This window comes from Toxorhynchites rutilus, chromosome 2 (genome assembly GCF_029784135.1).
Source record: "Toxorhynchites rutilus septentrionalis strain SRP chromosome 2, ASM2978413v1, whole genome shotgun sequence".
Classification (NCBI taxonomy): Eukaryota; Metazoa; Arthropoda; class Insecta; order Diptera; family Culicidae; genus Toxorhynchites; species Toxorhynchites rutilus.
In genome coordinates, this window is record NC_073745.1 from 241,118,598 (window position 1) to 241,262,776 (window position 144,179).

Consider the following 144,179-nt stretch of genomic DNA (forward strand, 5'->3'; position numbering starts at 1 on the left):
ATTGGTAATGAAAAGGCTTTCGAATAGGCTTCGAAAGACTGAATAAAATCAAGCTCCTCAGCTTTTATGAACAAATAGGGGCAAATCCATATTCATAGATAAGGAAACATTGAGGCAAACCAGCAATTACTGGCGTGTTTCGACATCTGTTGAACACTATATCACCGTTGGCCTAATGCACGGAACAAAAACAACATTTATAACGATAAAAGCTGACTTGGTGCCACTCCTAAGAATTACCTGGAATACTGCAACAGTGTGATGAACTAAATACAGGTCATTCAGTTCTGGTGTGTCATACTGCAGACATTCATTCATATATGATAAATTTCTCAATCAGTAGAACTCAAATGCGGCTCCCGTGAGCGAGTGGTGGACGGCAAACATATTATGCTCCTTCTATCCAGGAATTTTTCGTCAAAGAATTTTTCAATTTACGTTCGATAAGTGTATCAAAATGCATTTTTTGCATCTCGTTAATTGGGATCACATGTTATCTGTTATCTGAAATAATGATGTTTGATGGGTTTGTTTCATCAAATATCGTGTCCAAAATGAAGCTTGTACCATTGCTCCAAAAGACTCAACCTGTTGAAAGCGGCATATGGTGAGTCTGCTCTGAGTGAAAAATGATTAAAGGAGGTGCAAGTGCCTGCAAAATGGCCGTAAACCTGCCAATGACGAACCTCGCTCTGTAAGTCATATATTATATTATTTACAGATATATACAGATATATTTTCGATAGCTGAAAATCGAAGAGCATACCAGAATATGTCTAGCCTTTGTATGTCTAGATCAATCGAACTATTATGTAAAGATTCGGGATAAACCAACACAACAACGAAAAATAATGTCGAACGTTATCTGCAAAGTATAAAATGTCATTCTCATTCTCATTTCCCATAAATAGAACCCTGATCATCCGCGGGATTGAGTGGCAAGAACACTGCGGATAATAAAAATCGCGGGTGACACAATAAACACAAAAAATATATATTAGGCTGTCAAAAAAGTCCTGCGGTATTTCCGCGAGGTGTCGTTGTAAGCGCGTAGTTCTAGTTGTATTCATTGTATCGAGTCATACTATAGCTTGTTGGAAAGGTATTTTTGCGCGCTATAATATATGTCCTTGACAGTGTTTTGTTTGGTTAAGTCGTTCGTGAGTTATAGTGTCGCAAATATGGAGCAAAATAAAGAGAAAATCCGACATATTTTACAGTACTACTATGACAAAGGCAAAAATGCATCTCTAGCTGCCAATAAAATTTGTGCAGTTTATGGACCCGATACAGTTTCCATTTCCACCGCACAACGATGGTTTCAACGTTTTCGTTCTGGTGTAGAGGTCGTCGAAGATGCGCCACGCTCCGGAAGGCCTGTCGTCGAAAATTGCGACAAAAACGCTGAATTAGCCGAGAAAGACCGGCATAGTAGCAGCCGTAGCATCGGCCAAGAGCTGGGGATAAATCATCAAACCGTTATTAACCATTTGAAGAAGCTTGGATTCACAAAGAAGCTCGATGTATGGGTGCCACACACGTTGACGCAAAAAACATCTTTGACCGTATCGACGCATGTGAATCGCTGCTGAATCGCAACAAAATCGACCCGTTTCTGAAGCGGATGGTGACTGGCGATGAAAAGTGGGTCACTTACGACAACGTGAAGCGCAAACGGTCGTGATCGAAGCCCGCTGAAGCGGCTCAGACGGTGGCCAAGCCCTCATTAACGGCCAGGAAGGTTCTGCTGTGTGTTTGGTGGGATTGTCAAGGAATAATCTATTATGAGCTGCTTCCCTATGGCCAAACGCTCAATTCCGACCTGTACTGCCAACAACTGGACCGCTTGAAGGTAGCACTCATGAAAAAGAGGCCATCTTTGATAAACAGAGGCCGCATTGTCTTCAATCAGGACAACGCCAGGCCACACACTTCTTTGGTGACGCGCCAGAAGCTCCGGGAGCTCGGATGGGAAGTTCTTTTGCATCCGCTGTATAGTCCGGACCTTGCAACAAGTGACTTCCACCTGTTTTTGTCCATGGCGAACGAGCTAGGTAGTCAGAAGTTAGCCACAAAAGAGGCCTGTGAAAATTGGCTATCCGAGTTTTTTGCCAATAAGAAAGCGAGCTTCTATAACAGGGGTATTATGAAGTTGGCATCTCGTTGGGATCAAGTCATCGAACAAAACGGCGCATATTTGACTTAAAACAGATGATTGTAACTAATTTTATGAACAAATGAAAATTCAAATAAAAATACCGCAGGACTTTTTTGACAGCCTAATATATTAGGGTGGCAGCGAAAATGGTCATGTCAAGTTTCAAAAACCGACTATGTACATTTTGTTTATTGGCCTAAAAAAAAAGTTTTGTGCAATGTTTCAGGTCAATCGGACATGATTTAGGGGTGCCTCAAAGCGCTTATAGTTTAGATTTTTTGATCCTCGAAAATCTTCCAAGGGGGGAGGAAATATAGAAAATCGATTTTTTTTTTCGATGCCAAATGACTTAAAAAATGCATAAAACGTCGAGATCTGGTGTTATCTCGAAAAAAAATTTTTGGCTGAAAGTCGACTTTTTGGGTTTCATTTGGCTTTGAGGTACCCCTAAATCATATCCGATTGAGCTAAAACTTTGCACAGATCATTTTTTTGGGCCAATAAACAAAATGTACATGGTCGGTTTTTGAAAATCGATTATGAAATTCTTCCCATAAATCCATTGCCAGCCTAATATATATATCAGCATGAGAACTATGTTTTATCAATACAGAAATCATTAATACTAAACCTATCTCGGAGGCCATTACATTCTAAAATTTTACTCAGAAATGCTTGCAAATAACATTAACAAATCGTCATTTACTACTTTTATTATGAAAATACATCGAAAGTATATTATTTAATATTTACTCCTTACCCAATTATGCTAGATAATATATAGTAATGTATGTAACATTTTCAAAACCGGCCACTTGAGCCGCTGTAGTAGGGATTGGTATACATGAAATGCCGGTAGGTTTAGCGTGAAATTATCCATATGTACACCCAAAATTAATTTTCGGCGCATCTTTTGATATCCTAATGTATAACATTAAATGAGCTTCAAAACAATTATGGATAGAATATATATTCCGTAACAATACAAGCAAACCTTTTTTTATTAAACGGTTTTATTTAGCTCCACCCGTTTGCGTTTTCAAATGAAAGGGCTTGATTAGTAGAACACATTTTTTTATGGAAAATGCAATTCCAAAATGACCGTCACCACAAAATGGCGCCATATATATTTTTTTTCAAAATCCCATCAATATGGGTATCAAATGAAAGGGCTTGATTAGTAGAACATATTTATTTATGGAAAATGTAAATCCAAGATGGCGACCGCTTCAAAATGGCGGATCACATATTTTCTCAGAACTCCATTAATATGGGTATCAAATAAAAGAACTTGATTAGTAGAACACATTTATTTATGTAAAATGCAAATCCAAATGGCACCATATATATTTTTTTCAAAATCCCATCAATATGGGTATCAAAAGGGCTTGACTAGTAAAACAAAGTTATTTATAAAAAATTCAAATCCAAAATGACCACCACTACAAAACGGTGAAACGGTGATTTTTTTTCAATACCCCATCAATATGGGTCTCAAATGAAAGTGCTATTAGGACGTAGTAGATCATAAAAAAAATCTAAATCCAAGATGGCCGCAGTCCTCAAATAACCAATTACTTTTTCAACTGGTTTCATTCAGCTTGACCTGTTTGTACGTATATTTGAAGGTCTGTGGGGTAGGTACCATTTATTTCTGTAATCCCCTCAATTAGGTAAGAAATAAATAATTTTTAAAAAAAGTTGAATGGTTTTATTATAGAGAAAATATGCTAGTGATACAAATAATGTACTAAAAACTAGAACATAAAATAAGTAAAAAAAAACTTTTTAAGTTAAACGGTTTCTTTATGATTAAACATAATAATAATACAGATAATGTACTAAAAGCTAGAAAATAATTAGGCAAGTAGCAGTTAGCAGGTATCATACCCTTTCCTTCATTAATCAAGGAGATTGATGAGACTAAAATAAAATCGCGGGGCATATGATGAAACCATTAAATGCGGTCCACGATTTTATTTTGATTTCTTCAATCTCCTTGACTAATGAAGGAAGGGGTATGATACCTGCTAACTGCTACATGCCTAATTATTTTCTAGCTTTTAGTATATTATCTGTATTGTTATTATGTTTAATCACAAAGGAACTGTTTAACTTAAAAGTTTTTTTTACTTATTTTATTTTGTGCGGGGGATAGGGACTACACAAAACAAATCCCATAAAAATCGTACAAAACTTCACCAGTAGCTTAAAAAATCCTATTCGGTACACAATTTGAAAAAAACTTTTTTTGTGCGGTAGATAGGGACCGCATAAAAATAAACTTTCCCCAAGAAAATAACTCAAATCTACGCCGTTCAACCTTCGATTTCCTTTTGTTTCCCTGCTTTGCGATGGGACAGTTCGCCTTTTTGGTTGCGCGTGGCTGTGTTGTGCTTTTAGTTGCATGTCGAGATCATTTTTTTTAGAAATCATGTCATGCGCAACATAGAGCATTTGATGGAAGGATGGTTATCATTTTATATAAATGATGATGGTCCCACCTCATTCCCCTGCAAAGGTTTGAGCGGGACGAGTTATCTTATTGATAATAATTACATTACGGTATTTACATTTTGACGTGGGACTACGTCTAACCGGAGTATATGGGGGGTAAAATGAAAACCTAAACACAGAACATGCAGGAAAAAATGAAAGATTCCGAATGCTTATAACTCGAACATTTCTTACTGGATCGGGAAGATGTTTGCATCAATTGATAGAGAATATTTCTACGCTTCTATTGCAATTAATAAAATGTCGTTTTTCATTAGATAAACAATTGAATAACTGTAAAATGTTAAGCGTTATCTAAACGTCTTAACTGCCTCGTTTTGATTGGCCCGATTTACGGATTCCCCAACACAGCCATCAAAACCAAGCAGCCTTGGAGAAATCTGCATTCCAAATACATGAAAGTAAAAAAAAAGAGCTTCTCCTGTATAAGAGCAATATGATAGAGCGAACAAAAGAGGCACAAGCATGCATTAACCTTTTTCACATACTTTTCCACAAACACGGCCCTCGTGGATACAGGTTCACGTTTATGCTGAGGATCTGCTGAGATTTCTATGGTATGACTTCGAGATTTACGGCGCATGGCGTTCGATTTTTCGGAAAATTTTCCAGCACGAATTCAACAAAGTTGCGAAGCTAGCAGGAGTATATTGGGCTTCTAGCTTCATGAGGAACCACCGCCTGTCTCTTCGAACCCCACAACAGCGCAACGAAGCAACAGCGCTCCAAGGCAAAGCGTCGGAATCCTAAGAACCGAAATCCAAGATGAGGAAGAAAAATAAACAATTGCTTAAGTATAATTCAAAATGAATTTGAAATGAAATTTTTTTTTATTTTCACCATGCATTCAATTGAATAACGGTTATGTTTCGTTTATGTTTATGTTTTCACAATGAACTTCATATCAATATTGTTTTTTTTTTCAACAATGAGTTTCAAATAAATCAAGTGAAGATAACTATGTATTTATAAATTTGATCTATATAATTTTTTTTTTTCTTTATTTTTGAGACTTTCAGCCTCCTGGGCTGGTTCGTCTCAGGATCTATATAAATAAAAATGATTTGGTGTCCGTTCCTCACGATTAAACTCAAGAATGGAGCAACGGATTTAAACAGTCAGTATCAGGATCGATGCGTCTTAGTCTGCATCAGGTTTATATGTCAAAAAAGAAATTATATACCGTGAGTATAGATTACGTACATAAAAATAATTTCTGTGGGAACTTGAGTGTTCGAAATGATTTATATCAATATATCAATTGTGGGTGGGACGAAGTTTGCTGGGTCAGCTAGTTTGTTAATGAAAATGAATTCTGTTTCAAATGTTGGACATTTTCGGATATCTTATATTGTCAGTCGCCTTCCTCCCAAAAATTTCCACGTAGTATATTCGACTATAACACCCACTATTATCCACCCATAAAACCAAAGAACACCCCCCCTCCTGCCTACTGGAGGTGCCTACACTCTCTAGTAATGATGCTTCTCCCGCTTCTGATGATAAAGCATTAATTTTTGGTATAAGTTATTTCAGAGATTCAGTTCAATAAGTGCGCACCTTTGCCCCCACTATGGTGCAAAGGTGCGCATTCGTCTTTTTGTATTAAAATAGGTATTTGTCCAATTACAAACACAACTCAATAAATGCTTGTACTACGTTTCGAAGGAAATATATATAGTTACAATTTGGTAAGCAAACGGAATTTTATTTGCTCTTATTCCAAGAGTTATTGGACGACAACAGTTAGGTGTGCACCTTTGCCCCGCATTACTCTAATTTGTATGGCAGCCCCCCTTAGAGAGGGGGGAGGGGTCTCAAACTATCACGAAAACCTTCCCCGGGTCCAAAAACCCCTACATACCAACTTTCATATTGATCGGTTCAATAGTTTCCGAGTCCATAAGAATCAGACAGAAAGACAGACAGAAATCCATTTTTATATATATAGATTGACGGTGGACCAGATCAGCTAATTGTAATCTATTAGTATAATTAGTAATGATGTATAACTACACCAACATGTAGTTTATACAGGCTCTATTCTATTATTTTCACTCTTATCAAAATATCATCTTCTTGGAGATGCGGGGCATCGATCCCCGTACCTCTCACATGCTAAGCGAGCGCTCTACCATCTGAGCTACATCCCCATGCCTGTTGATTATGGTGTCAAGGCGAAGATGTAAAGCTTAAATGTACAATAATTTGAAATGACTGAAATTCTACGCCCAACGTGGGGCTCGAACCCACGACCCTGAGATTAAGAGTCTCATGCTCTACCGACTGAGCTAGCCGGGCGCTTGTAGAGGAATTTGCGGACGCACTTCGCCATACCAGATTAGGTTTGTTAACACTACCAATAATTTTATATTTTTTCAAATTCATTATGTGACATTGTTTATGGTAAGGAAGCGTTCTTAATCCTCTACAATATACTTTGTTTGGAGTGAGTGCAACACTGGGAAGCATTTAAAATTCGTTTGAATTAACATTCCGTCAAAAACACTTTATGTGATTAGGGATATCCCTTTGTACATTATTCCGGACCATTAAGATCCCGAAACATTCAAAATCAGCATATTCTTTTTTTCCAAAACTCTCGGAATCCACATTGCCCGTTGATGATTGCGGCAGATTTCCACAGATTGTTGATGTCCACGCTTCTCCTTCGGCACCCGGCATGTTACAAGCACAAGCAGCATTAATAAACCCACCCACAAGGCACGCGTACGACATACCAAAGGAAAGATAAATCTTATTAAAGCAAAAGGTATTCCAGGATTGTTGGCACTTTGGTTCCAGTTTCGGCTGTGTCTTTCAGCACGGGACCCGAAAACTAAACAGCCGATGTGGCAAACGGGTATGACACATTGTCCTCTTGATTCTTGCTGGGAAGCGGTTCTGAAACCATCTAGATTTGCACTGTGAATCCTATCCCTGTTTCGTGGTCTTGTACTAGTCACCATCGTATCATGCATCATTTAGCATTATGCTTGGGTTTTCCTCACCTCGCCGAGGCAGAACCTGACGGTCCCACTTCCCACACTTTCGCCAAATGAGCCAAACTACCTATTCTCCCAGTTGAGAAATTCTTCAGCATCCGGAGGAGGTGATAAGAAAAACACCTTTAAGATCCTACTCCATTTTATAATGTAGTATAATATTCTCGCGTATTTACGCAACAGCACCATGTGGATAGCGTTGTCGTGTGAAACAGCTTTACATTTTAACCGGCCTTGGTTCAATTCCTGCATGGTGTCGTTTGCATTTTTTTGGGGTACAATTCCAAGCTGACGTTCATTCTGATAGAAGAAGAGGTCTGCTTCCATACATACAAACATTTTAAAACTCGTAAAAAGGTGCTTTTATTTGTTTATTTCATTTCATTTGATTTGTTTAGTTTTCAGCCGAAGATGATATTTTTTTCCTGTCAACACTAGTTCGGGTGTACGGTCGTGTACACCAGTGGTCAGATAATGTAAAAACCATGACCAAAATAAAAAAGGCAATATCCAACCACCCTCTAACCAAATCCCGGAAATGCCTTTAGGATTACTATGGAACTCCCATTCGCGGTAATCCGATCCGCAGATCATCCGCTCGCGAAAAAAAACGATGTAATAAAATGTGCCTTTGCTACGGAAAACTCAGTCAGTTATCGCTCTGCTACTATGCGGCTTGGTCACGTGATGTTATGTGCTTCTGGAATATGTAAAATGGAATATGTAAGATATGTTCTGTTCAGAACTAGCATTGATCAAAGCAACAGAGAAATTTTGCAAACTTAGTTCCGCCATCACACCGTATGAGGGTATAATATAAATTTCATGGTAGCCTCGCTCCAGTCAACGAATCAAACCGAGCGAGACTGAAAGAGAGAGTAAAATTAAAAATTTTCAAAATGCATTTTTAACAGTCCTATACTCGCGCGAAATAACTCGTATACTAACAAACTGTGCGCTTCTCTGTAATATTGATATTGTGTATTTTTAGGCGTTATTGGTATTTAATCAAAGAAAAAAATATGATTAAATGAAAAAACTCCATAGAATATTTTTTCTTTAACTTCACTCACATCTAATAGTCGTTTAATTCTGCCACCTCATTCATTCTCGGTCTGCAAGACCTATGCGCGAGTATAGGAAGGTTAAAGGCTATGAGAAAGTTGGACGATTTCAGGGTTGGTTTCATCTGCATTGAACTTGCTCTTCATATCCACGAGTAATTAACCGAGCTAATTCTTGAATTTAGTTATATTCTAAGAAATCCAAATAAATAATTGTGTAGTTCCACATCAACAATTCGGTGGTTTCTTGAACCTCCCATACGCCTAAAAAATGTTTTTATAGTTGGATTGTTCCCATATGAGTCAATATATTCTGACTTACATCGCAGGCGTTACAAAAGTTTTGAATATCCAAAAACGGGTTTGTATTTTATTGTCTGATGTTCCTCATTGGGTACGATATCGTCGCTGCGCAGAGCTATCTTTTGTGTGTATGGATTAAATTATTGATTCAACTAGTGAATGAATGAAACTATTTACGAATTCAATTGCAAAAAAATTCCAATCTAAGTCAATTCATGCATTATGGTAGTAGTTGTCGAAGCAAATAGTTATCCAATTTTTGCCTAATCATCAAACGGTCTGCGTAGAAGTTCAGTGAATGCAGTCTTGAATAATCGAGCCACAGCGTTGAATTTGTACCCGCTTCTGTAGACCGTGTTAGCAAACGAATTCCGAAGTGTAAAAACGCATGGTGATATAAAAGTATTGCGACTTTAATGTATCTGCAATGCCGATTTTCCCAACTTCTTGGTTTCGGAATCTGTATTGGGAAAACACACTCCGGTTTGCAAAAATGCAAGCGAGTACAAAATTATCTATTGCATCTATTTTACAATGCCAATTTCCCCAGGCTCCATGTTTTTTAAATCTGTGTTAGGGAAACATTCCAACTTGCAAGAACGCCAACGAGTACAAAAGTTCCCGCAGCTTGCATCTATTTTGCAATGTCGATTTCCCCAGGCTCCATGGTTTTGAAGTCTGTGTTAGGGAAACATTCATCCATTCCAGCGATCGTACCTCAATCGTTGCGCAATCATAATTGAGTGGATTTCCGAGCGGTACTTGTTTTGGGCTTTTTAGGGCTATTGAAACATGTTTTTGGATAAAAAAGACGGGTGGGTAATGTCGGGGACATAACCGGAGTGACGTAGGACTATACAAAGGGGACAGCTTTTGTTAAATATATATTTCAAATATATTGTTTTATTTTCTTCTCCTACGTGAATACCTACCTATCTACCTGAAAAATGGATTAGTTTACTGTTTAATCACTCGATATCCCCATCTTGTTCGGTTAATCCTTCCTGTTTAGCTTTTGCGTTTGCCACTCGCCACAGCTTTCACAGTTGGAAAATTTCTTCCCATCCAGCTTGTGACATGTTGGTCAGTAAATTAAATTTAATGCGACGTGCCGGAGAAACACTCAGTGTCACATTTGAGGCGATTTAAACCTGCAATTGAACATTTCCGATGACAGTGGTACAGTGTCGACTTTCAATGTGGGGTCATAATTTGGACCCCGAACTCTATGTTTACAAAAATGTCGCATTACTGATCCATCCAATTAGCTCAATGTCGAGCTAAATATAAATTACTGTACTTTCAATCTAGAAGCAAATTAAGAATTGGTGAAAATTGGATAATCGGGAAAGTCCCCAACCATCAATAAGCTCAGAACAACTACCAAATTCACATACTCATCATGGCAAACAAATTATAAAAAAATCAATTTGTGTTTTATTATTATTTTGGATATTATTTTAGAATGCATTGAACTGTATTCCGTAAACTCTTTTTTGAAAGGTTTAATGGCCCTGATAAGCGCCGTGTTTTATGGAATGGTTCCAATTTAGAAAACTTAGTACTCGTGGTTTAAAAAAAACCATTTCGAACGCCCTCGATGCCGCCTTGTTCTGAATTTGCCACCAAAGCAGTTTGTATAAAGAACAAACTTTTTTCTTCTGCTACCTGATGCCGTTTTGCGATTGCGTTTGCCACTCGCCACTCGCCACTCGCTGCAACTGCCTGTTGTCTTGATGTCCACCGAACCGAATGTGTTCTGTTCCAAATGCAGGTTTTCTTATCGTCGCGAGCAGCTTTGCCAGCTAACTCGATCACTTCGGCGGCCGAAGCTATATAACGCCGGCTAGGTGGACTGGTGCACTGGGACTAACGCGCTCGGCCTAGCTACCCTTGCGGGGAACTCCAGATCAACACGGTCCCTTCACTTTTCCTCCTTTACCATGTCCAGACATGGCTGCTTGGGTTGGTTTGTTGATGTGTTGTGATGCGAACCGATGTGGTGTACGGTTTGGATGAGAATGATCGTTACAGCAGCGGAGCGGGGATTTTTAAGCTGACTGGCTGGCTCGAGAATTACGCATGTGTGAGACTGCGACCAATGTTTCCCTTTCTTTTTCCTTTCCAATCGTGCTTCATTCTATTTCGCTGCTGCTCTGGTTGCCCGTTTTGGTCGGTACGATTTGAGGAGCACAAAATGGACCAATCAAAAATGGGCACATAGTGTATTTGGACAATGCTTGATATTTCACAATTATTCAATTATTTATCTCAAGAAAAATGAAATGTTATTCGTTATGATAGATGCGTAGATATATTTCCTATCAATTGATGCAAAAACCTTTGCGATCTATTGAGAAATGCTCGAGTTATAAGCGTTCCAAATCTTGCATTTTTTCCTACTTGTTCAGTGCCTAGATTTCCATTTCACCCCCTATATCTTCCGGTTAGACGTAGTCCTACGTCAAAAGTAACAAGCATATAAGGCGTAGACATTTTATCTTTCGAATTAAGTGTTTATCATACCATTTCGTTCCGTTGTTGAAGAGCTATTAACGCTCAAAATCTCGATGTCCGGAGTAACGCTTTCGTTTTCGAAACTTTGAACTTACACCCCAGTATAGAAATGAAAGACGTAGTCCTACGTCAAAAAATCATCGAATAAAATGCTTTTCAAATGAAGCGAATAAAAATCAAACTTCGGACACTAAATCAAATTTCGGACAGATTGAATTCAAATTTCGGGCACTTTATTTTGTAATTTTATGGACGAAAACTACATTACACTTGATTATATTTTATAGTCAACTGCGAAACACTTACCAAGCAATCACAGTAAACTGTTAACGATGATGAGAACTGATGAAACGCGGGAGAAATTTAAATATTAATACACGGGTAAATTCTACGTGCTCACGCAAAACAAACGTCAAACACAAACGATAATGAGTGGTGCTGTTGAATTTGTTCCTACTATGTGATAATTCAAATGTTATTCTCAAATGAAGTGATAGTGAAACCAAGGGATCACTCTAAAGAAGCAATTGTGATATTAAATATATAGTTATATCATCAGTGCATGAAGCATTTCATGATATTAGAACAAAGTGTCCGAAACATGATGTTGTCCGAAATATGATTCAGAACAGTACACCAGCTACTACAATTCAAAACTACAAAACCAAACACTTTTTAACCAGGCACAAATCCCAGGGACTCTTAAATTTGCCTAAAAGTCCTTATTTTCTTAAATAAATAAAAACAACTATTCTATAAGCGTGAGCATAGAAACATTCATCGCTAATGACCTTACCTTATCTAGTTCCAAATTTCAGCTAATCCAAATCAGTTTTAACACATTGTGTCGCGCTCGAGCAGTCACTAAAACAATTCATCGTTTCCGAGTGTACAACTTTCACACTTCAACAGCCAAAAACTTAGCCTGTCTCCTTTTTTTGCCGCCGGCAACAATATTGATTTCATTCCCAAACTTCTTTCCTTCTTTTCACAGAAACAAAAAAAAACATGAATGACGACACTATTGACCCACAAACGACAGCAGCATCCAGTATCTCGATAACTCCACGTACCGAATGTCCGTTCACTTCTTCCGATGAAGCGATCAAATCGATCAAGGAATGCACCTGTTCCTCCAAACACACGATAAACTTTGTTTGTTTTTTTTGTTTGTTTGCTTTCTCGGAAACGCTATCACCAGCACGCGATCACGACTCCCGTGTACGACCACGGCCGTTACACATCTGAACCCGGGCGCACCTATCGGAGCCCTACCAAGCCTCAAAAAGCGCAAATGTGAGCGATGCAGTCAAACCACTTTTCAGTCGCTGAGCGAGGCTTTCAAGCTTTCAAGAGAACCCGACAAAAATGAGACTCATAGAGAGGGATCTCTCTGATATACAGCCTCCGTCAGAAGCTGGTCCACCCACGGAGTTCCCCCCAACGATTAGGCACATATCGAAGCTCTCGGAATTTAGCAATGTGGCGCACGTTGTAACCGCCAATGTGTTCTCGATTCGTATGTTTTTTTTTTCGCGATTTGTTAAGAACACGTGTCGCCGTGTCGTGGAGCAAGCAAGCAAATGAGAAAAAAAAACGTTGGGACACGCTTGGTTCTGCACAAGCTTAAACTGTGGAGGAGGACATTGGCGGTAGGATCGAGCGTAGCACCGCATCGGTTTGTTTGCGAAGTGGAGAATAATTATGAAGAACAGAACGAAAGGAGCACCGGGGCAAATTTAAGCCCAAAAAGGCACACGAGCGCCTTTTTCAAGCAATTGAAACATGGCTACGCGTAATCGAATTAAGCTTTGACGCTTCAACGGAACGTTAAATATAGCGAACATTGGGGTCGGTTGATTAGATTTATCATCCAACTTTTTGTGGACCATTAGTTTTACTGTTCTATCTATAGTCACCCAATATCATTATTGGGTCATTTAAAAAGAACCCGCGGTCTTTATTAAAATTGTAAAGGGTTTTCTTCTTTATTTTATAATCAATTTAACATTTCCAGTACAGGTTGGACTCGATTCTTTGTGATTCGATTATATACAATTTTGGACTCTATTATATACAGTTTGATTTTTTTTTATGTTTCAAATATGATTTATTTCAAGAAAAAATGTTACGCTGTATATACATTATTTATATATATAAAAATGGATTTCCGTCTGTCTGTCTGTCTGATTCATTTGGACTCGGAAACTACTGAACCGATTGACATGAAAATTGGAATGTAGGGGTTTTTGGGGTCGGGGAAAGTTGTTATGATATTTTCAGACCCCTCCACCCTCTCTAAGGGGGGGGGGGGGGTGTCTGTCATACAAATGAAACACAAATTGCTGCATTACTCGAGAGTTAAACAAGCAAACGAAACCAAAATTGGCATGTGGAGGTTTTAGAGTGCAATAAATGTTTTTACGGTGGTTAGACACTCCACCTCCCTCTTTAAGAGGGGGCTGCCATACAAATGAAACACAAATTTCTGCATAATTCGAGAATTAATCCAGCAAACTAAATCAAATTTGGAATGTGGAGGTTTTAGGGTGCAATAAATGTTTTTACGGTGGTTAGACATTCCACCCCCCTCTTTAAGGGGGGGGGGGGGTGGTGTGGTGTTCTGCCATACAAATGAAACACAATTTTTTGCATTACTCAACAATTAATCAATCAAATGGAATAAAATTTGGCATGTGGAAGTTTTAGAATGTAATAAATGTTTCTATGGTGGTTAGACACTCCACCCCCTTCTCTAAGGGGAGGCTGCCATACAAATGAAACACAAATTTCTGCATTACTCGAGAATTATTCAAGCTAATGGAACCAAATTTGGCATAAGAAGGTATTAGGGTGCAACAAGTGTTTTTATAGTGGTTAGGCTCTCCACCCCCTCTTTAAGGGGTGACTGCCATACAAATGAAAAACAAATTTCTGCATTACTCGAGAATTAAACAAGAAACTGAAACCAAATTTAGCATGTGGAGGTTTCAGGGTGCAATAAATATTTTTATGTTGGTTAGACACTCCTCCCATCTTTCTAAGGGGGGGGCCGCCATACAAATGAAACACAAATTTCTGCATTACTCGAGAATTAATCAAGCCAATGAAACCAAATTAGGCATATGGAGGTTTTAGGGTGCAATAAATGTTTCTATGGTGGTTAGACACTCCTCCCCCCTCTGTAAGGGGGGGCTGCCATACAAATGAAACACAAATTTCGGCATAACTCGAGAATTAATCAAGAAAATGAAACCAAATTTGGCATGTGGAGATTTTAGGGTGCAATGAATGTTTTTACGGTGGTCAGACACTCTACCTTCCTCTCTAAGGGGGAACTGCCATACAAATGAAAGACTAATTTCTGTATAACTTGAAAACTGTCCAAGTAAATGGAGCCAAATTTGGCATGTGAAGGTTTTAGGGGGCACGAAACGTTTCTATGATGAATATACTCCTCCCCCTCTCTAAGGGGGGCTGCCATACTAAGGAAATACAAACTTCTGCATAACTCGAGAACTAATCAAGCACAATTCGGGATGTGAGGGTTTTTTGGTATAAGAAATGTTTCTATGATGGTATGACACCCCTTCCTCCTCTGGAATGGAGAGGGGGTCCCATGAAAAAGTTACACATATTTTAACCAAAAATATTCCAATCAAACATGACAATTGAAAATTTACAATTACATAGTGACAAGCGTTGTTAGTCCATTTGATGTTTGTGCTAACGAAATATCTTTATCTTCTTCTGTCTATACCAATAAAAATGGATTGCCGAATATGTTGATAAGTGCAAAACTCGAGGAAGGAAATGTTCAATTTAGGGCTGTCTTTATTCTATCATATTTTCTGTATCAAACATTTATTCCATGTAACGGAGAAACATGTTATTTGCAAGTGGTTGAAAAATCTTGAACGAGAATTGTGTCTGAAAATAATCTGATATTATAATGATGAGTTTTGGTAGAAGTACTACGAATTTTATAGTAAAAAGTAAATTCAACGGGGTGGATTAGAAGATCAATCAATGAACAGTTCTGCGATTTGACCCATGAATTTACGCTTAGTAAAAAATGTGAATGTTTGATGGTATTGATAACAAAAAACAAATTTTGGGCGGGACGAAGTTTGCCGGGTCAGCTAGTATTAAATATATAACGGGAATATTTTTTGTTTTTGAAGAAAATACATTTATACGAATTCGTTTTCGTGTCTTCAATGGAAACATTGCCAATACATTCTGTCAAATATGATAACATATTATATTTGACAGAATATATTTTCGTTCTCGTGATAATTATTCACGAGATTGTTCATAACTAAGCCGATTGCGCAAACGTATGCGAATATTAATTTGTCCGGGCACATTTACCGGCGTAACGCTCTCGTTAAAGACGTAGTCGTACGTCAATATTATTATTTTTCTATACATCCTCCATTCGTATTTGAGTGCCTGTTTCATCAAATTCCTTCTAAAAAATCCCATCCAATTTGAACGAGAAAAGTGTCATCTATATCTTGGTGAATGTGAAAGATATCACACGAAGAAGAATTATAGCAAATATTTTTTAAACATAAACATAAAAACATTGTTTAGTAAATACTTATAAAAAATTTACAAAACAAAAGAAATCTTTCATTATCTCACACAGTTACCACCACTGCTTTTTCAAGTAAAAATAATTGCGACCAGTACGACACATATGACGAATTTCATGCCAACTCGTCTTAGGAGTTGGCAGCACCATCTCAGGTTGTAGTGAAACGTTGTGGGTGTAAAGACATGGGTCATTTAACACTAGAACTACCGACGTTTAATATATACCTAGTTCTACCGCACCCGTCAAATTGACGGTTTTCTGATTAGCGCGTTTGTTGTATTTTTTACTTAGTTTATGTTAATGAATGAATGTGATTTGACAAAAACAACATTGATTATAACACTTCATATGTTTTTAATTTATAAAAATAAACAAAAAGGTTTATATTTATATTTATAGGTCTATGACTATGAGGCACATATCTTACAAAAACATGTTATTCTGGATGAAAACTTGCCACAAACGTATTTGTTGCATGTATTGCAAGTATACATGGCTTTGTTTTTGTTGCATAATTGTATTTGACAAGATTTTTGTTCTTGAGGTCTTTTAGTTAAGTTTTCTGTAGTACAATCCATTGCTTTGTTTGGTTGTTTTTTGGAGGAAGCTTGTTCTCTGTAGCACCTATGTTCATTGGAAAGTTCTTCTGCCAATTGAAACAAGAATTGTTTTCTGGTTATGTTCTCATCACAAGTCTCTTTGTATAAAATCCACGAATTGATTGCTGCCAAGTCCAAAATATAGTAGAACACTTGCAATGGCCATCTACGAGACCCTGCTTTCCCGCTATATTTGCGTGTCATACTTCATATACTTCAAACTTGGTTCCAAACTCTAAACATATCGGACTACTATTGTGCGTAAACTGCACGAAATTGAATGCCTAATTGAATGCAAATAATTATTGATGTCTACCATTCCATAGATGATGCATAGATTGTTATAAACTTTGAAATTGCCAGACCCGTCAACTTGACGGGTCTCGGTAGAAATAGGTATAGATGGTTCTGATAATGGAAGTTAAAGCCGGTAAACAGAAATTGAATATGAATAAGAAACTATCCTTACTATCCTCATGAAAAGTCATCGCAAAAATCTAGAACAATACATAGAAATTATATAAAATTATTGACCATGAAATTTGAAATCCGTCAAATCGACGGTTTCGGTAGTTATAGTGTTAAGCAACTTTGCATAATTGAAATATTCGAAAAACAATTAGACTACGTTTTGGAAAAAGCAAATTTTTTTTTCTTAATTTTTTACAAAAATTTAGAACTTAAAAACTATGATACCTACAAAATTCATGTCAAAGAATGAAATGTAGGAAATTGTTTAAATTTTTTTTTAGGAAACATTTTTTGGAAAAAAATTTGCTGACAAAAAAGTTATTCAAAAAATTAAGATTCATATTTTTTCAAAATTTTTTTTATAATTTTTAATGAAAATCAAAATAATTTCCCACATTCCATTCTTTGACTAAAATTTTGTAGGTTTGACATTTTTTATTTTTCTAGGAAATTCCTTAGGTTTTCATTAAAAATTATCAAAGATTTTTTTGGAAAAAAAAATTATTGAAAATTAAAATTCATTTTTCTCGAAAACATATGCTTTTAAAATTCTGAAAAAAGAATAGATATAAATAGCCCTTATAATTTCCAGCAAGTTTTCCATACATCGGACGATGGGCACATTTACATGGGAAAAATTTTTCGAACAACAACTTTCATTTTTTTCCTTGAAAAAATATTATTAATGTTTAATTTGTTACATTTTTATGCATAAATTATCGCAATTTAAATGCTCTGCTAACTTTTCTCTATTTGGAAAAATGTCAAGAACATGTCAAACATGAGAATTTACACACAAAAATGTTACGAGAAAAACAATTTTTTTTTTCACGAGTCTTCATACAAAAATGACTTTCATTCCAAAAACTACAACAGATAGAAAGCTAACGTCTTCGACAAAAGTTTACATTTTAATAAGATCTAAAACTTTGTCGAATACACTATATCGCTATCTTGACTGTAAACAAAATTAGGATAAGTTGTATTTTTTTCAAGGAAAATATAAAAAAGTTGAAAACTTTTTCCCTGTAAAAGCAAACCAATCTTCCGATGTATGGACGACTTGGTGGAAATTTTAAGGGCTGTTCACATATATATTTTTGGGAATTTTAAAAAAATACGTATTTGAGAAAAATGAATTTTAATATTCAAAATAACTTTTTTTTCAGCGAAATTTTTTTCAAAAAAAATTTGGTATTTTTTCGTAAAAATTTAAACAATTTCCTACATTTCGTTCTTTGACAAGAATTTTGTAGGTATCATAGTTTTTAAGTTATAAGTTTTTGTAAAAATTTAAGAACAAAAAAACGGCTTTTCCAAAAAGTTGTCTAGTTATTTTTCGAATATTTCAATTATGCAAAGTTGCTTAAATGACCCATGTCTTTACACCTACAACGTTTCACTGCTATCTGAGATGATGCTGCCAACGGCCAGTCGAGTTGGCATGAAATTCGTCAAATGTCAAAATTTAATACGACCGCAAAGGGTTAAATTTATTAGTTCGACTTTAAAGCATAATCTCCAGCATAGCTGTTATGAATTTGACGATGTTGATGGTATGCACGTAAAAATTCGCATTCACTGTGCTTTAGTAGGAAAAAGATAAACAGTGTTATTTATTTATTGTGAAGCTAGCCGATGACGCGGGCTTTTGCATCTTTTCTCTCATGACTCTCATTCAGGCTGATTTGTGTGCTATATGAATAAAATTGGTGATATGGTAACCCTGGCCGTCCTCAGTGCACCGAATTCTCATTCACGAAGCAGATATAATTGTTATAACAATTCTGTCTATTGGATGTATGTCAGAGGAACCTCAATAGTGCAGAAATGAATAGGAGTAGGAGCTTTAAATTACTGCGACCATTAGTTTAATCAATCTTTTATATAATGGTATCGGTAGCAGAGCTCGGCAAAACCATATTCAACTGAGAATAGTCAGCTATGAAACCATCGGTCTTCGCATTCAATTGGAAATGAATGTTTGCTTCTTCCAGCCGTTCTCCGTCAACATGAATCAACAGTCATTCGGGTTCTCTCCTCGCTAACTGTTCTAAAGAAGCTTCGTGCTCATTCCATTCTTCACCGTCAAATGGAATGCACTGCGAATTGAAGTGACTCGCCCAGACTGAATTCGTTTCTCTCGCTTGTATCATGTACGTATGTATCAACGTAATTAGAATTTCATTCCCTGTGTGATACACACACACACTCTCCAATACAAAGGAGCTGATTTTAAAAACACTATATAACAGTCATGTTGAAATATTTGTTTTTTTTCTTTGCTTACCACTACATGAAAAAATCGAGGAGTAATATACCCGGTATTCTATCCAAGTTGTTCATGTATTGATGCTTGAGTTCACGATGGGTAAACAATGGAGCCGTCCATTAATGGTGTAACTACTTTTTTGCATCAAAAATCAAGTTCTCATTTCACTTTATATGGAAATTAAAATAAGATTGTGTACGCCAACTGCAGTGAACCTTTTTTTGTAAAACAACACAAAATTAAGCCCCAGACATCAATTTGAAAAAAAATATATGTATAAAGTAGATAAACATCAACAGTGAGATATGAAATAAACAAAGTTAAATATTGAGTAAATAGCTCTCTTAAAATTGGCATTAAAGAAATGTACCCGAAGGGTTCCTTTTCTGTAAATATTAGGCTGTCAAAAAAGTCCTGCGGTATTTCCGCGAGGTGTCGTTGTAAGCGCGTAGTTCTAGTTGTATTCATTGTATCGAGTCATACTATAGCTTGTTGGAAAGGTATTTTTGCGCGCTATAATATAGTCCTTGACTGTGTTTTGTTTGGTTAAGTCGTTCGTGAGTTATAGTGTCGCAAATATGGAGCAAAATAAAGAGAAAATCCGACATTTTTTGCAGTACTACTATGACAAAGGCAAAAATGCATCTCAAGCTGCCAATAAAATTTGTGCAGTTTATGGACCCGATACAGTTTCCATTTCCACCGCACAGCGATTGTTTCAACGTTTTCGTTCTGGTGTAGAGGTCGTCGAAAATGCGCCACGCTCCGGAAGGCCTGTCGTCGAAAATTGCGACAAAATCGCTGAATTAGCCGAGAAAGACCGGCATAGTAGCAGCCGTAGCATCGGCCAAGAGCTGGGGATAAGTCATCAAACCGTTATTAACCATTTGAAGAAGCTTGGATTCACAAAGAAGCTCGATGTATGGGTGCCACACACGTTGACGCAAGAAAACATCTTTGACCGTATCGACGCATGTGAATCGCTGCTGAATCGCAACAAAATCGACCCGTTTCTGAAGCGGATGGTGACTGGCGATGAAAAGTGGGTCACTTACGACAACGTGAAGCGCAAACGGTCGTGGTCGAAGCCCGCTGAAGCGGCTCAGACGGCGGCCAAGTCCTCATTAACGGCCAGGAAGGTTCTGCTGTGTGTTTGGTGGGATTATCAAGGAATAATCTATTATGAGCTGCTTCCCTATGGCCAAAGCTCAATTCGGACCTGTACTGCCAACAACTGGACCGCTTGAAGGTAGCACTCATGAAGAAGAGGCCATCTTTGATAAACAGAGGCCGCATTGTCTTCCATCAGGACAACGCCAGGCCACACACTTCTTTGGTGACGCGCCAGAAGCTCCGGGAGCTCGGATGGGAGGTTCTTTTGCATCCGCCGTATAGTCCGGACCATGCACTAAGTGACTACCACCTGTTTTTGTCCATGGCGAGCTAGGTAGTCAGAAGTTAGCCACAAAAGAGGCCTGTGAAAATTGGCTATCGGAGTTTTTTGCCAATAAGGAAGCGAGCTTCTATAACAGGGGTATTATGAAGTTGGCATCTCGTTGGGAACAAGTCATCGAACAAAACGGCGCATATTTGACTTAAAACAGATGATTGTAACTAATCTTATGAACAAATGAATTGCCTTTCTTATTGCTTGAGTTTACTGTCATCATGTTGATTCATTCATAATTTAGGCTTTCCTCATGATATTGCCTTTTATTGGGAATTTTAAAGGTGGACAGCACTCAACACAGAGAAGCTTTATTTCTGCTTCGCGCGAAGAACAACAAAACAAAACAAACAAATTGCAGCGCGCCAAGCGCCAATAATAATTTTTTTAAGGCAGAAATTTCAACAAAATGAATTATGAATTTTAAAATTCAAGTTGGTGTACTCAATAAGTGGAGGCTTCAAATAGGCCTTATAAATGTTTAAACAAGAAGGCTTGACTGAAATCATCTAGCAAGGCCTTGTAATTTTCCTCATTTTATCAATTCTAGAATAACTTCCGACTTCGAGTATACCAGATTCGGATTACGTTTTAAAAACCGCTAAGCCATCCATCTGAGTTGGTTAATTTCAGCCATCTGAGCCATCTGAGTGAGTTTATAGAACGAATGATTCAATCCGTTTTTTCCGTCAATTCGAATGCCAATTTTCTGACTTCCGTCATGGACTTCTAATAGAATCTAGGTCGAGGAGATGCTCTTGTTCCTGCTGCTGACTGAAAACTGTCCAAGGGAGGCCTAACAATGATGGAAAATTGGAACTTTTAAGTTGCCGTATGAGTGTTATTCTTGGTATGTTGGATTTCAACGCAGCGTGTTCACGGGGAACCCTTCCTTAACAGTTTCTACAGCCTCTTCCATTCAATGGTTCGTCCATAACTTCCGGTTGCTCTTGCAAACGCAGTTTGTGGGCATCTGTTAAGATAACGAAGGAAGATATAATCAATTTGTTTTCAAAACAAAATGTTCGTCTTTCCCTTCGATGGAGTGTCCGTCTTACCCGACTTGAATAGTATTTTTTTCATTAATATTTCTGGAGTCAAAACGAGAAATCTCACCACTGATTCGATATGAAAAATGATGTGATTCGGATGAAAAATGATGGTAAAACCCTCACGTAACGAAAAATAACCAAAAATTTACTCGATAACAATAATTTTCTGCAAACGAAAATATACATCGAGCTGCTCTTCGTAGATTACATTTTAGTTTTTATTTACAATTTTAACAGAAGGCCAGCTAGATCAAGGTTTCTCAAAGTGGTCGATATCGACCCCCTGGGGTCGATTTCGGTTTCTCGGGGGTCGACAGAAACGAAAATTGCTTTTGGGGGTCGACGGGGTCTGAATATCGACCCCTATAAAATAACACAAATTCTTATTTGAAAAATTAAAAATGCTCCATAAGTTGTGTTACGTTAACCACCCTGTTATAAGAATAGTCAGGGTTGCCACATTTGGTCCTGTAAAATTTTCTGAAAATATTAGTATATCTGTATTTTTAGCAAAAAAAAATCTGTATCAAAAAACAAACGGAAAAAATGGAAAGAAAGGTTTATTTTCATTTTGAATTTGTTGCTCATATTTATGGTTTGCTTAAGTCGTATCAATACAACAAAATAAATCACAAAAAAAGTTTTCTCATAATAAATTATATGATGTTTATACATGGTTTTGTTGAACTTTGCTTTTCTTAAATTTTCTGTCAATTTCATCCTTGACGCTCCTTCTTGAGCCAATACATAGTTCTTTGCTTTCAAAATAGAGTCCATCTTTGTGCAAGCAAACCGATTTCAGAACATTGTTTTGTTGGTACTGTGAAGCGAGGATATTTACTCAACACACGCTGATGAATGTGGAATTATCAAAAATTATCCCAAAAACCATCCTTAGCAGGAATGGAGAGGTGAGGTGACATTTCATATGGTTCAACATTTTCATAAATCAAGGTACATATCATCATGACTCAATGACAAAAAAACAAATTTCATCAAATAGTAATAAGGAAGACAGAGAAAATTAACTGTAATTAATTTAACATTTAAATTTGAATTTGAAAAAATATCTTTAAATTCTGTATCTTTACTGAAAATCTGTAATTCTGCATATACAGATTCTGTGTCTAAAACTTGGCGTAAAATCTGTAAAATACAGAATATTCTGTATATGTGGCAACCCTGAGAATGACTAATAGCATTTTTTTTCCCTGTTGGATGTGAACCACTGCGTCCATTATTCTGAACTATTGTGGTATATCCCTTTTTTCTTGGTACTCCGCTTCATGCTTACCTACTGCTTATTGATGAAGAAGTAGACTGAAAGCTATGGCGAGATAGGTGCCAATCAGGAATACTCTGTTTGATAAATTTTATAATCCTGATCGGCGACGCAGACCAAATTTCCTTGGGCTCCAGAATAGCCTTATCAAGGTATTGAAGTCTGCGTCTAGTTAGAGCTCCACAATTACAGAGCAAATGTTCCGAGGTTTCGCTTTCGGTATTACAAAAACGACAAATATCATCTTGCACTAAACCTATGTTTTTGAGATGGTATTTACTCGGACAGTGTCCTGTTATAAGGCCTGTGATTGTGCCCAAGTCTTTCTTATTAAGACTCAGCAATTGTTGAGTAATTTTAATACTCGGCGTGATAAATTTTTTTGACTGGTTAAGTTGTACCGCCAACCAGTTGGCTAACACTTCCCGGTCTTCCCAGTTCTTCAGCTCACCTTTCAACACACAGTCAGATATTCCACAGAATGGTTCTGGACCAGTGAAAGGTGAGCTTGAGCCGTTCCTGGCAAGTTCATCTGCTCGCTCGTTTCCCTCTATTCCACAATGGCCAGGAATCCAGTACAGTTATACCGTACTTATCCGACTTAGTTGCCGTAAGAGGAGAATGCATTCCCAGACAATTTTTGAGGAGCATTTAAATGCATTTAGAGCTTTAAGTGCCGCTTGACTGTCTGAGAATATGCAGATGTTAGCATGTCTATATTTTCTTTTAAGGCAGACATTTGAGCATTCTATTATCGCAGCTATTTCTGCTTGAAAAACTGTTGGCCAGTTTCCCATAGCTACAGAGATTTTTGTTCTGGGACCATACACTCCAGCACCTGTTCTGATTCCCATTTTTGACCCATCAGTGTAGAACATGATTGAACCATTACGAACACTGGGACCGCCTTCATCCCATATTGAACGAGAAGGTTCGATTACACTGTATGGAATGTCGTAGTTAGTCCTAGGTACCATCCAATCACTGTTTATCTCTGAGGATGGTCCTACGGGTAAGAGATTCAGGATGCTCAAGTGACCAATTTTGTCTCCGTCTAGTATTTTTTTCCATTGTTTAAGCTTTAGAGCGCTTTTCTTAGCCTGTAGCTGAACATGTTGGTTCAGAGGTAGCAAGTGAAGGATAGCCTCCAGTGCCTTCGAGGGTGTGCTTCGCATTGCTCCAGTAATTGAAATGCATGCTAGTCGTTGGAGTTTGTTTAGCTTTTTTGTAGCTACAGTCTCCTTGGTCTTTGGCCACCAGACTAATGAGGCATAGGTTATTCTAGACCGCACAATGGCAGTGTAAACCCACATTACCATTTTTGGTTTAAGACCCCATGTTCTTCCTATCATTTTAGAACATGCCCATAGGGCTGTATTGGCATTACTGATTATTGCATCTAAGTGCGCATTCCAGTTGAGTTTAGTATCTAGGATAACACCTAGATATTTCACTGAAGCGCTGCATTTTATTTCCACTCCCCCAAGATATAAAGACTGCAGATGCTGTTTTTTCTTTTTGGTGAATGGAACAATTGTTGTTTTTGAGGGATTTATGCTCAGACCTTCTGTGGTACACCCAATTTGTGTAAGGTTTAAGGCCATCTGCATTCTGCTCGATATCACGTCGTCGAACTTGCCTCGTATCATTATGACTAGATCATCGGCGAAGCCCACAATTTCAAAACCTTTTGCCTCTAAACTTGTCAGAAGGTCGTCAACTACTAGTGACCAAAGGAGAGGTGATAGAACGCCTCCTTGTGGGCAACCCTTTGTTGCAATCACATAATTAGACGACCCGCCCAGCTCCGAGGTGATTTTTCTGTGTGTGAGCATGCCATGGATCGATTAGACTATACAGTTATCGAAGTGTCTTCTTCTCATTACCTGTGCCATTGATAGATAAGAAGCATTATCAAAAGCACCTTCGATGTCAAGAAACGCACATAATGCGGTTTCTTTTGACAAGAGAGATTTTTCAATTTTTGTCACAAGCATGTGTAGTGCTGTTATTGTGGATTTGCCTGATTGGTAGGCAAACTGGTATTTGGATAGTGGGTGTTTGGACATGAATACAGACTTTATGTATTCATATAATACTTTTTCCATAGTTTTCAACAGTATTGATGATAAACTAATTGGTCTGAAAGCCTTTGGAAGTGATTTGTCGCGTTTTCTCGCTTTTGGGATGAAAACTACTTTCACAAGTCTCCATATCGAAGGAATGTGCTCTAGTATCAGACTTGCCTTAAAGACGGAATTAGTTTTGATTCTCCATTTTGAATCAGGGCTGGAAAAATCCCATCTGCACCTGCAGATTTGTAAGGTAGAAAGGCTCTCACCGCGTTTACTACTCTGGCCCTCGTGAAGACTAACCCAGCAACTATGTTAGCATATTGTGTCGCCATTATAGCCAGGATTTGTATCCGAGTGGACAGATGTAGATCCCGGAAAGTGAGTCTTCATCAGTAAGTCTAGTATTTCTGAGGGGGTTTTTGTGAACGAACCGTCATCCTTTTTAAGCGATCCAAGCCCGTTCGAGTGGTCTTTTGCCAAAGTCTTGTTGAGTCTAGCAACGATTGGGGTATTTTCAATGCTTTCGCAGTTATATACCCAGGATTTTCGTTTAGATCGTCTCAGTTCTCTACTGTACTCTGTTAGGGCTTATATTGAGACCAGTCCGAGGTAATTTTTGCTCTGTTGAACAGTTTACGCGCCGTTTTGCGAAGCCGTTCGAGCCTTTTATTCCACCAAGGAACGTTTCTTGTCGAAGAAACTTTTCTCAGTGGGCAATTACTGTTGTAGGCAGAGACTATCTTTTCATTTAAATCTTTTGTAGCTGATTCAAGCTGCTGAATCGACCTTATTTTCGAGTTTAGAGTTTTAGACTCGAGTTCAAGTGCATACCGATCCCAATTGCATAATAGATAATATTATTGCTGTACATTTGAAAAACTCAACAAGACGATGAGTGTGCACAAGATGAAAATAAAAAAGTACAAGATGAAAAATTCGGCTAGTAAAAAAACGTGAACATGTTCATGCAAGATAATGTGTTTGAGCGTATGAGTCCTTCAGGCATGTTTAACATTTCTCTATATTTTAAACATATACGTGGAGGAAGTTATCATCAAATTCATGTCCAAACATGCTCCTAATATTTTACTGTATAACAAGCTTGTCCTTAGGTTGCAAGTTCATATGCGTTTTGCAATACGTTGGAGCTTGAACTTCTAATTTAATTCAAGAGATTACAAGGTATTTACATAGCTAAATGAAGTGAACTAGAATAAAGTCATTGAAAAAGAATTTACAAAATGCTTGATTATCTATGTGCGTGACATAACAATTTTTTTTATCATTTCAGGAAACTTGAAATGGGTAGCGAAGGGGGGGAAATGTTGTTCAATATTATAGACCAACAGCTTCTCTCTCCAGCTTGACGAGTCTATACTACCCAGCAATGAAGCTCTGTCGTTAGGGTACGTTCGATATATTAAAGATGAAAATATGTGCCAAGAAATGATTTTTGATACATATATGAAGACAGACACCAGAGAAGAATCTATCTTTTTTTTTTACCGAAAAAGCTATTCCATGGAAGAACGATGAGACTGATGGTGCACCATCTATGGTTGGTCGTCATCGTGGTTTTACAGTTCACTCAAATTTAAAACTGCGTGAGGTACTGGCCATTCACTGCGTGATTCACAGACAGCATTTAGTAGCAAAAAATCTCTGAGCCCTAGATCGCATCAGTCTTCACTATATGTTATGAGTGCTATCAAAAACCTTCGAAGCAATTCTTTGAAAAGTCGATTATTTGCCCAGCTAAATGAGAAAAACAACGAAAAAAAATTTGAGCAGAAGATTATATTCACAGTTTCCGTATTTGTCAAAATTATTACAAAAGCTTCAAGACCATGTTATATTATCATACGTCACTCACTTGGACGCATTACACAATTTTACTAAAATGTTTTTAGATCTTCAAAATTTTCTTTGGAAATTGGAAATTCCTCAATGGAAAATAAATCAGTACTATATCACATCCATGGAATGAGACAAGATGATAATGCGAGAAAAGTTGATTATCATCAGCACAGATGAAGCTGGAGTAGAACCAAGGTTGTCATATGTTCTAGTTATAACGAAGCATTGAAAAACAGTATCCTGCGATGTGAAACATTGCTGAAAAATATCTTCTCGTTTTTCCATCATCATACTTCGACGAAAAAGGCTTCACTATGGTTACAAGCAACGCGAAACGGAGGGAACCATTTGAAAATCAACGATTTTCAAATGGTTCCCAAAAAAATGGCAATATTTTAATATTTTAGTACCGTTCGAATCATATTTCAGACAACATCATATTTCGGACACTTTGTTCTAATATCTTGAAATGCTTAATGCACTGATGATATAACTATCAAATTCATATCACAATTGCTTCTTTAGAGTAATCCCTTGGTCTCACTATTATTTCGCATGAGAACTACATTTGAATTATAACATAATCGGCAGAAATCATACAACACTACTCATTATCGTTTGTGTTTGACGTTTCCTTAGCGTGAGCACGTAGAATTTACCCGTTCATAAATACCGTTCTGAATCATATTTCAGACACTTTGTTCTAATATCTTGAAATGCTTCATGCACTGATGATATTACTATAAATTTAATATCACAATTGCTTCTTTAGAGTGATCCCTTGGTTCCACTATCACTTCGTTTGTGAATAACATTTGAATTATCACATAGTAGGAAAAAATTCAACAGTCATTATCGTTTGTGTATGACGTTTGTTTTGCGTGAGCACGTAGAATTTACCCGTTCATAAATATTGAAATTTCTCCCGTATTTCATCAGTTCTCATCATCGTTAACAGTTTACTGTGATTGCTTGGTAAGTGTTTCACAGTTGACTATAAAATATAATCAAGTGTAATGTAATTTTCGTCTATAAAATTACAAAATAAAGTGTCCGAAATTTGAATTCAATCTGTCCGAAGTTTGATTCATATTCGCTTCATTTGAAAAACATTTTATTCGATGATTTTTTTATGTTTTCAATCAAATAGGAACCAAAGTAGAAAGCTTAAAATCATATTGAACTAATTTATTAAAAATATCAACCAAATAATACCTGTGCATAAAGTTTAGATCTTCTGGTTCATCTCTACAGTTTAGATGTGTTTTCTGCATCATATGCCTTAAGCGTCCGAAATATGATTCAGAACGGTGGTTGTGGATAGATTGGTTTGCAATTTGAATGTTTTTATAGTTTGTGAGTAATCTGTATTAATAATTATTTATTACACTTGATATTTACTAAATTTTATCTCTATTGATTTTGTTGAATATGATGAAAAAATATTTCTTCTCTGTGTTATAGTGACTATCAACACTTTTGGCTGACACTCGGGGTCTGCCGCCTCTATTGAATAATATAATTTGCTCTGTGAGAAACATTTGAACTTTTCTCACGGAGATTTGGCAGTAAGTCGGGTCTCTTACATGGGCCTCCCTCAGGGCTCCTGTTTAAGCCCCCTTTTGCACAACTTCTATGTAATTTTTCAACCTGGGCCATTGGACTAGGGATCGAATTCTCCACGGAGAAAACAGAGATGGTGGTTTTTTCTAGGAAGCATAGACCAGCAAAACCAAAGCTTCAACTTTTGGGTAAACCGTTCACTCATGCTATGTCATTCAAGTATCTTGGGGTATGGTTCGACTCCAAATGTACTTGGGGGGCCCATATTAGGTATCTGAGTAAAAAATGCCAACAAAGAATAAACTTTCTCCGTACAATTACCGGCACCTGGTGGGGAGCCCATCCCGAAGATCTTATAATGTTGTATCGAACAACTATTCTCTCAGTGATGGAGTATTGCAGTTTCTGTTTTCAATCAGCTGCCAAAACACACCTCATTAAACTCGAGCGAATTCAGTATCTTTGTCTCCGTATTGCGTTGGGATGTATGCCCTCAACGCATACCATGAGTCTCGAGGTTTTGGCAGGCGTACTCCCACTAAAAGATCACTTCAATTTATTATCTCTTCGGTTCCTCATCCGGTGTAAGGTTATGAACCCATTGGTGATCGGAAATTTTGAGCAGCTGATCGGGCTAAATTTTCATTCTGGATTCATGACTTCATATCATGAATTCATCTCCATGCAGGTTGATCCTTCTTCGTATATTCCCAACCGTGTTTGTTTTCCTGACTACATCAATTCCTCTGTACATTTTGATCTGTTCATGAAGGAGAAAATCCATGGAATTCCAGATTATCATCGATCGGGGATCGTTCCTACGATTTTCAATGCAAAGTATGGATGAATCAGTCCACAGGATTTGGAGTGTTCAACGAATTTTTTAGCACCTCCCACAGTCTTCAGAATCCTTGCTCAGTGTATATTGCTGAATTGGCAGCAATACACTGGGCGCTGGACAGCGTCGCCTCACACCTGTTGAACACTATTACATTGTAACGGATAGTCTTAGCTCTGTCGAAGCTATCCGTTCAGTGAGGCCGGAAAAGCACTCGCCGTACTTCCTTGAGAGAATACGAGAAATTTTGAGTGCTTTAACCAGACGCTGTTATGTCATTACCTTTGTCTGGGTCCCTTCACATTGCTCAATTCCGGGTAATGAGAGGGCTGACGCATTGGCAAAGGTAGGTGCAATTGAAGGCGATATTTATCAGCGTCAAATCGCCTTCAATGAATTTTATTCTTTAGTCCGTAAAAATACCATCGCTAACTGGCAACGTAAGTGGAACGAAGATGAATTGGGTCGGTGGCTTCACTCGATTATCCCTAAGGTTAGCCTCAAACCATGGTTCAAAAGTCTGGACTTGAGTCGGGACTTTATTCGCACCTTCTCCCGACTCATGTCCAATCACTGTTCGTTAGATGCGCTACTCTTTCGTATTAATCTTGCCGACAGCAATATCTGTATTTGTGGCCAATGTTACCACGACATCGAACACGTTGTTTGGTCGTGCGAGGGATATGTTGTTGCCAGATCGAATTTAGAAAACTCTCTTCGCTAGAGGAAGGCAGCCCAATGTGCTGGTGAGAGATGTGTTGGCTCAGTTAGACCTTGATTACATGTCCCAAATATATGTCTTCCTAAAAGTTATCGATCTTCATGTGTGATTGTCCTTATATCCTTATATTCTCCTTTTCCTTTTCCTTCGCGAGAAATCAAATCCCTTCTTACTAACAATAGAATAAGGTGAAATGTAAATACATATTAGATATAAGATAGGCTTATTGAGTATGATGAATGTGAGTTCGAATGTGAGTGTGAACATTGTCAACATATCCTTATATCCCTCCCTTTTCCTGAAAAAAATGTCACCCTTCTAAACTCGAGCAAACCGCGAATAATCGGTTCTCTACTTCATTAACACTAGAATTAATGAAAAATGTTTATATATACTTGTAACAATACAGATAGGAGTTTGGCTCCTTTAAACTTATGTAACTGAGCCTATAAAAATCAACGATTTAATAAAAAAAAACGCTTTTGGCTGGTTTACCACACTACTCTCATTTTTTGGAAGAATGTTGGGAGTGTGAATTGACTCGTGACCTTTTGCGTGAGAGGTGAGGATGTTGTCACTAGGTTAGATCGCCTCCGTGAAAAAATAATATCAAGTTTATTCATTTAACCAACTGCAATGTTTTCAAATTGATAATTTCTCAGTAAGAAAAAAAATACATATAGAATTTTCAAATAAATTTGGCTGTGGGGGTCTAAGGTATGACTAATTCTGGAAAAGGGGTCTCTTGCCCGAAACAGTTTGAGAACCCCTGAGCTAGATGTACACAGAAAGTGTCAAATGTATTGATATACTGTATTGCATCATTAAAATTTGAAATAAAAATGTAATTTATCGATCATACATAGGTGTCCATCTTTCCCACCATGTCGGTCTTTCCCGACATTTACCATACATGATTTAAATATATAAATCTAATACAAATGGTGTGCGAGCATGATGTTTGCAATATTTCCGCATAAATGATCTATAAAACTACTGTGAATCATGAAAAATACAATTTTATTTATATGTTAGGAAACATTTGAATACCTGATTTGAGCATTCATAAAAGTGGACAAACCAACATCATTGACCCTAGTTAGAATATCATTATAATATCAAATGACCTATATTTTTTTCAAAATTTTATCGATTGAATCGGTCAACGTTGAAACAACCTGGCAAATAATTTTGGAAGTGAAAAATCAAAGTTTAATTTTTTCTTCATTTTTTCTCGTATATTTATTCAATATCATGACTTGATAAATTTGTCAAGTATTGAAATATGAGGTATGGCTATTAAAAAACGAGACTGCGCGCCTGGAGGGCGTCCAAAAGGGGTGAGGGGGAAAACGAATAGTGCGTTCGGTAGATTGAAGTGTCAGCTATAAACGTACGAAAACACATTTTTGTCACTATAGTAGTTTGCGAGCAGCAATTGTTTGAATGGAACGTGTAGTGTTTGTAGTGTGCGTCGGAAATCATGTGTGACGAAAAACACGAACAACGCACCTGCCCATATCGCGCTGTCGATGGAGCAATTTTTAGCCGATAAGGGCATTCCAGTGTTCGAACATGCCCCGTACTCGCCAGATCTAGCCCCATGCGACTTTTTTCTATTCCCCAAGATCAAATTCGTGTTGAAAGGTACTCGACTTCAGTCCGTAGAAGAGGCGAAGGAAAAAGCGACGCGGCTTTTGAACGCCATCACAAGAGAAGAGTTTCAGCACTGCTTCGAACGATGGAAAAAACGTATGGAGAGGTGTGTGAGGAGCCAAGGGGAGTATATTGAAGGGGGGCATATCGTTGTACCGTAATTTTTAAAATATAACCCTTTTTCGTAACCAGTCTCGTTATTTAATAACCATACTTCGTAGTTTTCAAACAAACAAAAATTCTAATAAAACTAAGCTTGACACTGAACACAGCAAGAATTGTCAATAGATTATAACAAAAAACTCCCTGTTGGCAGCGGTGGGATTCGAACCCACGCCACCGAAGTGACTGGTGCCTTAAACCAGCGCCTTAGACCGCTCGGCCACGCTACCGTTGTGTTTGAACAGATTCCAAACGGCCGTGAAATGCGACTCGCGTTGACTTAATTTATGTTGATGTAGCTTATGTTGATTCATATGGAACAAGCTTGTTATTAGTGTGTGCAGCACAGATAAGCGCTTTGACTTTGGCTCTTCCTATAGCGCACGCGCCAACACTCAAGCCGAGCATCGATTAGCATTATGTTTTCCGCTCTATCCTAACGACGAATAGATGATTCGTAGCAAGTGTCTTTCACTACATGTGATTTGATCGTTATTCACTGAATTTTATCAATTGGCAGGCTGATTCACTACTGTGATCAACAATTTTCACGCAACATCGGAAAACTGATGTGTCAACAAAGTCGTTCTGAATGCATTTCTCGAGGCGCAGAATCCAACAAACCCTCTCAAATCCTGTCGCACTTGCGCAACACGCAGCTGTCAACCGTCGGATGCCGGGTTCGAAACAATCTCCCATTTTCAGTGCTCGACTGGTCGCGGCTCGGCTCGGACATAAATCGAAATCTCGAAACAAAATTTCCGCGAAAACCGCGCGTTCGTCGTTCCGTCTCGCTTCATCCTTTACAGATTGGTCTAAGCTAGTGCTCAGAAATTTTGTTCAAATCCTAGACCACAGAGGAGCAAAGAAGGAAAAAAATGGCGCCCTGAATGTGTTGTTAGCGAATCATCGACTCAGCGCGAGTGAGAGAGTGAGAGGTGAAGAAGAGTGTGAGACAATTTTCTAGGCTAGTGAAAAGCGATAGGACCCGTAGATTATGGGAAATCAACCGACGAAACACTCCGGTAGGCCTAAGAAGGCTGTCCACTGGAAAACAGCAGGTGAGTGCATTTTCTGTCCCTCCCCCTCGCTGATGGATATGAAAAATTGGCTCAGTCACCCGAAAAATGGGTGTACGGGAGAGAGCAGCCTGACTTATTTTTAGACTTGTGTTAAACGTTTACAGTTGAAATACAATTTCACTTGTCTTTTTTTCTTGCTTCTTTCATTCTTACGAGGACGTTTGCCTATCCAAACACAGTGACGACCGATAGAAAAAAATATCATGAAACGGATATCGATATCGTAAATTGATGTAATATTTCTACTTACAGAACCTCCGTCTCCACCGGGGAAACCAACGCTGGTGCCGGGAACGCCGAGCGATTCGACACCGGATGTCGTAACGCTTCGTTGGAAACGGCCCACGAGTGATGGCGGCTCGCCAATTCTTGGCTACATAATCGAGCATCGGCGCACCGGTTCACCGCACTGGGTTCGAGCAACCGCTCAGCTGATCCAATCGAACGAACTGTCCATCACCGGACTTGAGCCGGGCTGGCGGTACCAATTCCGAGTGCTTGCGCAGAATATCGTCGGGCAATCAGAGAGTAGCGAACTGTCTGAGGCCCTCACAGTAACGCTGCAGCGAGCTGCTGTGGCTCCTCCAAGATTTATTAACGAACTGTTCGACACCACTGCCATCGAGAACGAAAAAGTAGAATTCCGAGTTTCCTTCGTAGGAGCCCCAGCCCCTCAGATAAGCTGGTTCAAAGATGGATTCGAGATATTCAGTAGTCGCCGTACGAAAATTATCACCGACAATGAAATCAGTGTTCTGGTTATCCACCAGGCGGCACTCACAGACGAAGGGGAGATTAAGTGCACGGCAACTAATCGAGCTGGTCATACCATAACCATCTGCAACCTTTTCATTGATGCGTACCCTAAGATTCGTTTACCCCGACAGTACGAAGATGGAGTGATAGTCGAAGCGGATGAGGTTATTCGACTGAAGATTGGGATCGCTGGTCAACCAACTCCCATCGTCGAGTGGAGTCATAACGGTGAATTGCTGTCCGGTGGTGGCCGTTACGAAATCGAAACAACGGACAAAAATTCTTGCCTAAGAATTTCCAATGCTCAACGGTCCGATCGTGGTGAATACCATTTGCGAGCGTTCAACAAACTCGGTGAAGATTATGGCTCGTTCCTCGTCACCGTTACGTCCCGACCTGAACCACCAGGCAAGATCAGCATCAGTATGTCGGCTGGAAAAGCCGTTACACTCAGCTGGTCTGCCCCAGAGGACGACGGGGGCTGTAAGATCGGTAATTATATTGTCGAATACTACCGCCTCGGTTGGGATGTTTGGCTCAAGGCGTCGACCTGCCGTCAACTCAATACCACCCTCAGCGGTCTTATTGAAGGTTCCCAATACCGTTTCCGTGTAAAGGCAGAAAACCCCTACGGATTAAGTGACCCGGGCGAGGAATCCGATACAGTGTTTATTCCAGACCCAAAACGGGGAATCAACAGTGCCACGCAGATTCCCGAGAGAGATGAAAACGATAATATACCGCAAGTTGATGCCAACTTCCGTAAGCGTCGCGATGAGTCCCGTTCTCCTGCCCGAGATTTGGACAAGGTCAAGAAAGTGAAACCCTTCACTCAGGAAAATTACACCCGTGCGGAAATCGTGCGTGAAATGTCATACGGAACACGAGACGAAGATTTCTTCAAAATAAAACAGCCAGAGTCCCTCAGAGAACCCTCTCCACCTTTGGCACCACCGGTGCAGCCGCAAACCCAACCACCGACACCCCTCTCATCCTCGCCACCATCGGTGGTAATAACAGAGCCAGAACCAATTGAAACCACACCTCCGCAAACGGTACCGGCCCGACCTCCGATTCAGCGCCCTCAATCGTTCAACTCACCACTGAAAGCGATGGAAAAATTCACCAAGGAAACCAACCACTTCGCAGCGATGAATTCTCCCTCCGACAGCCAACTTTCCCCCAATCCGCATGGAGTTCTGTCCGATCCGACATCACCAACAACCTCCGACCAGGGAACGATCCACAACAGCAGCGAGTTCATGCTGGTGCTGTACAACGAACGGGAAGCGAAAAACAATACACGTAAGTGCATCCTTGGAATTTTCGATCCCTTCCGCGCGCCGAGACCTGACTACACAAACGTCGCACACGCCCCGCTGTCGCCCGCAGCTAATACACAGCGAGATCTGTCGCGCCGTCTGAGATGCGCGAAAATAGAACTAAACCACCGTACGACTGAGATGATGCTGTCATTCTGTTTATGTTCCGTCTCGCTCTCCTATCACTTAGATCTCTGGCGTTGGGGTTCTGTTGTGTCTGTTTTATCTCTTTCTCTCTCGCGCACCTAACGACTCACAATCAGTTGGGAAATGTTTTGGGGCAATGTGTTCGATTTGAACCGTTTGCATTGGGGAAATGTGCTCAGAGCGGGTCATGACGTGGTGGGCGAACATTTTCTATTTGTTATATCAATCATTCACAGATATTACAGTTTGCATAAGCTGTATCAATAAAAGCGCAAGAAAAAACAGTGCCATATTATCATTATAAACACTTTTGATTAATCTAAGGTGAACCGCGAACTCCTTTCGTCACTATCTTTCAATGGAATATATAAAATCCTCAAGTATGGTGTAGCTTTCATGAAATCGAACCATTGTGTAGATGTTTACGAAAGTGACTAAAGATCATGCTTTTACTCCTACGTGAACCTAGCAATGAACGGAGCCCCATCAATCAAGAACAAGCAATTCGATCTGAATCGATCGACCACGCACTGTCAAAAACTTTCTTAAGAAAAACCGTTAGATATCGATTGTCTGATTTACAGAAATAGGAATATGTTTCTAGTGGCTAAGTGGCTTCCAAGTAATACACTGCGTTTCATAACTACCGTTTCATAACCATTTTTCTGAGTTTCCAAAGACATGTAAGAAATCGGTTTAATTGAAGTATATAGTCTAGAATACAATAACTATTTTCATTTATTAGGCTGGCCATTTGAACTTAATTGTTGTGTTCAGGCGCGAAAAATTTAAAAACTAAAATTCCAGTGCTTCACTACTATAGAACCACAATCAGAACTCTAACTCCTGCACAAAATTAACGTCAGTTTTACATGAATTACAACAAGTTTCTAATTCGTAGGTCATCTTTAGTTCTCAAGCAGTTCAAATAACTCATTCGGGTCGGTTTCGACCAAATTGCGCCATGTTGTAGTGTGTATCACGTTCTACGCAGAGGATACTTCTCGTTTATACTCTTCAAATCAGTCATATTGCATGTGAACTGCATCTACTATTCGTACGATCACTCCTCATAAGTTCTTAACATGGTTTTGATTTGGTAAACAAGCTGACCAGTCCGGAATCTGAAGCCCCTATTCATTAGACCATGCCACGACCTTTCGGATTTTATGAATATAATTTGGTAGTTTTGTTCCTTATCGTTTGTTTTATCCCATCTGTTTATTTTATTATAAGGCTAAACTGACCAGACGTCCCGCGTTACGCGGGACAGTTGGTTAATAAAATGTTATTTTTCATGAGATAAACAATTGAATAACTGTAAAATATTAAACGTTATCTAAACGCCTTAACTGCAACGTTTTGATTGACCCGATTCACGGTTTCCCCAACACAGACTTGTAAACCAAGCATCCTGGAGAAATCGACATTGCAAACAAATGCAAGTCAGCGGTATTTTGGCATTGGTTCAAATTCTTTACTTACAAAGCAAATACGTTGAATTCAATTGAGTTTAAAAATCGATTTATTCAATCCATAATTTATGACGGCGCCAGTGGTTGTATGGTTAGCGTAACAGCCTCACAATCCGATCGGCCTGGGTTCAATCCCAGCTGGCGTCGTTGGGATTTTCTGAGGCGAAAAATCTCTGGTTACGTCTTCCTTCGGAGCGGAAGTAAAAGAAGTTGGCCCGGCTCATGAGTTGTTGAGTCTGATAGGTAGGAACAGGTGGAGTCGCCTCCCTGATGTCGGTGATTGGCACTAAAGTGGCGGAAATAGGCCGACGAAAAATAAGCGAAGATAAAAAAAAAAAAAAAAAAAAAAAAATCCATAATTTAATCAACACAAACAAATGATTACTAAGCCAACGGACGTCAACTTAGCGGTTATATCATTGATATAATCCAGCCATTTTCTTTGACATAAGACTACGTCTTTCAGTGATCACACCTCTGATTAGGTGATGATTTATTGTGAAATAGTTTTAACGCTAATATATATTTTAGCTCTGAACGGATTTTTATGATTTGCATTCCAATCGATCGGAAATTCTCTAAATTTTTTCGGTACGTTTCCTAACCCATAAATGATTTAAGTTAAGGAAAATTGGAAGAATACACATTTTCGTATCGTGTTACCGTGGCCGAATATTTATCAACGAGGTACAATATTCGCTTATCACTGCTGATCAGACGAGCGTAAATCGGTTACTCGAAACGAGCAACATGGATAGAGAAAATATTGCAATCTCAGCTCCGCCGTATTCTATTCATTGAGTATAAACAAACCGTTCGCGATTTCAAATTACAGTATTCACAATTCATCAGCCATCTAGCTAGCGACCAGACGGCAGCATGGCTTTCGAAACGATCTTTCGCAAGGCAGAGCGTTTAGTTTAGTTTTCAAATAGGCTTTTTATGACAAGAGGCGACTGAACTGATGCATTTTAAAGCTTCTGTAATTCAAAACATCATCATCATTCAAGTTATCTCGTTTCAGCTATCAGACAGCAATCTTTCTCAATGCTGATGTCACAAACACGGCGGTTTTGCTTTCCGCCACAGAACGCATCTTCAAAACATGCAAAAACCTCGCAAAGTGTAGAGTACAATCAAAGCAGAAGAGAAATATCAAATAGGACGTATGACGTCGATTTTCATACCATGGAGATCGTAGGAATTGTTGATTTTATGCGTTATCACTGTGTGTAATACAAGTAAATGTGGCGATGCATCCTGAATGCGTTACGTATATTGTTCTCAGTAGAACAAGAACGAATCATGGATTTTCAGCTGCGTGTCCAAAACAACGCAAACCCATTGATCCTTTTCAGAACCACTGGAACTTTCGGCTAAAGAGTTATTTTATAAATTTCGATGCATTTTAAAAATGTAATTTACATTATTTTTTTGCTGGAAAGCAGTTTTTTGAATTCAGGAATATGTTATGATTTATTGGTGTAACGATTTTATTTTGAATTATAGAGGCTTTAAGCTTTCTCAGTTCATTCACTTCTAGCCTTGGAAAAGACCAATTTGAAAAATCAAATTAAACAACTCGATCTTGAAAAATACCATTTGGAAAACCGTGTTTCCGTCCGGTCGCTAGCTGGATGACTGGGAAATCGTGAATGACTCATTTGTATTTTTTTTTTTCAATCAATCATTCAGTTTTCGTGATTTCAATTATTTTTTCCGGGGTAAAAGTGACGTAAGGTATTTTTCAGCGTTGGGAGTTGTGTTCTTTGGTGGAAAACTGAAGATGAAAATTCGTTTCGATGCTATTGCTTTCGCCCGTATTTCAACAAAATGTCCCGCGTAAGATTCCGTCCCGCATTTGGCAAAAGAAACGAAAATGTCCCGCGATATCAATATATTTAAATATCACAATTTGATCATGTTGATTTTCTTAAATGGATGAACCTCAAAAAAATGTAAGGGGTTGTATCTAGGACACGACCGCATTTTCGACGTAGAACTACGCAATTATATTATGCAATCCACTTGTTTACCACTTCGAATATTATTTTAAAATGCATCGAAACTTTTGTAATAGATTATGTTCTTCGTTACAAATAAATTTGATGGACGTTCTTTTACGTTTGATATGATGCCTGGGACTACCAAAATATGTGAACGGAAGAATTGTCAAACGATCATTGTATTTTACATTTCCCTCCGAAATTATTGCACATCTCATGTTTACGTAGTTCTCGAACTGCGAAAGTTCATTCACCTCTAGCATCTGAAATGACGATTTTCCCAGACTTCTCAGTTTAAAAGTACGTTTAAGGGAAACATATTCCGGTCTGCACAACGACAAGCGAGTACATAAGTACTCAACACCAAAAAATACCCCCAAATTGCATGTATCTGTAAAGCGGATTCCCCCAGGCACATTAATTTTGAAGTCCGTGTTAGAGAAACACAGCTCTGTGGGAACAAAAATACCCCCCGACTTGCATGTTTTGACAAAGAAGATTCCCCCAGGCACATTGATTTTGAAGTCCGTGTTAGGGAAACACAGCTCGGTGTGAACAAAAATACCCCCGACTTGCATGTATATTTGCAAAGCGGATTTCCACAGGAACATCGATTTTGAAGTCTGTGTTGGGGAAACCGAAAATCGGGTCAATCAAAACTTGGCAGTTAGGCAGTTTAGATAACCCATGACATTTTACAGTTATTCACTTGTTCATCTCATGAGAAATAACATTTTATTAATTGTGATAGACGCGTAAAAATAATTCCTATCAATTGATGCAAACGTCTTTCCGATCTATTAAGAAATGTTCGAGTTATAAGCATTCGAAATACGGGCAGGGTTAGCAAACACATATCGGGAGAACAAATGTATGGGAAAAATGAAATTCTTCCAGTTTTCATTAATTTAAACCTTTTAGAGATTAGCGAATTGTAGTGTATAACATATCAAACAAATCTAGGAGAATTTCCGATTCGATAGGTATGCAAATCATGAGAATTCGTTCACAGTGAAAATAGTTATTAACGTTAACTTTATTTCATAAAAACGTGACCTGTTTTCCGATTTGGCACCCTTCTTGAAAGACGTAGTTCTACGTCAAAAAACTTTTATATGGCAGACTGTTCAAGAGCCCTTCTAATGCATCCAAAGATTAATATGTTGAGCTGGTTTCATCGCACCGACATTAGGATTTTTGTTTAGGGAGTGTCAACTGGAAGCGACAGCAACAAAATTAGAAAATTTTGATGCCTTTGATGATTTGAGAGGAAAAAGTCCCCTATTGATCCGCAGGGACCAACGTGAGTCAGACGAAAAGTTCATCTTTGGTCCCCTAACTCGGTCAGGACATAACGTTTTAAATAAGCCGGAAGAACTAGTGTATAATGGACAGGAAGAGGCAGAGTTGTTTGATGAAGTATCGTAAATGAAGCACTGGTCTTGCGGAAGTTAGCCGGAACCTGAACCATGGCCGATGAAAAGATGTATATCGACATGTTATTTCACCTTTTCGTGGCTTTGGTGGTCGTATGTCTCTCTACTTTGGCCATTCGCCCAAAAGTTTTCTATCGGGCGTAGCTGGGGAATGTTGGGAAGGTTGGTGGTCTTCGCGTTAATGTTTATCTCCAGCCGATCCATCCTCCAGTGATCTTTTGGCATAATGGGCTGAACCCAGGTTCGGCATGAAGACCACATCAACTTCCCAACTCCGACAAGCACTTCGTACTATATATCTCCCCGTTCACCATATGACTCGAAAGAAAAGCGGTTTGGACATTCCCTTCACGTCTGTCAGAGAAGGACCTTTTCCGAGAACTTGATGTGAACGATATATTCGACGTCATCGCTTACCTGGGGAACGTAAAGTACCCGGTCCCCTGCCATTCGTTGAATTCTAGCATTAAGTACGTCTCATTATGTCATTATGAGTACGAAAAGAAGTTTTTCACTTCTTTCGCCGGAAAGAAGTTTTTCACCAGTACCTCAAGCTACTCCTTCTGGGTGATTGCCTGCTGCTCAGATACGGTCGGTCTCGTCTGACGTTTCCGCATAAAAATGTCCATTTTGGCCAGATTCTTCTCCACCGTTTGGCCGGTTGCTTCAATCTCCCGGATTAAGGAGCGGCAAAGAGATGATATTGTAAATACCAGATCGGCTATATCTGGCGGACACAAAGTGCCTCAGGATGTCCAACTCTTTCGCTGTGGGGTGGAGCTTGCAGTATGGAAAAATCATCAAGTTGCTTGACAGTGCTGCTGCTGCGAATCAACAGCCTTGAATCATTTTTGTTGTAGACATAATAAACGTAAGGGTCTGACACACCGACGCGAGTGTAGGAGTAACTTTTTTGGACAAGTGCCATTTTTCATATTCTAAAATATTGTTGAATGAAATGTATAAATTAATGTTAGCGGCGTAGAATATTCATTGAATATAATGCATAAGATCCTTACCGGACTATTCTTATTTGATTTCAGTCACTTTTGTAACTGGATTGAATGGATCCATATATTAACTATTCGTCGATATATTCGTCGTTAGATTCATACGTTCGAAAGCAAAATATAAATGTTTGACTTTCGTATAGTTATTCGCTAAATGTAATGGTCATACATATACACACTTGTGAAAGAATTTCACTTGTGGAAGAGTTGTAAACAGTAAAACTAATCGGTGACCTATGGTAATTTTTAACAGTTACAGTTTCAGGGGTATTTTTTTTAAAAATGGACAATATCTACAAGAAAACAAGAAAAAGAAAAGGATGTTCCTGGAAATCCTTTTATATAATCTTTTTATGCCCCAACTTCTACAAATTTCATAACTTTTTTTAGCCATTTTTTAAACCATTTTTTTTCTGAATAATCCGTATACAAACTCATTGATAATCATGTTGCAAACCGTTGTACATTGTGACCCTTTGCCGGTAGTACCGTTGTATCTACAGGGTGAGTCAAATTAACTGTCATCGATTTTCAAAACTGCCAAAACTAACGATTTGCATAGACCGCAGTAAAGGGCCTGGCTGAGTATGGAAGTTTTTTTTTATCTGTATTATAGTGACTTTAAACTCATTTGGCTGGTTCGTCACTTTTTACTTCCATTTTTGGAAGAATGTCGGGAGTGAGAATTGAACTCGTGACCTTTAGCGTGAGAGGCATGGATGTTACCACTACGCCAGATCGCCTCCGAGTATGGAAGTAAAAAGCTCCCAAAACCAAAACACCAGCTCTATGGAAAATATTGTGTGGGGTGGCAAATAAGTTTTTTTTACTATTTTTTGAACCCCTATGTGGATTACCATAGGATGAAAAACGTACTTTTTTAAAAAAAATATATATGGATATATTAGGTTGAAAAAATGTTATCCATTATATTCTCGGTAGCTGGCTTTTGTGATCAATATATCGCGTAATATAGATCCTACAATTTCAAGTTTAGGCTCGTTGTAAAGGTGACATTTCACACTAAAAAAAAACTTTTGATGTTTTTTTTTTGTTTTTTGTTCCATTCAGTTGTGAGTTACAGAGTGTTAACAATGGAGGTCAACAAAGAGAAAATTCGGTACATTTTACACTTTTTCTTTTATAAAGGCTAAAATGCAAACCAAACCGCTGAAATTGTGAATGATGTTTATGGTGCCGTTACTGCAACAGTAAAATGTAAACGTAAATTTAACGTGCAATTTAATTTATTGTTAAAAGAAAATATTTTATCTAATTTTTTTCAATTTTTTTTTTGTGCAATACACTAAATTCAGTCAGCAAATGGACCGTTTGAAGCTAGCGACAGACCAGAAGCGTCCAAAATTGGTCAATAGAAGAGGCGTTTTGTTCCATCAGAACAACGCAAGGCCGCTCAATTCCGAGAGCTTGATTGGGATGTTTTAATGCATTCACCATATGTTCCGGGCCATGTGGCGATTACCACCCTTTTCTCGCATTGCAAAATTTCCAGAGTGATAAGAAATTGGGATCAAGAGAAGATTGTAAAAATCTATTGCTACAGTTTTTCGCCTATAAGGATCAAGAATTCTATGATAGAGACATTATGAACCTACTTTTAAAATGACAACAAATTTTACAGCAAAACGGTGCATATTTGATTAATTGGACAATCCAAAGCATATTAAAAATAGCTTTGAATTTTATCCTAAAATAATGGATGATATTTCCCCAACCTAATATATTTTTTTTGTACCGCAACACTGTTAACTGAACACTGAAATAAATCACACATATCTAGAAAAGCCGTAGGAACACACTCAAATACGAATTAGAGTAGTAGCTAATCGGTTTTTACATATGGTATTATCTAACAAAACAAGTGACTATGGAAATGTTCATGTTATAGAATCTTTCTTGGTTTTTATGTTCATTATTTCGCCATACTACATCTTTCATTTCTGTAGTGGGGTGTAAATTCAAAGTCTCGAAAACGAGGAAGTTACGTTCGAAGAACAAGGTTTTGAACGTTAATGTTGAACGAAGTCATATGAAAATAATATTACAGGGGAACTTCGATACAACGTACATTTTACCTCGATATAACGTACACATTTTCAAAGTCCAAAGGAATATTTTTTTGAATATTTTTTTCTGAAAGAACAATACATTATCTGTATTTTGATACTAAAGCTTGTTTTGTACCTTTAACCAATCCCGAAATATAACTGTTTTGGAATTCATTCCGGATTCTGAATGAATCAAACGAAGGGAAACATCATTAGAACGGTTGGCTTCGTCTTCTAGTTGAATTTTTTCATTAATCTTACTCAAACAGCAACACAATACAGTAATATAAGCTACGTTTTCGAGTTCTTTATTATGCTTCGATATAACGAACAATTCGATACTACCTATACTACGTGGGCTTATGAGGACAACATGATTCTTCTAAGAATCTACGGTGTGTGACATTTTCAGAAGTGTTTATTCTGTTTACTCGTTCAACGCAGTTTCAACTAATCGCTGATAAATGTTTCTGAGCTACACAGCCGTGTTGTTAAAAGACTGTCGCAAATTCGATGGAGTGCTCATTATAATGCTGTGAAACTATTTTATGGACGGATCACAACCATTGGAGTATTAATTATGCAACTCAAATACTAGATCAAATGCACGGTCTCTCGGTGTTATCTGTGTTTCTGATGCATTGTTCTACATGAACTAGATCTAGCGCACAATATTTGCAAACCAAAAAACCATTTCTGAGTAACGTTGTGATCAGACTCAATGCACTGGTAAATTTTCTTACTGTTGGAAGGAACTTTCTAGTCGAAATGGCAATTCAAAAGATTTTATTAAAAACCAACGATTAATTATTTGTTACTGAAAGGAGAATTCTTCATTAGATAAGCAAACCAAGTGAAAGTCCTTCCGTACCCAGGCTAGCAATGAAGGAAGAAATGTCGAAATTTTGGAAGTAATTCAAGCTCGACACGTGTTATGAGTACCCGACAGCGAAATGAAAATGCCGATTTGACAATTTGACAACTATGAAGTTTCGGGAAGTCGGCTTCTGCTAGAAATACCACGACTTCGTAGGCATTTGAAGGCCGCTGAAATTAATTCTAAAGGGTGTGTCACATCAAATTGCATCACGGAAAAAACGCTGTAGAAATTCGCCCAGTAGACCGATCCTTTTGAAAATTTTAGACAGTAAAATAAAAACTATTAAACAACTTTTGGCATTTTCTTTTTATTCATACTTCGAGCCCAATTTGACAACTTTTGGGTTCTTCCGGAGGGCCTGCTTCATAATCGCCCAATATTTCTCTATTGGGCGAAGCTCCGGCGCGTTGGGCGGGTTCATTTCCTTTGGCACGAAGGTGACCCCGTTGGATTCGTACCACTCCAACACGTCCTTTGAATAGTGGCACGAAGCGAGATCCGGCCAGAAGATGGTCGGGCCCTCGTGCTGCTTCAATAGTGGTAGTAAGCGCTTCTGTAGGCACTCCTTAAGGTAAACCTGCCCGTTTACCGTGTCGGTCATCATGAAGGGGGCGCTCCGCTTTCCGCAAGAGCAGATCGCTTGCCACATCATGTACTTTTTGGCAAACTTGGATAGTTTCTGCTTGCGAATCTCCTCCGGAACGCTGAATTTGTCCTCTGCGGAGAAGAACAACAGGCCCGGCAGCTGACGAAAGTCCGCTTTGACGTAGGTTTCGTCGTCCATTATCAGGCAATGCGGCTTCGTCAGCATTTCGGTGTACAGCTTCCGGGCTCGCGTCTTCCCCACCATGTTTTGCCTTTCGTCGCGGTTAGGAGCCTTCTGAACCTTGTATGTACGCAGGCCCTCCCGCTGCTTGGTCCGCTGGACGAATGAACTTGACAAATTCAGCTTATTGGCAACATCCCGGACCGAACTTCTCGGATCACGTCTAAACTGCTTAACTACGCGCTTGTGATCTTTTTCACTGACGGAGCATCCATTTTTGCCGTTCTTCACCTTCCGGTCGATGGTTAGGTTCTCGAAGTATCGTTTTAGTACTTTGCTGACCGTGGATTGGACGATTCCCAGCATCTTACTGATGTCCCGATGTGACAACTCCGGATTCTCGAAATGAGTGCACAGGATTAATTTACGACGCTCTTTTTCGTTCGACGACATTTTTCCAAATTTACGAAAAATTGACAGTGAAGCATGGCCAACGTGATCTATAAACTCTTATCTGATTATAAGCGGAAGCTGAAGATATAATTCCTAAAAATTAAATTTCTACAGCGTTTTTTCCGTGATGCAATTTGATGTGACACACCCTTTATTGATGTCAATAATAAGATTGCATTGAAAATGTTACAGTTCATCAAGAAGAATCGGTTCCAAATCTTACAGTGAAGCTGTTTCTAACCTTGTACGTTTCTGTGACATCTTGTGCAGAGGCTTATTACTGCGCATTTCATTGAGTCCGCAACAAGAGAGCGAAAGCTCACTTAACGGGAAGCACTTGTACAATTTCAGTGTGGGTTTCAGCTCCCAAAGATATTCATTTGATAAGATTTATTTACGTCACATTTCGACATCCGCAAATAAACCATACTTTATTTATTTTCTTTTGGGTGTCACCCTAGTAACCCGCCCCGGGTGTCACCCGGTCGCGCTACGCCACTGTTGCACCATATATAAAATACAATTGAACGTGTATTCTTGGTATTAAAAGGTTGTATAATACATTGCACGATATTGACGGTTCAATATAATTTTGAACTATTGTAGTTTACCCCTTTTTTATACTACACTTCAAGCTTATCTACTACTTATTGATGAGGGAGTAGACTGAAAGCTATAGCGAGATAGGTGCCAATCAGGAATAATCTGTTTGATAAAATTTATAATCCTGATCGGCGACGCGGACCAAATTTCCTTGGGCTCCAGAATAGCTTTATCAAGATGTTAAAGTCTGCGTCTAGTTAGAGCTCCGCAGTTACAGAGCAAATGTTCCGAGGTTTCGCTTTGTTTCGCATACTTTGCCACATACACGGCCCAGACAGAAAAGAATATAGGTTCACATTTATACTCTCCTTGTTACTCTCAGAAAACACATTCTAACTTCATTTTTGAATGTGGTGTAATATTATCACGCATTTATGCAACAGCATCAGAGGATAGCGTAGTCGTGTAAAACAACCTTGCATTTCTGCCGGCCTTGGTTTAATTCTCACTTGACATTGTTTGGACTTTTTTTTTTGGTACAAGCTCAGCTGACGTTTAGTCTGAGAAAAATGTATGTCTGCTCCCATAAATACAAACATTTTAAAACTTTCAAAAAAGGTGCTTTTATCAAGGCAGCTTGCTAAGATGGCCGCCTTTTAGTAGCCAGCATAGAAAATCATGTGCATAGAAATCATAACCTCAAATTAAAAATTAAGTGCTCCACGCGATTCTTCAGCTGTGATTTTAATTGCAAATCAGCAAGAAAGCTTCCGGATGGGTATCCAAACATCGCTTGCCAAAGGAATCTTTCCAACGTAACCAAATATTAATATATATATATATATATATATATATATATATAATATATATATATATATATATATTTTATATATATATATATATATATATATATATATATATGTATATATATATATATATATATATATATATATATATATATATATATATATATATATATACATATATATATGACTCCAAACATTAAACAATACGTGAGCCTCCTAAGCGCGAGCCCTGTTTTATGCTGCCCACGCTCAATTTGCATTGGATGGGATAGGGTTGCCAGAGCCCCGGCTTTTATTTGTTCATTTCGCCCTTCAACATATGAAAAAAAGCATTTTTTCTAACGAAGATGATATGTTTTCTGCCAACGCTAGTTTATGTGTATCAGGAAGATGTTGTGCACGTTCAGTCGCCGAAACAGTCGGCTACTGACTAGCGTTTTACTTGTTAAAAAAAGCATCAAAATTAGAACTGAATTGAATATCATATCTCCAGGTAAGAAACCCCCGAATTGCCTTAAATATAGACGAATGTAGTAACAACAAATGAAGTACACTTTGAATGAGAAAATATCTGAAATCAAATTTTTATTCTCTTTTATTTAGTTTTTAGTGAAAATTACGAAATCATATATACGCACTCAATACAATCTATATAAGGTACACCGGGGCAAGTTGGAACGATTTTTTTGAAGTTCAACTTGAAAGTTATCTTAAAAAATCACTAGATCACTAAATTGAAATCTGTTTGCAGCATATACAAGGTATAACAGATAAGTTTCGATAAAAAATAGGAATTCACACTGGATGCTTCGGAAAATATCAATTTTAAAAATGTTTAGTTCTCATATGTATTGTTTCCCGTTGTCTCGTAGAGCGGGGTAAGTTGAAACGCTGAATTATCATGAGTTTAATGTGCGGTTTTGCTTCTCGAACTATCTACAACTGATTTATGAAACACTAAATTGAAAGAATTACATATAAACATTTGGAAAAAAGGGTTTTGGTATACGTGAGATGTGGGGGAGTAGTCTAATACACACAAAATGGACACAACATACTACAAATTAATATACGAAACAATAACATCAAGAATATTATTTTAGACGGCCATGTCAGAGTAGAGCCACACGAAACGGCCACAATTGAGGTTTATGGGATCATTCAAATATTCAAATATTACGTAAAACACTCGAAAAGGGAGGAGGGGATGGCTTGTCCAAAATTGTTTAGGAATAAATCCAACAAAATCTAAACATTTTTATGCAAATGACGATTTGTTTCATGTTGTGTAGGGAAGAAGGAGTCTAAAATAGTAAAAAAATGCGTTACGTAATATTTGAACGACCCCTAGTTGCAAAACTAACAAATTTTACTTGTATTATGTCCGTGTATTCAGAAATTATGTAGAACATACTGAGGAACGAAATATAAATGATTCATATGTTTTTAATTTATTATCATTCAATCATACAGTAATCATCGACAAATAACGTCCGGCATCTGCAGTAATGTTTTAAAAATAGTGGATTTTCACTGGTTTCAATTTACCCCAGGGTTGGAAAAAACATGGGGTGAGTTTGAACGCTCAGAGCTATACGGAAAAAGATTTTTCAGTTTGGTTTTCAAAACCACTACACTTGGTTATTCCTATTTGATTACCTGACGTGCGATTCGGGCGGTATTTTTGAGAAAATCAGTGTTTTTGGACCGATTCTGTCAGCGCGCAAAAATGTTTGTTTTGATTTCACGGATCAAGTAAGAGTGAACAAAGGCGCGGATTGCGTTAATGCATTCCAATATTCTGGTAATGGCTGTCATAAGGTGGACTGAAAGATAATTTTTACTTTATATATTTTTATCGCGTCAATCCATCATTCCTAGTGAAAGTCATGATTCCCGTTTTAACTTACCCCGAATTTCAACATGCCCCGGTGTACCTTATATAAAAATGGTGTAGCGGGATAACCTATTACCATTATCCTTTCCCACTTGTCATAAAATCCCAACGATCCTATTCCCACAAATTCATTCCCACGCCATAAATTATCGTCATACATGTTTGTAGGCCAAATGCATTTTTATGTCACAAGCTCACAGCTGCATACGATAATATTAAATAACAACCACTCACCCTTGCAGCGTAACATTATGCAGAACTAACCCACTTCAACCAAGTGTGAAATGACAACACACAGAAACAACCACTACCCTTTTGTTCTCCGTATTGACCCGTTCGAACCAATCGAACGCGCTCACATATTTCCTTGCTGGCTCCTCCTCCTCTAGAATAGAAGCTACCTTGTGTAGAGTTTTAGTTTAAGCATTATAAAAAGTACATGTCGAATGCAAGCAAGAGGTCTTTTACATTTCCAACCAATCAAGTTAACAAGTGTCGAATGCACGCGAGGACGGAACTAAGAATATAGTGATATTTATATTAGTGGAATGTGCCTGAGTTCTTTCATTCCGAAATATATCACAAGTGCCCCAAAGTGATAGAAATTGTATACTACATCGGGTTGAACCTCCACATGGCGACCGAGACTTTAGCCTGAATCTTCGGCTATGAGTGAAACCAAACAATTTTTTTGTTTTGACGAAACAGTGAACGTTCAAAAATGGGCTTTTTCTCGGCAGACGAGATAGTGTCGAGCGCCCCAGTGTCGAGTTCACCGCAAACGATTGCTTTATGCATCCTTGCTGGTGCTGCGTTAGGTTACGGTGTTGTGCGGTTAATGCACACGTTTTATAAGAATCACTCGGAGAGAGTAGCCTCCCGAGCAGTGAGAGCGGCACAGCTCAACCAGGTATAAAGGGCAGAAGTGAACTATTTTTTTTTTCAAAATTTGAACAAAGCGAACTAATCAACGAAGACGTGCCAACGAGACCAAAGTGAACTAATAAACGGAACTGTGCTAACCACCCATGTGAACGAACCAATAGAAACTCATTACACGAACTAGTGACCATTGGAAAAACTAAACATGTGGAACGAGAACATCAAGGACATCTTGGCCCAGGCGGAGGCCCAAGCGGAACACATCGCATTAGTGGAAAAAATCGGATGGCGGCAATATAGGAAGCAACACCCGAAGCAGCCGAAAAGAGGTTTCAATATCAAAATTGAAGACATCCATGGAGCAACCATCTATGTGACACCTTTCACAAAGCTCAGCCTTACTGATACTGTAGTAGGATACCGCCGACAGAGATGGTAAGTCAATTATAAGATGTAAAATATGAAAAAAAAAAAATTTTTGAAGTAAAAATTGTTAATGAAAAAAAAAAAAAACACAAAATGTTCATGTAAAATATGTGCTAAGCTGTAAGACTACTTGTTGTAGACATCAACAAAAACAGAAATAAAAAAAATTTCGCCTTTAATTTAATGGCAAGTTTAATAGAAAACAAAATACAGAAATTACAAGTAATTGCAAAATCACTGCGATCCGAGCAAACTAAAAAGTTAAGAAAAGCTACATTGAGAACCAAGCTCGCAGAAGCTGAAAAATTAGCTGAAGATATTAAAACAATAGTAGACCCTCTCGTACACAATAAAGAGGCTGAAGAATTGTTATTGCTTGCCGAAAATGCTAATCTAATATATCAAGATATTAGAAATAAAATAAACATTATCATTAAACAAAAATCTTTCAAAGAAGTAGCTCTTGCGATATTGTTCGTTGTTGGAATACAAAAACCGAAAATGTCCAAATTCGATTACAAAGAGGCAGCCGCAATGGTGCCAATCTACGACGGCTCACCTGATGGACTCGATATGTTCATCAGTGCAGCCACACTACTAAATGAGATCTCCCCCAGCGCAAACAAAGCGTTGGTATATCAATTCCTACTGACCAGACTCGACAAAAAGGCCCGAAGAGCAATTAATAATAGCGTGGATATACCTTCACTGCTAACAAATTTAAAAACTACATGTATATCAAAGACTAGCGCCGACAGCATATTAGCGAAGTTGAAGTCTATAAAAAAACAGTCAGCAGACGAATTATGTAAGGAAGTTGAAGAGCTGACCGAACAACTCATCGACTTACACATCAAGGAAGAGACACCACCGCAACGAGCAGCAAAACTCGCTTGCCAAGCAGGAATCGATGCCCTCATTGAAGGCATTGATAACCCTGAATTAAAAACTATATTACGTGCGGGAGCCTTCACCAGCATAGCTGACGCAGTAGAGAAGGTCAATAAATATAAATCGCTGACAACCAAATCAGCAAATGTGCTTATTTACAATCGCGGGCAGCGACAACCGCCCTACCCGCACCCTAACCGTTTCAACCAGAACAATCGTAGTAGAAATTTTAATAACTATAGAGGAAGAGGTGGTAGATTCAATAATCAACCTCAACAAAACCAAAATTTTAACCAAAATCGCCAATATCATCAACAGAATTTCCCTAACCAAAACAGAAACTTTAGAGGCAATGGCAGCCAAAACTATTACAACAGACCGCAACATTTCATTAGAATTGCGGAAAACTCCGAAAACCCGGCTGCGAACCTCCGCGCGTTGTCGGACGAAGAACAGGAGGAAAACCGAAATCAACATCAAATATTTTCAACCTAAATATTACTTGTTCAATGTTTATTATAGTTAAATTAAGCATGTGCGAACAACCATGCGTTCTTATTCTTGATACAGGGGCAGATATATCAATCCTAAAGGAAAATTTGATCAAACGTACCCAGAAAATTAACAAAAATAATACATGCATAATAAACGGCGTGACCGAAGGCAAACTTGAAACAATAGGTAGTACCAACACTAGTCTACTTATAGAAAATAATAAAATTCCACACCAATTCCATTTGGTGAATAAACAATTCCCAATTACAGCTGACGGCATTCTAGGAAAAGACTTTTTAACAAAATATGAATGTAATCTGTGTTTGAAGACATGGTTACTATCCTTTTTCTTCAATGAGACTAATCTAGAAGTACCGATCCATGACACATGGGACGATCATCTAGTCATCCCCCCCAGATGCCAGATTATCAAAGAAATAAAAATTCCACATATAAAAGAAGACACTGTCATAATTTCTCAAGAAATCAAACCTGGAGTATTTTGCGCAAATTCCATAGTTAACTCTAAAACACAATTCGTTAAAATCATTAATACCAATACGTCTGAAATACTTCTACCCAAAAATTTCAAGCCACTAACCCAACCGTTAACACATTTTACAATCAACCACAACACAACTAACAACCCTAATCGTATACCAAAATTAACTGAAGAATTAAATCTAACTAACACTCCCCGTGAAGCCCAACACAAACTGATAAATCTCTGCAGAAACTATAACGAAATATTCGCTTTAAAAGATGACTTCTTAACTACCAACAACTTTTATAAACAAAACATTCAACTCAACGACAAAAACCCCGTCTACATAAAAAATTATCGAACTCCAGAGGCCCAAATAACAGAAATAAATAAACAAATATCAAATATGTTAGAAAACAGAATCATCCAACCATCAACCTCTCCATATAATTCCCCTATACTTTTAGTGCCAAAAAAATCTAATACACAAGATAAAAAGTGGCGATTAGTGGTAGACTTTCGCCAGCTCAACAAAAAAATTACACCAGATAAATTTCCCCTTCCAAGAATAGATGAAATACTCGATCATTTAGGAAGAGCCAAATACTTTACTACTCTAGACCTAATGTCAGGTTTCCACCAAATAGAACTTGACGAAAATTCCAAAAAACTAACAGCATTCTCTACTTCAAACGGTCATTTCGAATTCAATAGACTACCTTTCGGATTAAATATTTCCCCAAACAGCTTCCAAAGAATGATGACAATTGCACTCAGCGGCTTACCACCAGAGTGTGCTTTCCTTTACATTGACGACATTATAGTAGTCGGATGTTCCATAAATCATCATTTAAGTAATTTGGAAAAAGTTTTTAAACAACTCCAAAAATATAATTTGAAACTTAACCCCGCAAAATGCTCATTCTTTAGACCAGATGTCACATACCTAGGTCATAATATATCCGCATCTGGCATCCAACCAGATAAATCAAAATTTTCAGTCATATTAAATTACCCTACACCAAACACATCGGATGAAGTCCGTCGATTCGTTGCTTTTTGCAACTATTATAGAAGATTTATTAAAAATTTTGCCCAAATTGCGCATCCCTTAAACAAACTCCTTCGAAAAAATGCAGTCTTCGATTGGAGCTCTGAATGTCAGCAAGCATTCAATTCTTTAAAATCAGCACTGATTTCTCCCACAATTTTACAATTTCCCGATTTTAAAAAAGAATTCACACTAATAACCGATGCATCAAAGACTGCCTGTGGCGCAGTATTGGCCCAAGATTGCGATGGAATCGAATTACCGATCGCTTACGCAAGTAAAGCCTTCACCAAAGGTGAAGCAAATAAATCAACAATTGAACAGGAACTTACTGCCATTCATTGGGCAATAACATTCTTTAGACCATACTTATACGGAAGAAAATTCACGGTAAAAACAGACCACAGACCGCTTGTTTACCTTTTTTCAATGAAGAATCCATCTTCCAAATTAACACGAATGAGACTAGATTTAGAGGAATTTAATTTTGACGTACAATATGTACAAGGAAAACTAAACGTAACTGCCGACGCATTATCACGAATAGCAATTGATTCTGAAACTTTGAAAACAATAAACGTCCTAGCCGTTCAAACGAGAGCAATGACAAGAAAAGAACAAAATATGAATCAGACGGAATACGAACATTTGAATAATAACACTGTACTCGATGTCAATGAGCCTGATCAACTCAAAGTATACGAGGCAGTTGAACCAACCGAATGGGAAAAACTACCCAAACTTCAATGCGGACGCGCACTCGAAGATAATGAAAACGCTAGCGAGAATGAATTTAATAATATGAAATGCGCAATTAAAAATAAAACAGGATTCAAAGAATTAATGTCGACAAATACAAAAATTGCAAGCAACTCGAAAGAGACCTTAGGGAATCTATTACAGAAAGTTGAAAATATGGCCAAAAAATTAAGAATAAGCGCGATAGCTCTAGCGTTATCAAGCGTGATATTCCAATTATGCAGCGTTCAATTCTTCAAGAAGACTTGTAACGACTCGCTAAAAGACTTGCAAATAGTGCTCTACACACCCAAGCGTGTGATAGAAAGCCAAGAAGAAAAATTAAAAATCCTGAAAAATTATCATGATGCACCAATTGGAGGACATATAGGTGCCAATCGATTATATAAAAAGCTCAGTAGACTCTATTCCTGGAGCAAAATGAAATCAGAAATTTATGAATATGTTAGAAATTGTATACAATGCAAACAAAATAAACACAAAACCCCGACCAAGGAAAACTTTATAAAAATACCCACCCCAGAAAAACCTTTTGATTGTGTATCTATTGACACTATCGGACCTTTTAACAAATCTAATTCAGGAAATAGATATGCATTAACTATCCAATGTAACCTCTCCAAATACGTAATAATAAAACCAACCCCAGACAAACAAGCATCCACAATAGCGAGAGCATTTATAGAAAATTGCATTCTCGTATACGGTACTCCGTCAATTGTTCAAACTGATCAAGGAACCGAATACAAGAATGAATTATTTGACAATATTTCAAAATTACTCCAAATTCAACAAAAATTTTCTACCCCCTATCACCCGCAATCAATCGGAAGTTTAGAAAGAAACCATCGTTGTCTTAATGAATACGTGAGACAATTCATCAACCCATCGCAGAGCGACTGGGATGATTGGTTGCCTTACTACGCATTCTGTTACAACACCACTCCGCATACAGATTTTTCATACACACCTTTTGAATTAGTTTTCGGCAGAAACGCAACACTGCCATACAACCTAAAATCACACATTGAACCCGTATACAATATCGAGCAATATCATAAAGAATTACAATTCAAACTCAAAACGGCAACAAAATCAGCAAAAGAAATAATTGACAGAATCAAACAAAAGCGTCGTGAAGATCAGCAGAAAGATACAAACCCAATACAAATACATGAGAATGATTTAGTTATGATGACTAACGAAAACAGAAGAAAACTAGACAAGGTATATCAAGGACCATACAAGGTCATATCAATAAATCACCCAAACGCGACATTATTAGATGAGAAAACCCAAAACACTCATACTGTACATAAAAATAGATTAATTACTTATAATTCCCTCCTCCGTTAGGGGGAAGGGGGTATTAGAAATTTGGTACGTATCAGAGATTAAGTTCATTTTTACTCAATTATTTCCCAATTATAATTATTATTAAAATCATCACTGTTATTATCATCATAATTATCGACAATCATTAAATACAAATATTATACAATAAGCATCACAGAACAAATTAAAACTATTATAAATTAAATACACTATATAATTAAATTTACGAATTTATCACAACCTGTAAATATAGTTAGATAACCATATGTAAGAGGAGAAGCTATAACACCCAATAATAATGAATATAATAATAATAAATGATTCCACCCGGTTACATCATTCTCCCAAAGAGGGATGGTGTAGCGGGATAACCTATTACCATTATCCTTTCCCACTTGTCATAAAATCCCAACGATCCTATTCCCACAAATTCATTCCCACGCCATAAATTATCGTCATACATGTTTGTAGGCCAAATGCATTTTTATGTCACAAGCTCACAGCTGCATACGATAATATTAAATAACAACCACTCACCCTTGCAGCGTAACATTATGCAGAACTAACCCACTTCAACCAAGTGTGAAATGACAACACACAGAAACAACCACTACCCTTTTGTTCTCCGTATTGACCCGTTCGAACCAATCGAACGCGCTCACATATTTCCTTGCTGGCTCCTCCTCCTCTAGAATAGAAGCTACCTTGTGTAGAGTTTTAGTTTAAGCATTATAAAAAGTACATGTCGAATGCAAGCAAGAGGTCTTTTACATTTCCAACCAATCAAGTTAACAAGTGTCGAATGCACGCGAGGACGGAACTAAGAATATAGTGATATTTATATTAGTGGAATGTGCCTGAGTTCTTTCATTCCGAAATATATCACAAGTGCCCCAAAGTGATAGAAATTGTATACTACATCGGGTTGAACCTCCACAATGGATTTCTGACTGTCTGTCTGATTCTTATGGACTCGGAAACTACTAAACCGATCGACATGAAAATTGGTGTGTAGGGGTTTTTTGGGGCCGGGGAAGGTTTCGGGTTAGTTTGAGACCCCTGCCCCCTCTCTAAGGGGGGGCTACCATACGAATGAAACACAAATTTCTGCATCACTCGGAAATTAATCACGCAAATAAAACCGAATTAGGCATATGGAGGTTTTAGGGTGCAATAAATATTTCTATGGTGGTTAGACACTCCACCCCCCCTCTCTAAGGGGGGCTGCCATACAAATGAAACACAAATTTCTGCATTACTCGAGAATTAATCAAGAATATGAAACCAAATCTGGCATGTGGAGGTTTCAGGGTGCAATAAATGTTATTACGGTTGTTAGACACTCCACCCCCTCTCTAAGGGGGAGCTGCCATACATACGAAACACCAATTTCTGCATAACTCAATAATTAATCAAGCAAATAAAACCAAATTAGGCATATGGAGGTTTTAGGGGGCACGAAACGTTTCTATGGTGAATCAACACTTCTCCTCCCTCTCTAAGGGGGGAGGGGGGGCTGCCATACAAATGAAACAACAATTTCTGCATTACTCGAGAATTAATCAATCAAATGAAACTAAATTTGGCATGTGGAAGTTTTAGGGTGCAATAAATGTTTTTACGGTGGTAAGACACTCCACCCCCTCTTTAAAGAGGAGCTGCCTTACAAATGAAACACAAATTTCTGCATAACTCGAAAACTAATCAAGCAAATGGAGCCGAATTCGGCATGTGAAGGTTCTAGGGGGCACGAAACGTTCATATGGTAGATAGACACTCCTCCCCTCTCACTGAAGGAAGCGGAGCTGATAGTGTGGTAAAACGTACTCCTATATCTTCTTCTATGTATATAAATAAAAATGGATCACCGAATGTGTTGATGAGAGCAAAACTTGAGAAAGTAATTGTCCGATTTAGGGCTGTCTTTATTCTATCATCTGAGACGAACCAGTCCAGGAGGCTGAAAGTCTCAAAAATAAAGAATAAAGAAATATATATACTCTATCATATTTTCTGTATCAAACATAAATTCCATGTAACGGATAAACATGTTATTTGCAAGTGGCTAAAAAATCTTGAACGAGAATTGTGTCTGAAAATAATCTGATATTATAATGACGAGTTTTGGTAGAAGTACTAGGAATTTCATAGTAAAAGGTAATTTTAAAGGGTAGATTAGAAAATTATTCAATGAACAGTTCTGCGATTGAACCCATGAACGTGCGCTTAGTAAGAAAACGTGAATGTGATAACGAAAAATAAATTTTGGGCGGGACGAAGCTTGCCGGGTCAGCTAGTAAGTGAGAAAATAGGACGAATAACACATCTCTTAAATTAATGAATTTTCAGACGACATTTTGTGTATATAAGGGAGGGTTTAGACTAGTGATATATTCGTGTGAAGAAATATTATGAGATTTATAGAAATAGCATCAACCGTTTACACTAGCGCGAACTTATATAATGAATATTTTCATATTTTCGGTGAATTTATTCACCTGAAGCAGAACTGCATCCAACTTTAGTGATTTCTCACCAGTGAGCATATAGCGTTTACATATGCATGAATTTATTCTATACATTCTATACATATACACCTCGAAGAAGTGTATCATATATATTCTCACCCGTTTACATCTATTTTCGGGTCAATAAATCCATCTATAGCTATAGATCTCCCTAATGTAAACCCGCCATAAGATCCCGTAGTCCATGCATTTCATAGATTGAGATGATCTTGGCATCACCATCTGCTTGCCCCTTGGAGCACCAATATGTGCAAAAAACAGAAGCGGCGAAAATGTTGTCACTGGAACAGATGTTCATTCACGAGTTGTTCCGCCTGCCAATGCAAACAGAAGATTAAAATTTATTACCGTTCACCGCGTAATTGACTTACATGAATGGACTGCCAGGGGTAAAAAATAGCCGTTAATCTGCGGGTTAAAAGCGTCACGAATTTGGCGGCTTAATGATGAAATCATGTTTTGCTATTCACGTTAAATATTTTGGCACTAGGAAAATGTATATGTGTGTACGGGTGAAGAGATTTGGAAAATACAATTTGTCATCTATTAATAAAAGCACATTGATCTCCTCGTCATACTCTACCAACGATTCACGAGCTCCCATTTCAAAAATCATATGTGATCGATAACTATTTATTCGGATAGCATAATGCTTATCATATTTTCTTCTAGCCATCAATAAGCAGAGCAACGCCCGATCATTGCCAAATTCCCGCCCTCATCGGGAGGAGTATTCGTCCCGTCGCACATTTCAGATAGTTAACAAACGTCTTCCGGGCTTTCGCCCGATTCGCTCCGTACCGATCGGTTCCGGTAAGATTATTATGGTGTAATCGCATCTCTGTGACTGTAGATTAGCCATCCATGCCTGTCATCCATTTGTCGGATAACCGTTGCACTTTAGGTCTGTCTGTGAGCTTCACATACCTGGAAGAGATCCAATCGAACAGTTTATTTTTACTCAGTAATGCTAGTGTCTAATATATTGTTTTTGCTCTTGCTACCCATAGGAAACTCAACCTTCGATTTTGAACTAGACGAATTGGTTGCCCCGCCACCACCATTATCCCTGTCGGCACCCGAACTCAACGTGGATCCTCCGCCGGCACCTGCGATGCGTCCTGCTGTTAGCTCCACCGAATTGCTCTACGAGCGAGCGATGGCACGCTTCTACCAGGCGGTAGCGATGGAGGAATCCGAAAATCAACGGAAAGAAAACGAACGCAGGAGAAGCTTTGGGGTCGTTGAACTACCACAGGCTCAGCAAGTGCCTGATCACCCGCCTCAACAACAGCAACAACAACAGACTGGACCGGAAGCAACAGCGATGACGCGTTTGGCTGACCGTAGAAGCAGCTTGCGTCGGCGTCTTTCCGGTGACAAGGAAGCTATCGTTAAGCAGTCTAGCTTCGAGAGTGACGGTAGACAACATTCCAGCGCGATCGAAGAGGTAATTCCAGAGGAAAAGGCCGAGAACATGGAGGAAACGGTAGTGGAAGAATTAGCGATCGCAATGAAGGAAAATAAAGACGATTTCAAGAAGGAGGAATCGATCGAAGAAATCGATGAAGATATTTCGAATGCATCATCAATGGACTCGATGATCGAGGAGCTGAAACTCCGCGAGATGTCACGATCGAGCAGATCGCAGCTGGAGAGCGACGACGAAGAAATGGATACATATCACCCCGGACAGAAACTGACATCACCATATAGAAATTCAGATCCGAGTCAGGCGATTGAAGTCCTTACAAAACCATTGCCAATGCCAGATCCGAACTTTGTGCCTAAGCCAATTTTGAAGCGACCATCCACCGAGATGCTTACAAAAGACGAGAAAAAGGAGAAAATTGTCCCAAGCAAACCAGAAAGAAAAAGTTTATTGAATGTTTTCGAACGAAAATCACCTACGAAGGAAGAGCGACGCCCACAACCGGAGAAGGAAAAGACACCCGAAGTTGAAACAACTGACACAAAACAAGAGGCTCCTTTGAGCGAGAAGCAAGGCCCAACACAAGAGGAGATATCCATAGCTATTGTTGCGGAAGTCGTGCGCCAAAAACGGCTTGAATCGAGACAAAACTCTGAAGAGGAATCAAGAGCGGTTGCAGACTTTTATGGAGAAATCCTTGAACGAGTGGAAACATCGAAGAAACCACGCAAGCTGCCAATGTACATGAGTCCGGATGAAGTTCGCAAGCACAATGAAAAAGATCGCTCGCGAGACACTTCCTACGATCGTTTCGTAAGATCACGCTCGGGTTCGCGATCTCCGCTACCAGTTGAAGAAATATATCGAGTTCCGAAGTCCCGTTCACCGTCGCTTGCCTCGGAGAGTTCTGTGATAAAGGGGAAGCCTGCTCGTGAGAGTAAAATTCTCCGGCAACGATCCGCTTCGATCGATAAAGATCAAGGACAGAGACCTCCCTCTGTTGCACAGGAGCAACCACCACCAGTGAGGATTTTGAATCGTCCAGAACCTGCATTTAGCCCTGGCGTTGTACGTGATAGTAGGAAGCGAATCGTCTCTAAGCCAGGTTCACGAAGTAATTCTGCAGTTCGTGACGCAGAATCCCTCCTAGACAATACTCCGAATGAGGCAGCTAGACGAGGTAAACTCCGTGGTGATTCTAACCGGCAACCGTCTGCACCACAGCAGTCGACTAGTTTTGTAATTCCTCCTAAACCTCAAAATCCACCTGCACCGTCCGGCCCGACACCACCTCCCTCAACTCCCGAACCACGGTCACGCTCTCAATCACGAACCCGGGAACCAACCCCCGAAGAGACCTCTCTCAAATCCACTTTGTCTCACCTGACAGATGTGGCGCTATTCGCCATAGCGTGCTGGTTATATCTCTTCAAGAATCCCAAGCTAGCGATTCCGGTGATTATCTTGATCATGTATCGGCACATTAGCGATGCCCTGCGGAACCGTATTCCGCCCTGGATGAAACAAACTATCAGCTAACCGAAGCTCTCGGGTTCAAATGATTTGCATAAAGACATAATCTCAACGAAAAAAGAAGGACATATTTTAACCTATCTTTAATCCGAAGTTTTCTCTTTGCGGTACACAGTTTTGGAGACATACCGTTTCGCATCCCGTACGAAGAGAATTGGTTTAACTGTGTTGCACTTTTTGTTGCTCTTTTTTAGGTAGAAAAATGTGAGAATGTTGCACAATGTCGAATTGAGTGTGTTGCGTCACATGGAACACACGGTTAACAGTCAGCACAGGCAATTTAAAACAAACATCATTTAACGTTTCATGTTGGTTTGAATTAATACGAATCTATTTTGTGTGAGCCAATAAATCGTTCCATTAAACAAGAAAAAACAACCGACACGCTAAAGTCATTGAACACGTTTTATCATTATCACTTAAGCGGAAACTATTGTTTAACCTAATTGTATCGTTACACACTTTCGTTCAATGTTTAATAAATGTTTTAATTACACCCGGAAACATCTCAACATTCTTATTTGATCTGACATACTGTACTGTCTTCACAAGTCACGTACACCCCTCCCATTGTGTTCTAAAATATCCCGCTGACTGTTTCCTGCGGCAAAGTTTATGCAACTATCAGTCTGTATGTTTGCTAGCAAAGAAATAAATTCGTTTTTCAAGTTGCCACACCAATTGTTTTCAGTTTTGACGAACGATTCCCTGTTAAAATGAAAGAAATCAAATACCATCGATAGGGGTGAAAATGGGTCAAAAAAGGTATTTTTCGAACTTTTTGTTGAATACCTATCGTAAATTAAAGTAAAACACAATCCTGATTACGTAGAAATGTTCTCTTCTGATGAACACTCGTAAGTGTCCAAGGAAATGTTGAATAATACTATTTTTTCACTGAACTACGATTAAATGAAAGTTGACCCAATCTCACCCCTTAGATGGGGTGACAATGGGTCAAAGTAGTGTATATTACGTTCTATTAAGAATTGTGTTTAGAAATCAATTTCTCTATAATTTCAAGATAATTTAACAGCATGTAAGTGGCTTGAATGGTTATTTGAGTTACGGAAATAGTGTCAATCCACATAGAAGTACGATGGAAATGTTTATATACAGCCATTCCATGTCAAACCAATATAGTAGTTTTCAGATTTTCGTGAAAAGTGTTAGTTTTGTTCTTCATCGCAAAACATTAGACCCGTTTTTTTATCATTAGGCTGATCATTTCCACCCTAAGGTTGCCGAAAAATAATTTTTTTCGCAATTTTAAAAAAAATGACTATTTTTTTAAATTCATAAATTTTGAACTACTGTACCGATTCGAATGATCTACATATCAGGTGACCATTTCCATTTTAGGGTGGTCCAAAAGATAATTTTTTCCAAAAATTACTTTACTCATTAACATTTAAAACTCATAACTTTTGAACCTTTGCACCGATTCAGATGATCGACATATCAAATTGAAGCCAATTAGCTAGTCTCTTTTCGAAAAATATTATACTTGCAGGAATTTTGGGTTTTGGTCCTGTAATTATCGATTGTTTTTTTATGGTTTACATTGTCTCGCGCTCTATTTTTTATATTTTTTCTTGAAAGCTAAGATTTTTTAGGGGGTCTCCGTAGCCACATTGGTTGTGCGTTCGCTTAGTAAGCGATCGATCGTGAGTTCAAAACTCAGGTGGCCCCCATTGACCATCTTTGTGTTGTTACAGAATAACTACGTCCGCGCAACAATCATCAGCGATGGAGATCGATCCACGGTCGAAATAAGATCGATTCATCCATACAACTGCTCTGCTCTGCAAGAAACATCGGGCTGCTGTTCTATAAATAACTCAACAATGGATCAACGACTGTCTCTGCTGTCCAGTCTTAACTGGATAATGGAAGAACAGATAGAAAACTCTTACGCCTAAATGGCTACTGTGTAAATGTGTACCATTTGCAATGGTATAGAAGGGAATACTCTAACGCCGAAAAACTGTGTAATGTGCTAATTATAGATATGATAAATATGTGACATGTACACGATTAAAATTCGGCTCTGTTACAGCTAAAATGCTAATGAGTCTAAAATAAAACAAAAAGGGATAAAAAAAAGATTTTTTTTAGATAATATATCCAAATTCCAGAGATGCATTATTTTGTGTTATTGAGTTATGATTTTTTTAAATTAACCGATGGTTCGAAAAATCATTTTTCCTTTTTTTTCAAAAATGATTTTTTTTTAAATCATGACTTGTAAACTACAAACTACCGGGCGAATTCAGATGATTGATTTACTAATTTGAAGCCACATGAAATACCACATATGCATAAAAATTGGATTCTAATCGCATAGGAATATTGAACGGAAACTGAAAACATGTTAACTTTGCAAAATCACTCGAAAACGAAAAAAACACCTCTCTGATATTCGGATATGTTATGTAAAAAAGCCTCATCTTTCAAGAAAAAATACAAAAAATACAGATGACCATAGTTGCGAAACCACGAAACCTATGTAAAACAATTACAACCAATAATTACGAAAACAAAATCTGGCTCTTTTCAAGTTTAATGTTTTTCAAACAAAACTAGCTCATATCGATCATCTAAATCGGTCAAGTAGTTCAAAAGTTATGAATTATTGAAAAAGGTCATTTTTGGAAAAAAAAAAAAAGGGGAAAAGTTGATTTTTCGAACCGCCATTAAATGGAAATGGCCACCCTGATGAATAAAAATCAAAAATACGGGTCTAATATGTTACGATGAGGAATAAAACTACAAATTTCCACGGAACTCTGACAATCACTATATCGGTTTGGCATGGAATTCAATTTTGTACTTGACCCATTCTCACCCCCACTCAGTGTAAATAAGAGATTTTTTCGAAAATATTGAAATTCGAATGGAAAAAAAATGATGTTTAAAATCAGTAATGACTCATCTGGCAAGACTTTGAAGAATAATTCTATCAAATATTTACAATTTTAGTAGTTCTGTATAATGCTGGGCATGTGATTTTTTCTGAGGTGTTATTTGATGTTATTGGTGTTATTTGATTTACACATCAAACTTTGATGAATTATTAAATAATAACTATTTCTACTACAGTGAGTTATATGCATTGGAAGTTGTGGAAATATGTCTCCTATTAAACGGCTCACAGCTTTCAAAAATATTCGCAATATTTGTCAAGATATTACTAATAGTAACTTTCTTCATTTTTGACCCAATTTCACCCCCCTCGACGGTAGTATTAATGACCCGTTAAATTTTTGAATGTGTCTGAAATGTTGTTCTTGTAATCCGACCAATGGCCTTTTTTCTATTCCGCACCGAAAATCGATTGTGGAGCGGACACCTGTTTTTACCAAGAACATTTTCTAATATAGATACTACAATTTTATTGAAAGTGAACATTTATAACATTAAAACAAATAATTATCAACTGAATGTAGTGTTACAAATTATACCAAAACGTGCTTCGCTGAACACTTACCGAACCCTATTTTATAGCGAAGTTTCAAATTTTATAGTTCCTAGCGAAAACACAAACCTCTGCGGGAACGTCACATTTTAAGCTCCCGATTCGCGATGAAAGCGCTACAGTGTCGACATCTCAGTGTTCAAACTTGACGTGAGTCTCTGTTGTGATCTTCTTCGCGATTTGGTTTTTCACGTAGGACTACGTCTAGCAGAAATATATGGAGGGTGTCAATGAAAATATGATCACTGATCATGTAGAAAATAATGAAACATTTCGAACACTTATCACCCTTATTTCTGTTTCCTATATATTACATTATCCGTAAATTATATGTGATACCGCTAGGATACCGATTACTGTGTAATCAGTGTGTGTGTATTAGAAAGTCCTATGCAAAGAATATGAATACTTCTTTTTGGCATTTTTTAACTTGCATTTGGCTCCAAAAATGTATATAACCCTAAATTTCCACATATAACCCTAAAAAATCACCTTTTTTTAACCATGATGTTAGTAATTTTGTATGAACAATACCAAATAATCGGACAGAACGAATTTATTTACGTTGGTAAATAGCAGATGGCGGCTAGTTCGCCTAAATCTAGGTGCATCGGCGGTGAGCTGGAAGCCTTTTTGAACGAGCACAATGAGTTATTCATATTATTCTAATCACAATTGCTCGAATAGCAAAATGACAATCACGCTATTGTCGTCAATCTTTATAAAAAACTGGCTGGAGAACACGTGTGTAAATCCAACGCTCATATTTTTAAAGGCATTGCTGAGATTTTGATATCGCAGAGACGTGCGAGAAATGATTCGTGATTCGAAAAAGAAACAATATTCTGGATTGCATCGTCGATACACACCGTTTATACGACGTCCTCAATTATCTTCTTCAATGGTACTAGCGTTCCTAATGCTCCTAACGTTAGCCATCTCAACATAGCATTATTTGCATCTTTATTATTATTACTTAGTTGAACTTTTTTGTTGAATAATATGTGTGACCACAGCACAAGTCAGATGAAATTTCTTTGACGAAAAATTCCCTGGCCGCTCTAAAGGAACAACACGAATATTGCATAAACATTAAAGAACGAGACTCCGCCATAAGTACTCCAACCATTAAGAGGATCATTACTCATTTTAAATTAATATGTTTGCACATGTGGTTGGAGGAGACGAAACAAAACGGAGGGTGCGTTCGATAAATTTTTGTGTGTGTTGTATGATGATTCGACGGGGTCTGACAACTTCTACGATGTCTTGAGTTGCGCCAACAATCCGTCGACATATACGCAAAGGTAGAGTACGAACGGCCACGATTTCTACGACACAATCAGCAGAAGTGGTTTGAGAAAGAATACATTCACTTGCGGGACGCTATCATGTGCAACACCGACGCAGCATTTGCTATTGCCAAACCAAAACGTAAGGATTCGTCATGACAGCACGTGTGTTTAATCGAAAAAAATGAAGTCTTTGAAAAGCTCCATTACAACATTACACATATTCCGTTCAACATGTTGCTGGATGAATTCGAGTTTGCGAGCCACGCAATTCATCATAGAGCTTCGTGTTTCATTTCTGTGAAGCGAAAATGGCAATGAATTTCCGTGTGAATTGAACGCACTTTTAAAACAAAAATAATAAATGAAAAAGGACTAAAAAAAATGAAAATAGGCTCCAATATATGTTCGGTGTAACAGAGTAACACATTCTCTGCAAGTGGGGAAAATACTGAACGGAAATTATCTCTGATAGTTCTTTATATTATGGATAAAGTTTTGGTGGAAATTCAAGGAGATTCATGGAAAAGCAGATAGAAAAGTAGAAGTGGATAGATGACTATTAAGGTGACAGCGAAAATGGTCATGTTAAATTTCAAAAACCGGGCATGTACATTTTGTTTATTGGCCCAAATATAACCCACCCGATATAACCGCAAGGTTGTGGCAAATGTGGCAGCCTTGCCACGCAATTCATCATAGAGCTTCGTGTTTCATTTCTGTGAAGCGAAAATGGCAATGAATTTCCGTGTGAATTGAACGCACTTTTAAAACAAACATAATAAATGAAAAAGGACTAAAAAAAATGAAAATAGGCTCCAATATATGTTCGGTGTAACAGAGTAACACATTCTCTGCAAGTGGGGAAAATACTGAACGGAAATTATCTCTGATAGTTCTTTATATTATGGATAAAGTTTTGGTGGAAATTCAAGGAGATTCATGGAAAAGCAGATAGAAAAGTAGAAGTGGATAGATGACTATTAAGGTGACAGCGAAAATGGTCATGTTAAATTTCAAAAACCGGGCATGTACATTTTGTTTATTGGCCCAAATATAACCCACCCGATATAACCGCAAGGTTGACGTGGGACTATCGTTGTCGTAGTAAACATTTGTATTGTATTGATTTAATTATCGATTGAATGAAACAATTTCCGAATTCAATTGACTTCAACATATTTACTTTGTATTTGCATATTTACGTTTTATGGAAACATATTCCGGTCTGCACAAAGACAAGCGAGTACAAAAGTACTCACAGCTTGCATATATTTGCAATGCGGATTCCCCCAGGCTTTTTTGTTTTGAAATCCATCTTAGCGAAACACATTTCGGTGGAAACAACCCCCGACTATTTGCAAATAGGATTCCTACAGACACATTGATTTTGGAGTTCATGTTAGGGAAACACAGCTCAGTGGGAACAAAAATACCTGCTACTCGCATGTATATTTCCAAAGCGAATTTCCACAGGTACATTGATTTTGATTTATTCGAGAATTAATCAAGCAAACAAAACCAAATTTGGCATGTGAAGGTTGTTGGGTGCAATAAATGTTTCTATGGTAGGTAGACACTCCACCCCCCTCTCTAAGGCTCCAAACAAATGAAACAAAAATTTCTACATTATTCGAGAATTAATCAAGCAAACGAAACCAAATTTCGCATGTAAATGTTTCAGGGTGCAATAAATGTTTCTATGGTGGTTAGACACTCCACCCCCCTCTCTAAGGACATCCGCACCAATGCGTTGTTACAGACATTTTGACAACCCTCACCGTAACGCAGCAACCCCACTGGTGGTTGCCATTCAGGTGTGGGAAATAGTTATCTGCCTCTCGGTGAATAGTGAGTTAACAAATTTGGCAACGCGATAGCAACCGAGCCAAGTGTTGCTATTTTCAACAAACGTCAAACATCTGTTGTGGGTTTCATTCGTCTTGTATTCGTTTTTTGTGATTTTGCTCTGAAATATTATTTCGGAAGTGTATATATTACATTTATCTACCAAAAAATGAACGCAACGAAAAGAGAATCAACTGACACTTGTCATTTCTTCTAGTGATAGCAATCGTATTTAGCAACCTGCGGTGCGAAAAAGAAGACATACTATAGCAATCGCGATAGCAACGACGGGTGCGCAAATCTACGAGTTAATAAATTGGCAACGGCTAAAACTCGAGACTAGAAACCTTGAATAAAGGGTGTGTCACATCAAATTGCATCACGGAAAAAACGCTGTAGAAATTTAATTTTTAGGAATTATATCTTCAGCTTTCGCTTATAATCAGATAAAAGTGTATAGATCACGTTGGCCATGCTTCACTGTCAATTTTTCGTGAATTTGGAAAAATGTCGTCGAACGAAAAAGAGCGTCGTGAATTAATCCTGTGCACTCATTTCGAGAATCCGGAGTTGTCACATCGGGACATCGGTAATATGCTGGGAATCGTCCAATCCACGGTCAGCAAAGTACTAAAACGATACTTCGAGAACCTAACCATCGACCGGAAGGTGAAGAACGGCAAAAATGGATGCTCCGTCAGTGAAAAAGATCACAAGCGCGTAGTTAAGCAGTTTAGACGTGATCCGAGAAGTTCCGTCCGGGATGTTGCCAATAAGCTGAATTTGTCAAGTTCATTCGTCCAGCGGACCAAACAGCGGGAGGGCCTGCGTACATACAAGGTTCAGAAGGCTCCTAACCGCGACGAAAGGCAAAACATGGTGGGGAAGACGCGAGCCCGGAAGCTGTACACCGAAATGCTGACGAAGCCGCATTGCCTGGTAATGGACGACGAAAGCTACGTCAAAGCGGACTTTCGTTAGCTGCCAGGCCTGTTGTTCTTCTCCGCAGAGGACAAATTCAGCGTTCCGGAGGAGATTCGCAAGCAGAAACTATCCAAGTTTGCCAAAAAGTACATGGTGTGGCAAGCGATCTGCTCTTGCGGAAAGCGGAGCGCCCCCTTCGTGATGACCGGCACGGTAAACGGGCAGGTTTACCTTAAGGAGTGCCTACAGAAGCGCTTACTACCACTATTGAAGCAGCACGAGGGCCCGACCATCTTCTGGCCGGATCTCGCTTCGTACCACTATTCAAAGGACGTGTTGGAGTGGTACGAAGCCAACGGGGTCACCTTCGTGCCAAAGGAAATGAACCCGCCCAACGCGCCGGATTATGAAGCAGGCCCTCCGGAAGAACCCAAAAGTTGTCAAATCGGAGGCGGACTTCAAGAGAAAATGGATTTCTGTTCAAAAAAAAAACTACAACCTGACATTGTACAGAACCTTATAGACGGGGTAAAGAGGAAGGTGCGAGCATACGAGCTTGGGCTCGAAGTATGAATAAAAAGAAAATGCCAAAAGTTGTTTAATAGTTTCTATTTTACTGTCTAAAATTTTCAAAAGGATCGGTCTACTGGGCGAATTTTTACAGCGTTTTTTCCGTGATGCAATTTGATGTGACACACCCTTTAGTAACGCATTGGTGCGGATGCCCTAAGGGGGGGCTGCCATACAAATGAAACACAAATTTCTACATTACTCGAGAATTATTCAAGCAAACGAATCCAAATTTGGCATGAGAAGGTTTTAGGGGGCAATAAATGTTTTTACGGTAGTTAGATAATCCTCCCCCTCTCTTAGGGTGGGCTGCCATACAAATGAAACACAAATTTCTGTATTACTCGAGAATCAATCAAGCAAATGTAACCAAATTAGGCATATGGAGGTTTTAGGGCGCAAAAAATGTTTCTATGGTGGTTCGACACTCCTTCCCCTCTCTTAGGGTGGGCTGTCATACAAATGAAAAACAAATTTCTGCTTAACTCGAAAACTAATCAAGCAAATGGAGCCAAATTTGGCAAGTTCTCCCCTCTCTAAGGGGAGAAGAGAGGAGGGGTCTGTCTTCATTCTATCATATTTTCTGTATAAAACATTTATTCCATGTAACGGAGAAACATGTTATTTGTAAGTGGTTGAAAAATCTTGAACGAGAATTGTGTCTGAAAATAATCTGATATTATAATGAATAATGAAAAATTCCTAGTTCTTCTACCAAAATACTAGGAATTTTTTTAGTAAAAGGTAAATTCAACGGGGTCGATTGGAAGATTAATCAATGAACAGTTCTGCGATTGGACTCATGAACTTGCGCTTAGTAAGCATACGTCAATGTTTGTAGGTATTGATAACTAAAAACAAATTTTCGGCGGGACGAAGTTTGCCGAGTCAGCTAGTGTATTAATAGAAGACGCTAGTTAATGTATAAGTTGAGACGGCAGAAGTTCCACAGGGAACGTCAGTGCCATTCAAGAAGTATCATTGTTGTGATTCGGTGACTGCTGCAAGTTATTGCTTCCATTGCTGTTTTACGTTGGACTACCATCTGTCCTGATTTAGAAGGACATGTCCTGATTTTGAGAACTTTTTGGACGTCCTGATTTATTTTTCACAATCTAGCTTTTGTCCTGATTTTCATGAGAAATTCAATTTTGTTGCAGAATTGGAATTATTTTCATTGTATTATGCTTATGTGATCCAGGCTCCTTGCTGTGAAGTAATATTTGACGCAATAATTTGTTTTCTGTTGCGTGTAAATTTGTGTAAATTACTGCTAACTGTAACCTGCCATTTTTTTAGCTATTAGTACATTATCTGTATTATTATTATGTTCGATCAGTGTGAAACCACTCAACTTAGAAAGTTTTTTTTTCAATTTATTTTATTTGAAAAAAGTATCCAAATAGAATAGATAGAAAAACTTTTTCAGCTAGAAAGTGTCTTTGTAATTAAACATAATAATAATACAAATAATGTACTAAACGCTAAAAAATAAATAGGCAAGTAGCAGTTAGCAGTGATCACTTCCTCCCTTCAATAATCTAGGGTATTGATGAGACTAAAATGAAATCTTTGGTCATATGATGGAACCAGTAACTGTGGATAATTGAAATCCGACGTAATAAAACCGTTGAAAAAAGTAATTTGCTATTTTGTTACTAAGGCTATCTTGGATTTCCATACATAACTGTGTTCTACTAGTCAAGCCCTTTCATTTCATATGGATGGGATTTTAAGAAAATTTGTAGTCCTCTATTTTTAACGGCCGCCATCTTGGGTTTCCAAAATAATGGAAACACAGTTTTAAAATAACATCAAAAATAAAAATGTATTCTAAATTTCAATTCAATCGAAGAGGAAGGGGGTCAAAATTCTATTAATGTGGGACAACGCTGCAGACAAAAATACAAACAGGTCAAGCTAGATAAAATCGTTTAATGAAAATAAGGATTTGAATCTATGCACTAAAACAAACCCTTCGCACTAAGCGTATCAAATGTGCCACCACAAAAATCTTGTCATGCCATGCCAATGACACACGCACACTATCTGCGGGGCTTGAACATTTTTTATGATTGTTACAGTCGTTCTCCTCGAATCTGGAACTGCCTCGGAGACATTTCAGGAGACACGGATGGTGTGGAACATTACCAAAGGATTGTCCGGCATCCAAGATTCAAAGGTCATAAAAGCAATGAATAACTATTGTAATGATTTCGTTATGGTTGAAAAAAAGGACATTTCGGATTAACAATTCTAATAATGAATAAGTCTAGCCATTTCATGCTTTTTTTACCAAAACTATTTTAACACTCTATTCTATCCATTCGTAGAATATCACACAACCGTCTCCATTATATGGAGATAACAGTATAACTGAAACCGGTCAACAATCAAAATCATTTAAAGTCTATACAGATCAGTTCGTTTTATCGTTTTTTTTTCAATGACCACAACCCCTGTCACCATGTTTCTATATACCTACAGATAGATAAAATATCCCACAGGACGGAGAGGTCTATTTTCTATACTACCTTTAATAGTAAATTTGTAGTTCAACTCGTTATCTTCCTTGAAATCTATATCCCATATTTCAACAAATAATCATTTTGATACTGTCGCTCCGGAACTCTTGTACTGATTTACATTTTTGTGACGATTAAATATATCTTTCTCGAATTGGGTCTGAAACAAAGTATTTGGACTCGTGTAAGGCAATTCGTGAATCTTAAACCTATTCCCTCAAACTATCTATCAATCATATTTACAACCGTCTGAGGGGGGAAGGCATTCAAAAACTATATCCCTTCTGATGGAGATATTATTCGCTGGTGCGCTTATTCCGTGATAATAATATAAATACATCTGAGCTTAGATTCTAATCTTTGTTTGCGCGCGGAGATGTGCGCCATCGGACAGGGTGGGGATGAACCCTAACAGCATAACTTCACGCAGAGCCGATCAGAAACCAGGGCAGCACAACCGTGACTGCGATAGCTGCCACACAAGTTACGCAAACCACGACCATGTTCGCGAGGTGGCGTTCGTTCTTCTCCTTCAACTCGCTGTCGGTGATGAGCAACTGATCCTCGTCGGGGTGTTTGGTAAATTCGAGAACCTCCACGTCGTAGCGGAATTTCACCTTGGATGCGTCCCGTCGCCAGAAAAGGCGACCCGAGTCACGCCGTTCCAGGCACCAAATCGGTTCTGGTGCCTGAATAGCTGCGGATGAAAATAGAAAAACGACAATGGGTTATTAGACCGAACCAAGCGTTATGGGGCAATTATAATCAGTGCGGGTACAAAACAATCGATTATTTTCTGCTTACCTGAAATTGTCATACTGTCCATTAAACCCGCGAATCACGATCGGTACAAAACTGAACTTCTAGATAGAAGCACAAAACGTAGAAATGGGACGTCCGAATTATCGTCGTTAATCGCGTTCTGTCTCTCAACTGACGGTCTATCTATTTCCTTGATTGCAAATTTTCGCGGACCGACAAAAATGAAACAAACGAAATGGTATCGCAAAACAAAATTATCAAGCTGTCTAGCAATACGGCTGATGGAAGGAAGCTCCCGCCGAATGTGCCAGTCGTTCGTCGCTCAAGTGTTGAATACTGCGAGAGCGTGGGTGGGTGGGCAGGAGTTGCGGCAGCAGTGTGGGCCAATATACAACTGGAAAGAAATGGAAATTTTTGAAATTAACAAACAACTGAAACTCGGTCGAAACGATTGACGGATTGATTGTTTGTTAGTAAGAGGGTGGGGGAAGGTTTTGTCGTTCTAGTAGGTGAGATAACCCTTTGCCTCGATACCAAATTTGTTATTTTGCAGTTGTTTGACCTCGGCGAATCGATGTTTGCACATGTAGATGGAAACACTGTGTTCCAGATTTTCTGTTCAATTTATTTTTAATATGAAATTTCATCAAACTGATGGATTCACATCGGCAGAAAATGTGAATGCAAAATTCAATTATCAAGTCTATTAATAGAAGTATCGTCATTTTGCAACAGCTAACATCTGAATACTACACTAATATTCGAGGTTAACGTATCATTCTAAATCACTTGAATCAATATACAAAACGTATGCGTTTCATTCTATGAAGTATTGACTTTTTCAAGGTGATATCCAATTAAATCACGATCACGCGTATAAACACGAAGGTGAAATGCTGTCCGCGCGTGTTCAATTATGAAGTGATGATTTGTTTTCGATGCATTTACTGCAAACAAATTTCGTGTGATAATTGGTATGTTAAATGCAATCGCATAATAGAATTAATTGTCGAGTTCGGATACTTCGCCTTTCAAGGGCATATAAATTTGCATGCACATTATTCGGCACGTTGTGTAGTAGCGCTCTGGATGCATTCCTGTTATCGCACTCAACGAGCATTGTTCGAAAAATGTGAACAATCGAGAAACATAAGCGCTATCATGCTATCGACATTAACACAACATTAGTGCCGGCGAATGAGGGGGTCATTAGGGCAACAAGTCAAGTACAATAATGCTGAATATTGAGTTAATTCGATAAGTGTAGAAACTTGTAAGAGAATTTTTATTGTTCATCCTATAATGACTACGGCAATCAACTATTCTTCTTAGATAGAAACACCAAAAACAATATTTCAAATGTGAGACGTCTTTCACTATTGAATGTCCCAGTCCAGTTGTCAACTGTTTTTTAAAATTATGAAAACACATTTTCGGATTAAAACAGGGAACTGATATAGTCAATATTTGTTTGTTGTTCCATTTTTTAGAATCAGATTATCCAGCTTTCTTTGTAGAATTTTATTTCACTTATCCCTAACACATGTCTGCAGCTCACGAGCTGTTCCAAATTGTCTATGGCCACTGTAAAATTACCAGAATCCCCCAAATGTTCTCCAAAACCTGAACGTTTCTCTCGGAAAATCATGACTTCTTGCAGACCTCTTCTTGGAAAAGGGTCCCATACCATGAGACTGCCTCCTCCAAAGTTCCTGCTCAATTTTACCTGAGGACTTTTTTCGAAGATCATGCCAATAATACAGGCAAACCTGTTCTTGTGACATTTATATTATACACTGACCCGGCAAACTTCGTCCCGCCCAAAATTTATTTTTCGTTATCACATCCACGTTTTTTACTAAGCGCACATTCATGGGTACAATCGCAGAACTGTTCATTGATTGATCTTCTAATCTGCCCTTTAAAATTATTTTTCAACATTATAATATCAGATTATTTTCAGACACAATTCTCATGCAAGATTTTCAACCATTTGCAAATAACATGATTCTCTGTTACATGGAATAAATGTTTGATACAGAAAATATGATAGAATGAAGACAGCCCTAAATCGGACAATTTCTTTCTCGAGTTTTGCTCTTATCAACACATTCGGCGATTCATCACATTAAAATCCATTTCCACTTTCGAACGAAGATCAATTTCGTTACCGCAAACATCGAATGGACTAAGAACGCTTGTCAATACAGTCACAGTTTTGTTCTTTATCGCAAAACATTAGAACCGTTTTTAATTTATTTTTTCAGTAGGGTGACCACTTCCATTTTAGGGTGGTCCGAAAATACAACTTTTTCCTCTTTTTTTCAAAAATGACTTTATTCAGATATTCATAACTTTTGAACTACTAAATCGATTCAGATGTTCGACATATCAAATTAAAGCCAATCTCCTTGTCTTTTTTGGAAAAATACCTGCAACAAATTTGAATTCTGTTCTCGTTATTATTGGTTGCATTCGTTTTTTATTGTTTTCATAGTCTGGGGACCAAAAGCGCTATACTTTTTTTATATTTTTCTGAAATGCTGAGGATTTTTCACATAACATATGTCGAACCCAAAGAGGCATTTTTTTTCGTTTTTGAGTTATGATTTTTCAAAGTTAACCGATGGTTCGAAAAATATTTTTTTCCTCTTTTTTCCAACACGAAAACTCGACACATGATCGACACATAAAACAAAAGCCAATAAGCTAGTGTTCGCGACCCACAGTGCGAACGAAGAGCAAGTGGAAACATAAAGTAATACCCCTTCTAACTATCCAATCCTTCTCCCATTCGACCCACTCCCTTCCTTTCAGAACACAGTGTGTGGTGTATGGCACGAACACATCCAGCCCCGAATATACCGCGACGTAAACAGTATATACAGACGCAATGCATAAGAAACGAACGCATACAATTAAATAGGTGCATACAGAAATTCCCTCCCAATATATTCATTCAAATTCCTACGTGTAACCAAGCAACATCGCTTAATAAACCAGTGTTAAATTGTTATTCAAAAGGCTTTTATTCTACCGTTAACGTGTTCCAACCAGTTTTTTTACAGAGTGTAATTCCTGAGCTATCGCTATCGAAATTTCCTTCAGGCGAAGGATCCGGCATCCCTCAATGGTGTGATCCACCATTTTTTGGTCCTTCGAACCGGATAACAACCGGTTTTTTCAGTTGCAGTTGGCAACTTGTGGGATTTTCCATTTGTGAAAAAAGACATTGACTGGTTTTGCTCATAGTGACCGTGTGAAACAAATGAAAAAGTGTGATCGAACAAAGTCGCGCATGGGAGCGTATCGCTTTAACGTGTCCGAACGTGTTACGAGAATATAAATAAAGTGTGCAAACTTTACGAGCTTGTTTGAACGTTTGTGTGACGATTGGGTGTGAAAAATCAAAGTGTTTCTTAAGTAACTTATGCCAATGCAGCACACACCAGTGAAAATAAATCCTAAAGAAAGGATGGCGGATTTGAAAATGCTGACTCATTTGCGTGGCCAAGCGAAAGCAAAAATCACACGCATTCGTAACGTTGTCGAGGCAGCCGCTGGTGCGAGTGTGATTGAGTATGACGCCGCACAGTTAAAAGTGTATTCGCGAAATTTGGAAGGACATTTCCAAGAATGTGTGGGCCTTCATCATCAAATTGTTGCTATGTCTCCGGTGGAAAAAATTGAAGATCACGATCAATGGTACCTCACTTTTGAGGAACAATATAACGAGACGTGCATCCTCGTAGAGAGAATGGTACAATCGATGTGTTCAACCCCAGTGTCCAATGCTCAACGTGTTGAATTGCCACCAATTGATAACCCTCGCATTATCGTCCAGCAGCAACCATTGAAGGCTCCCATTCCAACCTTCGATGGTAAACCCGAACATTGGCCACGATTTAAGGCAATGTTTTGTGACGTCATGCGAGCTTCCACCGATTCCGATTGCATCAAGCTCTATCATCTGGAGCGATCGTTGGTAGGAGCTGCTGCCGGCATAATTGACGCTCGAACTTTGAATGACAACAATTATTCCCATGCATGGGAAATATTGGAGGAAAGGTTTGAGAATAAACGAGTAATCGTGGATACTCATATTCAAGGATTGCTGAACCTCCAGCAGATGTGTAGTGAGAACCCAACGGAACTGCGAGAGCTCATCGATGAAGTAACTCGACATGTCGATGGATTAGCGGTGCTGAAGGAAGAGTTAGTTGGAGTTTCTGAACGCTTTGTGGTAAATCTCATGACTGCAGCTTTAGATAAAGAAACAAGAAAGATGTGGGAAGCATCTGTTCCACACAAAGCAATTCCGTCCTACGAAGATACAATTAATTTTTTGAAGAAACGTTGTGCCATCCTCGAACGCTGCGAAAGTGCACCGTATAGCTGTCCAGCGAGAGCAACCGATCCAGTAAAGAAGCCCATCAGCTTGATTAAAAGTACAGCTACCATCACTGCGAACAAGGACGCTACCTGCGAACTGTGTGCTGGTGCACACCATAACTTCAGGTGTGAGGTTCTCCGTGCGATGTCCGTCCCGCAACGTCAATCCAAAGTAAGAGAACTGAGATTGTGTTATAATTGCCTGCGCAAAGGACATCAAACCAGCAGCTGCAACTCAACCCGAACCTGCCAACGGTGTCAAGGTAAGCACCACACACTGTTACACCTTGATAGATTTCCAAATGTCATGTCAGTTGCATCTACTGACAATCCCAATCCCTCTTCCTCTGATGCTTTGTCCCAACTTGCTACTACCACTTGCTCAGTAAGCGATACTCCACGCCTTGGAAATAGTCTGTTAATGACAGCTGTCGTTAGTGTTTTAGACAGCAATGGTAAATTCTATTCGTGCCGTGCGTTCTTAGATTGTGGATCTCAAGCTAATTTAGTATCATCTAGACTCATCGACACACTGAACATCCCACGCATTCCTGCTAATATTGAGATTATTGGAGCCAACGACAGAAGATCCACTCTGAAAGAAATGGTTAAAATTGAAATACGATCTATGCACAGCAACTTCCTAGCTCATTTGGATTGTCTTGTAACAAATAAAATAACGGGTGTGATACCTTCTCGTAAATTCGATACACGAGTTTGGCCCATGCCTTCCGGATTGCCTCTTGCTGATCCAACATTTCACACTCCCGGTGAGGTAGACCTCTTGATCGGAATCAATTTGTTTTTCAAACTTTTGATGCCAGGTCAGTTGCAATTATCTGATGAACTTCCTATTCTTCAAGAGACTCGCTTGGGCTGGATTGTTGCTGGTTCTATTGATGAGGTCAATCAATCTCAGAGCATACATCAATATTGTGTAGTGTCTTCGGAACCACTTTCCAAATCTTTGGAAAGGTTTTGGTCCTTAGAAGCTGTTGAATCACCTCCAGCACTGACAAATGAAGAGAAAGAATGCGAAGAAATTTATTGTTCCACTACGCGGCGTAACACTGAAGGCCGTTACATCGTACAGTTGCCTCTGAAGGATTCAGTATCTAAGTTGAACAATAATCGCTCCCTTGCTCTTCGTCGATTTCTCATGCTTGAACAAAGATTTAAGAAAAATCCAGAGATGAAACAACAATATGTCCAATTCATTGATGAATACAAAGCTCTCGGCCATTGTAAGCAAATATCTGAGTTTGGAGATACTCCAGAAACGCTAACGTACTATCTTCCACATCATGCAGTGCTCAAACCGACGAGCTCGTCTACTAAACTTAGAGTAGTATTCGATGCTTCAGCCAAATATTCAGGTCTTTCACTCAATGAGATCTTGATGACAGGTCCGATCATCCAAGATGATCTTTTCTCGATCCTTTTGAGATTCCGTAGGCATCGTTACGCCTGTACTGCAGATATTTCAAAGATGTATCGGCAAATAAGTGTTGACAGTAATCAAACGTCGTTACAAAGAATCTTTTGGAGGAAAGAGCCATCAGATCCATTAGAGGTTCTTGAATTGACAACCGTTACTTATGGGACCTCTAGTGCTCCATTTCTCGCCATCCGAACACTCCATCAGTTAGCATCAGACGAATTAGAACGTTTTCCCACCGCTGCGAGAATTGTGAATGAACATTTTTACGTGGATGATGCTCTTTTTGGTGCTGATACTATCGAGGATGCTATTCAGTACCGTACAGAATTGACCAAACTATTGAACTGTGGAGGATTCCCGATTCATAAATGGTGTGCTAACGAAGAAGCTATAATACAATCAATACCGGATGAAGAAAGAGAGAAATATCTTACATTTAAAGACGCAGATATCAACCAGTCAATTAAAACGCTAGGATTACTATGGGATCCAAAGAACGATGTATTTATGTTCCTCGCCAAGTCCGTTTGTTCCTTAGTTGATCCACCTACAAAAAGACGTGTGCTTTCTGAAATAGCAAAGCTGTTTGACCCCCTCGGCCTGTTGTCGCCGATAATTATGATAGCCAAGGTTATAATGCAGCAGATATGGTTAAGTCGTTTGCATTGGGATGACATGATAGATGGGAAACTACTTCAAGATTGGCATAAGTTCCGTGAATCTCTGCATCAATTGCATCAAATAAAAATTCCTCGATATGTGGGCGTACTTGCAGGAAATATCTATGAAATTCATGGTTTTGCGGATGCATCCAATCTTGCATACGGCGCATGTATCTACATTCGGGCAGTGTCCATTGAAAGTGTAAAGGTTTCTCTGCTATGTAGCAAATCGAAGATAGCTCCACTTAAGGGTCTTACAATACCAAGAATGGAACTTTGTGCGGTACTTTTGCTTTCTCGGCTGTCTTCTAAGGTTATCCCCGCTCTCAAAATGGAGTTTAATCAGATTACATATTATTCAGACAGTCAAATCGTCCTTGCTTGGCTGAAAAAACCACCGAATCAGTTGAATTTATTTGTTCGGAACCGCATCATGGAGATTACCAACCAGACACAAAACGCGCAATGGAAGTTCATCCGAACAGAACATAATCCCGCAGATGTGGTATCGCGTGGACAGTTGCCCTCAACATTAGCCAACAATCAATTGTGGTGGAATGGACCGCCTTTTCTTCAGAATCACGAGTACCACATTGAAGAACCCGATCGCTTCCCAGATGATAAACTACCAGAATGGAAGTCTGCCCTGGTATCCACAGCACTTGTTTGCCCAGATATCCTCCAGATCATGACTGATATAAGCTCCTTCAGAAAATTACAAAGAATTGTTGGTTACGTTATGAGATTTTTTCACAACTCGAAGTCACCCAGATCCGAACGAATCCATTGCCAATTTCTTACAATTCCTGAGTTGAAACATTCGATGCAAGTTATTGTAAGATATATACAACACACGTATCTAATCAATGAAATTAATGCTTTGAGATCTGGAGAACCTACCCGAAGGCTTATTGGTCTTAGTCCTATCCTAAATAATGATCTTTTGAGAGTTGGAGGTAGATTACAAAATTCTTTGTTGCCATACGAGGCTAAACACCAGCTTGTGCTACCTGACAAAAACACCATTACGGAGTCTCTCATACGAGCTCTACACGAAGAAAATTTGCATGTTGGTCCATCGGGCTTGATTTCCATAATTCGTCAAAGATTCTGGCTCCTCAATGCTCGAAACACCGTAAGAAAGGTAATAAGATCATGTGTTGTTTGCTTTCGAGCGAATCCACAACTGGTACAGCCAACTATGGGTAACTTACCCGAAGCCCGAGTTGTTCCTGCCGCTCCTTTCGCCAAAACAGGTTTGGATTTTGCTGGTCCAGTTTTCATACGTCAAGGAATACGGAAAACAGTAATCAGAAAGGCTTATATATCTCTGTTCATTTGCATGACCACCAAGGCTATTCATTTTGAGCTCGTGTCAGATTTATCCTCAGCTGCATTCATAGCAGCGCTGCACCGTTTTGTCGCGCGACGTGGTCTCATTGAAGAGCTGCACTCCGATCACGGAACCAATTTTGTCGGCGCTAAATCTGAACTGCACGAATTATACCTCATGTTCAAGGAAGACCAGATGCGGTATAAATTGAATGATTTCCTTCAACCACGAGAGATAACATGGAAGTTCATCCCACCCCGTGCCCCAAATTTTGGAGGGTTATGGGAGGCCGGTGTAAAGAGTACCAAAACACATCTCAAGAAAATTCTCGGTGGCGCATCCTTGACTTTCGAAGAGTACTACACAGTTCTGACTCAGATTGAGGCGATCCTTAATTCCCGCCCTTTATTTGCTCATTCCACTGATCCCACAGAACCAGAAGCGATCACGCCCGCTCATTTCCTCGTGGGGCGTCCACTAACAGCCATTCCAGAACCTATTCTAGAAGAAATACCAATCAATCGTTTAACACGATGGCAACATCTACAGCAATTGAGAGATCATTTTTGGCGACGTTGGTCCAAAGAATATTTGAATACGTTACAGTCTCGACAAAAGTGGACTAAGGCATCGAAGAATGTAACCCCGGGAGTTGTAGTATTACTAAAAGAAGACAATTTACCACCACAATCATGGAGACTAGGAAAAATCGTGAATGTATATCCAGGAATTGATTCTACCGTCAGAGTGGTTGATGTCCAAACATCAACAGGTTTATACCGTCGTCCTGTTTCAAAACTGGCACCGCTTCCAATTGAAACAAATTTGTCCAACGCATCTTAGTTGAGCCCGGGGGGAGAATGTTCGCGACCCACAGTGCGAACGAAGAGCAAGTGGAAACATAAAGTAATACCCCTTCTAACTATCCAATCCTTCTCCCATTCGACCCACTCCCTTCCTTTCAGAACACAGTGTGTGGTGTATGGCACGAACACATCCAGCCCCGAATATACCGCGACGTAAACAGTATATACAGACGCAATGCATAAGAAACGAACGCATACAATTAAATAGGTGCATACAGAAATTCCCTCCCAATATATTCATTCAAATTCCTACGTGTAACCAAGCAACATCGCTTAATAAACCAGTGTTAAATTGTTATTCAAAAGGCTTTTATTCTACCGTTAACGTGTTCCAACCAGTTTTTTTACAGAGTGTAATTCCTGAGCTATCGCTATCGAAATTTCCTTCAGGCGAAGGATCCGGCATCCCTCAATGGTGTGATCCACCAGCTAGTCTTTTTTGAATAATATTAGACTTGCGAAAAAAAATAGGTGTTGATTTCGTAATTATTTATTGTATTGTTTTTTTTTATAGTTTACATGGTTTCGGGATCAAGGATGCTGTATTTTATATATTTTTTCTTGAAAGCTGAGGTTTTTAAAATAATATATCCAAAAATCAGAGATGTGTTATTTTTCGTTTTTAAGTTAATATTTTTCGAAGTTAAAAAAAAACGCCTCTTTGGTTTCGACATATGTTATGTGAAAAATCCTCAGCTTTTCAGAGAAAAAAATATTTTAAAAATATAGCGCCCTTGGTCCCGAGACTATGGAAACGATAAAAAACGAATACAATCAATAATAACGAGAACAAAATTCGAAATTTCTTTAATTTGATATGTCGATCATCTGAATCGGTCTAGTAGTTCAAAAGTTATGAATTTTTTGAAAAAAGAGGAAAAATGTGATTTTTTGGATAACCTTAAAATGGAAATGGTCACCCTACTGAAAAAATAAAAAAAATACGGGTCTAATATTTTACGATAAAGATGGAATAGCTGAATGTGTAATTGTAGAACACATATGAATTTAATTTTTCGAATTTTCCCATTTTCCTTCAGAGTTTTCCGAAAATTTTCAATTGTCATGTTTGGTTGGATATGTGTATTATTTTTGTGGGACTCCGTCTCCTTTCCAGAGGAGGAAGGGGTGTCATACTATTATAGAAACATTTCTCGCACCCAAAAACCCTCACATCCCAAATCTGGCTCCATTTGCTTGATAAGTTCTCGAGTTATGCAGAAATTTGTGTTTCATTTCTATGGTAGCAAAAAATATAAAAAATAAATATAGATATCACAGACAATCATAAATGAAATCGGGATTTCGACGTTTCACGCAATTTAAAGACGTTTGGCATATTTTTTTAAATTCCAGATGTCATGGGGAATACATGAATTTTTAAGCCCGTAATCAATCTGGGTTGATTCAATTGAGGGGAACTTTTCACATTTCATCAAACAATAATTTACTGCTTATAAGAAACCCAGTATATTGGGAAAACACCACACCTCAGAGGTGGATGAAGTGAAGCCAGGTATCAGGTTCTGGATGCAGGAAAATTCAAAAGAATTATTCAGTACCGGAATGAAAAAAAAAATTAGTCACGTTAGACAAGTCTGTTTACTTGAAATTACTTGAAATGGTACTTTATCGCGAAATTAATTTGATTTTTGGATACAATAGAGCCTTCTTTTTCATTTGACTTAAAAAAAATTGATTCACAAATATATTTTCATGGTGAAAACTAAAAATTACATTAATCACATTTGTCTCAAATTCCGAACACCATTTATATCACTGATTCATATTCCGAACACTTTTCTCTCAAATTTCGAATGGCCAAAATGCATTTGTTTAAAAATTCATAACTTTTGATCTACTGGACCGATTCAGATGATCGATAGTTCAAATTAAGGCGAATAAGCTAGTATTTGTGGAAAAATATTTTACTCGCAAGAAAATTTAATTTTCGTAATTATCGATTGTGTTCGTTTTTTCTAGTTTACATGGTTTCGGGACCAAGGGCGCTATATATTTTTATATTTTTTTTTAAAGCTTCAAAGTTCGATATTCCTATGCGACTAGACGAGATCTATGCGAAAAGGATTCCATTTTTTTTTTGCAAATTGAATATTTTTTCAAAGAAGACTAGCTCATTGACTTAAATTTAATATGTCGATAATCCGAATCTGTAAGGTAGTTCAAAAGTTATGAATTTTTGAAAAAAAAGGGGAACATTTAGACCAACGATTAACTTTGAAAAATTATAATTCAAAAACAAAAAACAACACATTTCTGATTCTTGGATATATTATATAAAAATGTAATATAATAATCGAGTTTGCCCTGTTATTTCAGGAACCCGGTTTTGTTATTGTGGTTTTAGTTGAAGACCTGGCTAAGAAAATCAATTTTACTCTCGTTGGTTTGCACCTGCGACCTGCGTTTTGCAAGAAAAGAGCATGCAAACATTTGTTAACAAATGTTCTTTTTATACTGTTGCACCAGAAGTGGATTGTTCTTGTACCCTAATTTGTGAACCATCGTTGTATTTGCCGGAAAATACTATTCAAAAATTTTCTTTCGGAATTCGATTCATGCGTCGAAACTTGATTCAAATTACGAACACTACTTTAACGTTAATTTGAATAAAGATTTCTTCATACAAGTTTTTTTTAACAATTAATAGTAAATTCGTAACGAGATTCTTACCGAACGAACATATAAACAGCGAATAAAATACAAAAATCGAAAAATTCACGATGCTTCTTTTCGACTGAATTTGCTAATGCAAACATTTTATCACTGGTTTTCGATAGTCACTTTTTTTTGAAAATGTTTAATATTTTAAATTATAGGCAGTATCTACCTTTGTAAATGAATTTTAAAATAAAGCCTACAAACCAAAGAATGTTAGGGTTTTCATTATAGAATTATTTATAACATTAAAGTTCAGTAAATTCTCATTTAAAAATGATGTGTTCGAGATTTGAATCATACGTCGAAACTCGATTCAAATTCCGAACTCTACTTCAATACTAATTTTAATGAATATTTCTGCATAAAATATCCTTTTTTTCATCCATTTTACGTAGATTCTTACTTTTCTAGCACTTATCATGAAAACAGCAAACAAAATAGTTGATAAAACTACAAAAACTGAAAAAATAATGGTGCTTGTCTTTTACGGAATTTGCTAACGTAAATATTTTATCATTGGTTTTGACTGTCACTTTTTTTGCAAATGTTTAATATTATAAATTATAGGCTGTATCGATACCTGTAAATGATGTTAAAATGAATCCTATAACCCATAGAAGGTCAAGGCTCTCATTATTCAGTTATTTAAACCATGAAAGTTTAGTAAATTTACATTGAAAAAGAAGTGTTCGGAATTTGCATCAGGCATAGAAACTTGATTCAAATTCCGAACACTACTTCAATACTAATTTTAATGAATATTTCTGCACAAAATATCTTTTTTTTTCATCCATTCATTATAGTCCCTTACCTTTTCTAGCACTTAATATGGAAACAGCAAACATAATAGTTGAAAACACTACAAAAACTGAAAAAAATAACGGCGCTTGTCTTTTACGGAATTTGCTAACGCAAAAATTTTATCATTGGTTTTGATTGTCACTTTTTTTGCAAATGCTTAATATTATAAATTATAGGCTGTATCGATACCGGTAAATGATATGAAAATGCAGCCTATAACCCAAAGGCCCAAGGCTCTCATTATTCAACTATAACATTAAAGTTCAGTAAATTTACATTTAAAATGAAGTGTTCGGAATTTGAATCATGCAAATAAACTTCATTCGAATTCCGAACACTACTTCTAAACTAATTTTAATGAATATTTCTGCATAAAATATCATTTTTTCATCCATTTATTGTAGATTCTCACCATTTCTAGCACTTAACATGAAAAAAGCAAACAAAAAAATTGGAAGAACTACAAAAACTGAAAAAATAGCGATGCTTGTTTTTACGCCATTTTGCTAACGCAAGCATTTTATCTTTGGTTTTCACTGTCACTTTTTGCAAATGTTTAATATTTCAAATTATAGGCTAAATCAATGCCTGTAAATGTTGTTAAAATATAGCTTATATCTCAAAGAATGCCAGGGCTTTCATTATTCAATTATTTATGGCATTAAAGTGTAGTAAATTTACATTTAAAAATGAAGTGTTCGGAATTTGAGACTGTTCGGAATATGAGACAAAACGGTACATTTCACTTTCAAAATTGTACGTTATATCGAAGCATAATAACGAAGCCAACTTTTCCTATGATGTTTCTCTTCGTACCGTTGATTAAAGTTTGATTCATTTGGAATCCGGAACTACAAAACCAGTTGTATTTCGGGATTGGTTAAAGATACAAAACATATTTTAGTATCAGAATATAGAGAATGTATTGTTCTTTCAGAAAAAAAATATTCAAAATTTATTCCTATACACATTGAATATGTGTACGTTATATCGAGGGTACGTTATATCAAAGTTCCCCTGTATTATTATAGTGATTACAGTAAAGTTTACTTTTGTGTTTCGTTCAACGTAATCGAACGATCATCCTGTCTAACCCAATTACAACAAATCACAAAGTCATGACGACGGCAACGAAAAAGAACACCCAATCATTCTCAAATATGACCTACCACCAACTCATTACAAACTTTATCATTAAGTCGTATGAATAAAACAAAGTATTTACTTTTTCTGCCCGTTTCCAAGTAAAGTAAACTTTCCTAGTATTTACTTGAATCCGTATGAATAAAAGTTTACTTTACTAATTTGATTTTCGAATTCGAACATAGTTTTTACTTTGTCAAACATCTATCAATTGATTGTTTAGGTTTCGTTTCAAAACGATTTTTTTTTTTGACAAAGCGTGAATTGCGATGAAAAAGGAATAGTGTCGACGTCTGGTGGCGACTTTCAATTAGGGACCATAGTTTGGGTCCCTATCTCGTTAGTGTAATACCTATCATATTAGAAGACTTGAAGCCAGTTTTCAAATGTTAAAATTTGAATGAAAATGTTCACAACATGTTATTTAATCACTTAAAACACCTTTTTCCGACTTTTATTTAACCCTTTGTCTATACATTTCCAGCATCATTACTGAAACTTTTCATCATAATATAAAGTTGTCTTCAAAAACAATATCGTACAAAATTTTTTCACCACCTGCAAACAAGAGTGTTTTTCATTTAAACAGAATGCCAAATTGGCACGGAAAGGTAATTTTTCATTCATAATTTAAATTTTAAAAACATGTTCTTTCCGCCTGAAAATCAATCAATTTTTTACGCTCCCCTGAACTAGTAAACGAAGCTCAATGCGATCAATGCGGATCGTTAACTTGTTTAACTTCAAGCGAAGCGCAGATAGCAGCATTAAACATAAATCGGATATGACATCAAAACGAATGATAGTGTTTTCAGATCCAAAGTATGCTCATGAGCATACTTGATAATAACGAAGTAAATACATGATGAATGCTGTTTTATTCATACGAAATCAGCTAAACATCCATTTTCGAAAAGTAAATACTTTGTTGTTTCTTTTATTCATACCAAACGTAGTAAAAACTTAATCTCACTGCTCGACTGCTCGAATGAAGTAAAGTAAAGGTGAATTTTGTTTTTATTCATACGGCCTATTGTATCAATACCGAACCCCACAAATCCACGAGCTCAGTAATGATTGACAAATATAAATTGAAATACCAAGCCAAGTGAATTAAACCATATTTATGCATAATGTTTCGCATGCGATGAGAAAACAGGAAAACTGTTAAAGAAAACAACTGCTCTGATAGATACCTCATTGGAACGATTCCCAGACGAAAATCCATTTAAAACATGTTTTCCATTTCGGTCGCTGCTGTCTGCGAACTTAAGCGCAGCTGGTTCGCTAATTTAGCACTTACGAAAATAAACGACCCGCCTAAAGCGACAGTGTACTAAGCTCAAAGTCTGGCCGTTTGTCGACTTACGTGCAGCACCAGGATACGAATTTTTGTTTCGGTAATTTTTTTCGTTAACTTTAAAATGTGTAATATAAAAAAAATCGGAAAAAATTGTGGAGAAACAAATGAATTGGTATGCTATGAAAAATTTGATCCTACAATATGGTTCCACTCGACCTCACTCGATCGTTTACAGTACACGAGTCCTCTGATCAGCATCAGTGCATGCAATGCACGCTTCCATGCACGTTGCGGAATCGGTCAAAGGTTTAGGAAAATTACTTTTTGCATTGAGTAATGATGGTGATGAAGGTGTGTTTATAATATTTTCGGTCGTTTTGGCGTCGACCAAAACGGAAACGATTGGATATGCATTCGTTCGACAACGACGACCAACGACAGAAATTCCATTAATCAGTATTTTGTACACTTCGGAATAATGTTGGCCGGGATTGGTTGATTAGTGCTTTTACGCGCGAATATATCCAACCTGAACAGGAAAGACTATTTAGCAAAACAAGAAAACTTAGCAGGATTGATCACACATCTGTAACGGGGAATTACATTACATCTATCCAGCTATCCATTGTTGTGGCTCATCTGGCAGCTGCAGTAATTTAGTCAGTCAGCCAGTGGATGCCACTGCGTAAATTGTATTATTTTCATTCCATATCAGTACAGTCACGGGCATGTGACACCAGCGAAGAAGGGAGGCACAGCCGATGCAGATAAGGCAGTGGAGCACGCGTAGTAAAACCAAACAAGTCACCCAGAACGACCTCCCGTTGCCACGTTATACGTCATCATCTTAATCGTTGACTTCGTTTATTTGCCCAGTTCGAATTGATTTTATTTTTCGCGAGATTACGGCCATCGAGGCCGGTGGACGAAAGGAAGACAATAAAACAATCAATGATCTCGAAACAAAGACGACAATATTTTTTTTCTTTTTTTGAGTAAACATTTTTATAAGCAAAATTGTGAGATGACCTTTCGATAAGAAATCTGAGGTCAGAATTTTTGATATTGGTTTGGCTTATCATAAAACTTTGCTATTTTCCTCGATCATCTGAAGGTTGGTTGATGGTTTTCTATGAATCATGAAGTTCATTTGCCTCTAGCCCTGGAAAAGTCCAATTGGAGGATCAATCAATGAAGGAACCTGTGGTTGAACTCACTTAGCAAACGGACGCGCAACCATTTAAGTATGAAGACCTTCTGGAATGTTGGGGAAGGACCGAAAAATCCCGGGATTTTTCAACAGATGGCGCCACTAAAAATCAACAAGATTTATTTCGAGAGGTTCATCTGTCACTAGCTTATGTGTGAAGTTTCATGACATTTCGTTCATTTGTTCACAGTTGTTAAAGCGTCACTACCTGAGCATTCGTATAAAAAAGGAAAAAGAGGAGTGTCGTATTTTGATCAAACATTGCTTTTGATGGGAAAAGCTGGGGAAATCAATGTAATTCAAGAAATATTATTTCACTTCTACTTCTTCGAAAACAATAGTTTATCGGTATTTTAGTGAATTTTTAATAGGCCATGCAAGGACCGCAGATGCTCTGGAAGGCCAAAAGAGGCTACGAATTCAGAAATCGTAAAACAAGTGCATCCACTTGTTTTGAACGATCGTAAAGTGAAGTTACGCGAGTTATCTGGGGCCGTATGCATTTCAAAAGAACAAGTGGGATACATTTTGCACGACAAAAACAGCGGCGCGTTGATGATTCAGCAGTTGGTTTGGCGTTGTTGAAGCGTAATCGAGTGGACGAGTGGACGAGTGGACGAGTGGAGTGATAATGGGTGAAACGTGGATCCATTACCACACTCGTGAGTCCAATGGCACTAAGACATATTTCGAATACTTAGACGTTTCGTACTACAGAAAGAGAATAGAAATGTTGAAAACACGCTATATCAAGTGTATTGCCCTCGAAGGAAACTATATTGAGGAATAAATACAGCTTTGCCCAAGAAATGATTGGTTTCATTAAAAATCCCGGGACATTTCAGCCCATGTAGTACTTCCCATTTTCAATCATCTTGGCAGCATTCCTCAATAGATTCCTCAAATTCATTGCCATCGTTTCCGTTCTGTCAGAGTGAACCAAGCCAGAATTCAGAATTCATATTCAACCGATTTCTTCATATAATCGATTGAACCGTGCTTAAATCATGCACCCAGGGGGCGATCCGCCCTTACCGCATCCCCCAGTCGACGCCACTGGTCATACAAGATTCCACATGTGGGTGAAATTTTGAAGTTCTTTTTAACATGTTCATCTCACCCCCACTCCCTCTATAACCGATTAACAGATGGTTCGCTCTGTCTGTACATGAAATAGAGCCATATCGCCATGGTTAATACCATATGGTCCGCTCTGACTGCATACAATGAGGAGTTTCCGTTGATCAATCATAACAGTTTCGATCCGTTATTCCTGCTGCATGCATGATTTTACAAATATGATAAATTTTGGGTGTAGCTTACGTAATTACCAGCAGAGGCTTGAACCAAAAATTTCCATTTTTGTCACCTTGAACCACGTTGATAGCGAGAAGAAACTTCACAGCACGGTCTTCTCGGTTTAGTTTAAACACTATTTTTTTTTTTTCAAAATACAAAAGTAGTGGTATTCTAATATCAAAATAATTAAAAATGGATCCTCAAATCTTCTTCTCAAAAAACTTCTCAAATTAAATAATTGTACTACAATGAAGCTTTGAATTGGAAAAAAAAACCTATTACAAAAGTTGATGGGTCTGAGCCTAGGGACCTAGGGACATGAACAGGATCTTGACATAAGACTGTGATTGTGTGTAGTAATTGCATTTGCATTGAGTTTTTTCATTGCTCAAAATCTGTATTTTTTTCTCTTTTGATACATCAAATGGAAGCCTTGAAAAAAATCGTTTCACATTCCGTTCAAGAATGTACTTTAAAATACCATTTATCGTCTATCATTTTCAAGCACAAGTCTAAATAGTGCAATTCCAAATGAAATCTAACTAAAAATGCCGTTTTTAAAAACTTGTATTTTTGATTCGAACGAAAATTTGTATTCCGTTTGGGTTGGAGAAAATAGAGGAGATGTGTCTAAAACGCGCCTGCCGGGCAATTTGATCCGCCTGATTTTCTTGTAAACCAGTAAAAATAGAAATGCAATGGTTATAGGCAATCGTGCTAGTCGATGATAGAATCCTACCATGCAAGTTTTACATTTGTAACATGCTTTAAAAAAAATAAGAAAAATAATTTTCTTGGAAGCGATTTTCGATGTAACTACTTCATTTCTTATAAGGTTTTTGTTGCTCGAAACCGATTAAGAGGCGATAACTGTGAGCCTTATTTATTGAGTCGGTTTCCCAGTGGATATCTCAGATGAAGAAAACGGTGAGAAAGGATTCATTTCCTTCTCAATTTGATATTTTCCGCATCAGCTTACCATCGGGCAGAACGACATACCCTCGATCGGGGCAATTTGCTCGCTTCCGGCCGGATAACATTCTCACGAGAGAAAAAGCTTGTATGTGAAGGATGCCGGATGATTTTTTCAAAAAATATCTTTGCATGGTTTCGTGCCATGCAAAGATATTTTCTGCAAATGTAATCATAATGAACAAAAATGAACAAACCATCACGATATTTCTAAATCATGTTCGATAAATCACACAAACAATTGTTTTTACATACTTTGAAATTTATTATTATTAAATCGTTTATTTTTACAGGCTCAGTTACATAAGTTTAAAAGAGCCAAACTCCTGACTGTATTGTTACAAGTATATATAAACATTTTTCCTTAATTCTAATGTTAATGGTGTAGAAAACCGATTACTCGCGGTCTACTCGAGTTTAGAAGGGTGACATATTTTCTTCAGGAAAAGGATAGGATAAAAGGATATGTTGGCAATGTTCACTCTCACATTCACACACACATTAATTACACTCAATTCTTAAGCCTATCTTATATCTAATATGTATTTACATTTCTCCTTATTCTATTGTTAATAAGAAAGGGATTTGATTTCTCGCGAAGGAAAAGGAAAAGGAGAATATAAGGATATAAGGACAATCGATAACTTTCAGGAAGACATATATTTGGGACATGTAATCAAGGTCTAAACCAGCCAACACATCTCTCACCGGCACATTGGGCTGCCTTCCTCTAGCCCGAAGAGAGTTTTCTAAATTCGATCTGGCAACAAGATACTCCTCGCACGACCAAACAACGTGTTCGATGTCGTGGTAACCTTGGCCACAGGCACAGATATTGCTGTCGGCAAGATCAAAACGAAAGAGTAGCGCGTTTAACGAACAGTGATTGGACATGAGTCGGGAGAAGGTGCGAATAAAGTCCCGACTCAAGTCCAGACTTTTGAACCATGGTTTAAGGCTAACCTTAGGGATAATTGAGTGGAGCCCCCGGCCCAATTCATCTTCGTTCCATTTGCGTTGCCAGTTAACGATGGTATTTTTACGAACTAAAGAATAAAATTCATTGAAGGCGATTTGACGCTGACAAATTTTGCCTTCAATTGCACCTACCTTTGCCAATGAGTCAGCCCTCTCATTACCCGGAATTGAGCAATGTGAAGGGACCCAGACAAAGGTAATGACATAACAGCGTCTGGTTAAAGCACTCAAAATTTCTCGTATTCTCTCAAGGAAGTACGGCGAGTGCTTTTCCGGCCTCACTGAACGGATAGCTTCGAAAGAGCTAAGACTATCCGTTACAATGTAATAGTGTTCAACAGGTCGTGAGGCGACGCTGTCCAGCGCCCAGTGTATTGCTGCCAATTCAGCAATATATACTGAGCAAGGATACTGAAGACTGTGTGAGGTGCTAAAAAATACGTTGAACACTCCAAATCCTATGGACTCATTCATAGAGGACCCATCAGTAAAATACATATTATCACAATTGATACGCCCATACTTTGCATTGAAGATCGTAGGAACGATCCCCGATAGAAGGTAATCTGGAATATCATGGATTTTCTCCTTCATGAACAGATCAAAATGTACAGAGGAATTGATGTAGTCAGGGAAACAAACACGGTTGGGAATATACGAAGAAGGATCAACCTGCATGGAGATGAATTCATGATATGAGCTCATAAATCCAGAATGAAAATTTAGCTCGCTCAGTTGCTCAAAATTTCCGATCACCAATGGGTTCATAACCTTACACCGGATGAGGAACCGAAGAGATAATAAATTGAAGCGATCTTTTAGTGGGAGTACGCCTGCCAAAACCTCAAGGCTCATGGTATGCGTTGAGGGCATACATCCCAACGCAATACGGAGACAAAGATACTGAATTCGCTCGAGTTTAATTAAGTGTGTTTTGGCAGCTGATTGAAAACAGAAACTGCCATACTCCATCACTGAGAGAATAGTTGTTCGATACAACATTATAAGATCTTCGGGATGGGCTCCCCACCAGGTGCCGGTAATTGTACGGAGAAAGTTTATTCTTTGTTGACATTTTTTACTCAGATACCTAATATGGGCCCCCCAAGTACATTTGGAGTCGAACCAGACCCCAAGATACTTGAATGACATAGCATGAGTGATCGGTTTACCCAAAAGTTGAAGCTTTGGTTTTGCTGGTCTATGCTTCCTAGAAAAAACCACCATCTCTGTTTTCTCCGTGGAGAATTCGATACCTAGCCCAATGGCCGAGGTTGAAAAATTGTTCAAAGTATCTTGTAAGGGTCCTTGCAGGTCGGATTCGTTTGATCCTACGACAGACACCACCCCATCATCTGCAAGTTGTCTTAGGTTGCAATTTTGTGTAAGGCAATTGTCGATGTCGCTTACATAGAAGTTGTACAAAAGGGGGCTTAAACATGAGCCCTGGGGGACTCCCATGTAGGAGATCCGACTTACTGTCGAATCCCCATGAGAAAAATTCAAATGTTTCTCACAAAGCAAGTTATATAACATATTATTCAATAGAGGCGGTAGACCCCGAGAGTGTAATTTGTCTGACAAAACCTCTATTGAAACAGAATCAAAGGCCCCCTTTATGTCCAAGAATACTGAAGCCATTTGTTTTTTTTCGGCGTAAGCCAATTGAATTTCTGAAGAAAGCAACGCAAGACAATCATTCGTCCCCTTGCCCCTACGGAACCCATATTGTGTATCTGAGAGTAGGCCATTCGTTTCAACCCATCGATCAAGGCGAAACAAGATCATTTTCTCCAACAATTTCCGTATACAAGACAGCATTGCTATTGGGCGGTACGAATTGAAGTCGGACGCGGGTTTTCCGAGTTTTTGAATAGCTATAACTCTTACTTGTCTCCAATTATCTGGAACAATATTATGCTCCAGAAACCGATTGAATAAATTCAACAAGCGATGTTTCGCCACATCAGGGAGGTTTTTCAACAAGTTGAACTTAATTCTATCCGTTCCCGGAGCCGAATTGTTACAAGAAAGGAGAGCAAGAGAGAATTCTACCATCGAAAACTCGGAATCAAGATCGCACCTATCTTGTGGTATATCTCGAACAATTTTTTGCACAATCAGGACAAACCTTCCGTGCAAAATTGAAAATCCATCGATGTGAATATTCTTCGCTTTCATTCGTTGAAGAGCGATTTCTCATGTTTCGAGCCACTTTCCATAATTTTTTCATTGACGTTTCTCGTGACAAACCTCCCACGAAATTTCGCCAATAGGCACGTTTTTTCCCTTTGATCAAGTTTTTAAATTGATTTTCAAGGTCCAACTACGATTGTAAATTTTCAATGGTTCCACGTTTCCGAAAAGCTTTGAATGCGTTCGATTTATCCTGATAAAGCTTGGAACATTGGCTATCCCACCATGGATTGGGAGGCCTTCGACGAATAGTGGAACCTGGGATGGGTTTCGTTTGAGCGCGAACCGCGCTGTCATAGATCAAACGAGAAATGAAGTTATACTCCTCCAATGGAGGCAAACCATCTCTGGAATTGATGGCTAGAGCAATCGCGTCCGAATATTTTTTCCAGTCAATGTGTCTTGTGAGGTCATATGCCATGTTTATAGATTCAGAAGAATTTGACCCAATGGTGATGGAAATTTTGATTGGCGAGTGATCACTACCGTTGGGATCCTGGATTACATTCCACTTGCAATCTAACGATAGTGAATTCGAGCAAAGCGAGAGGTCAAGAGCACTTGGTTTAGCAGGAGGTTTAGGAACACGTGTTGTTTCCCCAGTATTCAAAACGGTCATATTGAAGCTGTTACAAAGGTCATATATCAACGATGAACGATTGTCGTCGTACTGTTCCCCCCAGGCAGTTCCGTGAGAGTTGAAGTCTCCCAAGATCAATCGTGGCTCAGGAAGAAGTGAGCACATGTCAACAAGTTGCTTGCGGCTAACCGCAGCTCTCGGAGGCCAATACAAGCTGACAATACAGAGGTCTTTTCCTCTGATGTTTGCATGACAAGCAACAGCTTCAATCCCTCCAATAGGTGGAAGGTCAATTCGAAAAAATGAGTGGCACTTATTGATCCCCAATAGCACCCCTCCGTATCTGACATCACGGTCCAAGCGTGTAATATTGAAATCATGGAAAGAGAGATCATCTCGCGAAGAAAGCCAAGTTTCGGACAGAGCAAAAACATCACAATTGAAGTTATGAATTAAAAATTTGAATGTATCCAATTTAGGGATAAGACTACGACAATTCCACTGTAAAACAGTGATATCTCCGACCTCTCTATTTGAATTAGACATCAAGAGAGATAATCATTGCAAGGAGGGGCCATGTTTGCATCAATTGTTGCAAAATTGTCTTTAATACTAGAAGCATTGAGATGACAATGGTTCTGATGGAGTCGGAAACATTAAAACACTTGAAGATTTGATCCAAAAGGTCAGACAACTTTATAAATCCCGATTGGGAAGTTGAACTGGACGGAAAAATAGGGACAGTTGGGGTTTTTGATGTCCCCTCGAGTGCTGGGTCGTTCGAAGGTGAACTATTGCCACGGAAGCCAGGAGGAACCTGATTTTGCTTGTCCGCTGCACTCGATTTTTTAGGCAAGCTAACAGGGGGTATCACCGGAGGGACTTGTCCTTGAACTTTGGGAGTGGTCACATTTTTGCGCCGGGGATTCCCTTGGAAAATGAACGGTGTGCCCCCGTTAGCTGTGTCCGCTTCCATTTCGTCAACGGGCAACGTGGCGAAGGCATTTTGTGTGTTGATTGGTTGTTGTTCTTGAGCCGGTGGAGAAGCGCCCATCAAAATTTCCGCAAAAGTGCGCTTCGAGCGTTCCTTCAAAGAGCGCTTCTGTTTATCCCAGCGACTCTTATAATTTTCACAAGCTGAGAGCTCGTGTGGGGATCCCCCGCAATATGGACATTTATGCTCAGTCGCACTGCAGGATTTCCCCTCATGTTGCTCTCCGCAAGTGGCACAGCGCTCCTTGTTGGGGCAATAGTCTGCTGTATGACCAACTGACTTGCATTTGTTGCAAGTCATGGACTTTGGCACGAAGAGTCGCACTGGAAGCCTTAATTTATCCACCATAACGTAGTCAGGGAGGGCGGAACCAGCAAAAGTTACTCGAAACGAGTCGGACGGCGTGAACTTTTTTTCTTCCCCATTCTGGGAAACTTTTCCTAGTTGATGGCAGTCCAAAATTTTAATTTGATTCAAAGGGAGCTGTTGAAATCTGCCATCTTCCTTTTTTATTATTTCGCTCGTCAGACCTGTTTCCGTAATCACCCCCGAAATTTCTACGTTATGGCAGGGCACATAGGCGCGATATTCTATAACAAACCTATTGTCGACAACAATATCGTTAGCGTGCTTCCGATTAGCCACGACAACACGCGGTTTGTTCGGTCTAACCTTGGAAATTTCAACCACGGAAGAGTAATATCTTGCCAGATCTTTCGAAATTTGGATGACATTGAGGGATTTTCCCTTTGGTTTGGGCCGGAAGAAAACAATCCATGGGCCAGATCCAGGTGCATCTTCTGGATAGACCTTGACACGGGGAGAGGAAGCAACTGCGGGGGAGGACGAGGTCGATTGTTGAGCGGGAGCGGGATCAGTAGGGCTGGGAGGCAAGTTCGGGAGTTGAGCGGAAGCGAGAGATTGAGGGGGTGAAGAGGAAAGGTTTGCAATTTTTTTTGAGGGGGGCTTGTTCAGGTGGATTAACTTTTCCTCTAAAGAGATATCTTCCGAGGGGGGAACGCGTTTAAGCGATTTTCCAGCTCCCGTAGGGGGGTAGACAGTGGATTCAATCTCCATGTCAACGGTTCCTCCTTCATCTGTCATTTAAAGTGGCAGATGTACTTTTTTACTTATCTTTTCAATTTTTTTTTGATTTTTTCTTAACCTAATAACCTTAACCTAATGAAATTAATAATACTTATTTTGCACCCAGTGCGGATCCAATGGTTTCCAACTCGAATTGCGTGTCAATCGTTCAGTACAGCTGAACCGGTGTATCGCAACACAGCACGATGATGGTGTTGATCACGAGAGGCGACAAATTCACCAGCACACAGCGCCCGCGGTGCAGGCCTTCTTCTTCCCGCTTGTTGTGATTGCTTCGATACAATCCACTCGCAATATAGGGAATCCCGTTAGGATGCGATGATCACTTCACCAGCCACGAGAATAACGGTATCACTTCCTTGCTCGATAACGATATATATATATGCGTCCGGCGGCTTCGAACTTAGGAAGACGAATGATACTTTGAAATGACCTCAGTATGTTTTCACAAAATTAAATGTCGTCAAAACGAAAACATGGGCCTGATTCTCGAATACACTTCACGGTGGAAACGAAATAAATGGCACACCATTGAACTACGTCTTACGAGTTAGTGAAGTGTCAAAGATAATAATGAGTTTTCAGGCAGAATGAGCACTTTTCAAATAAAAAATCATTAATGAAAATTAACTTCTTCGTATCAAACTGGTATTTGATGTGAGTGGAAAACTTTGTTTTCTTCATGTGATAAAATAATCTCATACAAAAATTTCATCTGAAGATAATTTGATATTATAATGATAAGTTTAGTGGGAAACTAATCTCGTATCCAGATATCGACACCGTACCGTTGTCATCGCGGATACGTTTCATTCCGTTTCCACCGTGTGTATTCGAAGTGTATTCGAGAATCAGGCCCCATGTCTACACATCTGGCATCTATATTATGTGCTCAGAGAATGTAGGAAAAAAAAGAGCGCGGACTGGAGAATTAATGCACGAATACTGGGAGAACACGCTCATCGGAGAAACGGCCAGCATTCATACCAGCTGTTCCTCTGAGCCTCATAGTCTCTGAGAGAAACAGCTTATGAGCATAATATACTTCTGCTGGGCCATTGAACACCTATGATTGGAAAATATAGAATTTGGGCGCGTTACAAAATAAAATTTGTAGCACTTTTGTTCTGCAATATCCAAAATAGAGAACGACTACAGATAACTGAGGGTTAACTAATCTACGAACTGAAGTAGTTGTTAGCTTAATTTTTAAGAGCACGGTTAAGATAAATCCATTCTCGCTTAGGGGGTGCGTATTACACACTTCTCCAATATAAGTTTTCCACAGCATTTGGGAATTTTTTGACTCAAGTGTGACTTTTGAAAAGGGCGTATCGATTTTAGTAAGAGGAATCTTTGATAATTTATATCTCAAAAACTATGAGTCATATCGGAATAGTGTCTCAGAAAGAATTGTTAAAACGTGAGAAAATATATTTACTGAGAAAAAAAGTAGTACTCTTTTTTTATTCACAAAAATAACTTTAATTTGCAATATCTAAAATACGTATTTTTTAAATGTTTTCTAAACTTTTGCATATAAAACAAAAGGCATGTGAAAAAATTAAAAAATGGGTCCAAGATGATAAAACTATTTTTGACAAGCTTTGTGGAACATCGAATTTTTATGAATTTTCAAAACTCTGAATTTTTGTATATTAACAATGATTTTTAGTCACAAATTATGAATTCTGATATGATTTAGAACAAAACAGCTCTTTATCAATCTACTTCTAAATGCATCCATTATCGAGATATTTGATAAAATATTTCTAATTTATTGTCTTTTTTATAGTAAATAGGCTCTTTTAAAGTATTTGTCGTGTTATACTGTCATGTTCATGGAATTTTATTAATTAGCTTATAATTTTCAACAAATTTTCCAAATACATAATAATGGTAAAACTATATGTTTAGGAGTTACGTTGAAGAACATTTGAAGACATGTGGGTTAAAACTCCTAAACAGAATATGGGTAACTCTTAAACATATATTTTTACCATAATGATATACTTGGAAAATTTGTTGAAAATTATAAGTAAATTCATAAAATTTCATGAACATGACGGTATAACACGACAAACATATGAAAACTATAAAACTATAAAAAAGACAAAAAATTAGAAATATTTTTTTTTTCAAATATCTTGAGAATGGCTGCATTTAGAAGGAGATTGATACAGAGCTTTTTTATTTTAAATCACATCAGGATTCATAATTTGTGGCTAGAAATGATTGTTAACATACAAAAATTCGAAGTTTCGAAAATTCGTAAAAATTCGATGTTTTCCAAAGTACGTCAAAAATAGTTTTATCATCTTGGATTCATTTTTCGAATTTTCTGCATGACTTCTATTTTATATGAAACAAATTAAAAAATACGTATTTTAGATATTGCAAATTGAAGGTTTTTTTGTAAATAAAAAAAGAGTACTATTTTTTTCCTCAGTGTATATTTTTTCACGTTTTAACACCAATACTCTATAACTCTTTCGGTACGATTCATAATTTTTTAGATATGAATTATCGAAGATATCTCAAAAAATTCACAATTGCTATTCAAAACTGATATTTCCTCCAACCAAAAAGCAATACAAATTTTCATTCGAAAAAAAATACTCATGTTTTGTCATTTGTCTATTTCATTTGGAATTGCTCTATTCCCCTAAAGTAGTAATTGAAATTTTCTGAAGAGAACAAAGACGTAGTATAAAAAAAAAGAGGCTGGGTTTAAAGAGACTGGGTTTTGGTTGTGGTGGCATATTTTTCCAGGGTCAAAGCTTTCAGAAAACATAACATTGTAAGTCGTTATCCAGTGGCGAAAATACGATACGTGCAAAATTACATCCAAATAACTAGTGAGAGAGCAATTTCTGTTTTTGTTCATTATTTTCAACATTTGACAGATTCATACATAACAGGGTGTCTCGAATAGCTTCATATGATCTAAGAATTGGATAATCAAGAATTATCGATTGATTTTTAATTAGATTATTGAGATTTAAGCACTGGTTCATTTTACCACTCTTCTTCATTATACCCATTCATGGTAAATGCATTTGAATTTCCCGTATCAGTAGTCCGTAAATCGGCCACTCGAATGAAAATGCAGAGAACAACAACATGTGCCAACATGTTGCAACATGCAACATGCAACATGTGAACGAACACCGTGGAGAGATTTAATATCGCAATTTAAGCCCTGCCCGTTGGCAACTTATTGACACGGACAAAGCATAAAAGCAGAGCATTGACGATTTCTTTTACACAGTCTCCTTTCTGCCAGCGGGCAGTCACCATCAATATCTAAGGATGGATATCGATATCGATTTTCATGCCGTCCGGTGAAGTGTGTTTGTATATGTTTGCATCACACACATAGATGGCCAGCTTGCATGTTGTTCTCTCGAGAACAAGAATGAATCATCAATCATCTTAAACTTATTCTACAAAACCACGCAAACCATCGGCTATTTTCGGGGTCATCGCAACTTTGGACGTAAAACTACGTCTTTCAGGAAGGGTGTCAAACCAGAAAACAGGTCACGTTTCTATGAGGTAAAGTTAACGTTAATAACTATTTTCGGTGTGAACGAATTCTCATGATTTGCATACCAATCGAATCGGAAATTCTATAAGATTTGTTTGATAGGTTATACATTACAATTCGCTAATCTCTAAACGGTTTAAATTCATGAAAACTGGAAGAACTTCCTTTTTTCCCATACATTTGTTCTGCCGATTTGTGTGCTAACCCTACCCGTATTTCGAATGCTTATAACTCGAACAACAGATCGGAAAGATGTTTGCATCAATTGATAGGAAATATTTCTACGCCTCTTTCACAATTAATAAAATGTTATATTTCATGAGATGAACAATTGAATAACTGTAAAATGCCAAGCGTTATTTATACGCCCTAACTGCCAAGGGTTGATTGGCCCGATTTACGGTTTCCCCAACAGAGACTTAAAAATCGATGTACCTGCGGAAATCCGCTTTGCAAATACATGTTGAGAACTTTTGTACTCGCTTGTTGTTGTGCAGACCGGAATATGTTTCCCTAAAACGTGCTTTTAAACTGAAAAGCCTGGGAAAGTCGTCATTTCAGATACTAGAGGTGAATGAACTTTCGCGGTTCGAGAACTACGTAAACATGAGATGTGCAATAATTTCAGAGGGAAATGTAAAATACAATGATCGTTTGACAATTTGTCCGTTCACATATTTTGGTAGTTCCAGGCATCATATCAAACGTAAAAGAACGTTCATCAAATTTATTTGTAACGAAGAACATAATTTATTACAAAAATTTCGATGCATTCTAAAATAATATTCGAAGTGGTAAACAAGTGGGTTACATAATATAATTGTGTAGTTCTACGTCGAAAATATGCGATCGTGTCCTATATACAACCCCTTACAATTTTTTATTAAAGCGTAATTCCTAAAATTTCGGATCGTTCTAAAATAATACAATAAATGAAAATGGAACAAATTGTCCAGGGCACAACCTCCTATAGTTTTTGTTTCATTATCATTATCTTCTGAGGGTTTACCCTCTTCTAGTCGGTGTGGCGGGGTAATTTTCAAATCGTCGTAAAAATCGGTGACTTCACTGCAGAAATCCTCGAACTTGTCGTATCCACAACTGATCATTTTCAACAAATTCTGTTCTCTTTAACACTTATCCACCGATTACAGATTCTGTATAGAAAGTTGATTACTGCCATTAGCATTAGATCACGATCGTCGGTGATCAGCTAATGCCAGCATGTCTTCCACACTCCATCAAACGGGATCATTTTAATCTGATGAGCGTCACATTCGCGCTGATGTGCTAAAAACTCACGCTTGCAGCAGAATGAGACCATAATCTATTATAAGCTTCCATCCACACTGAACAATGTTTGATCAAATCAAACGATGACACATCGGTTGTTTCAGGTTTCTTTATTCCCTGGTGTAGTGTTTCAATTTGAATCCAAGCTTGGAGCTTATCAGTGGGTCGAGTTAATCGGTCGCTAATCCTTCATTAGCGAATTTGTTCGTACGATAAGTTCAAAACCTTATCTCGAGCTCTGTGCACAGGGGACAAAGGCCTTCGCTCTATAACAATCGAGATGACGTACTTTGCAGCGTCGTCATTCACATTCTAATCGTTTCATTTGGAACATGCGCTATTTTTTGGAAAAGAAATCCCCATGAAATAAGCTCACGCTAATCTTCTAAATAATTGAATATAAATTGAACAGAAAACATCAAGTGTGTACCCCCCTCTCAGTCAATCGTGTGTGTTTTTACAGGTGTTTTGCGTAATGTAGGTCGCCTTGAGGCAGCTGTTATCAAGGCCTATTCACAAACAGGTCGTTTTTTCCGTCATAGTTGAGCAAATTATAAGTTACCTCTCTGCTGTGTTATTATCAATTCGCGTTGGAGTTTCAAGTGCCTGGCAACGGCAAGTCCAAGGTGGCCGGTTTATCTGAAGATAACAGAGCTGCGATGGTTGAACACACCTCCAAAAGTATCTCGCGATCACTAGTTAGCACAGTTAGCACAAATCGAGACCGCATAGCCGATAAGCGGAATATAAACATCCGAATCACCATCCAGCTGCATCATCATCAACAATCACAACTTATTGGACCACCCGGAGACCAAGAATAAACAATCAACCGTTCACAAGAATCGATATCAGCATCGCGCTGATGCCATGAATAAACATTCCCACATTCAAGATGTTGTAAACACAAATCATTGATATATATAAGCAGGGACAATGAATGTAAGGTTAGAGTTAAATTTGAATAGTGAATAGATGCACATCGTGTGCTCGAAAAGAAGAAATTGTTTTTTTTAAGTAAAGTTTAGTGTTTAAGATTAACTGGCGCCCGAATAGGGACCTTGCCAAGTGAAAGTAGTGCCAAGGAAGTGAGACAAGTGAAGTGATAGGGTGAACGATAGAGTTACCACCCACACTATCCGAAAAAAATATCCGAACGCACGAAGCCTCTCTGGACCGCAGGACCTCTGCAGCCGTGTGGAAGAGCCCCTCAGTAGCCACAACAGTTAGGAGCTCGCTTGTGGACCGAACAGGAATTTGCCGCCACACTGGGAAGGAAGGAAGACACTTCAAGGATCCCGACCAACCAGTCTCGCTGAACCCGCCAGCGGTTGGATAAATCAAAAGGTGATAATAGGACATCGAGACAAAAGTACTGGACACGCGCACCGAAGCTTTTCGAGACGTCACTGAAAGAGGATTGACATCCGAAAGTACGTTGTTCCGCAGTCTTGTGGTGTTCCCACAAGATGTTCAGGATTTACATGTAAGTACTAAAAACAAAAACAGAAATATCACAAAGTGAAATAAAGTGAATAATTTAACAAAGATTCAAATACAAGTAGTGCAAATAATTGTATAATTCCAAAATATAGTGTGACAATTAATTAATTAAATAAAATAACAAAACAATTAATTTCAGAAAAAAATAAAGGTAATTTCCAAAATATTCATTGAAAATAATCATATTATTTAAAAAAAAAAAAAATATATATATATACTAATTCTTTTTCAGGTAAGGTTAAAATTTTTTGATAATTTTCCAACAATATTTTTAGGATAAAACTTTTTGTGAAACAAATATTTTTAAAACAAACATTTATTTTTATATTAAACAATTTTTTTCAGGTTAAAATAAACATTTATTTTATCAACATTTTTTAACATTCAATAATTTTTTTAAACTGGATAACCTGCTAGAAGCATTTAATCAATTAAGAATAAATAATATGGAACAATTCGACGTTAACCAACTACTGAGCAGGATTACCGCTCTGGAAGCCGCTTCCGCTCCACAAAATATTCCTGATTACAGTGATCCACCCCTATTTTTCACAAAACAAGACGGTTCTCCCGTAAACCCAGATACTTTTGAGAAAATTCCCGATTTAGTCAAAGACTTGCCAATATTCACAGGCGATCCAAGTGAATTAAATAACTGGATCAGTGATGTTGACAGTCTAATCCAATTATATAATACTACTGCAAACCATAGTGTTGAATTGCAAAATAAATTCCACATGGTATGCAAAACTATCAGACGGAAAATTAGAGGAGAAGCAAATGACGCTTTAGTCGCTTCTAACATTGGTATCAACTGGACGATGATCAAGAAAACACTTGTCACTTATTATGGTGAAAAGCGTGATCTTGAAACACTCGATTATCAATTAATGACCGTACAACAAAGAGGAAACTCTTTAGAAATTTATTACGACGAAGTAAACAGATTGCTATCACTAATAGCAAATCAAATCAAAACAGATCACAGATTTAGTCACCCAGAAGCTTCAAAAGCTTTAATAGAATCTTACAATAAAAAGGCAATAGATGCATTCATAAGAGGGCTTGATGGAGACATTTATAAATTCATCCGAAATTATGAACCAACTTCTTTAGCAAGTGCATACAGTTATTGTATCGCATTCCAAAACGTAGAATGCAGAAAAATGCTAACTAAACCAAAACATTTTGAACATACAGCAGCACCCAGAAATTTAATTCCAATTAATCCTCTAAAATTACCACCACGTATGTTAAAACCAAATCCCATTCAAAATTTCAGAAATCACAATTTCAAACCCCAGCCCTTTATTAATAACAACAATAATTTTAGGCCCCCATTTCAATGGAATGCTCCAAAACCAAATTTCCAACAATTTCCGCAACATTCCTTTCAACCAAAACCACAATTACCTCCCAGAAATCCTTTCCGACAACCTCCACCAGAACCTATGGAAGTAGATCCATCCATTAGGACTAGACAAATAAATTACGGCAATAGACCTCAAAATACAACTCAGGTAAACCCAATGAAGAGACCAAGACTCTTCAACATTAAAACCGGCCAATATGAAGATCCCCAAAATTTCGTTGAAATTAATCCCAATGATCACGATTATCCATGCATAGATAACGAATATAATGAAGAGGAACAAACCGAAGAATCATCTCAATATGAACGATATATGAAAACAATTGACACACAAGAACGGGAAACACCTGAAGAAGAAGACATAGAAAAAGCAGAACTAAATTTTTTAGATTAAAATCTGCCCTACCATACTTTCTTTATTTTGGTAAGGCAAAAGAACCACTAAAAATTCTAATTGACACAGGATCAAACAAAAATTTCATTCACCCTCGATACGCAAGTATCAGCCACAAAATAAAAAAACCTTTTTATGTATCTTCAGTAGGCGGAGATATAAAAATTAATAAATATTCCAGCGGAAAATTATTCAAACCATATTCTAATGTTTTGATTAAATTCTTTCATTTAAATGAATTAAAATCTTTTGATGCAATCATAGGACACGACACATTAAAAGAATTGAAAGCAGTAATAGATACTTCAAATAAAAAATTAATTTTAGAAAACAAATTCATTATTCCTCTACTCCAATACAAACTACAGGAAATCAACAAAATAAATATTCGAGATGATCACCTAGACAAGCAACAAAAAGACAGACTCGGAAAAGTTTTAAAAGATTTTCAAGATTTATTTCAACCTCCGGATGAAAAATTACCATTTACTACAAAGGTCAAAGCCGATATCAGAACTACTGACGAAAATGCAGTCTATAGCAAAACTTATCCTTATCCTCAAGCTTTAAAATCTGAAGTTAATAAACAATTAGAAAAACTTTTACATGATGGAATTATTAGACCATCACGATCCCCTTACAACTCACCAGTTTGGATAGTACCAAAGAAACAGGATGCTTCTAAAGAAAAGAAATACAGAATGGTTATAGATTACCGAAAATTAAATTCAAAAACAATTAGTGACAGATATCCAATTCCGGATACATCCACAGTCCTATCTAACTTAGGAGAAAACAAATTTTTTACCACATTGGATTTGGCATCAGGATTTCATCAAATCCCAATGTCTGAAAAAGATATAGAAAAAACAGCTTTTTCAGTTAATAATGGAAAATATGAATTCATTCGTTTACCCTTTGGCTTAAAGAATGCACCAGCAATCTTCCAAAGAGTAATGGATGACGTTTTAAGAGAACACTTAGGAAAAATATGTCATGTCTATATAGATGACATCATAATATTCGGTAAAACACTTGATGAACATTTGAAAAATTTAAGAACAATTTTGGAAACATTAAGAGAAGCTAATTTCAAAATTCAACCTGACAAATCAGAATTTTTAAGGACCGAAGTCGAATTTCTTGGCTTTATTGTTTCAAAAGAAGGTCTAAAACCAAACGATAAGAAGGTTGAATGTATTCGTAAATACCCTGAACCAAAAACTCTGAAAGATTTACGCGCATTTCTAGGACTGTCTGGATATTATAGACGTTTTGTAAGAGATTATGCTAAAATCGCAAAACCCCTTACAAAACTTTTAAGAGGGGAGGATGGCCATCGCCAAATTCTGAAAAATCAGTCAAAAAACACAATCATCAATCTAGATGATGATGCACGAAATTCATTTAATACTCTTAAAGAAATTTTATCTTCTAAAGACGTTTTAACATTTCCAGATTTTGAAAAAACCTTCATTCTCACCACAGACGCATCAGATAAAGCAATAGGAGCAGTGTTATCACAGCAATTCCAGGACGGCGAACGACCAATAACATTTATTTCTCGAACTCTTTCCAGGACCGAAGAAAACTACGCAACAAACGAAAAAGAGATGCTTGGAGTCGTATGGGCTCTTCACAACTTAAGGAATTTTATCTACGGAGCAAAACTAAAAATTTACACAGATCATCTCCCACTCACATTCACATTATCACCCAAAAACAATAATGCAAAGCTAAAACGATGGAAAGCTTTCCTTGAGGAACATGATTATGAAATGTTCTATAAACCAGGGAAATCCAACGTAGTAGCTGACGCACTTTCACGCATCCAAATAAATTCATTAACCCCTACTCAACATTCGGCAGAAGAAGATGACAGTTCCTATATACCCTCAACTGAGGCTCCCATTAACGTTTTTCGGAACCAATTAATTTTTCAGATTGGGCCTAATTCATCCTATGAATTTAATGTTCTTTTTGAAAAATACAACAGACACACTTTTGTTGAACCAAATTTTGATATAAACTTTCTAAAGGACAAACTACAACAATTTCTCAACCCAGGAATATTGAACGGAATTATGACAGATGAACGAACCATGGGAATTATACAAGAAATTTATAAAACAAACTATAATTCAAAAATTTTGAAAGTGAGATTTTCGCAAACAAAAGTAGAAGATATTCAAGATGAAGAACAACAGTTAGAAACAATCAAGGATGTGCATAATTTCGCTCATCGGAATGCAAAGGAAAACTCACTTCAACTCATAAAGAAATACTTTTTCCCAGGAATACATAAACTTTTCCAGAAATATATAAGAACTTGTGAAATTTGCAAAATGGAAAAATATGAACGACAACCTCAGAAATTTATCCCCGTAAGAACTCCAATCCCTAATTATCCTGGCGAGATCATACATCTCGATATATTTTGTTACAATGCCAATTTCCTTTTTATATCCTCACTTGACAAATTTTCAAAATATCTCAAAATGAAACCAATTAAGTCAAAGGCCATTTCTGATGTAAAGAATGTTCTTTTGGAATTATTATATGATTGGGACTTGCCCGCATTAATTGTAATAGATAATGAAAGTTCTTTTATATCAAATGTCGTAGAACAAAACATTATAAATTTAGGTGTCAAAATCTTCAAAACTCCTGTTAATCATTCTGAAACCAATGGCCAAGTAGAAAGATGTCACTCTACAATACGAGAAATAGCTAGATGTGTTAAAGCATTAAATCCAGATATGCCAATTACTACTCTCATTCAAGAAGCAACTCATAAATACAATAACACAATACATTCATTTATTAACAAAACACCAAAAAATATTTATATAGGAGAAAGTAGAGATAATGCGTCCTATGAAGAAATAGCAAGAAGTCGAGACAAAAATAATGAAAAAATATTAAAATTATACAAAAACAAAGAAGAAAAAATTATTCCAAAAGCTTATCAAACATACGAACCCAATAGCTATGCATATGAAAAAACAAATACTCACAATAAACGTAAGAGTCGATACAACATTATAAAAATAAAAGAAGATCACAATACATACATTATAGATTCCAATAATCGAAAAATCCATAAATGTAATTTACGAAAGAATACAAGCAAATAAAAACATTTTTCGTTCCTTTACAGACTCGCCCTCTGCGCGTCTCAAGTACTGGCAGGAATTCAAATACACGACCTTACAAATAACCCACTCGCAATTGTACCACTAGGAAAAGCAAAAATAAAAATAGGACACATACGCATTGTACATCCTATTGATTTAATTCAAATTGGCAATACAATTTTCAATGTTAATAGTGACATACAGAATAATCCTTCAAATAATCCATTGTATGAATTAATCCAAATCAAAAATTATAAGTTATATGAAACATTTATGAAAATCAAACCATTTGTAAACAGAAGAAAAAGGTGGGATACAATCGGAACAGTTTGGAAATGGATCGCCGGCAGCCCAGATGCAGAAGATCTCCGAATCATCAATCACTCCATGAACGCCCTGATAACCATGAACAACAAGCAGTTATTCATCAACGAAGCTATCGACAAACGAATCCAAGAAATAACAGACATAACCAATCAAGTACTAAAGATCGAGAATGAAAGAACAAAAAACCATTCCCTCGAAATTAATCAATTGATAATTCTCTCCAACATAGACTCATTACAAAATCAGGTAGAAACATTAGAAGAAGCAATTCTAATGGCCAAACACGGAATCCCTAGTAGCAAACTACTATCGATAAAAGATTTTACAAAAATTGCAACCTTTCTACAAAACCACGATATTCACATAACTTCCTTCGAAGAATTATTAACACAAGCCAAAGCACAAGTAATGCTGAATAATACGCACATTATCTATATGCTAAAGATTCCACAAGTATCAACTGAAACATTTGAATACGACTACATTGACTCAATAATCAAGTCAATGAAACGCATTTTATTGAACAAAAATTACATTATCAGAAATCAAACAAATGTTTACGAATTGAATCAACCTTGTGAAGAGCAAGATGACTATTTCTTATGCGATAATTCTCAAATAGAACATGCAAATGAATGCATATATAAACTTACTACAGGGAAACATTCAAATTGCACCTTTGAAAAGGTATATTCAAAGGGACTCGTAAAACGAATCAACGATGCAACAATTTTGATCAATGACGCTGGTGCAGAAGTCTCATCAAATTGTACCAATTCCAGTCAACCCCTATATGGATCGTTTTTAATACAATTCAGCCAATGCAATCTTCATATCAACGGCGAACAATATTCCAATTATGAAACAACTATTCCTGCAAAAACATATGATCCTACCACTGGACTTCGTGTTAACGAAATTCATATCATAGACGCACCACCTGTGGAATACCTTCAGAATTTAACCCTTGAACATCGCGAAAAATTGGAACTATTAAACCTGCAAAATCATTCCTTGAGTTGGAAACTCAATATCTTTGGATCATTTGGACTATCAACAATAATTCTAATCGCAAGCACATTTGCAATTCTTCGATTCCTTTCCAGACGTAAACAAAAGGCCAACATAACAGTCCACTTCGACAAAAACGCTGAGACCATCCTAATAAATGAGCCACCAAAAACAACGGAAATTAAAACCTGACACCAACAACACAGAGGAATTATCAGACGAAAGAAAAAAAAAACAACTTCAAGCATTCTTTGATGCACCAACACCATTACGCACCATCCAAAAGTAAACTTTGAGGACAAAGCAATCAAGAGGGGAGGAGTTAGCACAGTTAGCACAAATCGAGACCGCATAGCCGATAAGCGGAATATAAACATCCGAATCACCATCCAGCTGCATCATCATCAACAATCACAACTTATTGGACCACCCGGAGACCAAGAATAAACAATCAACCGTTCACAAGAATCGATATCAGCATCGCGCTGATGCCATGAATAAACATTCCCACATTCAAGATGTTGTAAACACAAATCATTGATATATATAAGCAGGGACAATGAATGTAAGGTTAGAGTTAAATTTGAATAGTGAATAGATGCACATCGTGTGCTCGAAAAGAAGAAATTGTTTTTTTTAAGTAAAGTTTAGTGTTTAAGATTAACTCACTCCCTCACCAATACCCTCGCCGACAAAAGGAAATTTTTGGGCGCACACCAATCCACACGCGGCGTGAGCGTTTGCCCTTTCTCAATCGTGCGTATGTGTATGCACTTGTATTTTATTTGCACATTAAGTAACATCCGATTCGATCTTGCCAATCTCGATTACCGTGCGCTTGAACGGTACTATTGGCACGAAATGTGTAACACGCTGTAACAACTAACAGCACAACAATATCCAGGACAATGCCACTGCACTTTTGCCCCCTTTTTTTCTATGCACGTGAAAGAAACTGCACTCGCAAATCACAGCTCGCAAAGCACTGCAGGTTCATTCATCAACTGGGACACGATTTACATAAAACAAGTTTTTTTTTGCAAACATCGGTTACCGTCGCACAGGTCACCAGCAGCAGTTGCGTTGTCACTTCGCTACCAGGAGTCTCACTAATTAGCTTCGTAAATTCTCAGAATACTATGTAATTAGAAATTGGTTGCAAAAAAACTTCCAGCATCTTCTTGGAACGAGAAGATAAAATACGATCGCTTCATATCTTTCTTCGGTCACTTGGATTGTTTTCATTCGAAGCCGCGCGCCGTTCGCGGAATTTTTGTGTACAATCTCTGCCTTGCGTCTTGTTTGGCTTGTGGTGGAGGAGCGACTGATTCTGTGTCACTGATTTACCAACGCTTTGTGTAATGTTTTTGTTAGCCGTGTGTTCACTATGCGGATGAACTCTATCGTATCTGTGAAGTTTTTGTGGGCTGCCCTAGGGTGGTTATATCAAACGGCCGTCGCCTGTAAATCATGATTCGACTTGAATTGAGAGGCTTAGAAGGAAAGGGGATTTTAGACTCCCCCCTCCCCTCCGTGGACAAGCGTGGACATTTTCATACTCCTCCCCCTGTTGTCCACGTGGACATTTTTCTTTATTTTATTAGAATTATTCAGGAGATAACTTAAATGTGCATAAATTTTAATTCCATTTGAGTTTATTTTGTTTCAAATTTTACTAGCTGTACCCTGCCACGCTTTTCTGTGGCCAGAGATGCCAACCTTCCTGATTTTTCAGGATTCCCCAGAATTTTTAGCACGCTCCCTGATATCCTGACGAACACTCAATTTATCCTGATTTTTCTGAAATGATTCTGATTTTCCCTGATTTTTGTACTCTTCACATTATTCGTAACAAATATAATGATTTCATGCCATAGTTTTCTGTCATGATAGTTCTCCGGTTCGTTCTTGTGTATATCTTACATTAAGTTAAACTTTGTACTTAACTTTTTTCCATCTCTACCATCAATTGTTTCGAGGCTTCCCAAAGCAGTGCCTGACGAATTTATGAAATTACAAAGAAATTAAGTTTGAGGAACAATATTGCTTTACTGAGGATAATGTGTATGTAGATGCATCCCCAGAGTTATTAATGTAGGAATACGTATCAGAGTGTAAAATTATTCCAGAAAAAATTTTTGAATCCACAGTCAATATAAAAAGATTTTATATGTAACTTGTTTGTCTGATTCAAAGTAGAATAAACTATGGTAAATATATCTCAGCAGTTTTTGAGGAGGAAGCATACATGTTCTGGGAGGATAGAATATTTAAGCTGTGTGAAAAATGGCGAGAGAAAGATTATAATGCTTTGATTGAAAATGCTGTTTTTGTTTTCCCAAAAATCGACATTAACTTTTGGGATAACCCAATATGAGCCATCCTGATTTATCCTGATTTTTATTTTCATTCTACCTGATTTTTTCAAATTATAATTGGCAACCATGGCTGTGGCACATTTTTTTATGACAGAGAAATTATTAGTAGAACAAAGCATATGTTTCATATGAGTTTAGTTTTGAAATACTTGTAATATATGCTTTGTTTTTCTATTATCTGCGAAGATATAAAGGCTATCTGGTTTGCCGACTCGGAAATGCGCAATATACAGTTGAATAATCCCCATCCGAATATAAATTACACAATTCCAAGGACTGATCTTGAGCAACGCCAAACGAATAAAAATAAATTGATTTAAAATCATTATTAGATACAATTCAAGCTCACGATTTTCAAACACATGCAAAGAAATGTGATGTTATCACATAGAATACATATTCTATACTAGAAAGTTAATTTACGTACGCCGCTTTATTTCAGAAGTGTGCTTATTCCATCTGGAAATCTTAAAGCTTCCTGAGGCGTTGGCAGTAGCAATAACAATCTTTGAAGTGGCTCGTATATTGTGTCATAATATGAGCTCCATCAGTGCCGATATGAAGATGCAAAATACAGCATTTTCAAGCTACAAATTTCTAGTTTAGGGATATCGTACGTATATATTTTTAGTTTGATATGTATATGTGTTGTAGAAAAAACACATTGCAAGAAAAGACAAAGCGTTTTTCGTTTGCTCTCAAAGTATTTATGGGTATTTTGAAAATCTACCCATCGCAATCTTGGAGATATTCTATACAAGGTCCAGTTGTTGCTTTGACGAATGCATTATTTTATAACAGAGTACAACATTCAAAAATCACTCTAAACATTCGGTGTCGCATTTTGCTTCTCTATTTTTTTCTGTCGAGTGTAGTTCTTTCCCACTTCGGAATACGATCGGTCACAGGAAATGTCGGTTCATTTACATACTCGATTAACTTTTAGTCGTCAGCGCAACACAAAACCTTCTCTGCAATAGTTCGGAGAATTTTCAGAGGGTACTAATAGCTTATTAACCCTTTCAATACGGCAGTGTGCTCCGCCGGAGTGCTACCGCTGTACGGATCACCGCGTCGAAAAGCATGCACATCGCGCTGGTGTGATCGATGTGCAGTATCACTCTCATGTCGTCTAAAGACTACGCTCGAAGCGAAAGGGTTAAAAATATTTTCAATATATATTTTTTTTATTTTTCAACTGCTTATTCAGTGTCTAGATAGCTTCCAAAATGCTCGCGGGGAAAATTACATCAGAAAACTCACGACTCATTAATTTTTTACTAAACTTGCACGAAAAGTTATTTGTATTGCTCTTTAGTTTTCCTCCGCTTGAGTCCTTATCAAAACGTCACTTATTCAACGTCAACGTCAACGTCAACGTCAAATTAATCCGCCGCTGTCCCGATCCTTTCCATTTTTTTAAAATTTCGTTCATTTGTTCCAAAATACATTGAAGCCTGTTGCCTGAAGTCCGATTGGAATATTGTTTTGATAAATCTGTTAACTTTCTATTACTTTTTTTAGAAATGTTTGAACTTTCAAGGAACCTTTCTCATAAATTGAATAAAATATCGAAAACTATTATATCTGTATAAAATATTGTTATATATAGGTTGTTAGGTAGCTGATCCGGAATATTTTAGGATATAGAGGATCATAAACAATCTTCCACGCGTATGGTCAAATCTAAACTACGAAGAAATATTGAACTTTTCCTTGAGACCGTTTTTTTTGCCTTAAACTGACTTTAATTAAAAAAGTACGCTGCTTTGCACAATAGAATTGCTTTCATTTGAGGAAATTTTGCATAAAATTCTGTTGTGAACACATTTAAATTAGTAGAAGATAACAAGATGGATAACAGTGTGATGTTAAGGAGGAATTGTATAGTGGTTGGAGAGCCTCAATTTGGTTGATAGAAACAATCCAGTTTATCATGCATTTGTGGAAAATTAAGAAAAAACACAAAATTTGACGTTTCTTTGTTACATCTAAAAGTTGGTTCTTGGTTCCATTGATTTGCATGTTTTACAGCTGCATTCTACGCAAAATTTTCTTATCTTTCTAATGAACAATATAATTATTCTAAGTAGCGTACATTCTAAATTAGAGTCATTTCAAGATATAAAATTAGACTCAAGGAAAGTTCAACAATGTCCAAGTTAAGAATTTGCCATATGCGTAGGATTCTTTCATCAAATATGATCCTCTATCACCTCCTGAAATATTCTGAATCAGCTTCCTAATTCCATGTATGTTTTTATCAGAACACTGGCTCAATTGTTTTAAGTTGATGACTCGTGATGCATGGACAATCACATGCAAATGTAAATATTGATTCCTAGAAATTGATGAAACAAAAATCATTTGGAAAAATGATTTTACACGCAATTCTGTATGAAAAACTATACAGACATTATTATCATAAGACTATGTGTTCTCGAGATATAACACAATGTATCGAAAAGTATATTTGATGAAAAATCATTTACGCATATAAAATCTCAAATCATTATTTTTTTATAGTTTTGGGCTATTAGGGACTATGCATACCCCGGAACTATAAAAGTTCGATCACAGGAAATAATTTGGTCATTCACAATTTACGTAAGATATTTTTATAATACAGATTTCACTTAAGAAGATCAATGATATGAGAAAAAAATTTATGAACGTTTGACTGGGCAGCACTCTCAGGCGGCTTAATCCGTGTTTATCGATAAATACGGAGAGTTTTTAATTTCTTGAGTATGTGTTATTTAATTTAATTTTGAATGTATAAGTTTTTGTATTTAAAAAAAATTCTTCTTGTCCACGTGAAATCAGTCTATACCCCCTCCCTCCTCTTCGTGGACAAGAGTGGACATTTTCTACTACCCTCTTAACCTAACCTCAACCTAAACCTATTAAAATAACTATACAAATTCCGAACTATCAAATACTCGAAATAGGAGCAAATTCCCCAATATATTTTTAGAGTTTCACTTCCAGGCAGGTATCCAGACAGGCCCTTACGTGAACCTCCGTTGTTCTCGTTCAAAAAATTATCTTCAGAAATTTATTCCGAACGCGTTGGAGTCTCAGCCTGTATGTCTTGGCACAGCCCTTCCAAACAGGAACCTTGATAAATGATCTGTTTGTAGTCAGCCATCTGATTCTTCAGACAAAGTTTAGGATTTCTGCCATTCAAAGAATACAATATCGATAAGTGAGTCACGGAACCGAATTCTAACGTCGGAACAAGTCTAGGAGATCGCAAATGTGAGAATAGAATAGCCCGAGTCTTTGCCGCATTGATAACAATTTTCTAACTGGTATAATACTCTGTTAGAGCATCCAGCCCACCCTGAAATTTGCGAATACGAGTACCGCGACCTTGAAACAAAATCATAGTGTCATCGGCAAATTGGGACAATATCCCATCACCGGGAGTGAGCCTCCTGACGAAAACAGGAGAGGAATTGGTTTAGTTATTTTTTTTAAATATTTTTGTTAAAGACCAGAAAGGTATAGAATGGGGAGAAATGTGTTGAAGTTATCTCTGAAATTCCTTATTCCTAAGATCTTTGATACTTTCCCGGATTACCTTGGTCAGATTATTAAATGAAACTCTTTTTATCGCGGTCGCCAGTGCGCTAGTATTGTTGGACAGAGAACGCACTGTCACGAGCAATTTCAATTTATGCTGGAGGGATTCCAGTACCAGATCAACCTTCATATGAGAATTCAATGGTAGAGCGGTGTCTATGCTGTCGTCCACAATTTTTTGGAACATGATCCAATTTTCACGATGATAATTCCGCCTGGCACCTAAATTCAACACCACTGAGTAGTGGTCCGACGGTAGCTCATCGTAGACGACTGGATCCTCTGGTACAGCCACGTTTGTCAGGAAGAGATCAATTATCGAATGGACCTCCGATCTAGAGATCCTCGTTGGCCTGTCCGGTGCCAAAATGTTGTAGTGCCCGGATTCGGAGTCTTCCGCCAAGATGGTTCCGTTCTGGTTCCACCGTTGATTGTCCCAGACTCGATGCCGAGCATTCAAGTCACTTAGGATTATGAATCTAGCTCGCCTGGTCAGTTTGGTTTTTTTGGAGCAGTGGGCCGCAATGACGATGACTGGTCCAAGCGTAGTGTTGACCTCGACCCTGATTGTTTCGATAAATTTAAGATGAAGATCAGACAGCAACCGGAAGGTGATGTTTCGCCTAACTGCAACGACTACTTCCCCGCCTCTCGTAGAGGAACTGTTGAGCCTCGTGGATCGATTCAGGCGAGAAACGGCGTGATCTGGAAGACTGAAGTTGTTTTCCGGCTTTAGATGTGTTTCGACCAGCGCAACCACATCAATGTTTTTGGCTCGAATAATATCAGCCATTTCATCGCGTTTGCCTGCTACAAAACAGACGTTCCAGAGTTGGATGTTGATCGCGTTAGCAACCATACGGTCCGGACTGAGTCAAATTGTCCTTTGAACCGCGGTACGGTTCCCAACGTACAACGACGGAACGGATGGTACGAACAGTTTGCAGAGCTCTGGCGCTGACGGTCCCTTTGCGAAAATGGACCAGATAGAGCCGAGCATGATACTGTTTGTTGTTTTCCTTCTTCCTCCTCATGGGGAATACGACAATGGGTTGAAGCTTTTAGCGATTCACAAGCTCCTGTTCTATGACCTTGACGTCCATGTCCGGCAATCCTTCCACCACGGACTTAACGGCTTCTCGATGCTATAGTCGTGAGAGTAGTATCCGGCCTTCCGTTCCAGGAGATAGTTGATAACTGCATCCCAGTTCTGCTGATTGGCAACAGACACCTTAATGCCAATGCTGCACAGCTTGAAATCGGCGAAAATCTTTTTGGGTTCCAATTCCTTCCATAACGGGCGAAAGGAGCATTGTTCACCATAATCGGTGGAGGTTTCTTGTTGATGACAAATGGAGCCGGAGGTTTAGCTGGCATCGTAGGAGCATTCGGCAGATCCCTCTGTCGATTCCCGTTGGAGTTGGTTCCGACGTTGGAAATTTCCGACGCACTCGAAAAGCGCTCATTGCGTAGACGGATGGAGTTCGTGGGGATTTTTCGTTTCGGACTACCGCCCCTTTCGGACAATGATTCGCTCTCCGACGCTAATGTTTTGTCGCCGGAGGTTTCACACACACACACACATTCGCGCAATTCTTTTCGTTTGGTGGTCATCAAATCGATTGCCAGTGGGCGTCGAATGTCGAGGAGAAGAAACCGTAAATATGTCATTGGTGCTGATAAATAATCTGCCACTTCTCCTTAGAACTTTGATTTACGTTGAAACGAAAGAGCTTATTTTGTTTTTTTTTTATAATATAATACCAAATACATTTTGTTTTGTATTTTTTTTTGTAATTTGAAATTAACAAGGAAGCTTCTGAATATTATTCTTTCCCACCAGTAAAATATATTCGTATTCCATATTTTCTGAATAGTGACAAAATTTTGGTGTTGGTGTGACACAAAGTGTTAAATATTGTAACTACTTTTCTAACGAAAAAGACGTAATCTCTTTTTCGTACTTACTACATTCCATATTCCAACAGATGGCATCATTAAAAACGAACAAAAATCATTCGAAAGGTTCGTCTGTCACTAGCTTATGTGTGAAGTTTCATGACACTTAGTTTATTTGTTCACAAACTACAGTTGTTTGAATTTCACTATTTGAGCATTCGTATTGAAAATGGAAAAAAGGAATATCGTATTTTGATCAAATATTGTTTTTTGATGAGAAAAACTCCTAAACAATCAATGCGGTGGTTGACGAAATGTTATTCCACTTCTACTTCTTCGAGAACAAAACAGTTTATCGGTTCGGTGGTTTAGTGAATTTAAAATGGGCCGTACAAGCACCGCAGATGCCAGTTTCACGATCCAGAAATCGTAAAACAAGTGCATCGAATTTTTTTGAACGATCGTAAAGTGAAGTTACTCGAGTTAGCTGAGGCCGTAGGCATTTCAAAAGAACGAGTGGGGCACATTTTGTACGACATTTTGGACTCGGAAATACTATCCGCGCGATGGGTGCCCTGTTTGCTGATCGTCAACCAAAAAAATAGGCGCGTTGATGATCCAACAGCCGGTTTGGCGTTGTTGGAGCGTAATCGAATGGACTTTTTTCGACGTTTTGTTACAATGGATGAAACTTGGATCCACTACCACACTCCTGAGTCCAATGCGCAGCCTGCAGAGTTGCACTGAGGCATATTTCAAAGACTTAGACGTTTCGTACTACAGAAAGGGAATCGAAATATTGGAAACTCGCTATACCAAGTGCACTACTCTCGAAAGAATCTATGTTGAGGAATAAATACAGCTTTGCCCAAAAAACGATTGATTTAATTAAAAATTCCGGGACTTTCTAGCCCATGTAGTATATTGTTGTACAAATTTTGTACACTGAAAAACGGAAAATCTTTCGCATGACTACAAAACCTTGTGCATCCAACGTAACGCTCTCGTTTTCAAATTTCCCAAAATATTCATTCATTGAGAATTGATTCAGATGCAACTTCAAACCAATGATCACTAAACCAACGATAGTCCTACGTCAACCCTTCGTCCATACCACAGATATAACCCACTTCCTATTTTTATTGTAGTTTTCTAGAATTTTCAAACGGAACTTTCTTGAAAATATTGATTCACACGAAAAACTAGCCTATGCCAAATTTCAGATCAATCGGACTTCTATTACTGTCTTCTGGACTTCTACTATGTCGCAAATCGGTCTAGGCTTGAGTACCTTGAAAACCAAAAAATCATGCAAGGGGAGAAAATCTCCCAATCGGGGTTTTTCCAAAAAAAATGTTCGATGCCAAATGAGCTGTATTTGTCAATGTGGAAGATTGGTCGAAACCTCATCTATTGGATTTTATAGCAAACTCAAATTGGAAAGTTTTTGCAATTGAGTTATTAATTGAGTAAATTAGAGAGAAGCGCACTTCTGATTATGTGGATGTGTTCTCTTATAATGAACTTCTTCTTCTTCTTCAATGGCACTAACGTTCCTAGAGGAACTTCGCCGTCTCAACGTAGTATTACTTGCGTCATTTTTTTATTAGTACTTAGTTGAGATTTCTATGCCAAATAACACGCCTTGAATGCCTTCTGAGTGGCAAGCTCTAGAATACGCGTGATCACAGTGCAAGTCGGAGGAAATTTCTTTGACGAAAAATTCCCCCGACCAGAACGGGAATCGAACCCGAAAACCCGGCATGTTAGTTATGACGCTAACCACTCGGCCAAGGGAGCACCATAATGAACTTACGAGTGTTGAAACAATGGCTGAATAGTATTAATTTTTCACTGAACTGCGAATAAATGAAAATGTTATTAGGTCAAAGTAATGCATATATATTGTTTTTAAATGATGTTAAGAAATCTATTTTTAAATAAGTTTAGGATAATTTCACAACATGTAAGTGTTTCGAATGATTATTTGAGCTACGAAAATAGCGTCAATCAACCTAGAAGTGCGATGGAAATGATTATATTCCAAGATTTCTCTTAATTCTGCCGTCGACGGTGTATTCTGCCGTAATACTGGTTCCTGTAGGGATATCAAACCTTTTTCGTCGCTTTCGTATGCCACCCACTTGAACTGTCTCTCGTTTCGAGTTGAGGAATTCCTCGATTTCTCTGTTCTCAATTCTTTCCGGTGAACTTGGAATATGTGAGATGCTCTTTAGTAGCGGCATCTCTGTAAATATCACATTTCTCGAATCTCGAAATCAAGTTGATCTTTAAGACTTCCCATTCAGCAATCCTGGAAAATGTGGCTTCTGCGAAATTATCGCTATGGAAACGTTTTTCTCCTCATACGTGCGAATAAATTTCCTCTAATTCTTTCACATAGGTCCGAAAAAAAGCCTCGTCTAGGTATGGTGTAATGAGTGTTGCATTTGGAGAATTGCTACTAGTTGTGAGTGTATTGGCGTATTTGATTCTGGTGACGATATATTCAACCTTGTAGTAGTTATGTATAATGCTAAGCATGAGATTTTTCTGGGTAGTTATTTGATGGCAGATTACTCGGTAAACTTTGATAAATTATTAAACAATAACTATCTGTACTACAGTTAAGTTTTATGCATTGGAAGTAGTGTAAATATTAGGCTGTCAAAAAAGTCCTGCGGTATTTCCGCGAGGTGTCGTTGTAAGCGCGTAGTTCTAGTTGTATGCATTGTATCGAGTCATACTATAGCTTGTTGGAAAGGTATTTTTGCGCGCTATAATATATGTCCTTGACAGTGTTTTGTTTGGTTAAGTCGTTCGTGAGTTATAGTGTCGCAAATATGGAGCAAAATAAAGAGAAAATCCGACATATTTTACAGTACTACTATGACAAAGGCAAAAATGCATCTCAAGCTGCCAATAAAATTTGTGCAGTTTATGGACCCGATACAGTTTCCATTTCCACCGCACAACGATGGTATCAACGTTTTCGTTCTGGTGTAGAGGTCGTCGAAGATGCGCCACGCTCCGGAAGGCCTGTCGTCGAAAATTGCGACAAAATCGCTGAATTAGCCGAGAAAGACCGGCATAGTAGCAGCCGTAGCATCGGCCAAGAGCTGGGGATAAGTCATCAAACCGTTATTAACCATTTGAAGAAGCTTGGATTCACAAAGAAGCTCGATGTATGGGTGCCACACACGTTGACGCAAAAAAAACATCTTTGACCGTATCGACGCATGTGAATCGCTGCTGAATCGCAACAAAATCGACCCGTTTCTGAAGCGGATGGTGACTGGCGATGAAAAGTGGGTCACTTACGACAACGTGAAGCGCAAACGGTCGTGGTCGAAGCCCGCTGAAGCGGCTCAGACGGTGGCCAAGCCCTCATTAACGGCCAGGAAGGTTCTGCTGTGTGTTTGGTGGGATTGTCAAGGAATAATCTATTATGTGCTGCTTCCCTATGGCCAAACGCTCAATTCAGACCTGTACTGCCAACAACTGGACCGCTTGAAGGTAGCACTCATGAAGAAGAGGCCATCTTTGACAAACAGAGGCCGCATTGTCTTCCATCAGGACAACGCCAGGCCACACACTTCTTTGGTGACGCGCCAGAAGCTCCGGGAGCTCGGATGGGAGGTTCTTTTGCATCCGCCGTATAGTCCGGACCTTGCACCAAGTGACTACCACCTGTTTTTGTCCATGGCGAACGAGCTAGGTAGTCAGAAGTTAGCCACAAAAAAAGGCCTGTGAAAATTGGCTATCCGAGTTTTTTGCCAATAAGGAAGCGAGCTTCTATAACAGGGGTATTATGAAGTTGGCATCTCGTTGGGAACAAGTCATCGAACAAAACGGCACATATTTGACTTAAAACAGATGATTGTAACTAATTTTATGAACAAATGAAAATTCAAAAAAAATACCGCAGGACTTTTTTGACAGCCTAATATATCTCCTATTAAACGGTTCACAGCTTTCAAAAATATTTGAGGGGCTTAGAATGAAAGGGGTGTAAGGGATTTGATCGATTTCTCTACATCGACTCTCTCTTCTGGTCATAACTTAGCTGCAAATACATTCCCAGTTGTATTTGACAATGTGGAAGATAGGTCAGAACCTCATCTATCGGATTCTATAGCGAACTTAAATTGGAACTTTTTTGCAGTTGAGTTATTAACTAAAGAAAAAGTTGATGAAGAGAAATCGATCAAGTCACTTACACTCCTTGCATTCTAAGGCCCTAATTTGCAACAGTTGTCAAGATATTACACTGTGTTCCATAACTTTAGAACCACTTCATTTTTCTGAGTTTCCAGAGATACATACACTGAGAGGAAAATTTAGTATATATGACGAATTTTTTCGTAAATGTTACCAATTCGCTAGTCATTTTCTACCCTACTAATCATTAGTACATCTTACAAAAGAAAATTGGTAGGTATTATTTTTGTAGGATGGTGGGCATGTTGGCACACCACCTTTTATTTTCCTGCAGCGAAAACTAGTTCTCGATGTCTTTGTGGTCGAGAATTTGTTTTCGACGAAGAGAAACAAAAGCTACCTATATTTTAATCTAATAAAAACCAAAAAACCTTAAAATAACCCATTCAGGGTGGTTTCAACCAAGCTGCGCCATGTTGTAGTGTGTATCTCGTTCTACGCAGAGGATTCTGTTCGTTTAGGCTCTTCAAATCACTCATACTCCTTGTAATCTGTATCTACTATTCGTAACTCTTCACAACTTCTTGTTAGGGTTATGATTTGGTAAACACGCTGACCAGTACAGAATCTGAAGCCCCTATTCATTAAACCACTTTCCGGATTTTATGAATTGATGCCAAATTTCCCAAATATCACAGTGTTTTTGATGCAAAAACAAAAGTAAATGATTCTGAAATACTTCATTGTACTTCTGACTGTGCATTCGTGTTGATGAAAAGCTACCAGACCTTTTTTTTCCAAAATATATATTTATACCATGCTACCAGACCTTATTGAAAATATTTTCCTTCTTACATATCTCTGGAAACTCAAAAAATGGAGTGGTTGTATAGTTATGAAACTGAGTGTAGAAACATTCTCCGCTTTTGACTCATTCTCATCCCCATCGACGGTACTCTAATGTACAGCTTCAGGTTGTTTCAGGGCATGGAACAAATATTCTTTTACTCACTTCCACCTCACTGACTATACACAATAAGTTCGAGTTGTTGGAAGTTGCATATTTCGCGGTATTATTTAAATTGTTGTTGGATGTGTTGTACTTTCTTACGGCATTTGAATTAAGTTCGTGCTTTTTACAAGAATTTGTATATAAATGACAGCGTGCCGCAAACTATCCATCCTGGTATCGATAATCCGATTCACCTATGTTGCTCAATTGTATTTCTACTAAGCGAACCACCCTACCTTGCACACATTCATCGCCATCAGAAACTAAACAAATTCCAAACAAATTAATGCGATAGCATCACGCCACATTGCAGTCAGCATTCGCAAAAGGCAATTTAAGCATTTCACCATTTCAGTAAGTGGCTATGTCGTGTTGATGGAACTGAACGCGCACAACGAAACATGTGTTCATTCGCGCTAGAGATTGGCGCTTATTGGCGATAGCGTGTGACTGTTTGCGTGTTCGCGCGTTAAATGATGGTGAATTGTGGAAATACACCACTTCTGAATTCGCAACTATAGCATTTGCCAAAGGCCTGTATGGAAGTTTGAATGTTAATTGGTTCAATCATTCTCTGTTCGATTAATAATCGGTTAATCGGAACTTGCATCGGCAACAAATGATCGGTTTTGTCATTATAACTTTGACTCAGTATAACTGTTGTTTTAAAGTATGAATGAGCTACGTTGGTTTGTTAAATTTTTTTTTATTCTCACAGAATTTTCCAGAATTCTCGTGATATCTCGCTCTTTGATTTTAATTCTCCTTCATAATAAATTAGCTCGGTAAGCTTAGATCACATATAAATGGGACACTCTTGACGACTGCGATTGCGAATTCAGTCGTCAGAATCGGAATATGCTACCAGAGCTAACAAAACTAAAAGGATATTAGTCAATGGGAGATGGAACGTATGTAAAGGCCGATTTCAGACAATTCCCAGGATTTTCTTCGTTTTTTATTGTTTCGACATGATTGTTCTGTTACCTAAAGTTACAGGGATTCAAATTTGAGTAACGAAAATGACCAGTAAACCGATATCACTTCATTCAACCGTCAATTATTTGAAAACATTGAACAAACACTTTACAACCTAGGTAGTGCGGACTGAATCAAAACAGCTGTCAAAAAAGATCCAATTGAAATGTCAAAAGAGATCCAACGATTAGGAGTGTTATTTTTCTTATGAAAATCAACACTATAAAAAAGGTATTGTTATCAAAGGCAAAAATAATTAAACTTATGAAATGAACGAACTTCATTTTTCCGTCAATTGTTTAATTGGCCGTCGCATCTCTGAAAGAGAACGAATAACGCTTAGTTCACTCCAAGATTTTAACGTGGGAGCGAAATTCGACATTGGCGAATTTTGATACGTACATACATAGCAAAAGTGAAATGTTTTGGGGACGTTTTTTTCTAACGTAGCTGAAAACCGTTTTGCTAGTGAAGCTGGCCGAATGAAATCCGCGTAATTATGATCCGCTAGTACTGGTTATGAATATAACGGTAAAGCAATCTGCGCTTCGTGGTTTCTTTTCCGGTTGAAATGTAACGATGTATCTCTATCAAAATTGTACAGTCACAAGCACACTGAAGAGAGAACAGATGCATGCGATGCAATCCCTCGACGCGAGACCCTAATGTGCAATCCACAGCTCTCCTGCAAAAAGAATCGAACATGCTCCGCCAACGGATTGGATGATAGTTTTTGCTGTACAAGGACAGCACACCAGTTCGATTACAGACAGCAGAGTGTACGCAACAGCAGCAAATTTGAAGCAGAATTTAAGAAGAAATTTAAGTGCTTGTATAATTTATAACTCTGTATAATTTCATGTATATTTCTATAGTATTAAGTAAAATACAATGTACATAGTTATAGTTTAAGCGTATGTTGTGTTTTGTCTCCGATGAAACGAGTCCCTCAATCTGCCACAGTGATGTGAAGTTCCATGCGAATGGAAAATCCCCGCTGCATCACTGCAATGAAGGCAGTCTGCATCGCGCCCACGGGGGAATTCGGTTTCTTACGTTTGGCAATCCACATAAAGGCTTCTTTGGTATCGCGCAGCGGGATTAAGTAGCAATTTTTACAGTCCACCGCATTAAGACGCTATAAAAATAATCCTGAAAATGTGTATGAAAGGCTTGCTACACTTTTAGTTTTCAATAATTCAAACATCGTACTTACTCCACAGATACGCGAATCCTTATTCGTAACTAGTTTGTCGTCTCCGCAAAAATCGACCCATTGCGTCTGTAAATACGTTTCCGAAGGAATACGATAAAAGCTAACGCGAACATTTTCTCTTGTATTCGGGCAGCCTTTCATTGAGCAACGTATTTTTAATGTCCACTTTCCCTGATATAATATTTCTCCGAATGAAATAAAAACAAACGAAGTCACAGTCACGTAAATGTTTACTCCTGCGATTTGAAAACATTCGATGAAAAGTGGAACGAAGAGTTGCCAGATGATTTTAAAAAAAAGTCTGTAAAAATATGTGAAAGTCTGTTAAAAATGTGGAAATGTCTGTAAAAGTGTGCGGATCTGTAGAAATCTCTTTTAACGTTAATTTTCCAGATTCATTGATACTTTGTACATCGCGATGCACGTGAGATTGTCTTTTGTATATTATTGTATATTTTGTATATGCACATCTTTTATATATACAGCCATTTCATGCCAAACCGATATAGTGGTTCTCAGATTTCGATGAAAAGTGGTAGTTTTGTTCTTTATCGCAAAACATTAGACCCTTTTTTATTTTTTCGTTAGGGTGACCATTTCCATTTTAGGGTGGTCCGAAAAATAATTTTTCCCCAGTTTTTCCCAGAACTGACTTTTTTCAAAAATTCATAAATTTTGAATCACTGAACCGATTTAGATTATCGACATATCTAATTGAAGCCAATGAGCTAGCTTTTCATTAAAATATGATATATTGAAATTACAAAAAAAATGATTTTGTTTTCGTAATTATCGATTGTAGCTTTTTTAATTATTATTCTTATGGCTTTGGACTAGAGGGCGCTATATATCTTTAATACTTTTCTTGAAAGCTGCGGATGTTATACATAGCATATCTCGATTTCAGAGATGCTATTTTTTTTTGTTTTTGAGATATGGTTTTTTAAAGTTAACCGGTGGTCCGAAAAATCATTTTTCCCCTTGAGAACCACTTTATTGGCCTGAAATGGCTGTATATACAGTAGTTTAAATTTAATGCGACATTTAGCAAATTGGACAGACCTGTAATGCGACACGTTTTATTGGACATTTTTACCTCTAATTGGATCAAGTTCGGGGCCTAAATTATGGTCCCACATTGAAAGTCCCAAGCAGGCGTCGACACTGTATCACTCTCATCGCCAATGTCTAATTACAAGTCAATATCACCTCCAATGCGACACTGAGTGGTGCCTCGGCATGTCGCATTAAATGTGAATAACTGTATATACATATACTAGCTGACCCGTCGAACTTCGTCCCGGGTCAGCTAGTATATGTGGTATATGTCATATCATTATTGTTTTGATATGAATTCTATTGAACGAATTACTAAACTTTTTCTCATCATAACATTGTTCTGTGGGCAGAATACCACAAATACAATAAAATGAAGACAGCTCAAAAGGGACCTTTCCTTCATCGGATTTTGGGATAAGCAACACATTTAGCCTTCCATTTCTATTTATATAGATAGATAAAAGATATACGAATGCGTTGTTTTGCCTGAAAATCCATTTCCACTTTCGAACAAAGATCAACTTCGCTAGCGCAAATATTGAATGGACTAAAAACGCTTATCATGATGTAATTTTCGGTCATATGGAAATTCAATTCAAATTCATTTTCCGACATTCTTTCTGAGTTTTCCGGAAACTTTCCGATTTTGCTCTCCACTATATTGATCTACGGGAAGAGACGAATACAACAAAATAAAGACGGCTCAAATTGAATCATCCCTTCTTCGAGGCCCGCTTACGAACAGATTTGGCCTTCCATTTTCATTTATATAGATAGATATAGGCTAACAGTTCAAGGTTGAAGGGATGCTCAAGGACTGGGATAAAACGGTCTCCGTTTTTTCACTCGGATGTAGTCTATCTTAATATTACTCAAAGATGTTCAATTAACCCTTTCATTACGGCAGTGTGCTCCGCCGAAGTGCTACCCTTGTACGGAGTACTGCGCCGAAAAGTATGCACATCGTGTTGGTGTGATCGAAGAGCAGTATGAATTTCATGTCGTGTAAAGACGACGCTCGTACACACAGCTCGTTGCGCGGATGTCGTCTATAGACGACGCTCGTAACGTAAGGGTTAAGGCTTTGAGAATCAACTCATTGTCGTTTGCTCAAAAGATACCCCTCTAGGAGAGTCATTTTGAACACATTGCGGACCGCTCACGAGATTTCTCGTGTTTCGCGTTCCGTCTGATACGGATGGATCACGAAATAACCCGTGTTTTCTACACATGAAGATTAAATCCTTGGTTTGCCAAGAATCTAACAAGGCCTACCGATGGCTTACCTTCGTCTCATCCACATCGAAGGAAACGATCTCACTCGTGGAATCCGAACAAATGAAGCATTCAAGTTTGCCCCAAAATGTGCGGTCCTTAATGTGTTAAGGAAATTAGCGACGCGCATGTTGCACCGTACGTTTGCTAAAAATGATTCGCTTGGCGGCGGCAGCGCTATTTCGGTTCATTTAGTTTGTCGTTGGCTGTTCTTGATATTCTCGGGAAATTACAATCTGTTAAGTTTTACCAATCTCATCGATAGTTCTCAAAAGTTCTCGACTCTGTTCCATCACTGTCATGAAATTTTGAAGTATAGTATAAATACATTTAATGCAATTTTTCATTCATCGTGAAGAATCGTATTGTCTGTTTCGTCTGCAATGATTTCAGGGCAAAAGTACTTATGAAATCATGAAAAACGCTAACGTATACAATTTATTGTTACCAAACAAAACACCAACAGAATGCAAAAGATACTGAAGTACTGTCGTCGTCCACTGAGCGATACTATGCTCACGACATCACTGCAATGCGACCTATTTTGCGCACGTAATCACTGTGGTGACACCGGCAGTTAGGCGCTAGTTTGCGCACATAACCACTGTGGTTACGCCGGACGACAAAGTGTTAATGAATCACTCAAAAATAGGTATAACGTCATGTGTATTGACATAAACTAAATATAAAAACTTTTTATGTATTAAAACTATGGAAAAATGTAATACGATGAGTCAAATATCTTTGATGTGATAAATAGAGCCTATCATTTTTCTAAAACCTGTGAAATATTGTTGTATCCAAAAAGTCTGCAACAAAAATAAAAAGTATTTTACAGATATGTCTGTAAATTTACAAACATATCTGTTAATCTGGCATCTCTGATGGTCTGAGAATTTATTGCAAGAAATCGCTTGAAAAAATCCATAAATTTGCTTGAAAATGAAGTGGATTGAGTCCGCACCACTTAGTTTACAACGATCCTGTATTGAGCATATGAAGTGTAGATATCAACCTCTAACGCTTCGTCAAGCACCAATCGGAAGTGAAGTGTCACGTGCTCTAGCCTAGTGACAAGGTAATGTGCACGGTTTTGATTGCAATCCATTCAAGCTCAAACTCAAGTAACGCGCGTTATGATACGCAAATACCTCGCAATTCAGGGATTGTTATTCAACACGTTGGTCTGTGGGTCTGACACTGATTTTTCCGCGTTGTCCTCGTCCCTGTGGACCGACAATAAACTTTTTGTTAGAAAAGCGTTGGACACTGGGACCATAACAGCCGGTAGAAAGTAGAATACAGTCATACCTCGATATAAGGCAACCTCGATATTAAGCAACATCGATATAACGTAATGAGAGAAAAAATAAAGTTGCCTTATATCGAAGTATAACTGTAATAAATAAAATATGATTTGTTTCCTGATCTGTTACAAAATAATAATATTTTTAGTCAAAATTTCTGACTGCCTAAATTCTATCAAATGAATATCTTTGGGAGCTTGGACCGACACTGATAGTGTGCAAGCGTTCCAAGTTAAGCGCTCTCTAGTTCTCTTGATGCGGGCTGAACGGAAAGCGCAGCAATAACGGTGAGTGGCTCAACGTGTAAACTGCCTTCAAAGTGTTGCGTATCTTTTAAACCATGAAACAAGATGAAGCAAAAATAATAACATTATATTTCTAAAAACTGAAACAAATCATTCATCGTTTTTTCTAGGAAATGCTCTCACTTTTGTATTGATACCACTCTTCAGACGACCCACAATTTTGTGAATCAACTAATTCACTGATCGCGAAGTCGAAACCTCTAAATAACTTTTGAAAATCTGAAAACCTGCTAATAATCACGTCACCGATTCTGCTCTCTCAAAATCGTTACATGTTTTGGAGGAAATATGAGTTTTCCACAACAATTGGAAATATTTTGGCTCAAGTGTAACTTTCCAATTGATGAATTTACGCAAAGCTGAACCAGCTCATGCGACACCCACATTAGAGCTCAGAACAGTGATGATTTTTGTTTATTATACGCACTTAAAAGCAAGATTTGGTCGTGATTATTCATTTCATTTCTATTTAGATTCATTTCCACCATTAAACGTCGTCAGTATATGGTAAGAAAGTTAGATTTTTGTATATTAACAATGGTTCCAACACGTGATTTGACCAAAGTCATAAATAATAGCATTAATTTACGGTCATTTTTAGAAGCTCATGCTGTGGATAATTTCGATGCAATCAATATCATATCAAGTTGGTTGATATCATTGATTCCATCGATGTCATTTAACCGAGGACTATGTTAAATTTGAACCACAGCTTTATTGCTTCCTTTATTCACGAACATGTAATTGTATTAATTGTTCTTCACCGATCTGCATAACACAACATCAATATGGCCATGTTTTGAATGTTTACTTAACTGAGACGAATATTGTATAACTCAATGATTTTCAATATCAACGGCCGCGAATGATTCACGGTCCGATCGAACTCGACTTTCGCATTCTTAAACCAGTTCGATCCAAAATCAATTGTCTTGTCTTGCGACAAACGTCATAATAACGAATACAGCCAGTTCTAAGAAAAAGCAATTACCTGGAATTCATCTTAGATACACACCGTTTTTACCATGTTTTGTCATGTTTTTCGTGGAACAATTTACTCTCTATCAGATTGGCGTACCAGAAAGCAATTTTAATTGTTAAAATTTGAATGAAGTGTCTAACCACTATAGAAACATTTATTGCAACCTAAAACCTACATATACATAATTAGGTTTAATTTGCTTGATTAATTCTCGAGTAATGCAAACATTTGTGTTTCATTTGTATGAAAGCCCCCCCTAAGAGAGAGGGGAGAGGTATCTAACCACCATAGAATCATTTATTGCACCATAAAAACTTCACATGCCAAATTTCGTTTCATTTGCTTGATTAATTATCGAGTAATGTAGAAATTTGTGTTTCATTTGTATGGCAGCCGCCCACCCCCTTAGAGAGGGGGAGGGGTCTCAAACTATCATAAGAACCTTCCCCGCCTCCAAAAACTCCTACAATCCAATTTTCATGTCAATCGGTTCAGTATTTCCCGAGTTCATAAGAATTAGATAGACAGACAGACAGAAATCCATTTTTATATATATATAGGGTTTTCCATTTCGGGCTTCCGAAAGTATACAGCCCTGCGCTAACAACCGTTTGACATAGCTGTCAACCAAAGCGTCATATCGTTAGTTGAATGTCTTCCATTTTTCAATATGGATCGTTTTAGCATCGCACAACGTGTTAATTTTGTTAAATTATACTATAAAAATGATGAAAAACCGGCAAATGTTTTTCGAGCATTACGGACGGATTTTGGTCGTCATGGACGGCCTACAGAGCACATAATCGCTAATGTAGTGCGAAAATTCGAACAAACTGGATCCGTAGCGGATATTGTGAAACCTGTGCATCATCGTAATGTGCGTTCGGCCGAAAATATTGCTGCTGTTGCTGCCAGTTTGGAGGATGACCCGAATGTTTCGATTCCACGGCGTGCTCAGCAATTGTTCTTGTCAAACACATCATTGTAGCGAATTTTGCATTTGGACTTGCACCTACATCCATATAAAGTCCAACTGGTACAAAAATTAGAGCGTGGTGACCATGGAATGCGTCAGGCATACGTCGATTGGGTGAACGAACAACAGCAGCAAAATGCTGAATTTTCGCATCAAATTTTCTTCAGCGATGAGGCACATTTCGAGCTCGGTGGATATGTGAACACCCAAAATTTCCGTAAATGGAGCTCCGAAAATCCACACGTGATTGTTGAGAGGCCCTTGCATCCTCCAAAAGTCACTGTTTGGTGCGCATTATGGTCTGGTGGAGTCATCGGGCCGTATTTCTTTGAAAATGAGGACGGCGAGACGGTAACTGTGAATGGTGAGCACTATGGCCGCATGTTAACCGATTTTTTTTGCCACAAATTGAAGATATGGATACGGATGACATGTGGTTTCAGCAGGACGGCGCAACGTGCCACACAACACGACCGAACATGGCCATATTGCGAACGATATTTGAGAGACGCATAATTTCGCGTTTTGGTTATGCCAATTGGCCGTCCAGATCATGCGATTTGAACCCGCTAGACTTTTTTTGTGGGGTTATGCGAAAGACCGTGTCTATGCCAACTCTCCGCAAATTCTTGAACATTTGAAAGACAACATTCGTGAAGTTATGACCGAGATACCGCCCCATATGATATATACCCCATATAAAGTCGTCGTAAATTACCTGTTCCGGATCAAAGTGTGCGAGGAACCCCTAGGTGGACATTTGAATGATGTTGTATTTCACACATAATGGCATAAACCAAACTTTAATTTGAAATAAAAGTTTCATCGAAATTAGAATTCAAAGTGTGTTTTATTTCAATTTACATTCGGAATTTAATGTTGGAAAACTCTGTAGATGTAGAACATACTGAGGAACGAAATATGAATGATTTTTATTTTTTTTTATTTATCATTATTCATTCATACAGCAATCACCGACAACCAACGTTTTTGAGTTTCTTGTGAGGCTTTCTTTTTCTTTTTTTTCCAACTTAAAAAAGTATAGTATAAACATTATAATAATATAGTTATGATTTTATTACTTTTCTAAATATCCCATAGTTACATAGAGGTGTCTATTATGTCAAATTCCTTTTATAAATCCTATTCAATTTGAACGAGAAAAGGGTCACCCATATCTGGGTGAAAGAGCGACGAACGTGTTAAAATGCAAAGAAAAGGCATTTTTTATGAAGAAAGCCTAAATTATGAATGGATCATTATGATGACAGTGAGCTCAAGCAATGAAAAGTGCAACATCTACTTGAAAATTCGAATTTCTTCATTCAAACTAGTGATTTCTAAAACCGGACAACTCTTTGAAGGAAATCGTTGAACTACATAAAATATTGAACAATTTGAACGCCTTATGGTATTATTAGCAACTAGAGACTTTTTAACTCGTTTTGCTACATGTGATTTTCATGAAGAAAAATCGATTTGCATGTCCTTGTTGCGTGAAAACACCCAAAATTGGATAAACCTACATCATTTACCTTACTGAAAGCAGCTGAAGTTTGTAGTACTTAACTCCGCGTTTGTCCAAATTGTTTAATGCTCAGTCCTTCTCCGACATCACGTGAATATTCATCAAGATTCAAATAACTTCAAATAATATCTGTCACGATCTTACAAATTTTAGTTCCAAGAGTTTATAAGTAAGCTGCAGTTAATAATGTGTTCACCCAGAAACTGTGAATTTATAGGGTAAACGATCTTGGTTTGTCCAATTTAGGGTGTTTTAACGCTACTAGTAAATGCAAATTGATTTTTCTTCATGAAAATTACATATAATACGAGTTTACAATACGAGTTTGGGTTTGCAGAAAAGCCCCTAGTCTCTAGTTGCTAATACTACCATAAGGCGTTGAAATTATTTTAAAAAAAATTGATGTTTTTAAACGATTTTCCTCAAAGAGAAATTATGATCATGGTTTATCCACCTCTGATCATCGTTTGTCCAAAAAATGATCATAATTTGTCCGGTTTTAGAAATTTTTGAATGAAAAAATACAAATGTTCAAGTAGATGTTGCATTCCTCATTGCTACTTCGCAGTGGCAGGTTCTTAGTCTGTTAAAAAAATTAGTCTTAGTTAAAAAAAATCCGACAAAAGTTTGCTTTGGGCCCACTGAGCTCGCCCCAGCTCGGAAGTTGTTTCTGATGGTATTTTCCGCTCGGACCGCCAGTATTCTCTATTGGCCCCAAACCAAGGTTGTTTAGATATCGGTGGGAGGTTGTAGTGTCACACTTGTTGTGAGATTTTTTTTTTTGACAGTGAGGTGCGTCTCCTCTCCTCCGCTGGTTTAGACGAGGAAGCTCGCAGTTCTGGAGATTTTCGCCGCGTCCGCGTCCAAACAGAGGTTTTCCCACCTCAGCGCATACCGAGACTGTTGGGGTTGATGGTAGCAGGCCGAAGATAATCCGCAGTGAAGTTTACCTCTGGCCAGGCACGTCAGTTAGAAACCATCTTTGACCACCCATAAAAGGATCATTCGGTGTTTACTCCGGTGAGTTTTAGTAATGAGTAAAAAAAATAAAACCAGGAGGCACAGTTCTTCCTCAGGTTATCGTCCGCATAGAGGAATACAAACACTAAGATGGAATTTTGAGGTACAACAGTTTTTTCGTGAAGGCGCCTAAGAATGGTGTACCCAACTTTTACCTCAAAGGTCCAGTTTGACGCGAGATTTTTAACAAAGTTCAGCAAATTACTGTCTATTCTCCAGTCTGTACATTTCTTCAGAACTAGTGGAATCCTAGTTCGGTTGTAGTCTTCTCCAGATTCCGGGATACCATCCCCACGTGCTGTCGATTCTTTCTACATTCATTAAACAGAATTTCCAATTCCACCAGACTCAAAGAACGGCTTTGGGGATAGTTAATAGAGGCTCATTTCGCTTGCCCCAAAGATGTTTTTCGATCAACATCGTTATAAATGATTAAAATTTTCACGGCCCATCACGATTTGCTCTGCGAGTTTTCGTTGCGTTTATAAAGCGAGTCGCTGACACGTTCCTTTCATCCAATTTTTCGATCAAATTGTGCAGAACCATACATTGCAGCGTATTACGCAACCAAGGTTCACTAGGTTCCAGGTTCAGGTTGCAGGAATATGAATGTTTATAATGAATCTGCTATTGGTTGCTTTGGACCCATCAGTCTGGCCTAAAGGGATTTTCTTCAGGGAATTCGAATCTCAGGAATCTAAACGGGATTTTTGGATACCTGCAAAACATCCACGAATTGGCGAAGGAACTTCTGGCTTTTCTCACACCCCGACAGCTACTCCATCGCAATAAATGACACCTCCAGCTCATTGCCATATTTCCAACCTCATCCACAAACGGAACGCACATCAAACAGCTTGATGGAAGTCCCCGAGCCTCCCGACACAGTCGCGAACTGCTGCTCTTCTAGATGCATCGACCATCCCAGCCATCCCAGTCGTTCCGTTCCTGTGATCGGAGTTGGTGAGGGGGTCTTCCAACTTGCTAACTCTGGCAAGTATAAACACTATACCGCTTCTTCGTTTTATGTATTCGGACCCGTTTCCAGCGATACCGCGTATCCTCAACTCAACCCCGGTGGAATCCGCCCAGTGAATTCAACCAGGAAGTATCTGGAACCGGAATGCATTGCTAAAGTTTCCATGGGAGCCCCGAATCCGCTCGACACAGTCGCGCCCTTTGACGTATCCTGTCGTCGGAGTCATTCCGGTCCTGATGTCGATGAACGGATAGGGGTCTCCCATCCGCCTACTCAAGGCAAGTACTGCGATTCAAACAGTTTTGATTCTTCTGATGGACCTTCGCTTTCCAGCAAACGACTGTCAGTACGTACGCCAATTCACCAACGTACTGAGCTACATGCGTACTACCAGAACGTTGGTGGTATCAACACCCGCCTCAATGAGTATCGTCTCGCGTGCTCAGATGGTTGCTACGACATCATTGCTCTGACGAAAACTTGGCTCGACGACCGCACTCTCTCTTATCAAGTTTGTGGAGATAACTATGAACTCGAGATGTCACATTAATCGATGCGCATGTACAATCGGTGTCGACAGTAGCTTCACGTGCGCTTCCTGCTGATGAAATTGTTGTATTTGGCGATTTCAATCTCCCAAATTTAAAGTGGCAATTTGGTTCTGGAAATTTCTTGTACGCTGATCCTGCCCATTCAACCTTCCATGCTGGAACGAATGCTTTACTCGACGGTTATATACTCCATTAGAATTGAAAATGACCGTATGCTCGATCTCTGCTTTGTGAGCAAACCTGATGAAGCTCCGATGTTATCAATGGCACCTGCGCCCTTAGTGAAATCAGCGCCTCACCACCCTCCACTTCATTTCACTATGAATATCAGTTTGAATAGCTTCAGCATCGTTCCTACCGCCGTCCACTATGATTTTAAAAGTGCAGACTTTAATAGCATAATTGGAGTGCTTTTAGACATTTTTTTTCCAAAATATATATTTTTATCAAGGCTCATATGGCGTTAGCCTGACGGGGCCAGAGTTCAATATTTTGACAGTTTTTCTTATTATCTATGTTAGTAATATGTAACCGATTACTCGCGGTCGGCTCGAGGTTAGTATTACAAGTGTTCTCGTAATTGGGATGTTGTTGTCTCCAATGCTCTGTACGTGTGCCCGACACGGGATACTTCCTATTGGGATGCAGCTGACCATTAATCAGCAACGCCCCCCTAGTATGTACCCCATATCTAGCGTGGTGCGTCTTCTCGACTCGAGGAATCCAGTATAGAATGGTCACAAGCCGGCGCAATCATCAGCTCGTGTAGAGTTGTCATGAGTGGTACAACCTTTGGCTCTTGTTGAATCATCAGTGGGCTGCACAACCTTTGGCCCGTGTATCTGTAAAGAGTGTGTGTATGTATTGCCGCGACTAAGTAAAAGTTTATAGATCGGATAGGAGGGATATGAAACAGGGACACAACGAAGGAAACATCATTAAACGTTGACATCGGCGTTTCTGAGGAACAGGTATAGATGAAGCAGAAGATCAGGATCACGGCTACCTAAGATATCCCGGACGGGGATATCCGATTGTCTGCCTTGTGCTCTCAGTGCTCTAGAGAGCTGAGAGCGAGCAGCATGGAACCGGATACACGACCAGACAACATGCTCGATGTCGTGGTAGCCATCGCCACAATCACAAAGATTGTTTGCTGCGAGCCCAATGCGATAGAGATGCGCGTTTAGGTTGTAGTGATTGGACATGAGCCGAGATATCACGCGATTGAAATCACGACCTACATTCAATCCCTTAAACCAAGCACTCGTCGAAACCTTAGGGATAATCGTGTGTAACCAACGACCGAACTCATCTTCACTCCACATGCGCTGCCAACTAACGAGTGTGTCCTGACGAGGAATGTGAAAAAATTCATTATAGGCAATTTGCCTTTCAAAAAGTGTGCCTTCTGAAGCGCCCACCTTAGCTAGCGAGTCCGCTTTCTCATTCCCCGGAATCGAGCAATGAGAGGGAACCCATGCTAAGGTAATCTTGAATAATTTTTCGACCAAAACACTCAATAGATGTCTTATTCTTGTTAGGAAATAAGATGAGCGTTTATCAAGTTTCATTGAGCGGATTGCTTCTATTGAGCTGAGACTGTCTGAAAAAATAAAATAATGGTCGATGGGCAGTGTTTCAATGATCCCTAGAGAACATTGGAGCGTAGGTGATCTGGTATTCCATGGATTTTTTGTCGCATGGACAGATCAAAAATGACAGAGGAATTGCAAAAGTATGGGAAGCAAACTTGGTTGGAGATACCTGGTGAAGGGTGCACGTCGTGGGTAAGGTACTCATGGTATAAAGACATAAAACTTGACTGAGGAGTCAGTTGTAGTAGATTTTCGAAGTTATCAATCACCAATGGATTCATGATCTTGCAACGGATGAGAAATCTGTAGGATAATTCTGTGAACCGAAGAGTAAGCGGGGGTACTCCTGCCAAAACTTACAGACTCATCGTATGTGTCGAATGCAAACACCCCATGGCTATATGCAAGCAACGAGATTGTATCCTCTCCAGCTTGAGAATATGAATCCTGGCAGCTGATCGGAAGCAAAAACTGCCATATTCTAACACTGACAATATCGTTGTTTTGTACAACTGAATGAGGTCTCCTGGATGGGCACCTCACCATGTTCCGGTTATTGTTTGGAGAAAATTGATTCTTTGCTGACATTTCTGTTTCAAATACGCAATGTGTCTCCCCCAGGTACATTTAGAATCAAAATATACACCCAGGTATTTGAAAAAAATAGAGTGTTGGATCGTTTTGTCGGATAGGTAAAGCTGGAATTGGGCGGGTTCGTGCTTCCTAGAAAAAACAACCATTTCAGTTTTCTCCGTAGAGAATTCGATACCCAGCTTGAGGGCATTGCTTGGTATGAAATCTTGGACAAGGACGACGTCGATGCTGCTGTCCAAACCTACACGAACATTGTGAGCTATCTGATCCACAGATATGTTCCGAAGAAGTTTATACGATCATCCACTAATCAACCCTGGCAGACTACCGACCTTCGTCGACTCAAAACCGCTAAGAAGGCTGCACTTAGAAAATATTCGAAATACCGTCTCCCATCCTTGAAACAACGATACCTACAACTGAACCATCAGTACCAAAAATCAAGCAATCGATGCTATTCAATCTATCTACGTCGTATTCAGCGCAAATTCAACATGAACTTGAAGTGTCTGACACACAGGAAATTTGTAGCCTCTTCTCTGCTAAGTTTTCCAGCACTTTCTCGAAAGAGAATCTGTCCCTAGACCAGCTCTTGAGGGCCACAAGAAACGTCCCAATACAGAACAGTTCGTTGTTCCGAATCACCGTGGATAATGTGTTGGAATCGGGCAAATTAATTAAATCCTTGCAAATTAAAATCCTCGAATTCCGTCGGACCAGATGGAATCCCAACGTCAATTATGAAAAAGTGCGCAGCAGGGCTGTTATTTCCACTATGCTTATTGTTTAATCTTTCATTGACAAAAGGCATCTTCCCATCGCTTTGGAAGAAGGCTCACATTTTCCCCGTTCATAAAAAAGGCAATAGAAGAAACGTCGACAACTACCGAGGTATCTCCGCTCTGAACGCGGCTTCTAAACTGTTTGAGCTTGTAGTCATCGAATCGATTTTCACTCACTGTAAACATTACATATCTATCGATCAACATGGTTTCATGCCGAAGCGTTCCACCACAACGAATCTTCTTTCGTTTACGACATACATTTCTGACGGAATGTCCGGAGGTATGTCCCAAACGGATGCGATTTACACGGACCTGTCCGCCGCCTTTGATAAAATCAACCATGACATTACGGTGGGTAAATTGGATAAGCTTGGCTTCAACGGCAATGTTCTACATTGGCTTACATCATATTTGGTCGGACGCTCTCTCGCCGTTAAAATAGGCGATTGTTTCTCCGCAGAATTCCCTGCTACATCAGGAATACCTCAGGGGAGTCATCTCGGCCCTCTGATATTTCTCATCTATTTTAATGACGTAAATTTCGTCCTGGAAGGCCCTCATCTTTCATTCGCCGATGATATGAAAATATTTTTCAACGTTAACTCGGAGGCTGATGCCTTGTTTCTTCAACAACAACATGAAATTTTCCAGAAATGGTGCGTGGAAAATCGTATGACACTGAATCCAAGCAAATGTTCCACGATAACTTTCACAAGAAGGAAAGATCCTATTCGCTACAACTATTCTCTCGACGATGCTCCTGTAACTAAACTTGACTGCGTGAAGGATCTAGGAGTGTATTTAGACTGTAAACTGGATTTCAAAACTCACGTCAACTACGCGGTTGGAAAAGTTTCCCGTAGTCTTGGATTCATCATGCGCACTGCGAGGGATTTCACCGATGTACACTGCCTCAAATCTATGTTCAGCGCTCTAGTTCGTTCAAGTCTGGAATACTGTTCAGTAATTTGGAATCCGCACTATCTAAACGGAGTCAACAGAGTCGAAGCTGTACAAAATCGATTTGTCCGGTTCGCATTAAGACGATTACCCTGGAGTAACCCCCATCAGCTACCTAGCTATGAAAGTCGGTGCCAACTAATGGCTCTTGACACGTTGCACGTGCGAAGGGATGTGAACCGCGCCTTATTTGTATATGATGTGCTATTGGCTAGGACAGAATGCCCAGTTATTCTGGAGAACATCAACCTTCTGGTTCAACCTCGAACTTTTCGTGACCACGCTTTCCTCCGAGTTCCTTTTCGTCGTACCAATCATGGATACAACTCAGCCATATTGGGTCTTCAACGTCTGTTCAACAGAGTAGCTTCTGACTTCGACTTCCACTACTCAAGGAATGCTGTTCGGCAAAAATTTTTTGATCAAATACGTAGTTTTCATTAATATCATTGGGGCGAAATTCCGCCTGTTGATAACGATTAAATAAACAAAAAAAATAAATAAATAAATAAATAAATAAATAAATATTTCATGTGTCGTGTACTGAGGATTATTCTTGATCTGCGTCTCCATTTGATTATCATCAGTTACATTTCAACGAAGATTGTTTCATTACTAGGGACACTTATCCAGAGATTGCTCGTGCTCTATCTCGCAAAACTTTGAAGTTCTACAAAAAATTGAAACATAGAAATAGAAATAAAAGTAGTTTTTACTTTGGTGACGTCTTCATTTTTTATTTTCATCAATGACTCTCTAATACAGATTATCGTGAATCGCTCTCAGTTTATGTACGTTATCCCCAGAATTCACATTTAGGGAAGAAGTTAAACGATATGAAGAAATATGTATGTTCAACTATCGGAAAGTTCAACCCTTTACTTATATTTTTTTTTGCTTTTCTTGGAAATGCAGAATAGGTTGAACGTATTTTTGTAAACAGAAGTGATTGTTTTTTTTTATATTCTTTAACGTGTCCACGTGGACATTATCTTAACCCCCTCCCTTCTCACCGTGGACAAGCGTGGATATTTTCGTAAAGCCTACCCCCCCCCCCCCATAGTTGTCCACGTGGTATGTGAACAGACCTTTAGTGAATTGGACAATTCATGATTAGAATTTAGGTCATCGAAATGCGTTAATTACATGGTTTAGCTATTCAAATCTGATACAAATGGTGTGCAAGCATGATGTTTACAACATTTGTAAGTGCTATAAACCAGAAAAGGTCTGAATACGTGCCAAATAATCATCTAGTGATTGATTAAAAGCTGTTCAATTGAGGGGCGTATTGATACCAATGGAATGTGTATTTTATAACCCTTTAAAACCTATGAATCCGTAAAAATATACTATTAAACTGCTGTAAATCATGAAAAAGACTATTTTATTTATATGTTTGGAATCATTTGGATATCTGATTTGACACAGGTGCGTTGAACTAGAGTATTCAAAAAAGTGGACAAGCCAAGATCATATTTTCGACTGGACAAACCAAAATCATTTACCTTATTTGTTTGAAAAAAAAAACAATGAATGATTGTGAGCCTTACAAGTTGTGAGAACTGTGATACTTTGTAATAATTTGGACAAATGAATTATAAATTTTACTGACATGCGTCGATTGCATTGTCCCAAGAGGTCTCAGTGTAGTCGATTTAATACATAGTATAAAACGATATGAATACAATAAATTCACCACAATTATATTCCACAAACCGTGGACACAACCTTGCTTATTTCTAATTTTGCAAAAACACAAAACTTTGGTCATACTATTCGAATATAAACAAAAAACGAAATCAACAGTCAATCGCTTCAAGAGTCGCCGGAACCGCCGCCCTGTCCCCTTGTCGCTAAGGCTTTCTTCTGGGCCGCCTTCTTGCCCATTTGCTCCGCTCGGCCGATGCTTTCGAAGATATTGAACGGTGTCTGGCTGAGATTAAAGTTGTGTCTGAACTGCTTCGCTTGGACCCGCTGAGCCTCGGTCACTTCGGCGTCGTCCAGGTAGCGCAACTGGGGCAGAATACTGATCACCATCATGCGGTAGTCGTTGTGCTCGAGGGTAGAGTTCCCGTTGAAGGACGATGTCGCACCAGGGTTGCCCAGCAGCGATAGATACCGAAGCGATGGACAGCAGTCCCGAATCCGGTGGACCCAGTTTTGGACGTTGGCGATATCACAGTGATTTATCCACAGCAGCTCGAGATTCGGCAGCGACGGGAAGGTCTTCTCGTCCGGCTGGGGGTTCTTATCCAGGATGAGTGTGTTCAGCTGCCGGAAGTAAGAGAGGAAGGAGAGATCTCTGCAAGTAGATAGAATATCGACATTATAGATTGTGATAAAGCGCCATAATTATTCATTCTGTATCATAGACGATTTTTATCTTAACAATTAGACGGACGATCGATTTATGGCTTTTTGTGTACCAAGTTGCCACACTGGATAATCTAAATGCTAAATATATTAGGTTGGAGAAAAAGTGATCCATTATGTTCACGATACTGGCTGTAATGATCGATATCTCGTGTAATACCGATCATACAATTTTAAATTTATGCTCGTTGTAAAGTTGTAATTTTTTGCTGTTTTTTTTTATTTTTCCATTTTGTTGTGAGTTATAGCGTGTTAACAATGGAAGTAAACGAAGAGAAAGTTGATCTAAAATAGTTTTATCGATTTTCTTCTGGACACCTCTAGAGATGACCACAAACAATTGTTCGGCATGCTATTGATCATGTAAATCGAGAGTTTCGACGAGATTGTATTTTGAGAATACAGAAGAAGCCCCAATATCCGCGAGCAGATGATCCGCGGTGCGGATTATTACGAAAGTACAAATGAGAAACTATTTTTATGGTATTTTAAAATTTTTACGTTTTTCCACAAAAATTCAAACTCAAAACATCTCGTCAAGGAGTAAAATGTAGAAAATTCGCTAAATTAAAAAAAACTTTGTTTTTAAAATTGCATTGCAAAAAAAATATATTTAAAAAAAAGGAATTTATTTTTCTTTAAAAAAAGTTTTTTTGAGTTATCAAAAATATATATTAATAGTCCTAACAATTTCCAACAATTGATCCATAAATCAGAAGATGGGCACTTTCACAGGGAAATTTTTTTTCTAACAACAACTTTTTCATGTTCATTTCTTCATTTCTTTGAAAAAATTACAACTACCGTCGATAGGGGTGAGAATGGGTCAAAACGGAAAAAAATACTTTTAGTAATTTAAATAAATAAATTAGTTAATAAATCTTGACAAATATTGTGAATATTATTTAAGCTGTGAATAGTTAATAGAAAACATATTTTTACTACTTCCAATGCATAATACTTAACCATAGAACAACTAGTTATTTTTTAATAAATCATCAAAGTTTGATGAGTAAATAGCCATCAAATAACCGCCCAGAAAAATATCATGCTTAGCACTATACAGAACTATTACAAGGTTAAATATTTCATAGAATGACTCTTATATGTCCTGTCTAGATGAATCATTGTTGTTTTAGAAAATCAAAAACGTTTTTACATGGGTATTCATGGTAACATTTTATAAATAATCTCTTATTTACGGTTAGTAGGTTGAACATATACAACTAAGTTCCAATGTACATGCAAAAATACACCAATACACTAACAATTAGTAGTAAAGGTAGGACCAGAATGCCGCGCTATGCGTCGCGTTGCGACAATTGTGCTTTGACACTTCATTTTAAATATGTATGTTTCCATTTAGTCGAACACATTAATGCGTTGCGTCAATAGCATCGTTGTACTAAACGCTAACATTTGTTCTAAACTGCTTGCGCCGAATTCGCGATGACAGTGGCATGGTGTCGACGTCTGGTGACAACTTCAAATTAGGGCCATAATTTGGGTCCCTAACTCATTAGTGTAATCTCTATCAGATTAGAAAACACGAAGCCGGTTTTTAAATTCGAAAATTTGAATGACAATTTTCACATCATGTTATTTGATCACTTGAAACACGTGTTTCTGACATTCATTCAACCATATGGCTAAACAATTCCAACATTGTTGCTGAATTTTTTCATCATAATATAGAGTTGTCTTCATGAACAATTTTCGTATGAGACTTTTTCACCACCTGCAAACAAAAATGTTTTTCATTTAAATAGAATACTAGTTTGATATAGAAAAGCTAATTTTCATTCAGAATTTTAATTTTGAAAACTGTGGAGAAGATCTGGCGTAGTGGTAACATCGCTACCTCACACGCAGAGATCACGAGTTCAATTCTCACTTCCGACATTCTTCCAAAAATGGAAGTAAAAGTGACGAACCAGCCGGAATATGTTGAAAGTCATTATAATAGAGAAAAAAAATTGAAAACGTGTTCATTCCGACTGAAAATCAGCTATTCTTTCACTCTCCCCTGAACTAGTAAACGAAACTCAATGCCGCCAGCGCGGATATGTCAATGTGTTGTTTTTAGAAACATTCAACTGATCCGTGGACACAACAAGAATAAGATTTTCATACGACCTTTATTTTGTTTTTGTTTACATGAAAAGTGGTGACGCGAATGCTAGATTGTGACTGCAAATCAACAGACTGCGTCGGGCGAATGCTTTAGTACAAAACGCAAGCAATGACTGCTGATGAGAAGCAACGCACATCGCGGTATTCTGTGTCCACCTTAATTCTCTACTTTCAACGCTCATTACACCGTCCCTAGACGTGGCTTTTTTCGGACCTATGAAGAGGAATTGGAGCCAAATTCTTCGCACGTATAAGAAGAAAAGCGTTTCCTCACAATTTCCCAGAAACCACATTTTCTAGGATTGCTGAAACCGCTAATTGAAAGCCTTAGAGACTATCACTAGAAAGAATTGAGCACAGAGGAATTTTCATACACTTTTAGCATTTGTTTTATGTTTTATGTTAGAACAATAGAAAAAGAATCTTATTTGAATCGTTAAGTTTCTACTTTTTACAGCCATGATTGATAAGCACTTTGTCGATTTTGCCGAATATTTCTATTTCTCTTACCAATCAGCTTACCAATACCTTTATTTTTTCTCTTAGCACCAAATGAAAGCTTCTTAAGTGAACTTTCAAGTAATATACAGGACTTTTTGTGGTTTTCGAGGTGTTGAGACATACAACTCTCAGTTGTTTATATTCTAAAAGTTCAGAAAGTAATTTTTTTTGTTTCTGATTATTTTTTCCGTCATTTTGGCTGATTTGGACGAATGTAATCGTTTTTGAAAATTTGTTACTTCGTTAGTTTATTCACTGTGTTCAACATATTTAAAAAGTGATTCATTTGATCTCTAAACAGTAAATGAAGTTATAACAAAATTTGTAAACTACATACCAATTGTATACTTTTATGTCAGAAATTTGTTATTTGCTTGAGTTGTGCTTCTTTTTTATGATGTGCTTATTTTTCGAAAGCTGGGTGTTTTACATAAAATATAAAAATCTCAGGAAAGTTTCTACTTGCGTTATTGAGATTTTTTATCAAAGAAAACATATGACTCATTTTTTATGAAAAATCGCTGTAAATATCAAACAGATTAGATATCAAAAAACGGCTACGCTTTAGTTAATTCATTTTCACTTAAAAACATTCAGCCAAATCGATCGAGTAGATTCTGAGATGGTTTCGAGAAAAACGCGTTTAAAAATTCGTACAGCAATCCGATTCCAGACCGAGGACCCCCCTTAATATGCTTCGGATTGCCCAAATTGGGTGAAACATGCCCGTTTTGTTGTAAATTCGGCACATTTTACACTTTTCTTCTATAAAGGCGAAAATGCAAGCCAGAGCGCTGAAATTGCGAACGGTGTTTATGGTACCGATACTATAACAGCTGAATACACACAATTTGATTTTTTTTTAAATATTTCTTTTAGTGCAATATTCAGATCTCTTCTATCAACAACTGACCGTTTGAAGCCAGCGATTGTCCAGAAAAGTCCAGAATTGGTCAACAGAAGAGGTGTTTTGTTCCATCAGGCCAAACATGTCTATAGTGACTAGCCAGAAACTCCAGCAGCTTGAATGGGATGTTTTGATGCATCAAACATATAGTCCGGACCTGGCACCAAGCGATCACCATCTTGCATTGCAAAACTTCCTGAGTGTTAAGACGTTGTTATCAAAAAAAAGTAAAAGCGATTGCTAGAGTTTCTCGCCAATAAGGACCAGGACTACTATGAGAGAGGCTTTATGAAGCTACATATAGAATGGCAACAAATTTCGCAACAAAACGGGAGGTGATCTGGCGTAGTGATAACATCCATACCACTCACGCTAAAGGTAACAGATAAAAAAAAATCGCAACAAAACAGTGAATGTTTGACCAAAATAGGACAATCCGAAGCATCTGTATATGTATAAAATCTCGTGTCGCGATGTTCGTGGTCGAACTCCTTCGAAACGACTCGACGGATTCTTATGAATTTATACACAAATTATACA

General features: G+C 38.1%; 5 protein-coding genes and 2 non-coding genes across 12 annotated transcripts in view; 2 read left to right on the forward strand and 5 right to left on the reverse strand.

Moving 5' to 3' along the window:
- LOC129768510 (SEC14 domain and spectrin repeat-containing protein 1-B) overlaps positions 1–12,821 on the reverse strand; it is a 141,330-nt gene extending 128,509 nt beyond the window's left edge. Inside the window, exon 1 of the mRNA XM_055770216.1 lies at positions 12,361–12,821. The gene's annotated coding sequence lies outside the window, so the exon portion shown is untranslated. The remainder of the gene's footprint in view (positions 1–12,360) is intronic.
- On the reverse strand, positions 6,904–6,976 carry Trnak-cuu (transfer RNA lysine (anticodon CUU)). Its single transcript has one exon. It is a non-coding gene; the product is annotated as a tRNA-Lys (tRNA).
- A 19,489-nt stretch (positions 12,822–32,310) lies between the features above and the next one.
- On the reverse strand, positions 32,311–32,392 carry Trnal-aag (transfer RNA leucine (anticodon AAG)). The gene has a single exon. It is a non-coding gene; the product is annotated as a tRNA-Leu (tRNA).
- Positions 32,393–32,877: 485 nt separating this feature from the next.
- Positions 32,878–61,301, forward strand: LOC129765244 (titin). 2 transcript variants are annotated; one of them, XM_055765339.1, is made up of 4 exons: positions 32,878–33,223; positions 33,497–35,305; positions 58,334–58,474; positions 58,672–61,301. In XM_055765339.1, exons 1-4 carry the CDS (start codon positions 33,160–33,162, stop codon positions 60,630–60,632), a joined length of 3,975 nt encoding a protein of 1,324 aa, XP_055621314.1. In that variant the 5' UTR covers positions 32,878–33,159; the 3' UTR covers positions 60,633–61,301. The 2 variants fall into 2 exon arrangements, with proteins under 2 accessions (XP_055621314.1, XP_055621315.1); XM_055765340.1 differs by lacking the exon at positions 58,334–58,474.
- Positions 61,302–71,005: 9,704 nt separating this feature from the next.
- On the reverse strand, positions 71,006–109,898 carry LOC129764154 (uncharacterized). 2 transcript variants are annotated; one of them, XM_055762979.1, is made up of 3 exons: positions 109,626–109,898; positions 72,068–72,419; positions 71,006–71,960 (listed from the first exon to the last, which is right to left on the reverse strand). In XM_055762979.1, exons 2-3 carry the CDS (start codon positions 72,087–72,089, stop codon positions 71,686–71,688), a joined length of 297 nt encoding a protein of 98 aa, XP_055618954.1. In that variant the 5' UTR covers positions 72,090–72,419; positions 109,626–109,898; the 3' UTR covers positions 71,006–71,685. The 2 variants fall into 2 exon arrangements, with proteins under 2 accessions (XP_055618954.1, XP_055618953.1); XM_055762978.1 differs by lacking the exon at positions 109,626–109,898 and adding an exon at positions 101,390–101,575.
- Positions 75,501–80,696, forward strand: LOC129766753 (uncharacterized). Its single transcript, XM_055767350.1, has one exon. It carries the CDS (start codon positions 75,501–75,503, stop codon positions 80,694–80,696), a length of 5,196 nt encoding a protein of 1,731 aa, XP_055623325.1.
- Positions 109,899–139,320: 29,422 nt separating the features above from the next.
- The window catches only part of LOC129764149 (leucine-rich melanocyte differentiation-associated protein-like), a 21,289-nt gene continuing 16,430 nt past the window's right edge, over positions 139,321–144,179 (reverse strand). For all 4 annotated transcript variants that reach the window (XM_055762969.1, XM_055762972.1, XM_055762970.1 and 1 more), the window contains exon 4: positions 139,321–140,027. In XM_055762969.1, the coding sequence (XP_055618944.1) occupies positions 139,541–140,027 (487 nt within the window). In that variant the 3' untranslated portion in view covers positions 139,321–139,540. The remainder of the gene's footprint in view (positions 140,028–144,179) is intronic.

What these genes read in the sequence shown, in the direction of transcription:
- LOC129765244 (XM_055765339.1), top strand. Translation starts at nt 33,160, where the DNA reads ATGGGAAATCAACCGACGAAACACTCCGGTAGGCCTAAGAAGGCTGTC. An exon ending in TGTCCACTGGAAAACAGCAG is followed by an intron (nt 33,224 to 33,496) that starts GTGAGTGCATTT and finishes TTCTACTTACAG; the next exon opens with AACCTCCGTCTCCACCGGGG. An exon ending in CTCCGTACCGATCGGTTCCG is followed by an intron (nt 58,475 to 58,671) that starts GTAAGATTATTA and finishes TGCTACCCATAG; the next exon opens with GAAACTCAACCTTCGATTTT.
- LOC129764154 (XM_055762979.1), bottom strand. Translation starts at nt 72,089, where the DNA reads ATGGACAGTATGACAATTTCAG. An exon ending in GGACAGTATGACAATTTCAG is followed by an intron (nt 71,961 to 72,067) that starts GTAAGCAGAAAA and finishes TTTCATCCGCAG; the next exon opens with CTATTCAGGCACCAGAACCG.
- LOC129766753 (XM_055767350.1), top strand. Translation starts at nt 75,501, where the DNA reads ATGGCGGATTTGAAAATGCTGACTCATTTGCGTGGCCAAGCGAAAGCA.